At 37.2% G+C, this 118,889-nt stretch overlaps 1 protein-coding gene across 10 annotated transcripts; it reads right to left on the bottom strand.

Annotated features, from left to right (window-relative positions):
- Positions 1 to 561: 561 nt before the first annotated feature.
- On the bottom strand, positions 562 to 85,090 carry LOC129928735 (uncharacterized). 10 transcript variants are annotated; one of them, XM_056044501.1, is made up of 7 exons: positions 84,679 to 85,090; positions 82,615 to 83,037; positions 9,014 to 9,107; positions 7,475 to 7,572; positions 6,063 to 6,183; positions 5,041 to 5,162; positions 562 to 3,908 (listed from the first exon to the last, which is right to left on the bottom strand). In XM_056044501.1, the coding sequence occupies exons 2-7, from the start codon at positions 82,679 to 82,681 to the stop codon at positions 3,826 to 3,828; spliced, it is 585 nt and encodes a 194-aa protein (XP_055900476.1). In that variant the 5' UTR covers positions 82,682 to 83,037; positions 84,679 to 85,090; the 3' UTR covers positions 562 to 3,825. The 10 variants fall into 10 exon arrangements, with proteins under 10 accessions (XP_055900476.1, XP_055900475.1, XP_055900477.1 ...); XM_056044500.1 differs by having other exon boundaries at positions 82,615 to 82,815; positions 84,679 to 85,089; XM_056044502.1 differs by having other exon boundaries at positions 82,615 to 82,815; positions 84,940 to 85,088.
- Between the last annotated feature and the right edge of the window lie 33,799 nt (positions 85,091 to 118,889).

Below are 118,889 nucleotides of genomic sequence, written 5' to 3'. Positions count from 1 at the left end.
TTTGTAGCTAAACTCACCACAGCAGCGGTTCTCAAGATAGAGATTTTCTGCAGACCTTTTTAGGGGAGGGGGTTTCAAACAAATGTTACTAATGACGGATTGTGGTGTGTTTTTTTTCCTGGGAACTACATTCACCAAAACAAGGGTTCTCAAGATAGAGACTTTCTGCAGAATTTTTTTTTTGCTAATGACGGATGTAGCATTGTGGTATATTTAGTAAACAGAAAAAAGAACCGAGAAAGGAGATTTATATTTGTGCATTGAGATGTAAACCCATCGGGTACTTAGAAAAACAAATGTTGTGAAACAGGCTATATCGAAGTACAAGTTCTGAATTCAAGTATAAATGCATAGGTCAGTGAATATATGGGTCAGTGAATACACAAATCAGATGTGTATGTAGAAAAATGAATGAGTGGTTTTGGCATAGACATATATTTATTTATGTCTATGGGTTTTGGTTTCAATTTAACTACCTGCCAACTAACACAAAATGGATTTTAAAATTGTATGCATTATATACAAATAAATACATTAACATATTTAAATACAATTCTAGAATTTAAGAAACGTCAACAAAATTTTATTTATTTTTAACATTATGATTGAATAAAACATGCAATAAATTATTCACCGATAACAAGTTTACTATTTGTTTGTTTTTGAAGTTTTCTTGTATTCCAGAATGTTTAGTACATTATGAGAGGGCTGGTAGCGGGATGGATTCCTACTCGGAAACGACACAATCAGCCGGCCATCCATTGTAGTTATACATAACACAAAAAGAAAGTATCCATACATAGTTAATAGTAGTTATATTCCAGTATAACAAATATTACATTCCTACATATTTAATAGCTATATTCAACTATAACAAATTGCATTTATCCATACATAGTTAATAGTAGATATATCCCGGTATAACAAAGTTCATTCATACATAGTTAACAGTGGTTACATCCCAGTATAACAAAGATTACATTCATACATATTTAATAGTAGCTATATTCCAGTATAACAAACTGCATTTATTTATACATTGTTAATAGTAGTTTTATCGCGGTATAACAAAGTTCATTCATACATAGTTATTAGTAGTTATATCCAGGTATAACAAAGTTCATCCATACATAGTTATTAGTAGTTATATCCAGGTATAACAAAGTTCATCCATACATAGCTATTAGTAGTTATATCCAGGTATAACAAAGTTCATCCATACATAGTTACTAGTAGTTATATCAAGGCAGAACAAAGTTCATCCATACATAGTTACTAGTAGTTATATTCAGGTAGAACAAAGTTCATCCATACATAGTTATTAGTAGTTATATCCAGGTATAACAAAGTTCATCCATACATAGTTATTAGTAGTTATATCCAGGTATAACAAAGTTCATCCATACATAGTTACTAGTAGTTATATCAAGGTAGAACAAAGATCGCATTCATCCATACATAGTTAATGACCGCTGTATACAACAATACTTTGATTAGTCCATGAATACTAAACCGTAGTTCAATATAACACAGATTGCACTTATCTAGAAATAGTTGATTGTAGATGGATGTAACAGAGAAGGCATTCATCCGTCAATAGGGAATTATTGGCATGGATTAATACATTGGAATTAGCATACACATATGAAACTTATGCCTTTTAGGCTATATATACAACATATACAATGTATATAGACAAGGCCGGATTTAAATAAGTGGAGTCCCCAGGGCTGGATTTTTGTGGATGTCCCTACACTTTTCAAAAGTTTTAATAAAGATTCACTTATGCCCCACTTATGAATAAAAATAATACCTATATCTAATAGCGTTATACATAATATTATATAAGTATTTTAATTTAAAAAAGTGTATATTTGTTTAGTTTGTAGAGAGTGAGGTAGAAGGATATATATTTCATCTCTTTTGTGGAGTCCCCAGGGTAGTAGCCTCGCATTCACTTCCTTAAATCCGGCCCTGCATATAGACTACATTCAGATATTCACCAATCCTTTAAATTTGCGTACATTTCTGTGCTGTATGTTTGATTGTGTTATAGAGTTACAAACTATGAGGCTCCATATGTGATGGCACCCTATCAGACATTCAGAAGCACTATCGCATCGTGACTGCCATGTCCAAGAATCAATAGAGTGGCGAAAGTTTTCATCTCAGCGTATCTATCTATATATATAATTCTCTTCATGTCTCAACAGTTTAGACAAGAAGTAAAGGAAAGATCACTCTTTTCTGCAAGTCGGACTAGAGTTACCATACGAAAAAAAAAGAGGGGAGGGAGAACAAGTAGTATTCACCCGTCACAAAATAACAGGGCCGGACTTAACCGTTGTGACCAAGAAGTCATGGTAAGATCATTCTTTTTTAATTTCTACCCCACATAGTTTTTGCGGCGAAAAAAAGAGGGGGGGGGGAATGAGAACAAGTAATCTACTCTGTATTCACCAGTCACTAAATAGCAGGGCCGGATTTAACCATTGTGGGTCCCTATGCGAAACGGAATTCGCGGGGCCCAGTTTGGGTAGGGATACGGATTATAAGTGAAAATTGAGAGTTAATATTAGAAAATACATTCATCTTAGCATTTTATTCATTCTTTACTACGTATAGAATTACTTTACGAGCCTTGCGTGAAGTCATACAGTATATCATAATAATTCTGTTTCCTACATAGATCACACTCAAAGCAAGAATTACCAAATGTTTCAATCTATCTACGAGAATTGTTAACATCAATTAATTCTTCATTAGTTTGAGGCGCGAGAAGCTTCTTTCACCAGATTCCAAAATTTCGGAATAATGCCGTTTTTATTTATCGCGCGTAGGATTGTCGTTTTCCATATTGAATAGGTTGCAGTATGCTACGCCGCCGGTCGACTAATTTAATATATTCATCTCAAAATCTTCTGATATGGCTGCGAAAAAAGGGGTGATTACTATGACGCCGTCATGGTTGTGCCCCTTTCTGTACCCTACTTTCTGTACTGTACTTTCTGTACCCTCAGACCTCCAAGATTTTGATTGGCCCTTAACTATGTTGCGATCATTTAGGGAAAAACTAAATACCGAGCTTAACCGGTGAGAATGCTGGTAAATGGTTCAGTACCGAAAAATAAATAGCTCAACATTTGCTGGCTGAATTAAATGATGTGAAAGATGTCATTGTGCACACGCATTCTTATCAAAGACATCATATGGCAAGGTCAAGACAGGTGTCACGACGCATGATGCCCTTAAACTAAGGCCCAGGAATGTGCCCCCTGGGAGCATCTTTCTCTCTCGAAGCAGAGCGAGAGCAATCGTTATAGAAGGCCTCACCACTGACCTGTGACGTTGCAACCTATGGGCAGTGGAGACCAAAAGCGTGTTGCCAGATCGTACAGTCGTCGCAACGAGCTATTGGTCTCAAATGCCTACAGATTGCAACGTTGCAGATCGGTGTTCGGGCTTTTTATGACGATTGGTCTCACTAACTCGCGATCCACCTTGCATGGTAGATACATTACAGCCCCGGGCAGAGGGAGGAGCCCCATTTCAATCACTTTTATTATACATTATAAAACATCTTAATAGACTCCAACATACGAATGTGCAGTTGTATACATCTGTTCAAGAAACAATTCATCGTGACACATTAATTCGACTACGAAGTATTTTAAGCAATGAGAATGAATAACTCAATGAGTAAATAAATGAAAGGGTAAATAAATATTTAGCAAGAGTCAAAGGAAGCAAGATAGACAGACGAGCAAAGACCAGCATAGAAAGAATTGTATAACCTAATTAATTAAAAGTTAAATAGATCAATTATCACATTAGCTCTAATAAGAGGAACAAGGGTAGTAAGAATGTGAATATCGTCCATACTGTCTGGTAAGACTTGTTCAAGTCACCTGAGAAATAAAAAAGAAATAAATTAGTTAGTTTCAAAATTGTGACAAAAATAAAAAGAGAAGAGAAAGTGAGTGCAAGAATACAAAGAGTAAAGAGAAGAGAAAGTGAGTGCAAGAATATAAAGAGTAAAGAGAAAGTGAGTGCAAGAATATAAAGAGTAAAGAGAAGAGAAAGTGAGTGCAAGAATACAAAGAGTAAAGAGAAGAGAAAGTGAGTGCAAGAATATAAAGAGTAAAGAGAAAGTGAGTGCAAGAATACAAAGAGTAAAGAGAAGAGAAAGTGAGTGCAAGAATACAAAGAGTAAAGAGAAGAGAAAGTGAGTGCAAGAATATAAAGAGTAAAGAGAAAGTGAGTGCAAGAATATAAAGAGTAAAGAGAAGAGAAAGTGAGTGCAAGAATACAAAGAGTAAAGAGAAAGTTAGTACAAGAATACATAAGGTAAAGAGAAAGTGAGTGCAAGAATACAAAGAGTAAAGAGAAGAGAAAGTGAGTGCAAGAATACAAAGAGTAAAGAGAAGAGAAAGTGAGTGCAAGAATATAAAGAGTAAAGAGAAAGTTAGTGCAAGAATACAAATAGTAAAGAGAAAGTTAGTACAAGAATACATAAGGTAAAGAGAAAGTGAGTACAAGAATACAAAGAGTAAAGAGAAGAGAAAGTGAGTGCAAGAATACAAAGAGTAAAGAGAAGAGAAAGTGAGTGCAAGAATATAAAGAGTAAAGAGAAAGTTAGTGCAAGAATACAAAGAGTAAAGAGAAGAGAAAGTGAGTGCAAGAATACAAAGAGTAAATAGAAGAGAAAGTGAGTGCAAGAATACAAAGAGTAAAGAGAAAGTTAGTACAAGAATACATAAGGTAAAGAGAGAGTTAGTATAAGAATACAAAGAGTAAAGAGAAAGTTAATGCAAGAATACAAAGAGTAAAGAGAAAGTTAGTACATAAATACATAGGGTAAAGAGAAAGTTAGTACAAGAATACATAAGGTAAAGAGAAGAGAAGGTTAATAGATGAATACATAAAGTGAAGAGAAAAATACGAAGAACCAACAGAAATGAAAGTTAGTACACGAAAAGAAAGAGAAGAGTTAGCTCGTGAATAAATAAATAGAACAAAGAGAAGTGAAACTAAACCTACATCTAAATTGGTTCCTTAGATACATCAAATAGTTTGATATCGGCTCTGTCTCTTTCCTGCTCTTATCTTGACAATGATTGCTGAGGGCGTCCTCCATACATTGGATCACACCTGGAGCTAACCTGCAGGTCAAAGATTGAAATCATGAACAGGAAATAGGGGTCAATCTGATCATATCAATGAAATGAGAATAATAGAAATTATTTTGCCGTCTTATATTTTCTAGCCTATTCCTTTTATTAGCTGGTTCATGGAATAAATAAATATTTTAGAACAATTTTAATTATGATTTATTTTATGTTAAATTTTAAACAAGTTTTTAATTCCGTATATGTACAGTCATTGGCAAAAACAAACCCCATTTGGGCAGCTGTTTGAGACAAACATCCATAAAAAAAAGCTAAAAGATTCTAGAAATAAAGAATCACCCTTTGGGTCAGGATTTTGTGATTTTGTCATCACAAAAGAGATACAAGACACCGATAGCAAAAACAGACACAGAAACTCTTTTGTTCCCCTGGCAATCAAATCATTAAATAGAAACTATGTAACATAATAACCTTTTTACATGTAAATTATGTCTGGTGTGAATATAGTCATAATGTATTCTGAAAGGGACATTAAACATACACTACGGTCTTCGCCATGCTCTAAGGAACATTTATGCAAAGTTTTATCACTATTGGTCAAAGTTTTTTTATTTTTATTCGGGACATCCATCCATCCATCCATCCATCCAGCCATGTATACATACATACATACATACATACATACATACATACATACATACATACATACATACATACATACATACATACATACATACATACAAACACCTTACTTTTTGCTTTAAACTATAAATAATCTATACATTATGACTAAATGGAAAACCAGCACTGGATTTCTTTGCGATTTATATCGATTATACCAACTGGTCTACAATTACTGAACAACAATCACTAACATATATATATACCGACCTGCTTACACTGACCTACATATTCTGAACAACATATACTGACCTACAGAGCTCTTTTTGGGCTTCAGGTTTTCCTTGTAGCGCCTTAAAGCTTGAAGTGAGGCAGCTGGTGAATGCGTCTGAACAGGACGTACTGTAGCTCCTGAAGTTTGCATGGCGTTTGCCTGTAATTCAGCACCTAGCTTATTAAATTTGCCTCAAACTTATCAAAATAATAATAATAATAATAATAATAAGTATAACATAGGCACTATTAGTAGGCCCAAATTATTCGTTTTCACTCGATGTCTCTCTTGTTTGTTCTATTCAACTAATTGCCCGTTGTCTTCATTACAACTTATTTAATGGGGACACAAAGTAGCAGACCTACCCCCCCGCCGGTTTGACTGAGTAACTCCCCTATGAGTAAGCCCCCCCCCCCTCCTCCTGCAGAGGTTTGAACTAGGACGAAATAATCTTCAATTAGGAAGAAAAGTCGGAAACTCATAAGCAGACGACACCAGCAAAAAAAAAGCCAGCACAATAAATTTCACAGGGTAGCCACAATGCCTAGCACAATGCCTACGATAGGGTAGCCACAATGCCTAAGATAGTGGAACCACAATGGATTCAAGAGGTTAACTATAATAAATTCGACTGTAAGCCACAATGCTTTCAACATGATAGTAAAACTGCCTTCGACAGGGTAGCCACAATATTTGACAGGGTATCCACAGTGTATTCAACAGGGTAATCAAAATGTATTCGGTAAGGTATCCATGTATTCGACAGGGTAGCGACAATGTATTCGACAGGGTAGCGACAATGTAATCGACAGGGTAGCCACAATTATTCGACAGGGTAGCCACAATGTATTCGCAGGGTAGTCAAAATGTATTCGACTGGGTAGCCACAATGGACTTGAGCTCGAATCCCGACTCAAACAGTGTTGTGCTAAACGCAGTACGGAAACCTTCTCCCAGATAACCCCTTCCCCCCACTGGTCAACAAAAGAAACTTGACCATAGCGCACAGCTAACGCTGTAATCACGAGAGTTGCGCTATATAAAAGCAATTAATAATAATAAAAAATAACGATTCTCACTAGGGTCACTATGACATAAGTTCTGGGTGATACAGACAGATGACATAGAGGAAGAAATAGGTAGCATGTCGTTCCATGAAGTCGCAAACAGAGAGGAAGAAATAGGTAGCATGTCGTTCCATGAAGTCGCAAACAGAGAGGAAGAAATAGGTAGCATGTCGTTCCATGAAGTCGCAAACAGAGAGGAAGAAATAGGTAGCATGTCGTTCCATGAAGTCGCAAACAGAGAGGAAGAAATAGGTAGCATGTCGTTCCATGAAGTCGCAAACAGAGAGGAAGAAATAGGTAGCATGTCGTTCCATGAAGTCGCAAACAGAGAGGAAGAAATAGGTAGCATGTCGTTCCATGAAGTCGACAGTTGACGTACTTACATTTCAGGGATTCATGCTTCATACGTAGTTTCTCTTTTCTTGCATCAGGACAGAAAGGTACATACTTTGACAGGCATTCCTCGTAGTTCATGACGTGCCTAAATATAGAGACACAAACGAGAACAAACTCACTGACATATATATAATATATATATATATATATATATATATATATATATATATATATATATATATATATATATATATATATATATTGGCGTCGCAAAAGGGTTAACTATTGGCTCAGCTGACACACACGTGAAACACTCAGGTCAGCGGGGCCATGGACAAGGGACAGTACTGCGATTACACGATTACACGCAAATATGAGCAATGTTATGGTCATGTGATCGAAAGCCTGCGTGTACGAGTGACAGTGTGTAGGAAAGGGGCAGTTCAAGACCGGAGAGCGTCAAGACCGGGACTGTTAGTCGGCCATGAAGTCGGTCCTGGTTGAGTCCTCAGGTGTTGATGTACAAGTCCAGAAAGAGAGACAGTAGAGTTTTGTACGGTGATGTACAGAGTGACATTTTAGTTGTTGATGTGTTTGATGCCAATTGTCTAGTATTGGCTGTTATCTTCTTATTCACTCATTATTAAAGTACCAGATTATTTGGAGCCTTGTTGTCAAGTTCTTGATGTGTTGATGTATTGTGTTGTGTCTAGCAGTGTTTACAGAAGGCCTGATTAGGAAGAGAGATCGTAACAATATATATATATACATAGATCACAAAAATCAAACATACACAAAAACTATTTTGTTCTTTTGGCAATTAAATTGTTGAACGAATTGTAAATTGCTGTTGTAAATTTCGCATGTAAAGTTAAAGAGGAACTGGGGTATAAACGTATATCTTGTGTGCTATTGTACAAATTGTTTGCTCTAATTATGTTGAAAATGAACCAGTATTCACTGTATACCACTGCCAGGGTCGAGTTTTGCTAAAGAGAAACAAAATTCATTGTAGTCTCCCTTTATCAGTTTCCTCCGAGGAAAGTTCTGGTGATGTGGCCTTGAAGGTATCTGTGAGATCAGTTGTCATTATCCTTTCGGTTGATACAACGATGGGGTATATTGTCATTTTAGATAACTTCCATAAACGCTTAATCTCCAAACCTAGGTTCTTTGTTTTTCCAACTCAGTTTTTCTTTAATTATGAGACAGTGCCACAGTCACAGTGGTACGGCGATGTCAATAATGGTTGAGACCTTTTTCTTTTTTATCAATGAACAGCAGATCAGGGCTATTAAAATCTACCGTTTCGTAAGTAAAAATATAATAAGTGATCCGTAGACTCGAGAACCTCTTGTGGGGAAAATTTGTAATAAGGAGAAGTATTCTTATCAATCAAATTGTGTGTCAAAGCCAAGTGCTGGTGTATTAGCTTTGCAACTTGGTTATGGTGACCTAGGTAGGCTGAATCTGACAGGGCTGAACATCCTGCCATTATGAGTTCCATTGACTCATATATTATTATTATCATCACATATAACCATATAACCCTATCTAAAGCTATCTCTAACTTATCAGTGACTCACGTGCAGAGTTTCTCCATATTGTTGGAACCGGAAGTCGCTCTGATGTCATCAGTGTTGCACAAGCTAACCTTCTTGCATAATTTGTCATCGTGACCTGACAAAAAAAACAACAACAAACAAACAAAACATTATGTTTAGAAAAAAAAAGAAAAAAAAAGAAGAATACATTATTAAACAATACACAAACAAACAAAAAAAAGCAAATAGCAAGGGCATTTTATGGAGAAATGAGGGGGTCAAAGAAATCACCTCACTTTTAATGCAGATACTCATCAAAGAAAATGTTTTAATTACCTAGTAAAAGATCTGCAGCGGCTTGATATTAAAAACTACATCAAAGCGAGCATCGATTTAAAAATTGAAATGAGCGAAATGTATATAAATAGCAACGATGAGTTTGTACAAGTTATTTCCCATGACTCACAATTAGTTAAATGGCTACATACTGCACTTTTACCTGCGCTACCCTCGGGGGTTAAGTGAATATTGAATTTCATTCTCAGATATCGGTTAGTAGTGTAATACTAATGCTAGAAACATTTGAGTTTTTACTGTTTATAAGAGGAGAAAGGGAAGCAATCCAGTGCCATAATTTTTTTTTGCCTCATTTGTCTCCCTTTTATTTCTGCTGGACACTTTCCCCCCCCCCCCTCTCCCGATCGATAACAAGCCGCGAGTACTAGAAACTAGCTGAGATTGTTTTGGTAATAAGTAAATATTGAGCCGTTTCTTCTTACCAGGTATCAGCAGACGATACTAAATTAAATTTAGGCATACGTTTTTATCTTTTCGGCATGGCATGTGAGTTTTGTAATATAATACAACTGTGTTTCTCAACATTTTGTTTTAAGATAACGCCCCCCCCCCCCCACCTTTTTAAACAAAAGTAGTACGTTCGCCCCCCTCCCCCCCCCCCCCCCCCATTCCCTTAGACATCTTTGAGCGCGATGTTTTTGTATTATGAACTGCAGGAATGCATGCTACTGGCGTACACATCGCACGCTTCATATTACAAAAAAAATCTCAGGTAAAATAAAGACAAAGATGTGAAAGACCTAGACCTCGGTGTGAGACACAGTCCAGGTGCATGCTATGCAAGAAAAGTGCACCTTGTTGCAGAAGATTTTCGCGAAAATGGCGCAAAAGGTACTCTACGAATATGAAAAAAATTCTCCTTATCTAATAATTGTATTGCAGGCGCTGTGGCTGAGAGGTAAAGCGCTTGGCTTCCGAACCGGGGACTGGGGTTCAAATCCTGGTGAAGACTGGGATTTTTAATTTCGGGATATTCGGGCGCCTCTGAGTCCACCCAGATCTAATGTTGGGGAAAAGTAAAAGGCGGTTGGTCGTTGTGCTGGCCACCTGATGCCTTCGTCAACCCTAGGCCACAGAAACAGATGACCTTTACATCGTCTGCCCTTGGACCTGAAAAGGGGGACTTTACTTTTTTAAAAAATAATTGTATTAAGTAAACATTCGTAATAACGTCGTGTTTGCTCGATCTATGAATTTGTAAAGAGAATGCATCTACAAAGAAATTTGATACACATAATAACAAAATAACAAAATAAAATACTGGCCCCACTCGCTAGGGACAGCGGGATGTATGAGAAATGGGACACTTTGTCCATAACTGCAGAACAACTTTTCAATGTATCACGATAGAAATATGAGACGAATGACTTTAGGATTGGTTTAGTCAACTCCGGGATCAAGTGGCTAATAAGTTGTTCTAGGTGTTAATGGGTTACAATAAGTCATAAAGTCTAATAGTTTTTTAAACAAATGTACGATCAAGTGACATGAATCTCACGGGCTTAGATTGATGTGGCAGCTGGCAGTGCCAATGTCAAGTGACAATTTATTCCATCACTTATGTGTTATGTCAGTTCAGGAATAAAAAGACACGAAAACAGACTCACTGAAGAAAAATTGACAAGAATTCATAGACTAACTGAACAAAAATTCATAGACTCACTTAATAAGAATTGACAGAATCAATGAAAAAGAATTGACAGACTCAATGAAAAAGAATTGACAGACTCAATGAAGAAGAATTGACAGACTCATTCGACTATAATTGACAGACTCAATGAAAAAGAATTGACAGACTCAATGAAGAAGAATTGACAGACTCATTCGACTATAATTGACAGACTCATTCGACAAGAATTGACAGACTCAATGAAGTAGAATTGACAGACTCATTCGACAATAATTGACAGACTCATTCGACAATAATTGACAGACTCATTCGACAAGAATGGAAAGACTCATTCGACAAGAATGGACAGACTCCTTCTACAAGAATGGACAGACTCCTTCTACAAGAATGGACAGACTTATTCGACAAGAATGGACAGACTCATTCGACAAGAATGGACATACTCATACAATAATTGACAGACTCAATGAAAAAGAATTGACATACTCATTCGACAATAATTGACAGACTCATTCGACAATAATTGACATACTCATTCGACAATAATTGACATACTCAATGAAGAAGAATTGACATACTCATTCGACAATAATTGACAGACTCATTCGACAATAATTGACATACTCATTCGACAATAATTGACATACTCAATGAAGAAGAATTGACAGACTCATTCGACAAGAATGGACAGGCTCACATGTACACTTTTGAAAAAGAAATGTCTTATTTCCCAACTCTCTCTTATTTCCCAACTCTCTCTTATTTCTGTTGAACTTTGACTGACTTCTACGCCCTCTACACTGAAGTTCTGCCTAGACGTCTCATAAAGATAACGCCCCACTATTTCTAACCCACTCCGCTCTCTCATCTGTCTCTCAATTGAATTCACACCTTTCATTCCTTTATGTCAGTTTGAATTCACACCTTTTATTCCTTTATGTCAGTTTGAATTCACACCTTTCATTCCTTTGTGTCAGTTTGAATTCACACCTTTCATTCCTTTGTGTCAGTTTGAATTCACACCTTTTATTTCTATGTGTCAGTTTTAATTCACACCTTTCATTCCTTTGGGTCAGTTTGAATTCACACCTTTTATTTCTATGTGTCAGTTTTAATTCACACCTTTCATTCCTTTGTGTCAGTTTTAATTCACACCTTTCATTCCTTTGGGTCAGTTTGAATTCACACCTTTTATTTCTATGTGTCAGTTTTAATTCACACCTTTCATTCCTTTGTGTCAGTTTTAATTCACACCTTTCATTCCTTTGGGTCAGTTTGAATGCACACCTTTCATTTCTATGTGTCAGTTTTCAAAGACTAATTAAAAACAACATTAATTCCATTTTTTTTTTCAGACTAAAACAAAACAAAAACTAATTGTACACGAACTAATCTGAAATAGACATTTTTCTGGAGTAATTTGAGAACACTATTTTTCTTGACATCAGTTGGAGATAATTTCACACTCAAAATAAATCACAGAATTATTGTTTTGTTTTTTTTACGATCCTGTTTACGTTCTTTAAGTAATAAAACTCAGTAAGAGAAAGAAGAGAAATGGATACGAAGAAATGTGGTGGTGAAGTGAAACCTATAGTAAAAATGCAAAAAAAAAAAAAATATTGCAGTCTGGAAGTGACACATCTTTAAAAGGGGGTGGGGGGGGGGATTGAGTTTTGGTAGGCCTACAATTTGTTACTAGGAGGGAGGGGGTTAAAACGTGTTTTTTTTCTCGTTACTTTATAAAAGAAAAAAAAAAGTTCCCTTTACGGTGCTAGCAAAGTTCCAATTATGAGGATAATGATGATGATAACATTTCATGAAATGTGAGCTTTAAGTCATTCCTGACCACGTGACTCGTGTATCACGTGGAGAAACAAGATGGGGGGGGGTATCATTATTTGACTAAACATTACACATTTTACTTTTAAAATATTAGCATTTATTTTCTTGCCAAAACGTTGCAAAAATGTCCCTATCGATAATAGGTTGTCCCGGATTTTTTTTTTAATGAAAAGCAAATTAACTGATATTGTTACTTTTATATTACATATAATTTCTTGCTTAAACAAAGCCAAAAAAAAAAAAAAAACAACTCATTATCGAAAGTAGAATTTTATTAATGCTAAATGATTGTTTAAAATCGCTCTTTCGACTTACACATTACATTAAACTTTCTTACCAAAACATCGCAAAAGATTAACTATCGATAATATGTTGTTCCGAATTTTTATTAAAAAAACAACAACAAATAAATGGCAAATAATGGTTGGAAATAGCTCTTTTGACATATATTACATTTAATTTTAATTTCCAAAAACGTAACAAAAATGGTATTATTGATAAAATGTTGTTCCGGATTTTTTGTGAAAAGTAAATTTATACCAAATGATTATCTGAAATTGATATTCTAGCTCATATTACAATTAATTTTCTTGCTAAAATGCGGTAGAAAAATCATTATCGCAAGTATGTTATTCTGGACGTATTAATAATGTACGCTCCAGAATGGGTGGTCAGATATGAGCACAATCTGAGTTCCTTTAAAATCGAAGAAAGCTGTAGATGACAATGCAGCTCTGCAATTAGGGTACGGGTAAAATAGGGTCTTAAAAACTGTAGTGTCTGCATATGCCGCCGTTTTGTTCATGTCTGCTGCCTGCTCTCCACTTTGCCTCGTAGCTTTAAACACTGACCTATACTTCACGCTGAGAGGAGCCATCATTGCACTCAGAACAGTTTTGAACACTTGGGATTGTAAGAAAGTGGAATCAAGGGTCAAGAGTTCGGTTGTGTATATCTAGGACTTGTGTATTTTATCCGATTGGACCCCATGATGACCTGCTAACTATCGTAAAAAAACGCAAGCTAAAAATTTATGGCCATATTACAGGACCTTTTTTCAGGGAACAGTACCAGGAAAATGAAGAAGAGGCAGACAGAGAAAGCGATGGGAGGATAACATAAAGGAGTGGACGAGCCTGCCATTGAGGGAGGTTCAATGTAAGGCAAAAGACAGAGTTGAATGGTCGACGAATCTTACATGGTGCCTCAACGGTCCAACAGACTAAGTAATGAAAACTATTCCACCCTACATTTTTTTTTCGGTGGACTAAATAATGGAAGTATTGATGTTTTACAAAAGGTATATGATAATTTGTTTGTGTGTGTGTGTGTGTGCACTTTTTAGCAATGCCGAATCAAAATTTCTAAGCTCTTCTGTTTGTAGAACAAAATATGTTTGATATGTAGGAAGTATTGAGCCCTCACTCTATACCTTTAAAATTCTTTAAAAAAAACAACAACTAAATGTGTAATTAAATTAAGGGTAATAAAAGAGATAGGATACGAAGATCAACTGCTACGTATTGAGGTATTGTCCATTTTGTTTTATTTCGTTGGCAACAGTCAAGTTCAATTTAGTGCCAGGCATATCGGGAACATTTCCAGTAACTAACCAGTCCGTCACTGGCCTATAAAGCTGTTATCCAAACTCTCTAGTTTCACACCCACTCACTGTGTTCACTCCACTCACTGCTCACACTTTCTGTTCATTCCTTCTTCTGACCCCCCCCCAACCCTTTTAATTTATTCCACCCCCTCCCACCCCACATCTACAGCCTCCATCAGACCTGAGAAATCCCTATTCTAATGTCAACACCAAAAGTGATCTAATGTCAACTCCTCCGGCAGAACGATGGCGTCTGGAGCCAGGGCGCCATTCACCTACCCTTCACATCACGCACTTCATTCACTAGCGGCCACTCTCTTTTCCCCTCCCCGTCATGGATACCCTCCTTTCCATATTGACCAGAGCCTGAAGACCTATTCAGATCCTGCCGTGAGCAGCACTAGACCTGAGATGACCTCATTTTAAAAAAAAACAACTGAACTGGACCATGGAACGTTTCTTAGAAATAAAAAAAATCCAACAAAAACAAAACAAAAAAAAAAAACTCATTCATTTAAGAATTTAAATCTAATTGTTTTCTGACATTGAAATAATAATGCTTGAAGTAAATGGTAGAACGTGCAGAAGTTTTGGTATTGCGCATGTCCCAACAGGGCGCGTGCTGAAAAGCTTTATCTTGACCTAGATTTTCCTTTTTGGTAGGACTGTCAAAGGAAAAATGTCTTTTCTTTAATTAAGATTTAGTTGTTAGTGAAAAGCCGATGTAAAGTATACTAGTCGACCGGCGGCGTAGCATACGCCGCTATTTTGCAGGGCCGGCCTTAGGTGACCGCAGTGGGCTACGCACTTATGCGACCGCAGTGGGCCCCGCACTTTCGTAGGACCCGCGCTAATTCTAGGTGTATAAATTAATAAATTAAACCATTGTTTAACTTATAACAGATTTCCCGCGGCCTCCTGTCGATTTACCAGGAGCTCCTGGAAATCTCATGAAATTGCAAAATATACGAAAAAGTCCTGGAAATCTCCGGAAATTAATAAAATCTTTAGAAAACTTATACAAATCTCCTGAAATATATAAACAAAAATTGTCATTTTGGGGTGTCATTCAATATGGAAAACGACAATCCTAAGCGCGATAAATAAAACAACGGCATTATCCCTTAATTTTGGAATCTGGTTAAAGAAGCTTCTCTGTTAGTACTAAGTAAATCTCTAATTTCTATAATAGGTCCAGTTCTTGCCTCATTATTATGGAGTGCGTGTGTGTGTAAGTGTATTTCTTTGCTGACGGTGGGAAGAGGTTAGATATTGGTTGTGAATGACGCAAGAGAAGCGGCAATGTCGTCAGCTGTCTTAGGTAGGGCAGACGACTCCAGAACGCCAGACTGATGTTTTTGTTGTGAGTTAGATTCTGTTCAGAATACCAATTTATATTACTACTAAAGTCTGATACATTGATTTCATTTCTGAACTGATGTTGTTATTAAATTTTTATTCCCTTTGTTAACAAAAGAAATTATTTCAAGTTTTACAAGTTAAGATGTAATGCGCCTACTGTGGTTTAGTTGTCTACCAGCAGTTTGGGGCTACAAGCCAACGACCGTCACCCACACTCTAATCATAACTGTATCACTCCTAGCGATAATGATCCCACATGCCTATTAGAGACTATCATTTATGGCGTAGACTGCCGTAGACTCTATATATTGCAAGCTGTATCCGGCGTACGCGTCAATAAGCTGTGTTGTTGTTTTTTTAAACGTTATTTCATGTGCGCACTTTTCGGCACTACAGAATCCAGATTTTTTTTTTCTAAGCCCTTCCGTTTGTAGTTCGATTTGTAATTTCTTGAGTTGGCAACATTGACGTTCTATTTACCGTCCTTGACATTGTTTAGTTTATCGTAAAAATCCAAAATATGGAGTGTTTCAATGTTAACGAAACAATGTCAAGGCCACCCCTTCTTACGATTGTCCACTATGCGGCGACCTCCAACTGTAAAAATCCTCAGCCTAGGTAACAGTACTTTTGATAATGTTCTAAAACAATTCATGTAATGTAATTATTTCTATGCATTGCCAAAGTTTTATCACGAAACAATGGCATTATCGTCTTAAAATAAATATTTCTCTTTATGATTATGTTATAGATAGGCTAAATAAAATTGCATCCTTTTGACATGCATTTATTTACTATTCTATTTCTTATTCACCATTTTTATGTTGCATACTTCTGAAAATATTTAAAACAAAAACAAACCTCCATTAGTGGGAATGCCATTATCAATAGTATTAGGCGACCCCTGGCAAATCGTCATTCGACTCCCAAAGGGGTCGCGATCCACAGGTTGAGAACCCCTGGGATACACCAAAAAGCTCGCTATTTATAGCTTTTGCGCCGCCATGTCTGAAAATCTCCACTACCTCTTACTACCCAGTTGTGCTTCTCTTCACTTCTCTCTAGTTGTAATCATTCCTTAAAGTCTTGACTCAAGTCTCTCCAGTCTCCACTTACAGTCAGCTCAAGGGGAGAAAAAAAAACATATTTCGATTTTTCCATTACGGTAATTTTCGTTTATGGATTTCTTACTTTTAAGTAAACGTCAGTCTTGAGGAGTTCGGATTTATTCATAAACGTGTAAACCATGCTTAGAAAGATTAAATATCTATGAAAACATAAACGTACAATCGGCGATATGGTCTGCAGTCATTGCTATCCCAGTAAAGAAAGTTCTGACACCAGATGTTAGCTATAGCTTAGGAACGAAATACGCCATGATTAGCTTTAAAAAAAAAATAAAAGCAAGCGCAACCCCCCCCCCCCCCCCAAAGGGTTTAGACAGCCGAGCAAGAGGCCAGGTTGCTAGTGTGACGATAACTGTTTTAGTGCCAATTTCGTGACGATATAGTGATTGTGGTTACAATACAATTCTTACTTCCCTTTAGGTATATTCAACGGCACAAACAGAATCGCTTGCCGGGGGAAATATAAAATGAGCTGTTGGAGATATTCATGCAAGGCGACTAATCTATAAATAGCCCTTTATTTTTGGTGCATCCGGTGTATGAATAAAGGAAGTGTTGTTAAACTAGGTTATTTTTGAAGCTCTATGATAACATTCGTGCCCTCATAGCACTGAAGAGTCAAATGTTCTAAGCACCTCTGTTTTAAGGAAGTTGACTAAGAGGATGCTAAGAGACATTGACTAGGGTAATGCTAAAAGGTGCTTGCTAGGACGGGACTGAGAGGCGTTGAATAAGACGGTACTGAGAGGCGTTGACTTGGACGGTACTGAGAGGCGCTGACTTGAACGGTACCGAGAGGCGTTGACTTGGACGGTACTGAGAGGTGCTGACTTGAACGGTACCGAGAGGCGTTGATTTGGACGGTACTGAGAGGCGCTGACTTGGACGGTACTGAGAGGCGCTGACTTGGACGGTACTGAGAGGCGTTGACTTGAACGGTTCTGAGAGGCGTTGACTTGAACGGTACTGAGAGGCGTTGACTTGGACGGTACTGAGAGGCGCTGACTTGGACGGTTCTGAGAGGCGCTGACATGGACGGTACTGAGAGGCGTTGACTTGGACGGTACTGAGAGGCGTTGATTTGGACGGTACTGAGAGGCGCTGACTTGGACGGTACCGAGAGGCGTTAACTTGGACGGTACTGAGAGGCGCTGACTTGAACGGTACCGAGAGGAGCTGACTTGGACGGTACTGAGAGGCGTTGACTTGGACGGTATCGAGAGGCGCTGACTTGGACGGTACTGAGAGGCGTTGACTTGGACGGTACTGAGAGGCGTTGACTTGGACGGTACCGAGAGGATTGTGTCATAAAAGCTGTGAAAACTCTGGCTAGCTAATGCTACGTATGAGTGTAAGGAACCCATCGACTCAATTGTACTGCGTTATAAACTGACCATAGTGACCAGAACGAATGCTGAGTCGTTGAAGCCAGAACGTTAAGGGAACGTGTGTTTGTGTAGCTTACAATTATCTACTTTATTCTCCATGTAAAATTCCAGCTCCCTCTCTTTCTCTCTCTTTCTCTCTTTCTCTCTCCCTATCGCTTTCTCTCCTTTTCTCTCTTTCCCCCCTCTCTCTGTTTCTCACCTTCCCTCTCTCTCTTTCTTTCTCTTTCCCTCTCTTTCACTCCCCCCCCTCTCTCTCTCTCGATTCCTCCTCTTGCTCTAAATGTCTAAGACTCTTGTCCTTTCAAGACGCTCTTCAAATCTGGACGTCGTAGAACTGACGTGAGTATCTCTTGAGATTCCGTAGAACTGAAGACTTCCTACAAGTTCAATAACTCTGTGCTCTTTAACTTTTGCCCTTTGAACTTAACTATTACTCTTTGAAGATATTTACACTAATCTTGACCCATTTCATGAATTAAAATTAAATTTTTAGTTAAAATATAAATTATTTTGTTTACATTACCCTAGCCTACATATATTAAAAGGGATTTGGTTCTGTTTTCTTGTGTTTGAGTAAGCGCCCTAGAAACCTAGCTAACCTATGAATGTATTATTGTATATTCAAATCAAATCGAAGTAAGATCACAAGATGTCTAGTTTTGGGTCAGTGTATACGTCGAAATATTTACACTTTTAAAGGGTATGGAAAATTAAGTTGACATTCGTGATTTAGTCTAACCGTTGAGGCTATTCGTGCTTTGATATCCTTCAACAAGTCTTTATAGACGTCCCTTTGTCGATATGTCCAAAGGGATGTTGATATGGTCTGTAAAGGTGCGGTGGTCCAAGAAAATACATATACGAGTTCATGCTTGATGATAATAGTGAGTTGTCCACTTTAAAAAAAATGTGTATATAAATGTTATTTAACATGTGTCTGTTAGTCCGATCTATGGGACAGATGATGTAAAGGTCATATGTTGCAATGGCCCACGGTCAACTAGGCTGTCATGTAGCCAATACAACGACCTACCGACTCTACTTTTCCCCAACTAATGCCAGGTACCATTAGAGCTGTACTCAGAGGCGCACTAAAGATCCTGAAATTAAAAAACCCAGTCTTCACTAGGATTCGAACCCGGGACCCACGGTTAGGAAGCCAAGCGGTTTACCACTTAGTCGATGCGCCTCCATCAGTCCTACTAGAGTGTGTCAATCTCTCTCTCTCTCTCTCTTTCTCTCTCTCTCTCTTTCTCTCTCTCTGAATGATAATTTGTGTTTCTTTCCATTTTTCTCATTCCTACTAGATGGTTGGAAGTAACAAGTCAATAGTCTGGAAATTCCTGAGACTGGCATTGAAGAGAACAGAGATAATAATGTCGTGGGTTCGATCCCCAAACTTGCTAACTCTATTTTAATAACGATCTGATCTGATCCGATCAGACCAATCCGATCTGATTAATGATGATCCGATCCTATTTGATTCGATCTGATCAGATTTTATTTGAACATAAAAATAGGAACTTAAAAAAAACAACATTATATTTACTTATTTATTGCTGTCTGATGGTTCATAGTTTACGTCTCAACATTTCAAAGTAAGTTTTTTTGTTTTTCTCTTTTTGTAGTTGTACGTCAGGGGGTGGCCAACATTTTTAGCCCAGGTGCCACATACAGTGTCCACACGTTTGTCACGGGACGCAACGTCACAAACAATAAATCTCGAATTCAGCTATGGATCAGAGCTTTTGTTTTTTTTTTCTTTGCGGTTTCATTAGGCTATGCACAGTGGGAGAGATGTTTTAAGGGGGCGGGCCCGGAAATGGCTTGCGGGCCGTGGTTTGGGCATGTCTAATGTAAATCGATCAATGCTGTGTTTGAATGTTCTCGGGCGTAGAGCTCAAGTACCTGATTCCAAGTTGACCCAAGTAGCCCTTGAGTTGATTGTTCATCTCCAAGGCCTTCCCTACCAGATTTCATCACAAAAGAAGCCATTTTTAGTTCGGAATAAAAATCATTTTCGCTTATTGTCAAAATTTCGCTCAAGAACTCTCGACACCTTTTCACGCTAGTACTGCCACGTAGTGTTCAGATTTAGCGATACTGATTTAATTTATTCTGTAACACAAACGTACGTACACGTGAGTTCAGAGAGAAAAAAAAAATTACACACCAACCTCTTGCAGTTGAAAGCTGTCAACATTTAAAACCAAAATATTTCGGTACAATTGTGATAGGCCCAATTAATATCTTTAACAACTTTTTTGAAATTGCAAGTCCCAGTTTTTCAAGTGACGCCTGCCAGATAAAAAGAAAATTACGCGCGCCCCACGGACTAGTGGGTCAAGGGATGCTCTGAGAGCCAAGCGTTTTCCAGTAAGATATGCCAATTCCTCCTACTGGCGCAAAACCTCCTTTAGTTAAGAAGCGCAGTACAAATAAAGCTCATTTAAAATGGGGGTGTACACGCCGATACTGAGATGTAAGAAAGACAGTGAGACTATAGAATCGCATTGGCAAAGACGCAGTGAAATGTGTTCTCTTAAAGGAGCGTAATCAATCTTAAACCAGTCGCCTCTTGCAAAAAAAAACGGTAGGATATGTTCTAATTAGAAGATGAAATTGACTAAAGCCGTTTTTTCGATTAATTATGAAATGGCATATATAAGTACAATGCAAAACAATACAATGTTCTGAGAAAAAAAAGGACCACCTTCGCGCCTTCCCTCCCCCTTGTCAGCACACGTCCCATAGAGTGAGAAAAGTTAGAATGACCTGTTGGGAACAAAATTTAAATCACGTTGGATACTAAATGTATACAATGCCGGTACGAAAAAAAACAAAAAAAAAAACTTGGCAAATATTTTTCCTTAGTTTTTAATAGATGGGAGGGATCTGTAAAAATTTGAGAGGAAACAAAGGGTGACAATCTTAATAGTGTTGACATGACCGCGTAAGGTGTATTGGTTTGATCTCTTGTGTTGAAATTTCTGCGTTCAAATATTTGATGATAAGAAACAAAAAAATGTGTTTTCTTACGAAAATAACTCTCTTACGATTTGGCTAAATGTGGCGCGGCTTTTAATCTCTACCTAACGCAAATTATTTCACCAAATTTACCTTTTTTTTAAAAAAAAATATAGTGATAGTCTAGAAAGAGAAGATGGAGGCGCTGTGGCGAGCGATAAAGCTTCCCAACCGGTGGTCCCGGGTTCGAATCCTGGTGAAGACTGGGATTTTTAATTTCGGGATCTTTGGGCGCCTCTGAGTCCACCCATCTCTAATAGGTACCTGACATTAGTTGGGGAAAAGTAAAGGCGGTTGGTCGTTGTGCTGGCCACATGACAACCTCGTTAACCGTAGGCCACAGAATCAGATGACCTTTACATCATCTGCCCTATAGACCACAAGGTCTGAAAGGGGGAACTTAACTTTACTATAAAGAGAAGATAATCCATTTACGGAGTTACGATACATTGAAGTCTCAGGATTTAGTAAAAATTCTATTCCGCAATCAAGTAGGCCCATCACTGCCAGTTAACTAGAGGCTCTTACTCCGTAAAGTTATTAAGTGATCGTTAACGGAAATAGCGTTTTTTGTTAACGGAATTAACAACGTTTTTGATAACGGAAATGAAACAGAAACAAAAATGACAAAATAAGATCGGAGACACAATAACGTAGTAAAAATGAAACAAAACCAAAAAAAAAACGATCTCATACTAAAAAAAAAAACTTTTTTTCAGGAATCGTGAAAATAAAAAGTAAAAATTGAATTAGAAACTGAATCTGAAGCAGACCATGTTGATAAAAATATCAGACTAAAACCAGGAGTGACCTCATGGAAGCAGATCATAAGGTGAACTGGAACTATTTTCATCAAATGTATTTTTTTATGTTACGACAATGAATGAAAATATGTTTTTTAATCAATGCAAGAGAATAAAAAATACTTATAGTTTCAACATATACTTATAAGTCTGCTGAGCTTATGGTACGCACCAGCGCACTGTTCAACACAAGTGATGTGCAGATATGGAGACGAGAAAGGAGAGACCATAGACATAAATAAATATAGACTGGAAAAAGGAAGTAACTTCATGTAACTTGAAAACATGTATATCTATTGTATTCGGATTTCCGAAATATGAAAAGTTGCATGATCTTCATTCTTAGAGATTAAACAAAACTACACTGCCTCCTTATTTACAATATATATAGGTGTGTGGCTGAAATAGATATGAATACTGAACTTTTATACTGCTCATAAATACTGTATAATAAAGTACACAAAATTGCAAGTCACAAATTTTCGTTTCATAAAACTCTTTAATTGTCCAGTCTATATTTATTTATGTCTATGGGAGAGACCCAGTGGATATCGGCTTAGTGAATGGAGAAACAGAACTTGAACTTGGTTCGATCCACCCAGAGTGAAGTGAACAGAGGAACGTCGCCAGTCGACAAGTCAGCAGGTGAAAAGCAGCGTTGTCTGGTCAGAATATTGTCTGGGAAACTGTGCAAGGGTCGTTGCTGCTAGTGGAAGACATTCCTGTTAGTTTATGTTGACTACCGTTCTCGAGACAACCAGGAGATTCCTTACTATTGGTGTCAGAGGTGGGAATTTGGCAACTCAAAGGTGAACATTTATAGAAAATAGCAGACGAGTAAGGAAACTTAACCATAGGACTTGATAAATTTAGCTTCGACCGCATTTACTCACTTGATTAAGTGACTTGATTAAGTCGCCTGATTACGTGATTCAATTTAGCGGCCCGATTAAGTGACATGTTTGAGTAACTTGATTTAGTGGTCTGAATAAGTGGCCTGATTTAAATGGTCTGATTAAGTGATTTGATTAAGTGCTCTCATTAGGTGCCATATTGAGTAATCTGCTACTTTAAAATGGCCTGGTTATGCAATCTGCTTCGGTGACCTGATTACGTGACCTTATATTTTGACCCAATTTAGTAATTATTTATCGACATGGTTTCCATTTAAGTGTGCAAGGACTGTATACAACACATCCTAGTAGGCCTACATCTTCTTCACCCCCAAATCCTCCTTTTACTGTAAGCTACATCTCACATTAAATTTGAAACCAAATTGATTTTTGTCCGCCTTTTTTTTTTTTTTGTTCTTTTAACAAGACCACACGCAAAGAATACAGTTGGACTGACTTGAAATTATATTCAAGCAGAGAATAATTAGGATCATCTCCCTTGCGACCTCGACCGCTAGAGGCGGTAATAGTCTCTCTTGAATAGACTGTCGTCTGCCCGTGTTTGTGTTCGTGACCTAGGAGTTATTCGCTCTTGTCAGGGACACCATGCCTCTAATTTATTATCTAAAGTCTAAAGCATATTGTTGTCTCTTATAAAGTCTCTTGACCATCGTATTGTTCATTTTGTATGGGCGTATTAATGTGGTATTGCCGGTTCGGATAAGTACCAATATCGAAGAAAAACAAGCTAATTAAAAAAAATCTGGTAAACAAGAAAATAGACAAGGAGTAGTGCAGTGATGTCCAACATTTATCTGGCCAGTGAGGCGGATATAACTTACCAACACGCATATCGCGGACCGATTGAATACCTTTTATTTCCCAATTGTTACTAACATATTCATCGCATTGAGGTTAAAAGTCTGAGAGCCCCGATCGCAATATTATCTAATATATAACGCAGAAAGTAAGGCGTATGTATGTGTGTGTGTGTGTCCCGCATAGAAATCGAAACCGTTTGACTAATCTTGATAAAACTTGGCATAAATGTTCCTTAGATCGTGGCGGAGACCGTAGTGTATGTTTGATGCCCACACCCACAACTTGAAGGCCCTAAAAATAAAAAAAAAAATAAAAAATACTTAAATATATTCTCTATTAAAAGAAGAAACGTTTTATCAATTCGGGTAAACCCGTTTTTCACAGTATTTTATATTTGATATCAATATTTTGTCTAAACTGGTAACACCCATTTTCATAATTTACTTTCATTTTAGTGGCAAAATATATTTTTAAAAAATTGATAAGAATTCATTCGCCTTGTTTGACATAGATCTAACTCCAGTTCCTATCCGGCTAGTAAACTATAAACTAAATCAACTATACTATCCTTTGTTTTGGTTTCACATTTAGACGATGAACGAAATTGTATGCAATCTATTTTTAAATTTAATCGTACGATATAAGGTATATATAAAAAGAAGCTTAAAACAATATATAAAGGCTTGCCAGGGAACAGTAACAGAAATAAGAAACAATGGGATGACAAGATCAAAGAATGGACCACTGAAAAGACTCTAATTCTGGAAAAAGACTGAGAGTAATGGAGAGGGTGTTCAAGTGTGTTGGCCCAACCATCCGAAAGAACAGGTAACGGTGGAAGTTTGGTAAATGTTCCATCATACTTCCTGCTTACCATCAAACCAAAAACTGCTTACCATCGAAACAAACATTGCTCACCATCACACCAAAAACTGCTTACGATCAAACCAAAAAATGCTGACAATCAAATCAAAAGCTTCTTACGATCAAACCAAAAAATGCTGACAATCAAATCAAAAACTGCTTACGATCAAACCAAAAAATGCTGACAATCAAATCAAAAGCTGCTTAAGATCAAACCAAAATATGCTGACAATCAAATCAAAAGCTGCTTACCATCAAACCAAAAACTGTTTTCCATCAAACCAAACATTGCACTCTATCACACCAAATACTGCTTACCATCAAACCCAATACAGTTTACCATCAAACCAAAAACTGCTTACCATCACACAAAACAATGCTTACCATCAAACCAAACATTGCTCGCCATCGCACTAAATACTGCTTACCATCAAACCTAAAACTGCTTACCATCAAACCAGATACTGCTTACCATTAGACCAGACACTGCCTACCATCAAACCAGATACTACTCACCATCCAACCAGACACTACTCACCATCAAACCAGACACTACTCACCATCAAACCAGACACTACTCACCATCAAACCAGACACTGCTCACCATCAAACCAGACCCATGTCACTGTGTTGCACGTCCATAATTCCTCTCACACGTCCTACGACCAAAAAAAAAAATCTAAAATCTCTTGCAAATCTTTTAATCCCCTTGTTTAAGACACTGGCTTGCAGATATTTCTGTCTTGTATCTGATTATGTTTTTTTTTAAATACCACTTTATCGTTTGCCTTTATTTCCAACCTTCTATTGAATTAGTTGTGAGAGATGTTGTGTTTGATCGGATCGATTGAATTTATTGTTCACACCAACTCTGAAAGCATCTTTGTTTTTAACAAATGCTCAACAACGGAAGTGCAAACACACGTGGGACAAACGAGACTCGGCGAGACGATGACATAGTACTAAACCCAGAGTTCATCGGATTCACCTACTTCCTGTTTTATGAACTTCCTGTTTGAAAAAAAATGTATGTTTTTATGATTTTTTTTATTGTCTGTCATTATTTAACGGACAATAACAAGGTTTTACAAGTGAAATAAATATTTTAAAAAGGATATTTACTCTGCTTAGTGATTAAAATAAAAAAAAAAGAGGGAGATAGTGAGAGAGTGAGTGAGAGAGAGAGGCAGAGTGAGAGAGAGGCAGAGTGAGGAAAAAGGAGAGAACATGAAAAACATTTTAAAAAATACTTTAAAAAAAATTATGTTAAATGTAATTGTATCAATGGACCTCATTCACCAATCGTAAACAAACAACATCTAGTCACGTGATCATATTGATAAAGCAACGGGAAAAACTGTCACGTGACAGCCACTATGTATTAAAATTAAATTGTAATTTGTATAAAAGAGATAGAGAACCACTTAGCATAATATTGTTTGTTTACGAATGGTGAATGAGGTCCATTAGTTTGTTTTTGCTCGTAGTGGAAGATGCTACCAAATAAATTTTGCGATTACAAATAATTTTACCAATTGTTTTTGTTTAGCTTCTAGCTTTCTGAATGCGCTATGATCCCATCACTTGTCTGGACCAGTTGGGATGGAGGAAGGAAGAAGGGGAGGTTATCATTGTGAATGTTTACATGATCGTTTTTTAAATGCACACACATGTTCACAAAGGGTTAGAGTCCTTAAGGGGAATAATTCAAATTATACCACCACATCTGTCAAGTACGATTTGTCCCTTGTTCAAGAAACCAAACAAAATAATTCATTACCAATAGTTAATTAACTAATGGACCTCATTCACCAATCGTAAACAAACAACATTTAGTCACGTGATCTTATTGATAAAACAACAACAAAAAAACTGTCATGTGACAACCATTATGAATTAAAAATGAGATCGTAAATTATACAGAAGAGATAAGAGCACCACGTGGCTTAATGTTGTTTGTTTACGATTGGTGAATGAGGTCCATTGGTTAATTTTTTTAAATTGATTATAAGTCTATATAGGTCTATGACTATGACTAGATCTTGAATTATTGTCAGGCAAAAGAAATAATTGTCCAAAATTTCAGCTTGATCCGAGATTGAGTGCGGGAGAAATAACGTGTACAAACTTTTGACCAGACAGACACAGTGAGTTGATTCAAGCTTTATAAACAGAACAATGTAAAGGTGAGAGAGAGAGAAAGAGAAAGCGGGGAGGGACATATGGAGTTTATGAGAATAAGGGAGAACGAGAAAAAAAAGGAAAGAAAGAGTTAGAGAAAAAGAAAAAAAAGAGTAAGAAAAGATAGAGCAAGAGGAAAAAGTGAGTAAAAAAGTAAGGAATAAAGAGAACGAGAGTGATAGCTGGATTAAAAAGAGAGCAAGGGAGAAAAGAAAGAAGACAGAATGTTCTCTAAGTCTTCGTGTAGTAGCATTTTCACTTTGTGTGTGTGTGTGTTTGTCTTCTGCTCGGCGCGTAGCACGAGGAAGTACGAGATTTGTTACGTCACGGGCCTCCACTTCCAAATGCTGCATTGATTTCACGCACCAATAATTTTGTAAAACCTTTTGTTCCGGAGAGGGGACGCTAGAGGGGGTGAACGGTTAGGTGCGATTAAGTGTGGTTATCTGTAATGGCGCCTCTTCGATCTGGTCACGTGCTCTAGATCTGGAAGAATTGTAGACAATTTTTGAACTGGGACACTTTCTAAAAAAGGAAAAAAATAGGTCAAAGTAAAGTAACTCAAAAATAATAATATTGAAATGTAGATCTAGAGAATGCTTCACTTTAACTAAATACATTCGAATCTGGTAAACCGGATGACATTTGGACGATGGCTATTGTCCAAATAAACGGCCTGTCCGATTAACCGGTGGTTCCAGTATCCGGACTCTATTCTATATATATCTTAGTTTACCAATGATCAAAGTGTCGGATATAAGGAAGTAGCATTTATCAATACATACTTGGCGTGCGTTAGAGAGAGAGGGGGGTGAGAGGGAAAGAAAGAGTGAAGGAGAGAGAGAGAGGAAGAGAGAAAGACGCAGAATGACGGAGAAGAAAGAGAAAGAGAAAGAAAGACGGGGAGAGAAGGAGAGAGGTAGAAAGACCACATTGGAAGATCGTTTTGATCGGGTTGGGCTTTTGTTATTCTGGGCTCCGAAAAATCTTCATTACAGCCAAATTGTTGGGGATTAATACTTGCAACATTTATAAAACAAATAAACAAAAACAAAACAACCCCCCCCCCCCAAAAAAAAAAGAAGAAAATTGCCTGCATTAGACGAAGCATTCATTTCGTGTGTGTTACATGGGATTATTGTACCTTTAAGAAAATGTAATTTTATAGCGCAGTGTTTCGCCCAATACACTCTGCAAGATCATCTTTTCTTATTTCAATAATTAGCCAACAGATAGGACACTAAATTCTTCAGAAATAGAGGTCTAGAGTAAAATTTCGATGTATTGATTCATTACCTAAGGATGCCTATTATAAGCTATCCCGACAGGATCAACGTCTAATCTTTCGACTCAGGACCGGACACAACAGAATGAGACAACATATGTACCGGAAGCTCGAAATTGGAACCAGTGAAATCAGGCATTGGAATGCTATAAAGTCTAGTAGATTTATACATTCGCTTAACCAGGATTTTTTTCTCGAGTTGTTTTTTTTTTTTTTTTGGGGGGGGGGGGGGCGGCGTAAAAACTCTTCCATTTGTTTAAAAATCAAACATTCATTAGTTATTAAGAACAAAATAATCGCTCTATAAAATGTACAAAGAAGGTATTGTCGTTTTAAACAATGTATTACAAATTGTTTTTTTTTACTGCACTTTTTATTGCGCATTCAGACACACACACACACACACACACATCTTTTTCTCCTTTATTTGTCCCACATTTATTTTTCTCTAAGTGAAACAAACAAACAGATTAACTCTAAAGTCTTTCTCTAAATGGAAGTCGATGTTTAAAGCCAGTGGTCAAAGAAACACAGCACAAAGCGAGTCCCCACTTGTCCAGACACAGCCAATGGGAAGTTCTAGACTGAAGCCAGACAGATTTAATACTAAGCCTTGACCCAACGTCAACGAAGGAACATTTCAACATATTCCGCCTTTTGAATAACTCCCTAACTTTATAAACTACATTTCCTTCACCTATCCCTTAGTCTGTTGAACCGTTGGGGCACCACACAAGATCTGTGGATCGTCTTTCTCCATTCCTCTCTGTTGTTTTGCCTTTGGCAGAATCTCTTTCAATTTCTGACCCGTCCATTCTCTAATTTTGTCCTCCCATCGCTTTCTCTGTCTGCCTCTTCTTCTTTTTCTTGTTAATGTTCCCTGAAGGAAGGTTTTTGTGAGCCCTGAGGACCTTGTGAAATGGCCATAGAGTTTAAGTTTGCGTTTCTTTTTTTTTACAGCAGTTAGCAGGTCATCGTATAAACTAGATACAAATATTATTCACAATGTTAAAATTCACTTTCTGAACCGTTTGCTGAAAAGTGTCCTGTCTCTATAAATATTAAGCTTGCTAAAACTAAAATACTTGTTGAAACATTTTCACATTGCCGGCAACTCCACCAGACACTTGTGTTTTTAGTGTTAATTTTCAGTTCATATTGTTACAAATGACCAGTGACAGGAAGAGGTTAACGTGTGACCCCGACGAGATAACACAGCAGCGGGTGTTCCCTGGAATGTACATGTATAAACAGAGACAGGATGTGACGTGTCCTTACATGTTATTCCAAAAGGTACTCACTGGCGGATCCAGGGGGGGGGTAGGGGCGATCGCCCCCCCCCCCACTCGGCCGACCCCCCCCCCCCCGGACGAATTATAGTATAGAATTCACACAATTTGTATGCGAATTTATTACTTATGTTAATAATATATACTAATTATTTATATTTCAACCTATTTTTAGATTATTTCGCCCCCCCCTTCTAGTATTTTGGCCGATTTGGTAGGGTCGGGAGGGGGCGATGGCATCAATCCGCCCCCCCCCCACCATAAACTTTCGAGTGGGGGGGGCGGTCCTATTTATTTGTAGAAATCACAACTTGCTAACAGAATCAATTAAATATCTATATGATTAAAACTTGTTATTGGTATTTTAACCGGTCTTTATATAATTTCGTTCACCTGTTCACCGATTGGAAGGGGAAGAGCGAATACCTCTACTGCCCTTCCCATCTAAACCCTTTGAGTGGGGGGGGGGGCGGTTCTACTTTTATGGAGAAATCATAGTATGTGAACAAAATTAGTCTAATATCTATATAATATAAACAGGTGGAAGTACGATACATGCAATCCCCTTCCCCCCATCGGACAAATCAATACTTTTTCTTTTGTATTATAGTAAGAAATTACAAAATTAAAAAATCTGTCACTAATATAATGTATATATGCTATAAAGTAAATTCTTATATCGAGTCGCCCAACCCCTATTCTTTAATGCAAAATGCAATCAATAGCAGAAATTATAAAAAAGAGCGAGAATTAATCGTTTTCATTTTAACGCCCTTGCCCTTTCCAGACAGAGTTTGTGTAATTTGACATGAATTTATCATAACTATTTTAAGAAAGACTTTGCTTTGGAAAAGTTATAATTCAAACGAAATTTTTCAATATAACAGTCACGGTTGAGATGAGTTCAAAAGCCAGATAATCTTTTCCTAGTCGACTTTTTCCAACCTTTACTCTCATATTTTTCTAGTTAAATAAATTTAGGACTATAACTCACAATGTATGCTAGAATTTTATTGAATATTATCAATCGAATATTTTTTTTTTCGGCGGCGATCCTCAAAACCTTAATCTAAATATGTGGGGTATCTAATCTTTTCAAAGAACAAATCGGTTTTATTTGCAATGTATTAAGGGACTATAAATTCATATTAGAATATTTTTCTCATTATTCAAAAGGCACTTTATAATAGAATGAATAATGAGCTGTAGGGCACGAGAATGCATTACTGCAGTGAAGAATGCCAGAAAACGCTTTTAGCGTCGAGGCTTCGCCCCGAACCTCACTGATGAATAATAAGCTGTAGATGTCAGGAGAATGCGTTTCTGCAGTGAGAAATGCAAGAAAACGCTTTTGGCGAACCCCACTGATAAATAATGAGCTGTAGATGTCAGAAGAATGCGTTTCTGCAGTGAAAAATGCAAGAAAACGCTTTTGGCGTCGGGGCTTTGCCCCGAACCCCACTGATAAATAATGAGCTGTAGATGTCAGAAGAATGCGTTTCTGCAGTGAAAAATGCTAGAAAACTCTTTTGGCGTCGGGGCTTCGCCCCGAACCCTACTGTTAAATAATGAGCCGTAGATGTCAGACGAATGCGTTTCTGCAGTGAAAAATGCAAGATGTCAGAAGAATGCGTTTCTGCAGTGAAAAATACAAGAAAACGCTTTTGGCGTCGGGGCTTCGCCCCGAACACCACTAATTAGTAATGAGCTGTAGATGTCAGGAGAATGCGTTTCAGCCGTGAAAAATGCAAGAAAACGCTTTTGGGCGTCGCGGCTTCGCCCCGAACCCCACTGAAGAAGCTTACAGCGCTCTCCCAGACCCCCAAGCTTGCAAGAGAAAGACTGTTTTTTTTTTTCTGTGCTGTACGCACGTTTATGCATAGGGTTAGGGTTTACTGGGCGTTAGGGTTAGGGTTTGGAAAAAAATCGCCCCCCCCCCCCACTCCAAAGTTCTTGATCCGCCAGTGAAGGTACTAGCAATGTCCAGTGACAGATAGAGGTCACAACTTGTGACCCCGGCAAGATGACACTGCAGCCAATGTTTTCTGGAATCTACATGTATAAACAAAGACAGGATGTTACGTTTCCTCACGTGTTATTCCTGAGGATACTAGCCGTGTTTGTGCAACTTTGGACAAGCGATTAGGGACTCTATATAAGCCAGAGAGTTAATGTGAAAGTCAGTCGTATGGAGTCGTGAGTGAGCCGTTACAGTCGAGACAGACGATGTAAGACGTGTGCGGCTCTGTGGAAGAGAAATGTGTACGACTCGATGCAAGTTAACTAGGGTAGAGTTAACTGGAGTGGACTACTGTCGTTAAAGTCTATACAGCGAACTACAGTGGACTTGAGCCGTTACAGTCGATGTAAGACGTGTGCGGCTCTGATTCGGTAGACTTGAGTACGACTTGGTTCAGCTTTGGGAGACCTGGAGCGACACTGGGAAGTGTGTCGTTGGTCTGTTCTGTGGAATACGGCTCGAGGAAAGTTGAGAAGAGATGAATTGCAACGAAGTGAAGAGATGAATTGCAACGAAGTATAGCTAACTGTAAACTGACAGATATTGTACAGTCTTCTACGCTACATGTTACAGTAACGAATTGTTAGGGTTAATAGTCATTAAAGTTATATGAAACTGAAAGTTGAGTCGTCAAGTTCTTTGCAGTGTTTTTATTTGTGTGCCAACTAATACATCTAGCCAGAAGATTCAGAAATACGCAACAATATCTTGATTGTTTCACTGGTTCTATTTACTCTTGTTACAAGAGTTTGTTGTTACCTAGGAGTGAGAGGGAGAGGACACATACATCGGCGTTACCTAGGAGTGAGAGGGAGAGGACACATACATCGGCGTTACCTAGGAGTGAGAGGGAGAGGACACATACATCGGCGTTACCTAGGAGGGAGTGGGAGAGGACACATACATCGGCGTTACCTAGGAGTGAGAAGGAGAGGACACATACATCGGCGTTACCTAGGAGTGAGAAGGAGAGGACACATACATCGGTGTTACCTAGGAGTGAAAGGGAGAGGACACATACATCGGTGTTACCTAGGAGTGAGAAGGAGAGGACACATACATCGGCGTTACCTAGGAGTGAGAGGGAGAGGACACATACATCGGCGTTACCTAGGAGTGAGTGGGAGAGGACACATACATCGGCGTTACCTAGGAGTGAGAGGGAGAGGACACATACATCGGCGTTACCTAGGAGTGAGTGGGAGAGGACACATACATCGGCGTTACCTAGGAGTGAGAAGGAGAGGACACATACATCGGCGTTACCTAGGAGTGAGAGGGAGAGGACACATACATCGGCGTTACCTAGGAGTGAGAAGGAGAGGACACATACATCGGCGTTACCTAGGAGTGAGAAGGAGAGGACACATACATCGATGTTACCTAGGAGTGAGAAGGAGAGGACACATACATCGATGTTACCTAGGAGTGAGAAGGAGAGGACACATACATCGGCGTTACCTAGGTGTGAGAAGGAGAGGACACATACATCGGGTTTACCTAGGAGTGAGAAGGAGAGGACACATACATCGATGTTACCTAGGAGTGAGAAGGAGAGGACACATACATCGATGTTACCAAGGAGTGAGAGGGAGAGGACACACACATCGATGTTACCTATGAGTGAGAGGGAGAGGACACATACATCGATGTTACCTAGGAGTGAGAGGACACATACATCGATGTTACCTAGGAGTGAGAAGGAGAGGACACATACATCGATGTTACCTAGGAGTGAGAAGGAGAGGACACATACATCGATGTTACCTAGGAGTGAGAGGGAGAGGACACATACATCGGCGTTACTAGGAGTGAGAAGGAGAGGACACATACATCGGCGTTACCTAGGAGTGAGAAGGAGAGGACACATACATCGGCGTTACCTAGGAGTGAGAGGGAGAGGACACATACATCGGTGTTACCTAGGAGTGAGAGGGAGAGGACACATACATCGATGTTACCTAGGAGTGAGAGGGAGAGGACACATACATCGGCGTTACCTAGGAGTGAGAGGGAGAGGACACATACATCGGCGTTACCTAGGAGTGAGAAGGAGAGGACACATACATCGGCGTTACCTAGGAGTGAGAGGGAGAGGACACATACATCGGCGTTACCTAGGAGTGAGAAGGAGAGGACACATACATCGGCGTTACCTAGGAGTGAGAGGGAGAGGACACATACATCGGTGTTACCTAGGAGTGAGAAGGAGAGGACACATACATCGGCGTTACCTAGGAGTGAGAAGGAGAGGACACATACATCGGCGTTACCTAGGAGTGAGAGGGAGAGGACACATACATCGGCGTTACCTAGGAGTGAGAGGGAGAGGACACATACAGAGTTGAAGAAACGAGATGACCCTACCATCATGGGCACAGAAAAGGGATCGTACAAATATGACATCAAAAGTGAAAACGTGACTCTGTGAGCACAGGCTTGGGAATCACTGGATGACTCTACCGGACAGAGAGACAAACAATAAACATCCCAAACGCCCCCCCCCTCCCCTCCCTGGGGTGTGAACAGAAGGTTTGGTGAGTGAGACATCTGTTCCAGGCACAGAGTTTAGTACTCGGTGTATGGCGGACATTTTGTGGTTGTTTCTTTGTCGGCGAGCGTTGCGGCAACGCAAAGACCAACTCACCGACACACAAGCACACACACACATATAAACATGCTTACACACATTCTGTCTGTCTCTCTTTTACTCTCTCTCTCTCTCCCTCCCATACATAACCAAATCATAGATCTATATTCTATATTCAAATACATATTAACCAAGATAAAAGTTTTCCATTGGAAACGTATCTTCTAGGTTCTATTCTGGGAACAATCATACACAGTAGGATTATGCGGCACTATTGTGTACTACTCAAAGATGCAATACTATTATTACACACACTAATACAGGACCTCACACAACTTAAAAGCTAATCCCTTTCAAAGCGTGCATGTATTATCAACCATCAAGTTTTTAAAAATAGTTGTTACTTAATGAAGAATTGATTTGGTGTCATAAAGAATAGAACATTATAAGGGCAGATCATTTTCATTTCACACCATCCAGTTGACCTGAAATATCTACACCACCAAATTCACTGCGAGTATCCAACCCATCCAGTTGACTGGAAGTATCCAACCCATCCAGTTGACTGGAAGTATCCAACCCATCCAGTTGACTGGAAGTATCCAACCCATCCAGTTGACTGGAAGTATCCAACCCATCCAGTTGACTGGAAGTATCCAACCCATCCAGTTGACTGGAAGTATATAACCCATCCAGTTGACTGGAAGTATCTAACCCATCCAGTTGACTGGAAGTATCTAACCCATCCAGTTGACTGGAAGTATCTAACCCATCCAGTTGACTGGAAGTATCTAACCCATCCAGTTGACTGGAAGTATCCAACCCATCCAGTTGACTGGAAGTATCTAACCCATCCAGTTGACTGGAAGTATCTAACCCAGTGACCCCCAGGGGTCTACGACGACTTCCAGGGGGTCTACGAAAGTTAAAAAAGGAATTGGGGGTCTATGAGATGTAAATGGGGGTCTACGAGAGTGGATCTCGATTTAAGTAGGTCGTGACTTTAATTAAAATCTTAAAATTATGTAATTAACAATTATCTTATACAAATATAAATTATCTAAATTTTAATCCTATTGTTCGAATGAACAATTATTTTAATACCTCATTTAAATAGCTTAATTTAGTCTATAGGAAATTTGTATTCAACGTGGCCAAATATAATTATTAAATTACACAGTGGTGTTAATTTTCTTAAAAAAATTCTTCTTTCCACGTCACATTTATGTTGCCTATGTGCCTTTTATGCAACAAAGTTTTATTTTGACACTTTGAAACCACCTAAGTTAAAAAATGTTTTGAGACGATGCCACCCTGATAAAGTGGATGAAGATTTTAAAAGCTTTTGAACAATCAATGATAAAGTTGAGAAAAGACCTACAGTGAACAAAATCTTTGCTTTGGTATAAAAAAAGAGAAGATGATGGTTTGCAAGTGTCTTAAAATATGTTTAACTTATTGTGAATTTCGGAAAACATCACACTAATGTTTTTTTCATCCACTGAAGAAGTTTTAAGAACTATTTTGTCCACAAACCTACATCTGATAGTATTACAGAATTCCTGTAAGCAGCAAAACAATTCAAAGGCAATTGATGAAATGAGTTTCTAACACAAGTGTGTCGGTGCGTAGATTATGGCATTCTTGCGCCAATGTGTATTAAGTGCACAATTTTTGAACGCACTTTCTTTTGGTTGCCTTGCTTGTAAGCTGATGGAGCGTTTTTGTTATTATGCTGGTGAAACGTTTTCTTTAAGATTCTTCTGTGTTCCCCTGTTTAGGGTGAGTATCTAAGGCATGACTGCATTTCGCAGTTGTTGTCGATGCCATAGTATACTAGACTGGTTCTTTTAGTTTGTCTTTATTGATGTCTCTACAGGGAGTTAGTATGGGAGTGGAAGTCTACGCTGGTGACTAGAGACAGCAGTGTGTTGTGTTGTGGTTTCGAACAGTAATGTGAACGTTGTGGGACAGCAAGGTGTAGAATTTATTGTTTAATTAATAGATCCACAATATTAGAATGTTCATCATAACTTAAATTCAAATCATTTTACATTTACATTGTCAACAGGGAGTCACTTATTTATTGCAAGCACGAAGGTGCCTGGTTGAATGTCAGGGGCCCGGGCAAACGAGCTAAGGCCTTAACACAACCCTGACAAAGTGGACTAGTCAAACTTGCCTGGTAATAAACATTTAGTATTGGCGAATGTTCATTTTAGTACCGATCAAGAAATCCTAAAAAAAAACAAAAAAAACCCTTCTTTTTGCGAAAACTGATAATATGTAATGGTTTGAAGGACTACTTTAAAGAAAAAGCACTCCCTTTAACTATAATGTCAGTAGCAATGGGTGGAGCATCTTTCATAGTAGGGTTCTATTGTGAATAGTGAAAAAATGGTAGAGTTCTTAAATATCTTCAATTTGTTATTAACGCAGTTAACTGAAGCAACATGTTAAATACGCCATCAGTTCGTCCTTCACACTGAAGTTCGATGGCTGTCGAAAAGCTTTATTTTAATTTTTTTTTGTCTTTTTGACTTTGTATCGGAGCTCTTGGATGTCAAAGATCTAATTTTACATTGAAATTTAATCAGACTGAAATCAGACATTGCTTATTTAACAGACTTGTTTCATAAATTCATTGAGGTTTAATTACATGTGGCCATAGGCGTAGCCAGGATTTTTTTCGTTTTTTCGGATTTTTGTACCCCAACTCCCCTTCAAAGCTACGCCCATGCATGTGGTTGTTATTATTTTTTTCATTCTTCAACTTAAATACGTTAGACATCATTGAACAAGAAAGCACATTGGAAGTTCATAAATCAGAAAAATTACAATTCAGCAATATTAGCTAACAAGGGGGTCTACCGAATACTGGAAAACATGACAAGGGGTCTACGAGCCAAAAAAGTTTGGGAACAACTGATCTAACCCATCCAGTTGACTGGAAGTATCTAACCCATCCAGTTGACTGGAAGGATCTAACCTATACAGTTGACTGGAAGTATGCAACCCATCCAGTTGACTGGAAGTATCCAACCCATCCAGTTGACTGGAAGGATCTAACCTATACAGTTGACTGGAAGTATGCAACCCATCCAGTTGACTGGAAGTATCTAACCTATACAGTTGACTGGAAGTATGCAACCCATCCAGTTGACTGGAAGTATCCAACCCATCCAGTTGACTGGAAGGATCTAACCTATCCAGTTGACTGGAAGAATTTAACCTATCCAGTTGACTGGAAGTATCCAACCCATCCAGTTGACTTATAACTACTTGACTATAACCAAAACAAAATAAAACAAAAAAAAAACAACAACAAAAATTATTGAAAGCTGTAGCATATATGTTTCCTTATTTCACGACTATAATTTGTCGTAGAACATGTTCCGCAAACTTCAAGCGACGCTCTGTCACAACCTCACTAAGTGGTCGACTACCAGTTTGGCATAGGATTTCCTTGTTTAAGACTAGATCTGTGTAACTGACTCCCAAAATCCGTCTCTACCATTTTTGTTGAGCCACATTTAGTCTTTTATCAATTTTGACAGACGACTTCCGTGTCTCACATGGATATGATGTGTCAACCTAGGAGACCTAGAAATAATATATAGCAGCTCTTTGCTGTACTGCACATTTATTATTTTTTGTTATATTTCAATTACTCTTTATTTTAAATTGTGTTCTAAAAAAGGTCGAAGCCAACTAAAATAAAACAGCAACTACAATAAAATATTGAAATGAATAATTGATCTCTATCAATTCACTTGGAGTGAACGCAGACTCAGAATATTCTATTGATTCGCCCAATCACTAGGCAATGTTAGGCCTATTACACAAAAAGAAAGCCTACAAAATGAATGCATAACTTGATCGTTGTAAATACCCCCACCCTACTCTCTTTTTTTTCACATTTTGTTTCCTGTGTCCCAAGTTTAAAAAATAATAAACTGTCTAGAAGAAGTCGGGCTTCTATTAAATAAGTCTCCCAAGGGAATGGCCGCCATGTTGTTTGCATCAAATAATAATTAGTCTCCTACTTAAAGATCGTCCTTTGAGATGAGTTCCATTAAAACACGCCATTGTTCTGTCCAGCGTTTTCCCATCATGCATACTGTATGTTTCTTTTGGCTGCCTCGGCGATTACATTTTTTGTGTGTGTTTGTTTTGTAAATTTAATTGATTTTAAAGATCCAGAAGTTTGATCTCATTTTAAAATTCTAACAGAAAAAAATAATAATATGGTAATGACTTAAACCATATTTAAAACCAATTTATTTGATATTGAAATGATTACTACTTAACTTTTTGTGTTAATTAATCCAGAGCACATGACCACATCCTATTACAATAGTAATAGTAGAGGTAACTAAGAGAAACAAATATCTAACGTCCGAGAAATGTATTTATCAAAAATCGATCACATGGATATCTCATATCCTGATTGTCACTTAGAGAAGCAGTGGCGAAGACCAGATGCTGCTTACAGAAAAAAATATACTCGTCAGTTAAGAGAGTATCTTTCTGGGGAAGGGAGTATCTGATGACATAAGACTATGATGAGTTGATTAGAAAAAAACTTGTATAGGATAATAAAGAAAATCGGTGGACTACAAATCTCATATTGTCTCGAGTAGATTTAAGTTTCAAATATATTTGTTTACACTAGATGGTACTCTAACTACGTTCAGTGGCGTCACTAGGATTCTGTCACCTGGGCCCGGATATGTTAAATTAAATAATTTAACTCTACAAAGTCATTGGTTGATCTGGCTGATCCATGCTCTAATCGCACTAGGGATGAAAGACAAGTAAAGTTCCCCCTTTCACACCTTGTGGTCTATAGGGCAGATGATGTAAAGGTCATCTGATTCCTACGGCTAACGAGGGTGTCATGTGGCCAGCACAACGACCAACCGCCTTTACTTTTCCCCAACTAATGTCAGGTACCCATTAGAGTGGACTCAGAGGCGCCTAGGGATTCCGAAATAAAAATCCCAGTCTTCACTAGGATTCGAACCCGGGACCCCTGGTTCAGAAGCCAAGCGCTTTACCGCTCAGCCACCGCGCCTCCAGGGAAGAAAGACACGTATACGAATTTGTCCTAGCACATGGAACACAAAAACAAATGCACTTATAATAATGCACACAAAGACGAAACAGGTCAGTGATTCAATCTGATGTCCTTTGTTTAATAATGTTTTAGGGTCTAACGCTGGGGTTCTCAAACCTGTGGGTCGCGACCCCCCTTGGGGGTCGATTGACAATTTGCCAGGGGTCGCCTAAGACCATCAAAAATATGGATTATTTTTTATTCTTCTATTGCTGTATGTGTGTGTGTGTGAGGTGGGGTCGCGGCAGAGTTGGAGATTGTAAAAAAGGGGTCGCCGTGCTTAAAAGGTTGAGAACCGCTGGTCTAAAGCAAAGAATGTTACTGGTCTCAACCATTTTAATTCTGTTATAATACAAAAAAAAAGTTTTATACTGAATTCATTGACTCTTTTGTTATCTTGGCAAATAGGTCGACATTTTTTTTTTTTAAATCAAGAAATATTCATACGACAAGCTATCAATTTTTAAGGATCACATGCTCTCCTCCAGCCATTTTAAATGTACTATTCTTAAATTCTTAAGTCGATTCCTGCTCTACTGGCATCTCCAATCCTTCTTTGTTCTCAACCCACAATAACATCATCAATTATAACCTCAGAACCTATAGGCAGGAAGGAAGTTGTTACAGCACACCGGATTCGAGTGCTGGACCATGGGATTGCTAGTTGGATAACCTTGACACATCTAATAAATTATTGTCATTATTTTTGTGATTTAAATCACAATATTTTTTTACCATCTAATGAAATTCTTATTTGGATTTTCATTATTTGTAAGGATGGCTAAGAAAATGGCCGACTTAACCCTGAAAGATGAAAACTGGTCAGTTGAAGAAATGCATAGACTTACGTCCCTTGACACTGGCTGCAGACCGGAAGAGGGTCAAAAGACTGGCTTCATTAAGTATTCGTCTGCTGTGTTTCGGCAGGGGGGGGGGGGGAGGGAAGTGCCGATGTTGGAGACGACAAAATGTCGAATGAGAGAATGGGGAAGGGGTGGACTTGGGGGGGGGGGAGACGAATGTCATTGATTCAGTTTAAGTAAATGTGGAGACGATTTGAAACATGAAATAATGAGAGAGAAAGAGACAGACAGGGAGAGAGAGAGAAAAAGACAGAGAGAAAGAGGCAGAGAGAGATAGAGAGAGACAAAAAAGACACATCGAGACAGGGCGGGCCCTATGCGAAACGGATTGTCTGGACAACAACTTTCTTCAACAACATCTTCAAAGACAACAGCATCATCATAAACATCTTCAACAACAGCATCATCATAAACATCTTCAACAACAACATCATCATAAACATCTTCAACAACAGCATCATCATAAACATCTTCAACAACAACATCATCATAAACATCTTCAACAACAGCATCATCATAAACATCTTCAACAACAGCATCATCATAAACATCTTCAACAACAGCATCATCATAAACATCTTCAACAACAACATCATCATAAACATCTTCAACAACATCATCATCATAAACATCTTCAGCAACAGCATCATCATAAACATCTTCAACAACAACATCATCATAAACATCTTCAACAACAGCATCATCATAAACATCTTCAACAACAACATCATCATAAACATCTTCAACAACATCATCATCATAAGCATCTTCAGCAACAGCATCATCATAAACATCTTCAACAACAACATCATCATAAACATCTTCAACAACAGCATCATAATAAACATCTTCAACAACAACAACGTCATCATCATCAATAACATTTTCAACAATGACAACATCATAAACATCTTCAACAACAACAACAATATCATCATCAACAATAACAACAACAATATCATCATCAACAATAACAACAACAATATCATCATCAACAATAACAACAATATCATCATCAACAATTACAACAACAATATCATCATCAACAATAACAACAATATCATCAACATCTTCAACAACAACAATGGCATCGTCATCATCATCATTAGTAACAACAATATCATCATCAACATCATCATCATCAATATCATCATCAAGAATAACAAAAAATACTGAACGACATGTAACATGATCTAGGACGTAACTTGAGCCGAACAAGTGAGACAGTGCCATACAACCAATTTCTCTATCTCTCTCATTTCGAGAGATTCAGCCCCCAACATTTGTTTTTAATTAGTTCTCTAACCCAATCTTCCTTTCATTTCCCCTCCCCCCCCCCCAAGTGATCCCAGTGATCAGTTTATTTCATCCTCTGCCCCCCCCCCACCCCTTTTCCAATAACTCAACTCATATGCCGCCCTCCCCCCGTTTTCCAAAACAAATGTTCATTCTCAGGGATTTCCTTGACTCTCTTCCCCCCCCCCTTTCCCCCCCCCCCCCCCCACCAGCAGGACAATCTTTCACACTAGTCTTGTCCTTCCTGTCTGGCGGTGGTGGGTGGAGGGAAGAGGGGGTGGTGGTGTGTGGAGAGGCTATGGGGGCGTGGGGGGGGGGGGTCGCGAGGAGTGATGACCCTCCACTCCACTTTGATCAATACCAGCCCCAAATTTTGGGGGAGATATTTGGACACAGTCAGGATAGAGTCACGTTTGAGGGATGGAAAGATAAGAAAATGTGTGAGTGAGTGTGTTTATATATATGTGTGTGTGAGTGTGGGTGTGTGTGTTTGTGTAGCCGGGGGGGGGGATGCTAAAGGGATGAGACTCTGGCAATATTTTTGTCTTTGTCAATGATTATTAGACACGAGGAAAAGATAGAGATATCAAACAACTGGCGAGGTTTACGTATAGGTTTTGTGAAGCACTGTAAGGCATCCAGCCTCCAGTCTGCGTAAGGTAGCTTTAAAATAGAATGAGGATTGCGCAGACCAAAGCAAACTCTTTAGGCCAAATGTCAACCACAGATGGCTGTAGGTTTTATTTAGGAGTTTCCAGCTCATAGACCGGCTACCGACCAAGACTACGGAGCCCATTCTGACCCTCCACCACAAAGGGCGCAGATAGGGATGTGATGGAGTGAACTTAACATTAAACTTGTCTAAATCTGTTTATCTAGCACTAGGTTGTTTCTACAAGCCGTAAGTTTTGAATATAAGATAAGATAAGATAAGATAATTTTACTGGTCCAAACAAATGCAAACTTCAGTTTGACCCAATCGTTCACCTTTGCATTGCTACTATAAAAATAACAAACAAAATATAAAAAATCCTTTTTAAAAAATATTTAACGGGAAAAAACTATATCTATCAATAATGTACACGTTATTTCCCTTATTCGATATCAAACAAAATAATTAATTACCAATAATTATTTGACTATTTTTTATATATAGATTCATGTTTTGTTAGATACAATACATGGTTGTTTAAAGTATCCACTTTATTGTAGGATGCGTGAGGGAGAAATTGCGTTCATAATTATCTATTGTCGACTAAACCCAACAAATTTAGCCAAGTCTGTGAATACTGAAGGATTAGTTTCCTTTGTTGATATCAAATGAAAAAAATAATTACATGTAATTAATTGACTAATTGGCTACTTTTACAATTTTTTTTTTCTTTTTGGATTCATGTCTTGTCTATGCCAATGAATAATTGTATGAAATTTCAACTTGATCCGAGAATAATTGTGGGAGAAATAACGTGTACACAGTTTGTACCAGACAGACAGACAGACAGACCGATAGTGAATTGATATAAGCTTTGTAACAATATAGATAAAAAGACGAACAGCATTCACATTACTACCACGCACACACGACCAACGCTTAAAGAATTTGGCTTTTACGTATTTCTCGGGGACGACAAATGACCTTAAAATACCCAGACTGAAAGGGAATAAAGAAGTTTTTAAAAATCTTTCTGTCCAAACATTTTGATGGATTCATTTATTATGCTCTACCTGAATTAATAAGTTTGAACACCATTTCTGGGCTGAACAACAGTTGGCCCTGCATCTAACATGACCAGCCAGTCCAGTCCAGGTTATGACCAGGGCCGTGAGCAATGAATAAAGGTTTGAGTACTCACTTTATGATACAGCAGAGAGAAATTTGAATCGATTTTGTCTGAGTGTCTGCAATTTTAATTTCAATGTGTATTTTATTTGCTTTATTGAAGTTGTTTATGTTTTATATTTACAAGATCAAATAAGTCCTATCTATCTATCTATCTATCTATCTATCTATCTATCTATCTATCTATCTATCTATCTATCTATCTATCTATCTATCTATCTATCTATCTATCTATCTATCTATCTATCTATCTATCTATCTATCTATGTATGTATGTATGTCTGTCTGTCTGTCTGTCTATCTATCTATATATATATATCTATCTATCTATCTAAATATCTATCTATCCAGTTCCGGCATTAGGCCACTGCAACCTATGCGGTCGCAGTGGGCACCGCACTATCATAGGCCCCACGCTAATTCTAAATCTCCTGAAAACTTATGAAAATCTCCACCAAAAATAGACAAAATTGTCGTTTAGGCGTGTCGTTCATATAGACAAATTCAAATTCTACGCGCGATATAAAAAGTATTGTCAGCTTTCATTCAATACAAATGTAATAATATGGCGAATTTTAACAAAAAAACCGCAAGTCCCATTTTTTTTCACTCTAAGAGTCACTGGCATATAAATATAGATCTAAATCTATCTCAGCGGTTCTCAACCTTTTAGTCTCGGCGACCCCTTTTTGCAATCCCCCACTCTGCCGCGACCCCCCCCCTCACACACACACAGAGCAATAGAAGAATGGACAAAAACAATCCATTTTTTCGATGGTCTTAGGCGACTCCTGGCAAATCGTCAATCGACCCCCAAAGGGGTCGCGACCCACAGGTTGAGAACCCCAGATCTATCTCGATTAAAAAAAAATCAAAAGCGATTTATTTTTTTTAAATTTGATCGTGATTTTGTACGTAGTAAAAAATGAATAAAATGCAAAGAGGAATTTATTTTCTAATACAAAATCTTAATGTTCACTTATTATCCTTATCCCTACACACACTGGGCCCCGCGCAATCCGCTTCCATAGGGCCCCGCAATGGTTAGGCCGGCACTGTATCTATCTATCTATCTATCTATCTATCTATCTATCTATCTATCTATCTATCTATCTATCTATCTATATTTCTTTCTTCACCCAGTCAGAAAGAGTGATGTCCCTCTGAGAGTAATGGCAAGGGAGAGTCCACCACACACGTTCGGCTTTCGGCCACTGGTCACTGTCTGTCCTGTGTGTGTATGTGTACTTATATAATAAGATTACCCTTTTTTTTTTTGTCGTCCAGCGTCCTGCCCACATGAAACAGAAGTATAATAGCCGTGGGTGACCCTGTCTGGCAAGCTTCTTCTCTGCTCCTCTCTGCCTATTTCTTCAGCAAGCTAAACTGACGTACACTTAGAAACTAAGAACAAAACTAGGAAAGGGGGAAGGTGACAACATTCAATTCAGGGGGGAGGCAATCTAATGCTTCACATTGAAGGACACATCAACGGCTTCCCTCCCCTTGTAACCGCTCATCCCCCTCTAAAGATTGCATGGAAATTGAATGTTTTGAAAACCGGCTTTACTATAATCACTTTTATCGATTGCTTGTGCCTCGTCCCCCCCCCCCCCACACACTGCCGCAGTCCTAAACATGGAATCGAGACCCAATCAGCAAATCTTTCTTTCCAAAAAGCCAAAATCGTATTTATGGGACAAAATGGACGTGCCAGGTTTGAGAGATTGTCCTCAAGAGTTTTGTTTTAGCCTAAGGCAGTGTCTGCGTGTCTGAGGCTTAAAGATTTAAGAGTTTTAAAAGTGTAGTGTAGAATGGTATGATTCTCATAACAGACGAAACAAAATAAAACAGTTCTCCGGTTCATACTTTCGTTTGCTCTTATTTGAGCATACATTGTCTAATGTCTTAGACACAACAATTGTTCAGATAGGCTGATGTTGAGGAGATACGGTGGGCCTTGAGTTTCAATAGTCTTCGACTCAACGTTTTGAACAACTACACCAAACAGAGGATTCTATTATAAGTCACGCGGTGGCTGATCGGTAAGGCTCTTGGCTCCCGGGTTTGAATCCTGGTGAAGACTGGGATTTTTAATTTTAGGATCTTTTGTCGCCTCTGCCGTTTCTATAGCAATTGTGGTTTTACAGGGTGGGTTTGCTAGCCCTCCTCCTTTCTCAACCGGGCAAAATGAACTACGCATGCCAAGAGTTGCGATGACATGGAGGCCAATACTAGGAAAGCGCAAACAGGGACGTCCTCGTATAACTTGGCGCAACACTTTCATGGAGGACCTCATAAAAGTGGACACTAGGTGAGAAGAGGCTTTAGACATTGCCAGTGACAGATCTTTGTGGAGACAGCTTGCCGCCCACATGCGTCGAAGGGTGCGGGAGGACCTAAGTAAGTGAGTGGCGACTCAGGGCCACAGAAACAGATGACCATTCCATCATCTGCCCTATAGCTCGCAAAGTCTGAAAGGGGTACTTTTACTTTACTAATAAGTTACAGACGTCCCCTCGGAACTAAATATTATTACATCGTTGCCTGAACCCTGAAGACCTCATCCTCTTGTATTAATCAACTCCAGACAGAAATTATAAGACGCTATAATAATTTGAGATTTTCATACATGGCGGGAAAAACAATAAATTGCTAGCTTTTTGAAGTATCCGATGTACAAAATGATGAAAGTATAGTTAAGCTTTGTTTTTTTTTTTTTTATAAATAGGTATTTGATAATTTTTTGTGCACTTTTTAGCCCTGTAAAGTCAAATGTTCAAAGATTACAGCATACAATTACTTCAATATGAAGAGATCGTTAGACTTTTATTCAATAACTTAAAAACTTATTTTAAAACAAATAGGTAACTAACTAGCGTAATAAATGGAGTTGATACGAAGGCCGCACTATATGCACAAAGATATTACTAAGAGTACGATATTACGTAACACCAAAAAAAAAACACGTTTTCACCCACCCCCCTTTTAACAAATCGTAACAAAACTCAAGCCCCTCAGTCAGTTAAACTACTTTATCCAAAAGATGGTTCAGCTCTCACCTAGATTACAGGAAAATGATAATTGCTTTAAGATACTTCAAGATGTTTTGATAAGATCAACATTTTTGTTTTGTTTCTCGGCAGTGCATAACATTTTGAGACAACATGTTCCGGAAGATGAAAATTGGAATCAATAAACACATACTCCAGAACATGCTGATCACGTTATTCAAGCCTGCATAGTTTATCCAGAAGCCAGGACAAGATATTGGTCACATGACATCCATCTATATTCTAATAACTGTATGAAGAATTGCTTGATCTGGAGACAACTGAGCAGTTCATCTCAAATATAGGACTATTTATCTCAACTCCCAAACTGCTGGTAGACAACTAAACCGCTGTAGGTGTATTATATCTTAACTTGTCAAATTTGAAATTATTTGTTTGTCAACAATATTATGTATAACTCTTAGTAAAATATAGACAAAATCAACTTGAGATAAAAGGAAATAGTTATAGTAGACTTTAATAATAATATAAAATGGTATTTCGAACAAATTCTTACTCACTACAAAAAAAAAACAAAAACACGTCTTTTCACTCTGGCACTGGCAATCTGTAGCCGTCTGTCCTTCCTAAGACAGCACACGACAATACTTTTAAATTGCATCATAGCTAAACTCCTCCCACCGTCACCATGGAAACGCACACACATAGGCCTACTCCATAATAACTCTTCAACTAGATAAATGAGAAGAAAGAATGGTCATACTATTCTGGCAAGTCTTACCGCTTAGTTATTTCTTTCTCCAGAGCTAGCAAAAAAAAAAAAAAAAAACTCAATGGAGATTAACTCTTTAAAAAAATGCAGATAATATAAAATTAACAAGAGTAATGTCCCCATTAGATCCCAGCCAAGACACTAGATAACTAATACCTCTGTGGGTGGCCAGAGACTTAATACTGAACGTGGACAATGGCTTTTTGTTCTTATAGAAAACGGAGAAAGAACTTGTGTCTTCTTCTTTATGTGTAAATTTATTGTGTTCGTCTGAACTTGAACAAGGAAACTTGTCTCTGTAAAAAGTCAGACAGTCAGTAGACTAGAAAGAAGGGGACGCTGTGGTGGTAACGATGACTCACAAAGCAGGCCTACCATAATTAAAACATAACTACTGTTAATAATTTTTAAAAAATAATAAACATAAATGGCACAGACGGATATCAAATTAAATATTATTTTTATCAGTATCTTTTTTTGTTTTACAGATGTTAATATTTTTTAGCTTGTTTGTTTTTTATATTAGTAGTATTTAAATATCTGTACACGAATTTGTGTGGCTAAGTACAAAAAAGAACTTAGCTTTCAAACCAAGGGGTGACAGTTCGATTCGCGGTAAAGACAGGGATTAGGAGCTTTGGGATTGTTACTAATTCTTATGGGTATCTGGCGTTATGTGGACATAATGTCCTCTCTGTAGTCTGCCATAGAAACAGATGAGTCCTCCATCCCCAACTCCACCGAGGGCATGCTTTGAAAGGGGGATTATATATTGCCTAGATATTCTACTTTTATTTGTGTATTTGTATGTACTTGTCTTCCCTTGAATAAGTAGAATCCACGCTGGGCTTTTAAACAAAACGTCCCATCTGTGACAAGACATTTTCTGAGTACCTCTATTCATTCTGTTTTCAGCCTTTTTTTTTTTTCTACCATTTCGGAGAAGTAGAAAGATATATCATTGTGATGGCTACACGGCGTCATGGTAACACTTTTGGCTACAATGAATAGTAAGCTCTCCAAGTCTCCTGAGTTTATGACCTTTAGGTCCTTAAAGCGAACTTCTTACAGAGCTTAGATCAACTCACTCTGTCTTGTTTGATAAAAAGTTGATACAAGTCATTTCTCCGACACCCAATCTCGGATCAAGCTGAAATTTTGCGCAATTATTTCTTTTACCTGACAACGCAAGAATCAATTTCAAAAAGTAACTAGTTAGTTAATTAAGTATTGGTAATTAATAATTTTGTTTGGTTTCTCGAACAAGTGAAAAGAAATGGTACTTGAATGAAATGGTGGTATAAGCTGAATTAGTCCCCTTTATAGGTCATCGAAAGAAATTTTGAAACTAGCAATACGTAGCTATATTTTATAGTCATAAGCACCTCACTAGCTGAGTGGCTAGTACGTCAGCTTGAGGAAACGTGAGCCATGAGTTACAATGTTTTTAAAACCGATTACGGTAAAGTCACCAAGATATCCCTTTCTTTCCCCACCCATTTTCTCAACTGGTCCAGACAAGTGATAGGGTCATTGGTAGAAATATTTCTAATAGCGCAGATTTATTGTTGTTGGTATAGATCTAATTACATAACTGATCCAAACTGATTGATACAACTACACTTCGTATAAGCTTTGTTGTTTTTAAGTATTTTTAAAAATGTTTTTCTTGTTTTATTTTTAAATATGTACTTCACTTGAGTTTATCTTATCTTATCTTTAAAAAGTAGAAGGAAAAAAAAAACAACAACAAACAAACAACTAATTCCAGTTAGCCAAGCCCTGACTTTACTGTTTCCGGTCGGGTAATGACTTTCTTTCGTGTTAATAAATAATGAGGAACGAGAGAGAGAGAGAGAGAGAGAGAGAGAGAGAGAAGGAATGAGAGAGATAGCTCCTAATAACAGAGTTGCGAAGTCTAAACATTAGAGTGCAACTGTGGATGGGTGGGTGCGTGCGTGCGTGCGTGTATCTATCTCTTCTGGTGCTTAACAGTAGATACAGAATGTACTAGAAGATTGTTTTGGTTGAAGTTCCTCTCAACGAGCGCGTGTCCGAAGATTTAAAAAAGTCCGTGACAGTTCTAGTTTGGGATGGAGTGTGAGTTTGAGAACGTATTTTAAGAACTTCTCCTACGCCGACGAATAGGGTGCGGACCAGAGCGCTAACAGACACAAGGCTTGAACAGATCCACTAAGCTGTGCCTGAAGTTGTGTTTTTAATGTCCTGTATGTGCTGATAACACGAATGTCTATTTGTATATATTAGGGCCTCTTCTGGCCTTGTTAGAATGTTCTTGTGAATACATTAAAATACCTTTATCCTCATCAACCTCATTGTCGCGTAGTCCTACATTGATTACTGAGTGATTAGACCACACACACACACATATATAGTTCTAGAAACAGACGCCGTTCTAGCAGACGACATATCTTTACTGCATAAGAAAATAAGAGAACAGCTTGTAGGCAATTCAAGCCATCACAAAATACATATGTCATGTCTCACATAAATCCAGTGAAATATTCTTAAGTATACAATTGATATCCAATGACAGAATTAAACATGGCAGAGGCAAATACGTCCTTACTCTGCTGAAGCTCTAGGATAACTGAGGTTTTCCCCTCGTGGTCAGTCACCGACCACCAATTTCTTCGTGAAAAAAAGGCACGAGATAGTTAAATGACTACAAGCTCACTCTGTGTCACAATGGTTCTCAAAACTAGTATGTGACATCCTGTGAATAAAGACAAGTCCTCGTTTAGCATGCCTTCCATAGCTGTATAACATTTTAGAAAGAAAAAACACGCTACCCGCAGACTGTTTAGAAAAGTGTTGAACAGAAGAGGCATCACCGCACGTAGAAAACTATGGAGGTTTATTGGTCCTACCAACGTTGATCTATACCCCTGAAGCATAGCCAGTTTATAGAAGCTGAACCTCTTCCACATCAGGGCCGGCCTTAGGCATAGGAAAACTAGGCAGCCACCTAGGGCTTCAGTGGACAGACCTTCTGCTGATGAATGACTCCGTCAGCTAACACGAGGACAGCGAACTCAAGCTAGAAAGCGATTTGAGGACACCTTCAAGGTGTGTTGGAGAGACTTCAGCACTAACTCTTAGGAGTCTGGCACAAATGACAGAACATGATGATGCCTCGATGGTAGTCTGGCACAAATGACAGAACATGATGATGCCTCGATGTAGGACCTGGCGCGAAAATCGTCGAAAAGAACAAAACAACCTTGACATAATAAAAGCGTCATAACAGAAAGTCACGACAATCCCAAGAGGCTTCAGTTACACTAGCATGACCAGCGTGCAGACGAACATTTCGGTCACAAATAGACCTCACCAGCAGGGGAGCACAATAATACAGAGTTCTCAGCCGGTGAATGACAGAAGTGGTCGTCATTGATTTCGTTGGACGAACTATATAATATCAGGTCAACTTATACTTAATATATTCCTGCTGTTCTCAAAATAATATTTATTTCTGATTAATTGTACAACTCAACTGTAATGGGTACCTGCCATTAACTGGGGACTGTATAGCGGTTGGTCGTTGTGTTGCCCACATGACACCCTCGGTCAGGGCCGGAGGGCAGGTAGGGCTACAGCCCAGGGGGCTCCACAAAAGAGAAAGAAACAAAATTTGACGGGTCAGAAACTTTACGTTTTTTTTAAACATTCCCCCCCCCACACACACACACCCCCGGCGCATTTTTACCAACAATAACAAATCTTACAGTTGGCAACACGGTTGTAGTTTAGAAGTGTCCAGTTTTAGCGTGCTTGTATTCTCATAATATACATCGGATAAACCATATATACATTGTCATATTTTTTTTTTACTGAAATATGCATATTCAATGAATTTAATAATACTTTATAATTGTATTTCTTTTAAAAGAAGGAAAAATAAATTTAATTTAAAAGTACACTCTTTTATAGCAGAGTTTGTTTTGTAGGTATTAGTAATTTCTTTTATTAGCAAGTGGATTTTTATTAAACGAAAAAGTGTAGGGGCTTCCACGAAAATTCTGCACCGGGGCCTCCACATACCTAAATCCGGCCCTGCCCTCGTTATAACCGTTAGTCATACAAACGTCATACAAACGTCATCTGACATAGATCACAAGGTCTGAAAGGGGAAAAAAAACTTTAATTGTACTTTCTTCATCTTTTAGATTTAAAAAAAAATTTGCAACAAAAAAACAACAACAAAAAAACATCACTGTACTGATCAATACAACCCTCTCCAAAGCCGGGATATTATGCTAGTCTTCACAAGTGCACTTCATTGTTTCGGCATAACATAAACTTCCGGTCCATTTTTCTCTACCTGGAAAATAAGTCCTTTTCTTGTGTTTTATTATTATTATTATATTTTTGACAATGTATATCACTCTATCACTAAACCATTGTATCTGATGACAGGCGCTCGTCTGCAGCGAAGCGTGGTCCGGTAGCAGTGGCTTCACATTCAGGTGAGAGCGTATTGTTCACTTCGGATTACCTCCCTTGGCGACAGATGGACTTATCACGTGACGGCGGTGAGACGATGTGATTGGCTGTGCCCCAGAAAGACACGGCACAAAAGGGATGAATGATTATGTGTCCCATTCACTTCATGTATAGGTTCATTGACGCGAGGACGAAGGGGAGACAAAGAAGGAGCAGAGAAAAGACGGAAGGAAATAGCCTGTCTCAAAAGGGGGGGGGGATTATTAGACAGAGTGAGCTGAGTATAGATTTAGTTTGATTCAATAAGCTACTTATAGACCCAAACTGCTAACATCGATTCTAGGGGAAATACTTTCTCTTTCTTTTAATAACCGCAGAAGTATAAGAATAAAACTCCAAAAGTTAATAATAACAAGCTTAATAAATGATAATGATTTTTTTTAAGGTAAAATTTCAATTATTTGTAATTTACTTATAAACAGAAATATTTAGTGTTTCGTGATTTAACATTCAGCTTTGGCGATTTATAAGAAATATTTACATTAGGGAAAAACATGATTTTATGGTTGTGGATGGCCGCATAGTGGGCATTGGTAAAAATGGGATCTTAAAAAGACTGACAACAGCTGATTTAGGCCTAAAATAGAGTTGGGGGGAGGAGGGTCGCAAACACCTAATTCATCATCATGGAATATAGGGCCTCAGTAAAAATACGCAACTCTCCAAGGTCTCTTGCTAAATTTATTTTAATGGCTTCCCAGCTCTTTCCCTATCCTCTCGGATTCATCTAGTACACTGCGTTGCCATGTTCTTTTTGGTCTTCCTCTACGTCTGGTTTCCCTAGGGGTTCCACTCTAAGGCCTGTCTAGCTCTGTTGTTGGTCTCTTTTCTAAGGATGTAATTTTTTTATATATTTCTCAGAAATCTGTTAATGTACAAACACCTCATTGGGTGGAGAGAATCTACGATGACAAATGCTTACATTTGGGGGGGGGGGGAGGAGGGGGTGGAAGGTGGATAATGATTTTTATTTTTATTCTTTGTGTAGCTACACCAACATTTTATACACATCACAAAGGACAATAAAACAAAGTGAGGAGGACTTCTGAGGGCGCAGTCGTCATAACGGAGCCAAAAATATTTTGATCTATATTGTAGTGCGTATACTGTGAAGTCCACCTGTCTTTTTTTTTCCCCAAAAAAAATTGGTTACATTAACATTGTTATACTCAACACTGATGACATCAAACAGGTCGTTAAAGACTTCCGAGGTCTCTCCACTTCTCTAGGGCGGGGACAAGGGTTACTTAGTCATAAATGTCGACGGTTCGTTGCCAATTATTTTTGTAATTATAGTTCATGATCATTTACACTGTTTATTGTAATACACCCGCCGCTGCAGGTCACCAGTTATACATTCATCATCGCAAATATAGGAGAATTAAAAGAGTAGTCAAAACGAGATCAGTTTTGAATATTAATTTCATATGTGGAAACCAACATGAATTGTGAAATCTATGAGTTGAAATAAAATAAGATACACATTTCTAATATAGTTTTAAACACTTTGCATATCAAACACCTCATTTCAACTCCGGACTCCTCACATTAAATATATTTCTGGTCTACGTTCACTTCCCCAAACAAATTTATTTTGTTTCTACTAAAACATGCGTCACATACATTCTCTAGTTACCATGGTTACCAGAGACCTGCGCACTGAGAAGGACAAAATGCCTGACAAAAGAAGGACTTACAAAAAAAAAAAAAAAAACAAGAAAAAAAAAAAAAGGCTAACTACGTATTTGATGAAACAAGCCAATAAAACACCCAAGTCTAGCAATAATGCTCTTTCCTCGTGGGCATAATGTCAAGAAATGCAAAAGAACAAATGAAAGAACTTGAGAACCTCTGATCAGCAGGCTGCTTTGTTTTCGAACAACCTCGACTGTTCGAGGGGATTGTCAGAAAACTTGTTAACATTCTGCTATTTATCAGCGACTTTGTGTATTTTTTTTATTTCATTTTGCCTCCCGTGTTGTTTTAGCCACTTTGCAGCAGCACCAGAGTTTCCTTTCTGGGGTGCATTCCTTTGTTACCGGTGGTTGACCGCAGCACCAAACTGCTGGTAGACAACTAAATCGTTGTATATGTTATATATTAATATATATCTTAACTAATAAAACTTCAAATAACTTGAATAACTTCCTTTTGTGAACAAACTAAATTACACTTAATTTATAATATAAATCAGGGGTGGGTAAATTACGACCCGCGGGCCACATGGGGCCCGCCGAAGTGTTTTATGTGGCCCGCGGACACAAACAGAATTTGACAGTAGTCACAATGATAACACCTAGTAAGCTATAGTTCCATGGTTCCGGAACATTATGCACGAGAGTAAACAGTTATATATTCATACTAAGTACAACTATACATTTGTGGTGAAATGTTGTGATGTAAACAGATGAAAGCAAAATTTAAACAAATCATTCGTAAAATTAGCTCAAGAAATTGCTAACTCTTGTTATAATTCCTTTATATGCAGCCCCCCAGTCCCCAATTTTTTTTTAATGCGGCCTTCTGCAGAAAAAGGTTTCCCACCCCTGATATAAATAAATCAAGTAAATATAATAATAACAAGGCTTGTCTTCGAGTCCGAAGTAAATATAAAATCAAATAAATATACCAGACTTTAGTAATAATATTCTTTAAAAAAAAATCTAACTCATTACAATAACACAACTTTCTAGTCTCATGTTCTGAAGTCGTCTGTCCTAACTAAGACCAAATGACGACAATGCCACATATGTTGCATCATTCACAACCAATCGCTAACCTCTCCCTACCGTCACCATATGAACACACACACACACACTCACAGACTCCATAACATCCATGTCTCATGGTCCCTCGCTCGACCTTGCTGACGTGATCTAAAGGAACGCGTCGCATTACATTTGCCAAGTGAGGGGTCATACAAAAAATGTCATTTAATTACCGTTAATTACTAGATCCCTCCAAAAGTAGGTCAACTTACAGATCCGGCCTATGACGTGGTTCCAACTGGCCCGACGAAACATCGGCCCACAAAGTGTAGAAACTCACGTCCGCACACAAAACAATGTTGAAAAAAAAAAGTATTTTCTTATCTAAGGGCTCTCACTATTTCTTTGATGGATTGTGTACTAAGAAAACGTTTTGTAACAAAAAAATGTGTCTCTTTTTAAAGAACATAACACTCAACATGATAACAAATAAACAAATAAGGCAGATAGATGAGAAAATCTACCAAAAAAGGAAGGGACCCCTAAACTCAAGAAAACATTAAGAAACTGGAACAGACACAAAGTAAAGCAGTGAGATTCATAACAAACGAATATTCACATTTGACTAGAGTAACACCTTTAGTAAAATCACTAAATTTAGAAAGCCTTCAGGATAGAAGACTCAAAAGTAAAGTAGAAATTATACATAAAACACTGAACCATAATCTTCAAATACAAAAACAAAATTTAATAAAATACTCTGAAAGACACAAAGATAAAGGCACATTCCTCGTCCCATATGCTAGGACAAATTTGTACAAATACTCCTTCTTCCCTAGTGCTATTAGATCATGGTATGGGTTGCCTGAGCTACCCAGGAAAACCAGTGACTTGGCAGAATTTAAGTCATTGGTTAATATGCATGACTAAATGCATGACGCGTAGGACGTAATCATCTTCTTTTTTGAAGTAGCGTCTGTATTATATAAGATAAGATAAGAAGGGACAAGAAATATGTGTCCTGTAGGACTAGCTACAGAGCTGCTCATATAATCAGCACAGAAACGGAGTCATTTTCAGACTTCAAACGCCTACAAAAAAAAAGAGGCTAGCAGTGAGTCATGAAAAAGAAACAATGCAGTTGAAGCTGTCTCATGGCAAAACGAGTAAAGGATATGGTGTCGAACCTCCTTTGAGAACTAAGAGACAGGCAGATTTTGACATGTTTTCTATCGCCTCTAACGAGTCCATCAACATACTCATACTGATCAAACGCTTGGTATTTATTCGAGGCACAAACAGCAATTTTGAAATCAGACCCCCACTGGCAAAGAACCTGTTTAAAGAAGTTTCAGCAGTTACAAAGGATGCTCCAACTTACTGTCTCATTCATTATTGTAAAGTACTAGATTCACGGGGTTCTAATTACATTTTCTTATCTTATATAATACAGACGTTACTTCAAAAAAGAAGATGATTACGTCCTACGCGTCATGCATTTAGTCATGCATATTAACCAATGACTTAAATTCTGCCAAGTCACTGGTTGTCCTGGCTAGCTCAGGCAACCCATTCCATGCTCTAATAGCACTTGGGAAGAAGGAGTATTTGTACAAATTTGTTCTAGCATATGGGACGAGGAATGTTTATTTCCTTTTTTTAAAAGATCTTTTTGGCGACATGGCCTTTGACACAAATGTCGAAAATTAAAATGGCCCATAGGTCGAATAAGGCTGGGCATACTGTTTCCAACAATATCTTGATATTTCTAACCTTAAAAAAATTGATCAACATCGAATTCAGTCTATAAAGAGATATGCAATTTGATTCATTTCTTTCATTTTTTTTTTAAGTGTTTGAATAGCTAATAAAGTCTGTGTAATTTAAAACAAATTATAATAAGAAACAAGGGCAACAACAACTGATTTTTTTTTGTAAACAATTGCCTCCTCTTGACACCATCGATTCTCTCTTCTGTTGACCGTTTCATGGTTTGCTGGTCTGGAATAATGAAGAGATTCCCACTCGCTCTGTCTTCATTAAGGATTTTTTCTTTATTATTAAGCCGATTGACCCATTCCTGCTCATTTCTCAAGAGGTCCGCGTCTCCTAGAAACAGGGGCGTATACTGAATTAGCAATTATTGGTAAAGGTTTGGGTCAAGGGGTAGGGTAGCACCAACAACACACGAAGGTAATGCTCGAGAGAGAGAGAGAGAGTGGTATGTATATTGATGAGCGAATGTGCAAAGCCTGGTTAGGAAGGTGGAGTTCTATAAAGTACCAACTCACTTATAAATCTTCTTATCGGTCAGCCTACATAATTAAAACACCCTCTGCATTATGCCGTGAAACATGATGAATAAATATAAGTATTACAGAAAACCATTTTGCGAATAGGCTGAGCCGGTTTACCGTGTCGATATATTAAGTCACAATTAGGTCATCGCACCCTTTCGATATTTTGTTTGCTGTATGGAGCTGTGACCTGAAAGAGAACTAAAACTACCGTTCACCTTGACCTACTATCATCTATCCCATTATTGTTCGTTGAACCTTTGGGGCACCACAAATGATCTGTCGACCGTCTTTCTCCATTCCTCTTTGTCTTTTGTCTTGAATAGAATCTCTTTCAGTGACAAGTCTTTCCATTCTCTAAAGTCTTCCCGTCGCTTTCTCTGTCTGCCGCTTCTTCTTTTACCCGACACTGTTCCCAGTAGGAAGGTCTTTGCAAGACCTGGGGACCTTGTGATATATCCATTGTAAAACTGCCCCTTACAAAGTGCAATCATGTATTGCATTGTATCCCGTTACAAAAGTGCTATCATGTATTCCATTGTTCGTTGAACCTTTGGGGCACAACACATGATCTGTCGACCGTCTTTCTCCATTCCCCTTTGTCTTTTGCCTTGAATAAAATCTCCGCCAATGTAGACTCATTAACAACATTACATATAGGCAAACCTGACCTGCTGCGAAGAACGGGCCAAACGTCTGTAGAGGAAACCATAAAGAGAGGATGGGGGCTGGATCGGAGCACACTTTACGTCAGCTGCCAACTAGCATCACAAGGCAGGCATTGAAGCGGCGCCTTCGACATTCACGGAGGTCACGGTTGGAGTGGAACCCACAAGGCAAGAGAAAGAGACGGGGGTCTAAGACGCACCTGGCGACGCGAACTAGAGACAGACACATTAAAGTTTGGTTACACCTGGAACCTGATGGAAAAGCTGGAACCTGATGGAAAAGATGGAACCTGATGGAAAAGATGGAACCTGATGGAAAAGATGGAACCTGATGGAAAAGCTGGAACCTGATGGAAAAGATGGAACCTGATGGAAAAGCTGGAACCTGATGGAAAAGATGGAACCTGATGGAAAAGATGGAACCTGATGGAAAAGCTAGAACCTGATGGAAAAGATGGAACCTGATGGAAAAGCTAGAACCTGATGGAAAAGCTGGAACCTGATGGAAAAGCTAGAACCTGATGGAAAAGCTGGAACCTGATGGAAAAGCTAAAACCTGATGGAAAAGATGGAACCTGATGGAAAAGATGGAACCTGATGGAAAAGATGGAACCTGATGGAAAAGATGGAACCTGATGGAAAAGATGGAACCTGATGGAAAAGATGGAACCTGATGGAAAAGCTGGAACCTGATGGAAAAGATGGAACCTGATGGAAAAGCTGGAACCTGAAGGAAAAGCTGGAACCTGATGGAAAAGATGGAACCTGATGGAAAAGATGGAACCTGATGGAAAAGATGGAACCTGATGGAAAAGCTGGAACCTGATGGAAAAGATGGAACCTGATGGAAAAGCTAGAACCTGATGGAAAAGATGGAACCTGATGGAAAAGCTAGAACCTGATGGAAAAGCTGGAACCTGATGGAAAAGCTAGAACCTGATGGAAAAGCTGGAACCTGATGGAAAAGCTAGAACCTGATGGAAAAGATGGAACCTGATGGAAAAGCTAGAACCTGATGGAAAAGATGGAACCTGATGGAAAAGCTAGAACCTGATGGAAAAGCTGGAACCTGATGGAAAAGCTAGAACCTGATGGAAAAGCTGGAACCAGATGGAAAAGCTAGAACCTGATGGAAAAGATGGAACCTGATGGAAAAGATGGAACCTGATGGAAAAGATGGAACCTGATGGAAAAGATGGAACCTGATGGAAAAGATGGAACCTGATGGAAAAGATGGAACCTGATGGAAAAGCTGGAACCTGATGGAAAAGATGGAACCTGATGGAAAAGCTGGAACCTGATGGAAAAGACGGAACCTGATGGAAAAGCTGGAACCTGATGGAAAAGATGGAACCTGATGGAAAAGCTAGAACCTGATGGAAAAGATGGAACCTGATGGAAAAGCTAGAACCTGATGGAAAAGATGGAACCTGATGGAAAAGCTGGAACCTGATGGAAAAGATGGAACCTGATGGAAAAGCTAGAACCTGATGGAAAAGATGGAACCTGATGGAAAAGATGGAACCTGATGGAAAAGCTGGAACCTGATGGAAAAGCTGGAACCTGATGGAAAAGCTGGAACCTGATGGAAAAGATGGAACCTGATGGAAAAGCTGGAACCTGATGGAAAAGATGGAACCTGATGGAAAAGCTAGAACCTGATGGAAAAGATGGAACCTGATGGAAAAGCTAGAACCTGATGGAAAAGATGGAACCTGATGGAAAAGCTGGAACCTGATGGAAAAGCTGGAACCTGATGGAAAAGATGGAACCTGATGGAAAAGATGGAACCTGATGGAAAAGATGGAACCTGATGGAAAAGCTGGAACCTGATGGAAAAGCTGGAACCTGATGGAAAAGATGGCCAAGGACAAGGGATTACGTAGATTTATTGTTTGGGGAGGGGGGGCAGGACAGGGGATTAAGGAGACCTATTCTAGGTGGACAGTACTCCGATGTGGGTTATGGACTGTAAGTAAGTAGGCCTACTCTTTCGACTTTATAACGGTACTATAAAATAAAGGGAGGCGGGTGCTTGAGTCAGTTAATTTAGTTCAGAACACAGCACACACACACATACGCACACACACACACCCACGCAAAAGAATGCGTATTTATTTTACGAAAATAAATGCAAAACAATATTAGAATTAATTTTGTTTATTTTTGTGCTAATGTTTGTCTATTGCATCCTTTTGTAAAAAAAAAAACTATTACATAGGGAGTTTTCAAAATCAAATTAATCAGAGTAATCTGCTCTTTGTTTACATCCTGATAATTAAGAATTGGCTTACGTTCAAAAAGGTATCTCTTGAAAGCAATAAAACAAAGTAAGGGAGATAATGAAGGGAAATCAATATATCGAAATGTGGGGGGAGATACTAAAAAAAACTGAAGGAAAAAGAAAAGAAGAAGACTTGGAAGATTTTTAAATTAAATAGACCAAAAATAAACAATTTCAAGGACGCTTGACTGAAAATCACTGTTGCTGGGACCGGAGTTAGATTTGATAAGGCCCCTAAGCTTTTGGAGATATAGAGCCCCTTTAAAATGAGCACAGGCAAATTGTCCATTGCTCTTTCTTCAAAATGATTGAAAGTATCCATGGAAACATCTTTGGAGCTATCAAAGCAGGTAGGCCCCGGGGGCCCTAAGCTATGGCTTAAGTTGCCTATAGATAAATCCAGCACTGACTGTCACGAACTAAATAATAAAAAATTATAGGTGTTACATTTGTTTGTTTTTTTTGAATAATTGCACTCGACCCACTTTGAACAGCTAATCTGATACCAATTTTAAAAAAATTTGCTCTTTGAGAAATACACTGCATCACGACCAGGCTGCGACCTACATATTTTGCCACAATCCACTCAGCCAAAGCAATTGTGTCCAGATAGGATGGGCTTTAAATTCTCTTTTTTGTTTTCATTTCTTGTTAGTTTTTTGCAGGTACCAAAGAATGGTCAACGATGTTAAAATTGATTTTGCAGATGTGGGGCGCTGACTGAGACAATGCTAAAAAGAGGTCAGACAGAGAAGTTTGTTGAACGTTGACTGTCATTGTGACGTTTGGAGCGTAACGGTCTAACTAATTAGTTATAATAATTATTTTTTTTGGGTGTGGAGGGGGTGCTTTATTAGACTAACCCATCACAGAATGCATGTGCCAGTGGCCCACGTAATATCGGCAAAAGGGCCGGATTTACGGAGGTGTGATATGCATTTGGCCTGCGCCATGCCTTCAAAGGGTCTAAAAGTATGTCAAAAGAAAACAAAAAAAAAACTTCTGAAAATATGCATACACAATATAAAAGAGAATAATAAATGGGAACAAATAGACAAATAAATGAATGCGTCATGAGTACATTAAGTAGGACTACACCTAAAAAAAAAAATGATAAAGAATTCCACAAAGTCCTGCCTAGAGCCTCCATTAACTTAAATCCGGCCCTGCTCCACATTCCTACGTATTAAGCATCAATTTAGTACTTCAATGCAGAGATGTGCGTAATCAGAAATTAAGAACGATTGGATAATTGGCAGACGACACACACAAAAAATGCCATCTTGACATTCAGCATACATTTAGCTTTATGATCTTAGTTACATCACCCTGTTCTAATCGCTTGTTACTGCAGCCACGAGATTATCGAGTGATCTATACAGGCCCGCTAGAGAAGTAGTCGTTGGCAGTGACGTCGGATGCTGGGGGGTGCGATCGGTGCAAACCGCACCGTGTGACACCCACCAGACGTCACAATAATAAACGTTCCCGCGCGATTTTCGTGTCATTTTTTGGACTTCTCACGATAAACTAAACAATGTCATGTGGGAAGCGTGGTCGAGAGGCTAATGCTTGAACTTGGCTTGTCTTGGCTACCTAGAAGGGGGCTCGAGGTTCGACACCCAACTCGGACAGAGTTGTGTTTACTGAGCGCCTAAAGGCAGCACGGAAAACCAACTCCTAGATACCTCCCCCCCCCCCACTGGTTCACAAATGAGATTGGACCAAAGTGCTCTGAGCATGCTTTAAGCATGAAAAGTAGCGCTATATAAAAGCTATAATAATATAATAATAATGGACGCTCGATTAAACCTCAACATTGCCAACTAAATTTGTTTAAAAAATTGAGCTACAAACGAAAAGCTAAAAAGTGCAAATACAAAATGTATTGTTGTAGAAAAAAAGCATAATTTATCAACACTTATTTAATTTTATTTACACCGGATACACCAAATGCTAGCTATTTATAGCTTTTCCGCCACAGATGAAAACATCCAATAGTTGCATTAACTCTTTCTCTCCGTTATTATTTACCACATTCTGGTGGAATCAACGTTGGTATCGTCAGTTAGGAGAGAAAGAGTTAAGAAGATCTGCTATCGTTAACACCCGTAAACATAACATCTCTTTACTAAAATTGCCCATCTATTGTTTTTTTTTAAAGCACTATAATAATAATGACTTATTGAGCTCAAAAATTAAGGCAGAGTGCAGTATTTCACGTCATACACAGACCCATCTATGACCTACATATTTTGCGACATCCCACCCAGATCCCAGAGGATCCTGACCAAGCCAAGCACCACCTCCCAGAGGGGTCCAGACCAAGCACCACTTACCAGAAGGGTCCAGACAAAGCACCACCTACCAGAGGGTCCAGATCAGCACCACCTCTGGTACTTTTTAGCGACCCACAATTTGATACGATTTTTAAGAACTAGTGGCTCATAAAACTAATCATGTCCATGGTCAATGTTAATGAGAGTGTTAAAGGGTCAACATTAAGAATTTAGACAAATGATGTCCCCATTACATTTTCTGGAGCTTTGAATTTAAGGCGCTCCAAAGGCTTCAATACAAAATACCTTCATGATTTGAAGCGGAACCTATGTTTTGGTTGAACCAATGTGAACTGTCAGAAACCTATATGAGGTCGGGACCTATGTTTTGGCTGAACCAATGTGAACTGTCAGAAACCTTTACGAGGTCGGGACCTATGTTTTGGCTGAACCAATGTGAACTGTCAGAAACCTATATGAGGTCGGGACCTATGTTTTGGCTGAACCAATGAGAACTGTCAGAAACCTATATGAGGTCGGGACCTATGTTTTGGCTGAACAGCGAAGTCAGGTCAGAAAGAAATGTAGATACGGTATTGTCTGTTTGTGAACAAATTCTCACGCAAAACAATTTCTTTTACAGAAAAACAATTTTAGTGTGTGTGCGTTTTGTGGATGGGATGTGGGTGGTGGCTTAGATCAATGTCATATTTTCCCAGTGATCATTCTGATGACAAAATGTCAAATGTCATCATTAAAGTATAAGAGATACCACGACCGATGCGTGTGTAGGGGAGGAAAGAGAAAGGTGGTTGTTGTGGAAGGAGAAGGGGGGGGGGGTTGTTGCGATCTCTCCCACTTATACAAACTAACAATAAAAAAAACAACTTCTGATTATTTGTTTTTTTTTCCCGCCACGAAAGCCAGATTAGACCTAGAGGCCTCACCACTGCAGCAAGAACTGTAACCGTCTTGATAGCCCTTGCGCCGGGTAAATAGCTGATGGCTTCGAGGGGCATGTGACATTTTGAATGTTGCTAATCGACTGCTTTTTACTGCTACTCAAGCCACGAGGCCGGAAGTGGGAGGACCCGGATGTGCTGATAGGGACAAACAAAGCAAGATTACAATTTTAATGTTTTTTTTAGGTTTTAACAATTTTTTTTTGTGACGGTACGCACCGGTACGGCGTACCGGCACCTTTTTCAATGTGGGGATAAAGTTATTACTTTTCTTGGTTTTAACCTTTATTATAAATTGATTAGTAGTTACATGTTAGGCAATCCATCACTGAGTACCGGCACCTAATCACTGAGTACCGGCACCCATTTTTTTTTTTTTTTTTTTACAAAAAAAGCACTGTATATACATATACCCAAGTATTACAATATGAATATTAGGGTTATACAAAATGCATATATATATATTTTGATCAGTGTTTCCCAAATTTTTTCTCTAACGGAACTATTCGCACATTCTGAATGTTTAGCTTATTTTCTTGAGAGATCAATTTATATGTTGGTATACTAGTTGATTATTCCAGCAGTTAAAGGAACACCTATTCAGGTGAGAAGCACTGGGAAGAACTGATATAGGCTATGTACTATGACCAATCTTAGCAAGCAGTGGCGTAGCTAGGGTGAGAGAGGGAGGTATAAAGTCGAAAGTCCCCCCCCCCCGGGCCCCACTTCAGTGGTTCCCCCAAATGAATGTCCTATTTTGTTTTTTTACATTAAATATTACGCCACTACCATGTAATCTTGCTATTCACGTGGACAGCACTGATCTAAATGATGTTATAGATGTTATGTTATAGATCTTATGTTATAGATGTTATGTTATAGATGACCTTTGCTCCACAGAAAGCACGACGTGAGTCGAAATGAAATAAGATTTGTCACTTGTGCATTATCTCGCCAATTTACAACGGTATTATTCATTAAAATAGTCTTAATTTTTTTTTATTTAATTTTACCTACATACTGTACCACTTGGAATTTAGACTTACATATTTAATGTACATTATCTCATGTCATGATGTCGAACGTCAAAATGCAGGGGCCCCTAAAAAGATCAAGCCCCCCGGGGCCACCAAATCCCTAGCAATGCTACTATCAGCCAGCACTATCTATGCTTACTTGACACTATTTAGAAAGCACTCTGGTGACTTTAAACGCCAAACAAAAAAAGACATTTTGTGTAAGAAAATAAATGATTGTATGTCGTTCTTAAAATCTCAATTTTTCAATTAAAACTTTTTTATAATCTAGAACAGTGATTCCCAAAGTGGTCTATATAGACCCCCAGGGGTCTACGAAGATTTCCAAGGGGTCTACGAAAGTGAAAAAGTAAATTGGGGGTCTATGAGATGTCCATGGGGGTCTATGACTTTAATTTTCACACCCCATTAATGTAACTATATAAATAATTTGTACCTTAGTTATAAATATTTATCCCTTTATTCAAAAGTAAAATAGTTGTATTTAATTTCAATAATAATCTAATTTTAATTTTGTCTACATGTAGGTAATGTTTAACAAAAAAGAAATCTTGATTTTACAGCGTTGATTATTTATTTCCTTGTTAAATAAGCGGTTGTCCAAGAGCCTTTTTAAGACCATTTGAAACCATATACACTGAAGCATTATTTGAGACGATGCCACCCTGATGAAAAGATAAAACTGAAACAAAAATTCGAAAACTCAAAGATAATGTTCAGAATAGACCCATAAAATCTTTCTTCAACATCATATAGGCCTAGAAAAGATGGTGGTTTGTGAGCGTCTTAGAAGATCTCTTTACCTAAAGCCAAATACGAAAACAAACACTATAGATAAAACATAGATTTTACCAGGCCTTGAAGTAGTTTTAAAAACTGTTTTACACAAACCTTCATCTGATATTATGAAACGAATTTCTTTTAGTAACACTAAAGTTCAAGGGCACATCAGTGGGATGAGCATTAAAGCTGCAAACTGCCTAATGGTCTTCAGCTCCATATTTTTTTCCCAGGGCTGACCCACGAAACCTTTCCCATGTTTGGGTGTATAGCAGCAAAGTAGCAGAGGTTTGAATTCTATTTTCTTTCGGCCATGTGGGCTACAAGCCAAGGCTAATGAGTCCCTCCTGCCCGAAGCTTACTTGTTTAGGCGCCAGTAACTCACCTTTGCCTCTTCTCCTGTTAGTGAAAACAGTTTCGCAGGCCCAATATTTGAGGCAAACGTGAAAGATCAAGAAATACACGAGAAACTCTTTGCGAAAACTTTTATGAAACAATATCTGTAGAAACGGGTGATGAACATGCAAAAAAAAAAAAAAAAACATTTCCAATGTGTATGGTGATTCCAGCAATACATATTAATTGTTATTTTAATAGGTTTAAATTTGAATTATATCTGTAAAAAAAGATAGATCTCTCTAACTTATGATGTAGCTTTACATTATTTTTCCACTCTTTGACACTGCAGTTAGAAATTAGTTTACTTAGTTTATGAATGTGCAAAAATGCAATATAAGTTAAGCAGGGGGTCTACCGAAAACCAGAAAACATGGCAAGGGGTCTACGAGACAAAAAAGTTTGGGAACCATTGATCTAGAACTTTCTTTTTCTCAACTGTCCAACTGCTGCCCTTCTTATTCGGGCAGATCTGTTGAAGATCTTTGTGGGTTATTTACTTTCTTAATACATCTTTAATAAAACCTTTTTTGTAACACGAAAATAAACATATACAACGTACACAAAGTTTATTTTTAATTGTGGAAATGCAGTGTTAATAATTCCGAAGATTAATGAGGAAGACAGTATTTCGCGTGGCTACGCAGACTAGCTTAGGCGCCTGTGACGTGGCAACGAGCTGTTGGTCTAAACTGTCCACAGGTTGTGACGTTGCTGGTCAGTGTTCAGGCCTACTATAAGATTGGTGTCGCTTTAACTGACCCAGAACAGAGCCGCACCTGGTTGCAGGAGGCTCCAGAACGAGACAGCTGGAGATCACTTACAAAGGCCGCGGGATACACATTTGAAACCAAAAGAAAATCCGCTACCGATGACAAGGCGTAGACGTAAGAAAATCTAAATCGACCGCCTGCGGACAATTTCAATATAGATACATGTAGAAGCACAAGAAAATGTCAAAGTATTAAACTAAACTATTTGAATTCACTTCAACACAAACACACGTCGTTTTGTCTACGACATCTACTCCTTTCTCAACCACTTTCATCATTCATTTCCCAATTTACAATATCTCTTTTCAAGTTGTAACGTCGTGGAAACTTCCAAAACCTAAAACCTGGCTAGGTGGACATGAATCTAACAAACAAAAAAGGGCTCTAACGATTTTCTAGAAATTTGACAGATTCTGTGTTTCGTTGGTAAAAGATTTACTAGCTCATTGATCACATTGAAAACTCTAGTCTGACTGCTATAAATTTTCAAAGTAAAAACAACAACAAAATAATTAAATTTGGCGAGAACGAGAATATATCTATCGTGAATGGACTATACATCTTCGGTTATTTCCGTATTCCAGAGTTTAAAGTAATGTTCAGGAACATTTTGAGCATCGTCAGGGTCTTCTACATGTTGATCTAAAGGGATGTCATCAGAATATTGCAAGTAAAGTAAGTAAAGTTCCCCCTTTCAGACCTTGTGGTCTCTAGGGCAGATGATGTAAAGGTCATCTGTTTCTGTGGCCTACGGTTACCGAGGGTGTCATGTGGCCAGCACAACGACCAACCGCCTTTAATAATGTCAGGTACCCATTCAGAGGCGCCCGAAGGTCCCGAAATTAAAAATCCCAGTCTTCACCAGGATTCGAACTCCGGTCCCCGGTTCGGAAGCCAAGCGCTTTACCGCTCAGCCGCCGCGCCTCCAGAATATTGCAAAGTATAGTAGATTTATACAATATAACATTCATTAAATCTAACATTCATTCGTTAGTAAGAGAAAAATAATCGCACTATAAAGTTGTGTAAAGTAGATATTGTCTTTTCTTTAAAAATATTTTTTTTTTCTATTTTTCTTATTGTAAACTAGTCCGCGATAAGATGGTCTTGTATCATAATATATCAGCCAATACAAACACTCACACACACCTAGATAACCGAAGTACACACCCATGTCAATCCGCCTACAATTCTGAAATCCTGCAAGATTTTTTTCATAAATACTTCTCGGAAACCTTCCTCCCTTCCAAAAGAGTTCCACGCCACAAACTCGAGTTACTGTTCTTTGTTGTGATTGTTTTTTTTTCTTTTTTTCACTTTCTGTTATTTGTGTCCCTGAAGTGGAAGATTGCAGAAGAGATGGATGTAAACACTTGTAGCTCTACGAGACTCATGTCACTGAACGCTCTAGCCAAGATAAGCGGAATAACTCCTGACACAACTATTGGCGTCGAGAAAATCAATGATTCGGAGCTGGAGGGGAGGGGGGGGAATTCAAAACTAAACCACGAACTGCCCCCCAGTCTGATTTGTCCGAGAAATGACCAGGAACATTCTCGAAAGAGAAAGCAATGCTCAAATCAAAACGAGCAAAACATGCTGCCCGGGAAGTGGAATCCCAAAAGCCCCGAACACAATATAAGCCTACAAAGTAGGTCACGCTGAAAACGTGGACTGGAAATTGATTTTAGCAACTCCAGAGACGACAAAAATACCCTGATGATCTTTGTAGGTGATTTACTTTCTTAATACATCTCGAATAAAACCTTTTTTTTTTACACGAAAATAAACATATACAACGTACACAGAGTTTTCAGTTAGAGCTGTCACACAATATAGGTCATCTACCAGTCCGAAGATTAATGAGGAATGCAGTATTTCACGTGGCTACGCAGACCAGCTTAGGCGCCTGTGACGTGGCAACGAATACCCTGATGATGCCTAACACTGAAGGACATTGGTTACAGAGTTCTTTTAGTATCAAGTCAGATAATTATTTATTTTTTTTTGATCAGAAACATATTAGGAAAGATTAATTAACGAACGTATGAACAGAAAAGATAAATCAGAAAAGAAATGTGTTGACCTCAACAATTGTGAATAGTTACAAACTGTTACGAACTCTTCTTTGTCTTCGGAAAACATGACCACGGTTACAAGAATGGGCACCCGCTGTGCACATGCGCTGGGTTCTGAGTAGCGAAATTCCAGCCTTTTGTTTTTCCTTCAATTTTTTTTAAATTAACTTGTTCTAAGTATGAAATGAGCAAGTAGTGTGGTCGGTGTTAGCCCTCGATAAAAGAGCAGGTAAAACCCGCTCTCCAGTAACTGATGCAGCTGTGATGAGACTGCAGATATCTTAGGCACTGAGCAGATGTCTTTGGCTGTTCCGTTTGTTGTTGGCGATTGTATATTTTGTAGTTCACAGGTCTGTACGACGTGGCAACGAGCTATTGGTCTCCACTGCCCACAGGATGCCACGTCGCAGGTCAGTGTTGAGGTCTATTATAACGATTGGTATCGGTCTCACAGACTTAACTTGTCGTCAATGACCTGAGTGAAGTTTCTGGAATACGTAATGCTGTTGGTGTCATCAAGAAGACAATCATTTCTTAAGAAAGTCCCAAGTGAGAGCGGTGGTACCCAAATTTGCCTCGTTTGTGTGAGACACGATGGTCTGAGAAATACGAATCCATTCGCGCTTTCAGTCACAACATTGAGAAGATTTTGACTTTTTGTCACTGGTTACTTTAGGTTTCTGGTTTGTTTTTTCATAGTCATCAATGACTCCACCCGTTTTAAACCAGTTTCCCAGATGGTATAGTTTGTCCAATTTAACATAGTGGCCGCTTGGTACAGTATAGACAGTCACAATGATATTATCAAAAACCACATGACCATGCTGAGGAATGGCGAGACTGCAGGCAGACAAAGTTGGTACTGAGCTGGGGATTTGCTGTCATCAGACACAACGAGCCAACACCACATGCTTGGAGTTTGAGAATCACTCCGGAACACAGCTTTACATTCCGCATCTTATCTTGATTGATTCGCTTCTTCATTAACGTCTCGCTTTTCGAGCAACTGTTTTGTCTTCATCTTAAAAACGATGCAAGAGCTGGAACGTGAAGGAGAATCCCAGCACTGTGCACGATACGCGTTCTTCGTCAGCTTTTCTATCGCGACGAGAAGCAATTCGTTAGTAAAGTTATTGACAGCTTTGGCAGCCACATTCGACGTTTGCAGTTTTTCTTTGATCGACCGAAGGGAGGCACGGGCCGCATGGATAAACTTAAAATCGCGTACAGTAAATAGTTTGTTCACTTGATTAGAATTGGGTTTTTTTTTATTTCATGAAACAAGTATTTACAGTGCACTTAGGGGTTGGGGCCGGGGCGGGGGCATCAGTTCTTTTCTTTAATATTCTCCATAACAAGAAAGTTAAAACATACAGACGAAATCAACGGTTTTTAAACAAGAGCTACGAAGAAGACATCTCTGGGTACTATGACACCGACGAAGACAATGAACAGCAAACTGTTAGAACAAAAGAAACAGACAATTATAAACCAACATCTAAAGAACTTGCTGTGCCGGTCAAGACAACCAGAAGTGGTCGAGTTGTCAAAATTCCTTGTAAATATAAGTATTAAGAACTTTAAAAGGAAGGATGTGATGATAGCTTCAAAAGGAAGGATGTGTTAATATTAGAAGATATTACGTCATTGTTTGTTGTTTATGTTTTATGCGAAAGCAAAGAATCGGACGGAAATAAAAGTGAGTTATATATGTCTACCTTGATAAAGACAGTCTCGTTATTATCATTATTAAATAGTAACGTCTACAGTATTTATTATTAATCTGTGACTACAGAACATTCGCATAAAACATAAACAACAAACAATGACGTAATATCTTCTAATATTAACACATCCTTCCTTTTGAAGCTATCATCACAGAAGCTACGACTATGAGCCATGGGTTGTAATTGGCACCCTCCCCCCTTTCAAAAAATCCTACGGGCGCCCCTGATTACAAGTGAATACAAATTAGCAAACATTATTTAAAATGTAGTTTGATCGAATGGATCTATGTAACAAATCAAGTATTTTGGAGGTTAATACATAAAGTGTCTCTGTGTCTTATGTACCATAGAGTAGAGTGGTTGCGTGACTTATCAATTATAGACTGTAGAGTGGCTGTGTGACTTATCAACAATAGACTGTACAGTGGCTGTGTGACTTATCAACCATAGACTGTAGAGTGGCTGTGTGACTTATCAACCATAGACTGTAGAGTAGTTGCGTGACTTATCAATTATAGACTGTAGAGTGGCTGTGTGACTTATCAACCATAGACTGTACAGTGGCTGTGTGACTTATCATTATCAACCATAGACTGTACAGTGGCTGTGTGACTTATCAACCATAGACTGTACAGTGGCTGTGTAACTTATCAACCATAGACTGTACAGTGGCTGTGTGACTTATCAACCATAGACTGTACAGTGGCTGTGTGACTTATCAACCATAGACTGTACAGTGGCTGTGTGACTTATCAACCATAGACTGTGGAGTGGCTGCGTTACTTACCTACCTTAGACTGCTTACGTGACTACTGTAAAACTGTAGAATGGCTGCTTGCATGTGGTTGTTTAAATCGTGGTAACATATAATTTCCTTTTATCCTGTAGCGATAGAGCGTCGCAGGTCACATAGCTTTATGTTTCAGATGAGTGTGTTTTTTTTTAACTTTCGTCCCAGTTACATGTGATTCACTCCTCACTTAAAAATGCCAGATAAAGTTGAGTTAATCTTTTAGTAAGTTGTTGATTGAGATCTCAAAGAAAACATTTCAAATAATTATAGATCTACATCTTCAAGCTCATGTTTTACGTAAAGTTACTATCTCTCTAGGCCAGATAAATGCACCCCACGTGACAATTACAAAGATAATAGCCACCCTTTCTACTCAGTCTATAAGCATTTAATAAAATGAAAACAAGAAATTGTTCCAGTCCAGTAAAAAAACGTAAGTCCACGTCATTCTTCCGTTACCTAACGTCAATAAAAACTTTTAGACTTGACTGCAGCACAGCCGTGGGACTACTTTACTCGCTGAACTGAAATATACTTAAGCATAGGTGTAGCTCTTCTCAAGAACAGGGTGGGGACGTTCGGGGAGTGCTCATTCGAAGGTAGATGGAGCAGACTGTCGACGTTTTGAACGAAAATTTTCATTATATTTTTTTTACTTTTCAATGTTCTATTTTATCCTTTTATATTTTATAGGCTCAAGTGTCAAAATAGTTAATGAAAACCTAATTACATAGCAGTGAAGATCAACCCTTCCACATTGTATTCTCTTCTACGTAGAAATGGCACCCTAAAAGCAGCTAGCTCTCGGCGCCCGCAGTCGTAGATCCTACACTGCACACAGAGGCGCCGCCTTAGGTTTAAACAAAAATCAAATACTTTTAACTACCACAGACAGTCAGTAAATGTCGTTCATTTATTCCGTAAAATCACTGTCATTTCAGCGTTTAGTTACATCCAGGCAGTGGCTGCAACCTTTCACGAGTATGTAATTAAAGTCTGCAGTACTATCGCTAATCAAAGTAGCGAAGTTAAACAGTTGTTAAATAAGAAAGACAACTCACACGACACTAGATGACGTAGACTTTTTGTCTATAAAACAGAACACTGAAAACGGTAAACCGCGAGATTTTTATAACTAGTAAAAGGTGGCTGCAATATTCACACACCTGTAAACTTATTTATTTAACTGAACATAGATCTATTAACCCAGCGGTTCTCAACCTTTTAAGCTCGGCGTCCCGTACTTACAATATACCACTCTGCCGCGACCCCCCTCCCAATAGACACACAAAGCAATAGAAGAATAAACAATAATAATCCTTATTTTTGATGGTCTTAGGCGACCCTGTCAAATCGTCAATCGACCTCCAAGGGGATCGCGACACACAGGTTGAGAACCCCTGTATTAACCCAAAGTGCATTGTGGAAACATTTGGAAAACATTATGGTCGTGGACGGCCGTTGACATGTAGCACCAAACTGCTGGTAGACAACCAAACCGCTGTAGGCGTATTATATTTTAACTTTTAAAATTTGAAATAACTTTTATTACAATACAGACAAATCTAACTTGAGATTAAATGAAATAGATGTAATAGACTTTAGAAATAAAGTAATTTTAAAAAAAATCTAACTCACTACAAAAACACTTGTAGTTAATCTTACAATCTGAAGTAGTCTGTCGTACCTAAGACCGCTGACGAAAATGGGGCTTCTCTTGTATCATTCACACTACATAGCCGCCAACCAATCACTAACCGCCCAATTGCTTAGAGCGTGTTTGCGAATGTCTCTTCAATTGCGGTCCCATGCGAAGCCAATGAGTACCAAGGACTGAAAAGCTGTCTGGTGGGCACATCCTCGGGCTAGGCTACAAAGCCTCAACGTGGCGCCAGGGTGGAAGAGTTAACAATTAGGCCACTTAGGGTAACAAAACAAGACTTCCTTACGGGTGCCTAAGAAGATTCGAAAGCACCTTCAGTACACAGGTTGGGGTTTGTGAAAAGAGCCCCTAAAACCATGTCAACATTCCGCTCGCTATTTCTCAAGAGACCGTTTCAAAAAGGCGCAAGTCACACATGAGTAGCGTGGTAACCGTAGGGAAATGGAGGGCGCCCCCGGTGTACACAGCCTTCGGCCACGTCGCTAGCCCGCGAGTCCGGAGTTTCCAAGACACTGGGAATGACCAATATGACACAGACACATACTTGGAGTCCTCACCCTAAACAGAATATTGTTCAGTCATGCTGTCAGAAAGAGTTCATGTTCATTTTGCTGGTCTAGAGTTTCAAGAGGTGGCCTTATTGGCCAATTGAATAAACTTCATGCAATTATCATGGGTTGGTAGAACTTAAGTATAATACTTGTAAATGGTTTTAAGTTCATTCCCGGATACTGTAACAAGGGTCATTAACCAATGCTGTCCATTCTCTTCATTTGGGAAAACCCAACTCAAGCTTAATTGTAGATGACAAATACTAACACCTATCTGTCCACCTCAATTTCTCTCCTCTCCTCTCTCACTCTCTTCTCTCCCTCTCTCTCACTCTATCGCAGACACGCAAACACATATAACTAAAATGTATTTATATTAAGTATCTCTCTCTCTTCTCTCTCTCCTTTTCTCTCTCTCTTTTTTCTGTCTTTTTCTCTTCTCTCTCTCTCTTTCTCTCCTCTCTCTATCTCTCTTTTTCTCTCCTCTCTCTCTCTCTCTCTTTTTCTCTCTCCTCTCTCTCTTTTCTCTCCTCTCTCTCTTTCTCTTCTCTCTCCTCTCTCTCTTCTCTCTCTCTTTCTCTCCTCTCTCTTTTTCTCTCCTCTCTCTCTTCTCTCTCACTTCTCTCTCTTATTATTTCCTCTCTCTCCTCTATCTCTTCTCTCTCTCTTTATCTCCTCTCTCTTTCTCTCTCTCTCCTCTTTTTCTCTACTCTCTCTCTATCTCTCTCTATCACAGACACGCAAACACATATCACACTAAAATGTATTTATATTAAGTATCCCATATTAACGCACAAAAAGCGCTGCAGACAAAAAAAAATGCATATAAATAAATTAGAGCGCAATAAATGTTTCTCGGCGCTCCAACAAAAAAAATTTTCTTTGATTAAAAGTCAAACATCAAGTGGCAGAAACTGGGACGATTTTTTTAGAAACAAATTTCGCTTTTCAATTTTTCATTTTTTCTATTCCATGTTTACATCATGTTAAGAACTCAGGCTTACGTGGTCAAAACTCAACCAGATCTAGTTTTGTCATTTTGTTGTGTGCGTTCGTATTTAAAAACAACAACAACAACAAACGTTTTCTAAAAACAAAGCTTGATTAAGTGAAGGAACATCACCTTCACTCAATATTACAAGATTTATCTCCACTTTTTCTATGTTGTTTATTATTTACCAGTAATCGATAAACTAATAGGGTTTATTATTATTACTGTTATTATTGTTATTGATATGTAATGTCTTCGACAATAAATAATTGTGAAAAATTTAATATGAAATGGGGAAGTGGGAGAGTAAAATAAAAGTGTAAAATAATCCACCCAGACAGACAGACGGAGTGAGTTTATACAAGCTTTGTCATCAAAACTATTATATACATATATTATTAGTAATACCCATTATTATTCATTTACGAAAAGCTACTTTTATTAATTTTTTTGAAAATATTGTAAGTTGTATCTCAAAAAGCAAGCTATTGTGGTATCGTTGTGAATGCATGTATTAGTATTATCATCTTGAAAACGAGGCTTCCTTAAAGCTACGTATCTAAGATCAGATCTTTATGTATTGTATAATGTTAGTTTAGTATACATTAACCGTTGCTATGACAAAATCCTATAATTAATATAGATTTCAGACATTCAAAATAGATTAATTGTTAGTTCTGCTGAAATGAATCCATGATAAATAGCTACATATTGGCTAAGACGGTAGTTATTCGTATTGACTAAGACTTATCTCCCCTGGCTAAATGCCCCCCCCCCCCCCCCCCCCCCCGCCAAATTTAGCGTTATGAAACAATCTAATGAAACAGAAACGAAGCTAATTATAAATTGCGGAACAATTTCGTTCCACTGTGGGAATTGGCTTCTGCTCCGAGGGACGTGGGTGGCAGCAGACGACAGGGAGACAGCTCAAGCAGACGACACAGCCAGACACAAGTTAGCTTGATTGGGAATATTCAAAAAGCTATATGCCCCAGAACCAAATAACCCTAATGTATTGATTCTACAATTTTTCATTTCTCGGAATGTTAAAATGTAAGAAAGATAAATGAATCTATAAGTAAAGACAAAAGTTAAAAGGTTACTTTCTTTTAGTCAGGGTTTAAAAAAAAAAAGGGGGGGGGAAGAATAGAAATTAATAAAGAAAAGATGGAAAGACGGAAATAGTGGAAGAAAAAAAAATAACAAAGGAAGTAAGGAAGAAATTTTAAAAATTCCCCCTTTCAGACCTTGCGATCTATAAGGCAGATGATGTCGTCTGTTTCTCGGGCTCACGGTTAACGAGGGTGTCACGTGGCTAGCACAACGACCAACCGCCTCTACTTTTCCCAAAATAATGTCAGGTACCCATTAGAGCTGGGTGGACACAGAGTATGAAAGAAAGAAAGGTGTAATTAACAAATGTGACAAATTTAGAAAGACAGAGCAAGCAAGAAGAGAGAGAGAGAGAGAGAGGACAAGAGAGAGAAGAAAAATAAATTGGGACAAAGGGAGGTAAGCAATGCTAGAAATATCAAAAAATTTCGACAGGTATATTGTAATAGAATATCGTTTTATCTGTCTGTCTCTCTCTCTTTTTTATTCATCCTCTTTAATTCTTGTTCTTCGTATTCCTTTCTCATTGTCTCTCTCACTCTCTCTCACTCTCTCTCTCTCTCTCTCTCTTTTATTCATCCTCTTTAATTCTAGTTCTTCGTACTCCTTTCTCATTGTCTCTCTCACTCTCTCTCACTCTCTCTCTCTCTTTCTCTCTCTCTTATTCATCCTCTTTAATTCTAGTTCTTCGTACTCCTTTCTTATTGTCTCTCTCACTCTCTCTCTCTCTCTCTATCTCTCTCACACACACACACACACTCTTTCTGTTAAGTACTCCAGGTATTATCAAACTGTACCAATGCTATGTGAGATACATTGCTTTTTTTTTTTTTTTCACAATTGTAAAACAAATTTCCTCACGGATAATTACGATTATTAGTAGTATATCTCAGTTTTTTATTAAAATCTTAAATGACATTTACAAAACCCGAATTAAGAAAACAATTTTTGTTTGTATGTGTTTAAACATTCTAAAACAATGTAGTGTTCTTGTTGTTTCCAGCCCGTCTCTTTTCCTCTCCTCTACCTTCTCCCTGTCTCTCTCTCTCTCTGTCTCTGTCTCTCTCTCTCTGTCTCTGTCTCTCTCTCTCTCTGTATAATGGCGCTCTACTTATAAATGCATGTGACCCACAAGACAACAAAGCAAGAAGAGAATACCAATTGTTGTTCTGCATTAGTTCAAGGCTTACATACAAACATTTCTTTTCAGAAGAGAACATGCTTTAAATAAAAAGTCCGAATAACGGCCGGAGGCCTATAAATGATCAATAGTGGTGCTATCGTCCACACAGGATTTGCAGCGATATATGTCACAAAGCCACCCAGAGCCTAGCCTTCAAAGGGAGCCTTCACAAATTAAATTATATGATACTTTTTTAAAATATAATAATATTAATTATAGCTTTTATATGGCGCTACTTTCATGGTTATAGCATGTACAGAGCGCTATGGTCCAATTTCAATCTCATAACCTAACAATATCTACTAATGCTTCGATTAGTTCAACATCAAAGAGGATATCTCATTAGCTCACTGCCTTACATATTATATAATATACATATTAAGTAAAATAAATGAATGAAGATTCTATTAAATATACAATTATTCTGTGTCATTGCGATAGAATTAATTACAGCATTTTCAGTTTTAGTTTTCGTTCTTCAAAAAAAAAAAAAAAGGTTAAAGTCCGCAAAAGTCATTTCCAACGCCAACACTTATTTAAATCTGGTCTGCGTCTAGGTCTTAATAGTTAACTGTTTCTGTTGAACGGACAGATCTGCAGCGTACGAGAAAGTTATGTTCTGTGTTATTGGCGTGTGGGTGTTATGTTCTGTGTTATTGACGTGTGGGTGTTATGTTCTGTGTTATTGGCGTGTAGATGTTATGTTCTGTGTTATTGGCGTGTGGGTGTTATGTTCTGTGTTATTGGCGTGTAGATGTTATGTTCTGTGTTATTGGCGTGTAGATGTTATGTTCTGTGTTATTGGCGTGTAGATGTTATGTTCTGTGTTATTGGCGTGTAGATGTTATGTTCTGTGTTATTGGCGTGTAGATGTTATGTTCTGTGTTATTGGCGTGTAGATGTTATGTTCTGTGTTATTGGCGTGTAGATGTTATGTTCTGTGTTATTGGCGTGTGGATGTTATGTTCTGTGTTATTGGCGTGTAGATGTTATGTTCTGTGTTATTGGCGTGTAGATGTTATGTTCTGTGTTATTGGCGTGTAGATGTTATGTTCTGTGTTATTGGCGTGTAGATGTTATGTTCTGTGTTATTGGCGTGTAGATGTTATGTTCTGTGTTATTGGCGTGTAGATGTTATGTTCTGTGTTATTGACGTGTGGATGTTATGTTCTGTGTTATTGGCGTGTAGATGTTATGTTCTGTGTTATTGGCGTGTGGATGTTATGTGAAGAAACATGGATCCCATATAAAGACGATGATTTTAGGATGAATTTACTCGAATAGTGAAAGGAGAGAGAAAGCCTAGAGAAAAACAAAAGTGACATCTAGCGGATTTTGGTCGCACGTGATTGTAATGACATCAGCATCTTCTTTCTCATGGAGATTTGCGTTTATCCCGGATACATATAAATAGGTTATAGCTAGCCATTGTGGTCTTTCTTGTCTACTTAAAATAGGAAGTGTTGAGAAGCTATCTATTTTAAAAGTAGTAGGATATTTTTGTATAATTATTTTTCAACACAGTAAAAAAAAAATCATTATTTATTTGACAGCAGTAAAAGTAAAAAAAAAAAAAAAATCCCCTTCCAGACATTGCGATCTATAGGGCAGATGATGTTAAGGTCATCTGTTTATGTGGCCAACGGTTAACGAGCAGAGTGTCATATGACCAGCACAACGACCAACCGACTTTATTTTCCGCGGACTAAAGTCAGGTCCCATTAGAGTTGGGTGAAGTCAGGGGCGCCATAAAAATCCCAGTCTTCACCAAGATTCGAACCCAGGACCCCAGATTCAGAAGCCAAGGGCTTAACCACTCAGCCAACGCTCCAGCGATCTTTTAATATAGCGTCCTTGACAATATTTTGTTTTTGTATTTATTTATTTTAAAAAATTCTCACCCAATCTTTCTCTTTAATTTTATAACGAATTTGTTTACGTCCCCTTATATCACCCCACACATTTTACTATATCGCTTTCTCTTCTTTTTCTATAGTACTGTTGTATTGGACACTGGATCTTTAAATACCATTAAGTAAACAAAGAGCAGGTCTGTTGAAGTTGTATCATGAAAGTTGCCAATAAAAAATTTAGCGTTCGTGATATAAAGAGGTAACGTTTGGGGCGAGGAGGGGGGGGCCCTGACCTCTTTAGGGGCCCCCTGCATTTTGACAGTCGAGATCACGACATGAAATAACGGCGTAATATTTAAAGTAAAAAAAAAATTTCGTTGAGGGCCCCCAAGTGCTGACTCGGGGGAGGGATTTTCAAATTTGGGTCCTCCCTCCCCCACCATAGCTACGCCACTGCTTATTATTCTAAACTGCTCTGAGATGAACCATAGTCGTTCTACGACTGAAGGATGCCAACAGTTGCTCATGTCTGATTTCAGGAAAAAAAAGTGACTAAATAAACGACATAATATTTCCTAGCTCTAAAAGAGTCTGTAGACAGACTTGATTGGCTATTAAAGAACCAATCATTTTCAGTTTCACCTCTCGGCCCGGACTGAATGTCAAGCTAAGCTTACTTCCCAGAAGGCATCTGTTGATATTTCTGTATTCTTGATTTCAGCAAACTAACATTCTTTCCCAGATTTTCTTGTCTCTATAATTTTCTACTCAGTTCTTCTTTGTCATTGACTCTGTTGCTTTGAAACAAAGACAGTTTTTTCCCCTTTTCTTTTCCAAAATAAATGGGATTAAGTTCTCTTTTATTAATGCGATTTTTTTCTCGAGTTGCTTTGTCTCTCTCTTTTGTCTCTCTTTTTTTTTTATTTCTCTTTTTTTATTCTCTCCTTTTTAGTCTTAATTCGCTCTTTCTCTTCTTTGTTAGTTTTCTTTATTCTCTTTTTCATTCTTTTTATTTATTCTTCATTCTCTTTCTCTCTTTTTACTATCTCTTTTCTCTCTATTTTATTCGACCCACTTTCTTCTTATCATTTTCTCTTCCGTTTCTTCGACTCTTTTATTTTTCTTTCTCTCTCTTTCTCTCTCTCCCCTCTCTTTCTCTCTCTTTCCCCTCTCTTTCTCTCTCTTTCCCTCTATTTCTCTCTCTTTCCCTCTATTTCTCTCTTTTTCCTCTCTTTCCCTCTCTTTCTCTCTCTTTCCCCTCTCTTTCTCTCTCTTTCCCTCTCTTTCTCTCTCTTTTCCCTCTCTTTAACACTCTTTCTCTCTCTTTCCCCTCTCTTTCTCTCTCTCTTTCTCTCTCTTTCTCTCTCTTTCCCTCTATTTCTCTCTTTTTCCTCTCTTTCCCTCTCTTTCTCTCTCTTTCCCCTCTCTTTCTCTCTCTTTCCCCCTCTTTCTCTCTCTTTTCCCTCTCTTTCTCACTCTTTCCCCTCTCTTTCTCTTTCTCTTTCTCTCTCTTTCCCCTCTCTTTCTCTCTCTTTCCCTCTATTTCTCTCTCTTTCCCTCTCTTTCTCTCTCTTTCCCCTCTCTTTCTCTCTCTTTCCCTCTCTTTTCCCTCTCTTTCTCACTCTTTCTCTCTCTTTCCCCTCTCTTTCTCTCTCTCTTTCTCTTTCTTTCCCTCTATTTCTCTCTTTTTCCTCTCTTTCTCTCTATTTCTCTCTTTTTCCTCTCTTTCCATCTCTTTCTCTCTCTTTCCCCTCCTTTTCTCTCTCTTTCCCTCTCTTTTCCCTCTCTTTCTCACTCTTTCTCTCTCTTTCCCCTCTCTCTCTTTCTCTCTCTTTCCCTCAATTTCTCTCTTTCTCTTTCTTTTCCCTCTCTTTCTCACTCTTTCTCTCTCTTTCCCCTCTCTTTCCCCTCTCTTTCTATCTCTTTCTCTCTTTCCTCTCTCTTTTTCTCTCTTTATCTCTTTCTCTTTTTCTCCCTCCCCCTCTCTTTCCCCTCTCTTTCTCTCTCTTTTTCTCTCTTTTCCCTCTTTCCCCTCTCTTTCTCTCTCTTTCCCCTCTCTTTCTCTCTCTTTCCCCTCTCTTTCTTTCTCTTTCTCTTTTCACTTATTCTACCTTTTCTTTTTCTAGTTTCGTCTCTTCCTCTAACAAGATCTAAGTTTTTCTGTTTTTATTGCTTCCATATCTGGTTTGGTTGACTTCAAACAATGGTTCTAGGGTCACCTAGTTGTAGGCCTACCATCGCAGTGGTCTGCAATCGACAATAAAAGTAATCTATCAGTGACATAGCATTAGGCCCGGGTTAAAGAATATGGTAAAGCTGCCTACCTGTAAGAAACTAGAAGGTAGTAGAAGAAGTCGAGTCACCTAATCGGAACTTTTACTAAAAGACATTTCAATGTGTATACAACATTTTATTGTAATGGTGTGCTCACACTCAAGCAGTAACGACTTATTGCAGGCTATAGTTTTATGACTTTTCATACACGTACATCTTAAAAACGATAATGACTATCTTTCAATGAGCCCTGAAGGTTCTAATAGTCATGTGCTTGGGCGAAATGAACTTGTTCGCGACGTGGTAGCTACGCCCCTGACGTGGCGCCTCTTTACATCGACAAACGAAAATGTTTTAGGGTTAAAAGTTTTAGGAACATTTTCATTAAAACTTGAACTAGTATTAATCAATTTTTTTTTTATCAGATATCAATCAGATATCAATCAGATATCAATCAAATCAAATATATTTTTCGAACATTTTCTAGACGTTTCGCAATTTTTGTTTCACCCCCTCCCCCCTCACCTTAATCGTTTCTGTTTCTGACTATTTCTCTGATATCTTATAAATGACCCCCCCCCCTCTCGACGTTCTTTCTTTCCCCTCTCTTTCTCCAGAAGCGGCCTTAGGGGGTGGCGAGTGGGGTAACCCGCGCTTAGAAGGTATGACATCATTTATTGTCATTTTGCCCTCTTTCTCTCTTTCTGTATCTTTCTCTCTGTCTGTATCTTTCTCTCTGTCTCCCTGTTCCTTTCACCTCTCCTTCCTTCCCTCGTCACTGTCTCCCCTCCCACTCCACCTCTCCCCCCTCTCCCCCTCTCTATCCTCACTTCTCATTCCGTCTATCCCTAACTCTTTAGAATAGCCGTACTTATATTGATGTACATACCAGGCAACTCGTAGAACTGATGGGATGATTTCTGCACTACCTTGACACAAAAGTAGTTCCCCTGCCAGTCTCTTTCACCCTGACAGAGCCCCATAAAACACTCAGGGGTGAAACTTGATATTCATTTTGTAGCCATCGTTATTAAAGTTTGTTTATGTTTGTTTATGGAGGGATGTATATCGGATGACCTTATAAGTTCAGACCTGATACAAACATTTCCTAAGGGAGATAACGCCAGGCCTTGTTTAACCTAATGGCCACTGTAACGAGAGCGATTTATTGTACCGAGTGGTCATTCCTTATATTTACACGTGTGTGTATAACTTGTCGTGAGAATGTGTTGACAAGACAGAGGCACATTTCTTATTCCCCATTCGTACAAGTGCTCCTTCTTCCTAAATGTCATTAGAAAATGGAATGGGTTGCCTGAATCAGCCAGGAAAAACCATTGACTTAGCAGAGTTAAAGTCTCTGATTAACATGACATGGACGTTATTCTCTTGTTTTTTGAAGTAACGTCTGTAATCTATAAGATAAGAAGACGTTAGGTTTGTAGTAGGCCTACCGTGTCGTTTCAATAGTAAATTAATTCAAGCCATACAATACTGACATTTTATAAATTCATTTCTTACACTATGTGTTTGACAGCCACCAGAGGTTAGGAATCAAGCAAACGCCCCAACCGCCCTTTTCTATTTCAAGGTTCCACAATGGTCAAGACAGCTGTGAGTTTGCATCACATTAGAGACAGAGGTGTCATCCGTCTTCGGTTTTTAGCGACCCAAGGCTGTGCGCCTCAGGGGGATTTCTTCAGTCTTACTATGTGACTGCTAAAATATGGCATGTACAGACAAGTCGACACCAGAGACTTATTTATGAGTTTGTGCTGAATAATAAAATAAAAAAAAACACTTTTATTTTCTATGTTACTGATGATTTTACTTCCAATCTTTCTTGTATGTTAAAGGGGAGAAAGCCATTGTAGATGGATACAGATAAACTATCCTGTGCCTCAAAAACTTGTAGGTCTTATTTAAGTTAAAACGCTATAGTAGGCACTTATGTATTAACTGAGATATCAGCTATCAATAATGTAGAAAAACATTTAAAACCATGTCCATATTTCTCTTTCTTTTTTTTTCCCATTTGACACGCACAGTCATACACACAAGCATCATTAGCAGGGCCGGCCTTACTACTTGCGGGGCCCAATTTAATGGATGCTTTCTAGGCCCCACTTTGAATATTTTTACAATAACAACTATTACTATTAATTAGATCATTATATCTACATTTATTATTACAGCATGCATGGGAAGCAACTCAAATACAATAGGTGCCAGCTGGGATGCTACCTAAAGCTACGTCAATCGTACGATGCACTAAATATGACAACCCTTTAAGTCTTATACCTTTATAAACCTGTGACAAAAGCCATGACTGATGCTGATATGCTAAATGTAAATTGTGGGGCCGCTACCAAGCGAGGGACCCAAATTGGACCAATAATGATAATCATAATTTTTATTTATAAAGCGCTGTTAACAAACAATAATGTAGTCTCATAAGAAACATAAACACGAGAACTAAAATGACAAACTAATCTAAAAAAGTTTTAAACAGGTAGGTCTTAATGTTCTTCTTGAATGTGGTGTCTGTCTATCAATCGGTCAAATTGGCGTAAGGCTGAAGCTGATAACTAGGGCCTACATTCATTAGCATGTGCATTTAAATGTATAAGGTCCAAAGCACATATACACATGACCCCTACACACACAGCTCATACATACATCAACAGAAAGATACACACACACACGCACCTACCTTCACACCCGGTGTTGATCAGAAACAAGAGATTTGCATAAATCCAGGGAGACACAGTTAATTCCATCTTCTACAACCAAGTCTTTGTAGAACTCGTGACCATAAAATAATCCACAATGTCTATTTCAGAAGTTCTATCCCAGAAATAACCTAGTCAGAAATACCGACCATCTCCGCAGTCTTTATGTCTTCAACGTTACACTAAATCATAGTTTAAAATATTTTAAAGTGTATTAATAAATTAAAAAAAAGAAATTAATGGAAAATTAAATTGAGCACGCGCTGGGTAAAAAATCTGGCATTGTGAAATCTATCCATGTCTTTTAAGACTATTTTTTTTTGTTTTGTCTATTTGTTTTAACCAAAATGAAACTCCATCTGAACTTAGATTTTAAAGGTAATTATGTTTGTTGAGAATAAAAACTGAAATAAATTTAAAATAAATAGATCGAGACAGTTTGTCAGAGATCACGATCATGAAGATACAATTTTTAAAAATAACTTGTGAAAATAGATCCAATTCATAGCTAATGAAACAATTTTTTAAAAATTTGTGGAAATAGACTCAATTCAAAGCTTACAAAACATCACAGCAGGTGTTGAAGTATTGGAATAGAATTCACTTTTGTAGTGGGTACACAAGACAACTGAGTGAGCAGAAACAGCTTTGGCTTTTCATTCTACAAAAACCTGGCCACTCATTGTATTCTTTTTTTTTTTTAAAGACTCATTGACAAACTGACATTAAAAAAAAAGGCAACAGAAATAGAATTAAATAGACCGGCCTACCGCGAGCATCATTTCGTGAGAATATATTTTTTTTTATGAGTCCCGAAAATTAACCTACAGAGACTTCAAACTCTCAACATTAACCATATCAATGTAAACAAAACCTATTGATGTAAACTAAAAATCTATCAATGTAAATAAAACCTATCAATGTTAACTAAAAACCTATCAATGTATAAAAAAAACCTATGAATGTAAAAAAAAAACCTATCAATGTAAACAAAACCTATTAATGTTAACTAAAAACAATCAATGTAAACAAAACCTATCAATGTAAAAAAAAAAAACTATTAATGTAAACAAAATCTATTAATGTTAACTTAAAACCTATCAATGTAAACAAAACCTATCAATGTAAACCTATGAAGGTAAACAAAAAACATATCAATGTAAACCAAACCTATCAATGTTAACTAAAAACCTATCAATGTAAAAACAAAACCTATAAATGTTAACTAAAAACAATCAATGTAAACAAAGCCTATCAATGTAAACTAAAAACCTATCAATGTAAACAAAACCTATTAATGTTAACTAAAAAACCTATTAATGTAAACAAAATCTATCAATGTTAACTTAAAACCTATCTATGTAAATAAAACCTATCAATGTAAACCTATCAAGGTAAACTAAAAACCTATTAAGGTAAACTAAAAACCTGTCAATGTTAACTAAACACCTATCAATGTAAACTAAAAACCTATTAAGGTAAACTAAAAACCTATCAATGTAAACTAAAAACCTATCAATGTAAACTAAAAACCTATCAATGTAAACTAAAAACCTATCAAGGTAAACTAAAAACCTATCAATGTAAACTAAAAACCTATCAATGTAAACTAAAAACCTATCAATGTAAACTAAAAACCTATCAATGTAAACTAAAAACCTATTAAGGTAAACTAAAAACCTATTAATGTAAACTAAAAACCTATCAAGGTAAACTAAAAACCTATCAATATTAACTAAAAACCTATCAATGTAAACTAAAAACCTATCAATGTAAACAAAACCTATTAACGTAAATGGTCACATTTTTGACTTAGTATGAAGTGGCATGATCAAATTTCTAAGTTACCATGGAATGGATCCCCCCCCCCCAAACACAATAACACACTCCGCCTCTACATAAACACAGATAACTAGATAAGCACCACTCTTTGATCTCATCTATAATCACGTGATCTCTGAATAAGAATAAAAAAACAACAGCAGCCAGTAGAGCCATGCACTCACACAAGAGAGCAGAGAGCTATGTACGAGGGGCTTACTTACACTGTCTAAATATAACCTCCAAGTCAAACACTATTAAACGATTCTAAACTACACACGCGAGCTATCATCTCCAGACTCCGATACTTCCGTCACACAAAGAAAACATTGTGTTCATTAATTATCCCAAGAGAGATAAGTTTAGTGATAAGTTTAGTGATCAAACAAAACAGTGTAAAAACAAGAAACTAGTCAAACTGTAGTTTTTTTTTGTAAATTAACTGCACGGATAGAATGATAAAAGTTAGAGAGAAAAAAAAATACAGGAACAAACAAACTCTCCACTATGTCATCGGTTCGGCTGCTGAAGAGCCACCGACATTACGGAACCACTCACAAATCTCACACGAAAAATTTGAAACACAGTATGCATTGGGCCAGATCCGTGAGAAAGGTATTGAATGAGAGGGGTCAAACAAAAAAAAAAAAGAGGCAGTGGAAGGAGGTGGAGGGGAAAAAAAAGGGGGGGGGTGATGCGTGAGTACAGCGTTGTGTGTGCCTGTGTGTGTGAAACGGATGAAAATGGGGGGAACGAGAGGACATCGCGTGGCGTCGCCTCGCGAGCTCGCGGTATTTGCACGTGAGACGAACTCACTCCGGGCGAAGAGAGTTTGTAATTTGCCCTTAGTCGAGTAGGCTAATTATTAGTTCAGCCGGTGTATGCCAGCGCTGGTGCGTATGTGTGTGATCTCGCGAGCACGTCATGGGCAGGTGGTGGACATTTAGTGACACATGTTTAGAACAATGTGTGTGTGTGTGTGTTCTCTATTAATGACTATGTTAAACTTAACCAACCTTTCCCCCACCCTTGTTGTGTTTTTTTTCCTAATGACAATGTATATATTAAATCTACATATAATCATGCTGAAGTGAAGTGGCTATGTTGTTTTTTGTTGTTGTTTTTTTACTTATATTAAATCCAACGAATTCCCATTTAACTTTTATAACTCCAAAGGTCACACTCGTATTTAGAGCGCTCAAACTGTGGGTCTTATGGGGAGGGGCGAGGTAACATTATTTGTAAGGTCTATGGGACTGAGAAGTGTCACTAGTGAAAATATGAGAAACACTGCGCTGTTATTTAGGTAAGTATTTACTGTAGTGCCGTCAAACAATGGCTGGACAAAACAGGTCTCTTGTTTATGGTATTAATGAACTGGCGGTTGGAAAAGGAGGGGGGGGAGAATAGAAGAATATTTTGAATAATTAAGACTCCACAGCTTCCGAACCGAGAGGTCCCGGGTTCAAATCTCGATGAAGACTGGAATTTTTTATTTCGGGATATTAGGGACGCCCCTGAGTCCACCCAACTCTAATGGATACCTGACTTTAATTGGAGAAAGTAAAGGCGATTGGTCGTTGTGCTGGCCACATTACACCATGCTCGTTGATCGTTGACCAATGAAACAGATGACCTTTACGTCATCTGCCCTCCACAAGACTAAAACGTTTATGTCTGCAAGCAGGACTGGGCAAACTATGCGGCTGCAGCGGGCTCTCACACTCTCATAAGCCCCGTGGCGCCCGTGCTAATTCTAGATGTAGAATATTAAATTAAAACATCATAATTTATAGCCGGGTTCCCGCTGTCTCCTGATTTTCCATGAGCTTCAGGAAATCTCATAAAATAGCTCAAATATACGAAAGGGTCCTGGGAACATCATGAAATTATTGAAATCTCCTGAAAATTTATAAAATAGTCAAAATTGTCATTTTCGCTTATCTGTCCACTAATGAAGGATACAATGCTTTCCCAAATTATTTTGTTGCACTCGAAATATTTTTAACAATATCCGTAACTGTGGCATATGGTGAGGGCTTCTCGTGCCTCAAACTAATCAAGAATTACTTGAGGTCAACAATTCACGAACATAGATTGAACAATTTCGTATTCTTGCTATTGAGCGTGATGTATGTGGAAATGAGAAAGCCTTGTTTGAAAATATTTAATATGCATTTACATTCCATTTGCAAACAATCAATTGCAATAGAAATTATAAAAAAAAACATGAAATCTTTCTTCCACTCTTCATTAGAAATATCCTTCAATGTCAATGTCCTTCAAGTGACATAACAATTTCTTCCTTGAGATTTTAAGTTCTTCTCGATTGCCTTGCCCATGCTAAGCTAGCTGCTAGTGGATGCATTGGATTATTTTGTTCATAAATCGGAACTACCAGTGATTAACACCCCTAGCTTTAATGAACATAATTATAATTCTTGCCGCCCATTGTAGGTAATGTTTATGCAGCTTTGTACAAACTTTTCTGTTTAGAGTTTATGAATGAGATATTTAAAAAAGAACTATTTTTCTCAGTCAAAGGTTGAACTCCAGTTGTTAAATTTGCTACCTTGTTCCAAGCCTACCTAACACTTAGAGATAGTGTCTTGAATTAAGTGTATTGATGTATAGACAATAAGCATATTCTTCGTTAACTTCAAACTTTTTATAATAAGACAGCTTCAATAAATTATATAAATATTATTTTTAATATTTGCATTTTTATATGTATATACTGTGGGCACACCTGATTTCTGTAGGTGTCGGCGAGCAGCATTAATCACTCCGGCGGGCCGCATGTGGAAAGGGTTGTAATTTGCCCATCCCTGACATATTTGGATTAGAGGAATTTTTTTTTGTGTGGTCAGGGAATAAACGCTCTTCCTGAAACTCCAGTGATATTGCAGTCTATATGTAAATTTATTATAAAATTAATATTTAAATTTAGAAGCGCTGCTGCTGAGCGATAATGCAAAATGTTTGTAAAATGTTTGACATGTTTCGGATGTTCCTTCAGAGTTGAAGATAATTCCTTCCTAGTCCAAACCTCCCGCAGGACGACGGGGGATGGGAGCGGGCAGGGTTTGAACCCGGGACCATCGATAAATCTGAACGACAGTCCAGCGTGCAAACCACACGACGCTTGGCTTCTGAACCGGGGGTCCGGGGTTCGAATCCAGGTAAAAACTGGGATTTTTAATTTTGGGATCTGAGTCCGCCCAGCTCTAAAGGGTACCTGACATTAGTCGGGGAAAAGTTAAGGCGGTTGGTCGTTGTGCTGGCCACATGGCACCCTCATTATCCGTGGGCCACAGAAACAGATGACCTTTACATCATCTGCCCGATAGATCTCAAAGTCTGAAAGGGGACTCTACTCTTACAATATTTAAATCTACTACATAATATCGTTATTGTTTTAATAAAGAGTGAGAAAGAAAGAAAAGAGAAAGCACTAAAAATTAAAAAAAAAAGAAGTAGAGAAGGCATGAAAAAAAATTAGACCAAAAAAGAATTTTCATACTTTTTTAAAGGTATGACTAATTTAGATTCACTTTGCTCTCGAGTCAAACGGATATAAAAATAACAACTCTAAATTAAGTGAAGCAATAGAAGAATATAGATCCAGATTGTGGACTCAAATAGATATATCACAAAACAGGATTTATTTGACAAATTTCTATTGTTATGAACCAATATCACTATGGATCAAATCTAAACATTCTGTTGACAAAGCCCGTGTCGTCCACCGATTTCCGATGCCTGATCAGTCCAGATCAATACATAAACCAGCAATATTATGTCGACAGCTTGCCTGTACATCTTATTCACAAGTCGGGCATTAAAAACATAAGATGAATTTATTTTTATCACCTGAAGTATAAACGCTATAAATCTTGGGTCGGGCACATGTTTTTATGAAGAGGACCACATTGAAAACCTCATTGCTACGGAGAGCAGCAATGTAGATAGACTCTATGTAATCTACTCACACCTATAATAATAATAAGGCGTGTCTTCGAGTATGAAGAGTAATGAGGAATGCAGTATTTCCAGTGGCTCACACCGATAAACAAAGTCATTAATGGGTATGGAGTCAAACAAAAATAAATACAGCACGTCATTTTGAAATTACAAATTCACAGAACTTCTTCTTATCTTATAGATGATGGTCGAGAGGCTAAGTGCGCTTCAACTTGGCTTGTCTTGGCTACCTAGAAGGGGGCTCGAGGTTCGACACCCGACTCGGGCAGAGTTGTGTTTACTGAGCGCCTAAAGGCGTGACCTCCGTGACCGTATGTCGAAGGCGCCGCTAAAGGCAGCACGGAAAACCAACTCCTAGATACCCCCTCCACCCCCCCCCCCAAACTGGTCCACAAATGAGATTGGACCAAAGCGCTCTGATCATGCTATAAGCATAGATGTAGCGCTATATAAAAGCTATAATAATAATTACTGACAGTACTGAAAAAAAAAAGAAGATATTTCTACGAATTTCATGTGTCAATCTTGTGATGCATATTTATCAGTGACTTCAACTCTGCTAAGTCGATAGTTTTCCATCAGGCGTAGAGACCTTTACGACGTGGCAACGAGCTATTGGTCTAAACTGCCCACAAGTTGTGACGTTGCAAGTCAGTGTTCAGGCCTTCTAGAACGAATGGCCTCGATTCAGGCAACCCATTCCATCTAATGACATTAAGGAAGATGGAGCACTTGTACGAATTCGTCCTAGAATATGGAATAAGATTTAGATCTACTTCTAATGCTGTTTCCTGAAAAATATAATAGACATATGACTCCTTTTTGTCTCGGAAGACAATGGATGCGCCCAGATGAGTCACTGGCTTTGGTTTCGTCTTGAGACGGGGAAGAATCTGGTGTGGCTAATCAAGCCAATTCTAGAGAGGCAGACTTTGCCACAATTCGTGCAGGTGATTCAGGGTTAGCAGACAGGGCAGCTTTCTTTTTTTCCCCTCTTGATTAACCCTTAAAACGCGTGTGGTAGTTTAGCCTCTAAATATCAGAATTGTAATTCCATTTTGTATGCACTCATTGTAAAAACAGCTCAGCACTTAAAGGGTTAAGGCCGCTTCGTTTCTTTTGCTCTCAACGAGGATCGTCCCAGCACCCACGCACTGCGGTCTTTGGCTATTTCTTCCCACATACTTTCATTGATGTCTGTGGCTCTCATGTCTCGCTTGCAGACATCTCTATAGGTTAGTCTTTGTCGGCCATGGCCTGCAGTAAACATTGCTGGCAGCTGAACCAAAGTAAAACAAAAAAAGGTTATGTCTAGTGTACTTTTATATACAGCAGCTCACCCCTGTAATTATAATAACAATAATAATTTTATTTATAAAGTGCTGTTAACAAACAAAATGCAGGCTCAAGGCGCTGTAATAACATTACAAACACAAACACGAGAGCTAAAATGACAAACTAATCTTTAAAAAAGTTTTAAACAGGTAGGTCTTAATGTTCTTGAAAGTAGTTTAGCATGCTGACTGTCTGAGATCAATGGGGAGTGAGTTCCAAATCTTTGGGCCATGCACTGAAAAAAAGCCCCGCAGACCGTAGCTTTTGAGGGAAAAACGTGGCACCACTAGAAGTGTTGAGAGTTGAGTCCATTGAGCGCAGGGCTCTCTGAGGACATATGGAGTGATTGATAAATCTTTATATTTTTCATATTTGCTTCTTGCTTTAAAATAATTTTAATTGAATATCAAAGCAGTTATGGAGTTCAACATTTAGGTGTAGAAGATGTTAGATTATCAACGAAATATAATTAAATGTCGACCTCTAAGATGATTCTTGTTGTCCAGACTTAGCGCTTGCTCTTTACTGACGCTATGAGCCAAATTTATTATCATACATACAGTCCCAAGCCCGGGTGAGAAAGGAGGAGGGTTTGGCGTGGGGCTAGCGACCCCACCCTGTAAAACCACTATTGCTACAGAAACGGCAAACTCGACACAGTTAAAAATATTAACAATGGGTTCAAAACTTTAATTTTTCTGATGCTGTTAATTAAGTTAATTTTCTTTTCATAAAAACATCCACCAACTGTAACATTGAAAAATCACTTGGTCAGTTTTTAAGTTGGGGGATATTAATATGTAAATACACAAAAATCTGGCAAGAATATCAAACTCTTCGTAATTATGCTACATCCAATTGGTTTGGGCAAATTTTAGTATCGAAAAAAAAAAAAAGATTTCAAAAGATCTCAACATCACTTGATCTTGTTAGAAATTAGAGATGTTGAATGGAAGAAAAAAAAAAAAGATAATTACATCCAATGATTATTCGCGCATTAATTCCGTCGTAATTTGTTTCATTGCGCTATAATTAATTCGATGCACTATTAATGGATTTTGTTGCTTTAATTTAGTTGATATTCAGATTGTTTCTTAGTCCTGGCCAGATTGTACAGCGCAAACCAAACCCGGATAACAGAAAACATTTCTTAAGCCTATTTACTATTATTCATCGTCATGATAGACCAACAGATGTTAGATTGGTTTCTTGACTTGCTTTTTTAGTTGTTGATGTCTTAAACTTGAACATTATGAAACTGGATTGAGGACAGAACTATACAAGATGAAACTGGATTGAGGACAGAACTTAACAAGATGAAACTGGATTGAGGACAGAGCTATAGAAGATGAAACTGGATTGAGGAAAGAGCTCTTCAGCATGGAACTAGAAGGAAGACAGAGCCCTACAAATTGAAACTACATGGATGAAAAATACTAAGCAGGAAGACTCATTTATAATTACAGAAATATGTGTTTGTTTTTTTTAAAGCTGCAGGTCAGGTTGAAAGTATGTTAAAGAACAGAGGAGTGGAAGTAGTATCCCAACAAAAAACAAAATGAAGGTGATCCTAAGGTAGACCACAAATACGATGGCTGATGGCTTGATTTTGCTAAGAGTTCGCGAAAGAAGCGAAAAGCTGAGAAGAAATCCGAAAGTAAAAATGCAGGACCTCCATGGATAATAGCGATACCTTTCTTATATGTAACGTTTTAAACATAAAAAGTTAAACGTTTGCATTAGTATTTAGTGATGATAACACGGACTATATGTTTTAATGGTCGGTTACTTCTACTCGTATGAAGACCTTCCAGAAGAAGAAGAGAGAATTTGAGATTCTGAAATACAGGTCAACAGATGCAAATAAAAATAACGAAGATTAGATTTCCTGCATTTTATTCTTCAACTCACAAGTAATACTGCAACTGGTAGATCTTTTTAAAGTCCCAGGTCAAAGTGGACATATTCACTGGACTGGGCTCAAGATTTATGAAGTTGAAATTGTAATTGACAGATGCGGTGCTATAAGTTGAATTAGTCCCCTTGATGAATTTTGATCCCTAAGGGAACATTTGTTTTAATGCATTTAAAAAACGATAATGTAAACATTCACCCAGATACCCCCTTCTTCCTTCCCCTTTCAGAACTGGTCCAGACAAGTGATAGGATCATGGCGCATTGAGAAAGCTAAAAGCTAAACAAAAGCAATTGGTAAAAATATTTATAATCGCACAGATTTATTATGTACACGTAGCCACGAGGTAATCTAAACTAATTGATACAATTACACTTGTAACCCTGCCTTGCACCAGTGCTTGTGGTGCGTACGAGTGCACTATTGAACCAGAACAGGAAAACGCTAGGATCTTATCTTATATAAGGATAGAGGAAAGAACAGTGTATCCAGTGATTGTGGAGAGTCTGAATTGGTGGAAACCAAGGAGCCGTCTTTTGTGCTTCCTGAAGTCTGTAGTAGGGACTTCGAGCGAAGCGGGGAAGGCTGTCGATAGTCCGTATTATATATTTCAGGTTTGGTGGAGAAAGGACTGGTAGAATTAGTAACAAGACTCCTTGAATGTAGAAGGCTGTTATGTGTTTGTCCTGGTAACTAAACACACTTATTTATTTACTGTAGAACTTCGTTGAATTGCCTGCCTTAAGTTTACAACACACTTAACTTAAGCTTTCTTTTTTTTAAATATGTAATTTTGTTATATTTTTCTTGTTTGTTTGTTTTTTTCTTGCATTGACTTAGATATTAATTGACGAATAGGTCTACTAGTCGTGGAGCACCTGGTCAGGCCTTGGGGAACACTAGGGTTCCGAGGAACACAGTTTGAGAAACACTGTGCTACACTAATGCTACTTCTCCAATCTACACAATCTGCATTTGTAGACTTTCTCTCTGTCTAGTACGGCATTGCTCCCCTTGCTTGTAGGGTTGAAAAAAAAAATCAATGGATTTTTATACGAGGCCATTAAGAATAGGAAGATAGCTTTATATCACCATGGATGTAACTTCTCAGCAAAAAGGGAAATCTATATAGTATAAAGCAGAAAGTAAGGCGTATGTGTGTGTGTGTGTGTATGCCCCGAATAAAAATCAAAACAGATTGACCAATCTTGATAAAACTTAGCATTAATGTTACTTCGATCATTGCAAGGACCGTAGTGTATGTTTAATGCCCCTCCCACAACCGGAGGGCCCTAAAAAAAAGACAAAAAGTACCTAATTGTGCCGCTATTAAAGAAGGAAACTTTTTAACAAATCGGGTAAACCCGTTTTCACAGTATTTTATATATGATATGAATATGTCATCTGAAAGGGTAAATCCATTTTCACACTATTTTTATTTTCGTGGCACATGTGAAGGGAACATTCTCCATGTTTGACATAGATCTAAATCCAATCCAGTAGATCAGTAATACCCAGATTTAGGCCCGCAGGCCGCGGGTCATATCTTGCTAGTATGTCATGAAGAACTTTTTTCTTTCTTTCTTTCTCTAGGTTTAAAATTAGGAAAAAATAAATCTTGTCTGTCTACCAGTGAATTAATGTTTAAATATTGCATTGAGAAGGGATGAAAGGCCAGATAATTGACCCCCCCCCTTTTTTTTTCATGACGACGTGGGGGGGGGGTGTATCTCTCACTTTTATCTTTAATATCCCCCCTCTTCTCTTTGTCTTTGTGCACGTTGTGGGCGTTTTTCTTTTTCTATGTCTATAATCTGTTCACTCTCTTTTTCTCTCTATCCCTGTATTTCTCTCTCTCTCTCTCTCTCTGCTATAGCTTAATATTGTCATTATGCTTTCACTCCATCTCTCTCTCTCACTCACTTTCATCAACTAATCTCTATTTTACACTTACTATCTCTACTGATATGTCTGAATATGAATTTTTTTTATTATTTTTATGTCACTCGTCATCTTAAGTTTTCTCTCTCTCTCTCTCTTTCTCTCTCTCTTTCTCTCTCTCTCTCTTTCTCTCTCTCTTTCTCTCTCTCTCGCTTTCTCTCTATATATCTTTCTCCCTCTCTCTCTTTCTCTCTCTTTCTCTCTCTCTTTTTCTCTCTCTCTCTCTTTTTCTCTCTCTCTCTTTGTGTTTTGTTTCTTACCGCAGTGTACGGATTAAGTTGAGTCTAAGTCACCAAGTTTGATGGACTTCCTCTTTCACTTACTTCCCTTGTTTCAGCTCGCTCCTAAGCTCTTCCTAGAGACCATATTGACCTAATCGCCTCCTTTGATGTGTTGCCCTGGCAACTGGCGGGAGGGGGGGGGACACTGCGCACACGTCCCTAACAACAAGAAGTTTTTTAAGGGGCGGCAAGGGACAGCAGGGCAGGGTTCTAACCCGGTATATCAAAACCATCGAACGACAGGCCAGAGCGCTTACCGCACGACCAGGCAGCCATCCTTAACAAGTATGTTACTAGAAAGAACAATCTTAAATGGTTGCTACACTTTAGAAGAGGTTAATAGTGCCTCTCTCATTGTCATTTGAGTTAACTTGAGATAGTAGCATCTGTAACTGGAACACTACTGTCTAAGCATTTGATTTCAATTGAGATAGTAGCATCTGTAACTGGAACACCACTGTCCAAGCACTTGAGTTCACTTGAGACAGTAGCATCTGTAACTGGAACACCACTGTCCAAGCACTTGAGTTCACTTGAGACAGTAGCATCTGTAACTGGAACACCACTGTCCAAGCACTTGAGTTCACTTGAGACAGTAGCATCTGTAACTGGAACACCACTGTCCAAGCACTTGATTTCACTTGAGACAGTAGCATCTGTAACTGGAACACCACTGTCCAAGCACTTGAGTTCACTTGAGACAGTAGCATCTGTAACTGGAACACCACTGTCCAAGCACTTGATTTCACTTGAGACAGTAGCATCTGTAACTGGAACACCACTGTCCAAGCACTTGAGTTCACTTGAGATAGTAGTATCTCTATGTGGAACACCACTGTCTAAGCACTTAAGTTAACACCTTTAGTAAAGTCACTAAATTTAGAAAGCCTTCAGGACAGAAGACTCAAAAGTAAAGTAGCAATTATACATAAAACACTGAACCATAATCTTCAAATACAAAAACAAAATATAATAAAATACTCTGAAAGACACAAAGATAAAGGCGCACGCCTCGTCCAATATGCTAGGACAAATTTGTACAAATACTCCTTCTCTCCTAGTGCTATTAGAGTATGGAATGGGTTGCCTGAGCTAGCCAGGAAAACCAGTGACTTGGCAGAATTTAAGTCATTGGTTAATATGCATGACTAAATGCATGACGCGTAAGATGTAATCATCTTCTTTTTTGAAGTAACGTCTGTATTATATAAGATAAGAAGTTCCCTTGAGATAGTAGCATCTCTAATTGGAACACCACTGTCCAAGCACTTGAGTTCACTTGAGACAGTAGCATCTCTAACTGGAATACAACTGTCCAAGCACGGCGGCGCACCTGAGATAGTAGACTTGTATATACTATATAGGTCTATGGTCTAAAACTCTAAATGGTTTTCTTTTAATCTTAACGGGAATTACCACTGACGTGTGTTCAAGATATAGGTAGATCTCTAGACCAAATTTTATTTTAAAATTAATATATTTTTTAAAAATTTAAAGATTAAACCATAGCTTTCCATGTATTGACTATGCAACTATTTTTTTCCTCAATAATATTCATAAACTGTCAAATTTCTAGGAAAATAATTGGGATTGAAATATCCATTCATGTATAAACACACACTCACTCTTAACCCATGAAGAATTTGAAAGACAACAGTCTTTTTAATCAATCTTTAATATATATGTACTTGAATTCATAAAATGTTCTGGATTGTTGTTGTTTTTCATCCATTAGATCTTAATGTGTCTCATAAAAACACTTTTTTTTTAAAGTGTAGCTAGACCTGCCTCCTTTCATGTCGGTTATCTCGCTTGAAAGCAGACTTTTCATTGAAAGCACTTAGAGTTGTCACCCGTTAAAAATGTAGACTTGCCCGCTCAGAGCGCCCTCTCTTCCATCGTCTGCATCAGGGTGTGAAAAAAAAATTGATGAGTAAGTCTACAAGCGAAGCATTAATTTCCGCTACATTGGGTAAATTGGAAGCCATTCAAGTCTAATATTTCCACTTAGGTTGTTTGGTTAGGTCTCTTAATGGAGATCGATGTTTTCGTCCATATTGACAGTCTTACTGTCATTTCCTTGTACAAGTGTCTCGTACCACGCTCTCTTAGCCCTAGAGACCGGAATATAGGCTGGACAGTCTACTATCAGAGTAGCACAGGTTAATATTGTTTTGTCTGCCACGATGCGAGCAACTAAGGCTCTCCACTCGTCACTCGCCACCCTCGTAACAACCTTGATTTTCACTGTGGCTGCTACAGTTGAAGTAAATCTAATTCTTAGGATCATTTAACATTCAATCACTTACAACCTCTACATTTGACTAGACGTATTTCTAAATATACGCCCATTATCTTCAACTAGCATGTACGGCTGTACGCCCCTCTATCTCATAGCCCTTTCTCATTATCTTCAACTAGCATGTACGGCTGTACGCCCCTCTATCTCATAGCTCTTTCCCATTATCTTCAACTAGCATGTACGGCTGTACGCCCCTCTATCTCATAGCCCTTTCCCATTATCTTCAACTAGCATGTACGGCTGTACGCCCCTCTATCTCATAGCCCTTTCCCATTACCTTCAACTAGCATGTACGGCTGTACGCCCCTCTATCTCATAGCCCTACGCCCATAATATTCAACTAGCATGTATGGCTGTACGCCCCTCTATCTCACAACACTCTTCTCCGTCTGCTCTCTAGTCCGTGATAACTAAATAATGTAAGGACCCTTTTTATAAATCTTAATTATGACGAGGCTGTTTAGTTACTACTCGTTTAATTAGAGTAATGTCCATTTTGACAATTTACCTTATCTGCCAAAGTTTTACTGTCCAACTATTCTCTGGTTACAGACCTTAGGCCTGAAATTTCGCATTCTGTTAGACAGCCCTCGAGGGCAACTTTATATCTCTAAGCTTATTATATAGGCCAGGCCTAAGATAAACATTTTCATTCAACTTTCAAACGACACTTTCTTGTACACATGTTTTCTTTGATCAAAGTGTGTGTGTGTATGTGTTTCCCATCCTAAGATCGTTCAATGTGCCTGGAAGAGAAAAGTTCAAAACATTTTTTCCCCCTCTTCTCTTTGGAACGCCCCCAAGCAAAAGCAGCAGACGTTTCACTGGCAGCTCTAGAGCGTATTGCACCAAGCGGCCATTTCTGTGTCTTCTGGCAGAGAAAGAAAAAAATCTGGTACGTGTCCTTTCAATCAATAGCCGTTGTCCACTCAGGCAATAGAATTTTTTTTTTCGGTTATACATTAATTACATCCTCATTGAATGTCTCTTCTCGGTGATGGCTCGTGATGCAAGGGAAATGGAGAGGCCATTTTTTTTTCTCTTCCCCTCAGATCAGTTTTAATGTTGTTGTTTTTTTTTTTTTTTACTTATAGCCAGTGTCTGTTATCACATTGTGACAAGAGGATTGCAAGTGGAAGTTATAAAAACAGACATTATAATTCTTGGTAGCAATCATTTTAACATGTTGGGTACGATAACAAGAATCGTCTTGTCGCAGATTTTACAATCATAATTTCATAATGAAATCAGGATAATGGAGTATTAAAGTAAAGTAAAGTTCCCCCTTTCAGACCTTGTGGTCTATAGGGTAAAGGTCATCTGTTTCTGTGGCCTACGGTTAACAAGGGTGTCATGTGGCCAGCACAACGACCAACAGCCTTTACTTTTCCCAACTTAAGTCAGGTACCCATCAGAGTTGGCTGGACTCAGCGGCGCCCTAAAAATCCCGAAATTAAAAATCCCAGTCTTCGACGAGATTCGAGCTTCAGGACTTCAGGTTTGGAAACTAGGCGCCGCCCCCCCCCCCAATCAATAATCAATATACTCAATAAAATTTTAATCTAAATAATTTGTTTAGTTTATACATTCCATAGGAATGGACAGTGTATTCGAGGTGCAAGTTACCTATGTTTATACCTAATAATTAAATATCTAACAAATGTCTGTAATTATCGTATAGGTGAAGAAATAATAGAATTACTCAATATAACAATTTGATTCTCCAAGTAACAATCATGAAAGCATTGCGAGCACGCGTTATTAGCACACAAGAGAACTTCCTTCGCAATCATGCATTCACAAAATTAGACAACATGAACATCGACTGATTCCTCTAATTGTCTTCTCTTGTATATATACCCTCTCTAAAATTAGCTTATCCAAAAAGATTTTAAACAAGGTTACAAAGACAGTTTGTGTGGAAACTGTTAATTATGATCTAGGTTCACAGTCAGCAATAAACAAACAACAACCAATAGTGTTATGGCGGAGAATGATACTTTATTATCTTGAACGCGTGCACCTTTGCGCACCATATCAACATCCCCTTTTCTTTAAAAAAAAAATAAAAAAATAAAACATTTCGGGGAGTATCATAGAAAAAAAAATAAAACAAAACCACAACATAAACAACTAAACATAACATACATGTATACGCTTCAATCAATATGAAACATATCACATTTAAAAATCAACATTCAATAGTTCATTAAGACACATAGTCATTGAATCTTGTCGGTTTCTTCAACTGATCCCTTGGTCGCAGGGAATGATGAGTTGATGAGTGGCGAACGTGTTGATCCTGAGTTCTATTGTCCTGTATGTTGTTATCAGTATCGGGAAATATATCTTCTTCTGTTTCTCTGTTCGGGTTAATATGTACTCTGTTTCTTTGGTACACTGCACCATTGTCACCTCGAATAATGTAAGCTCTCTGATTGACTTGAGACTGGATTCTTCCACGTCTCCATGTAGGGTCATTAGGAGATTGGAAATAGACCATCTGTCCAGTTTTCAGCTGACTTAAATTTCTTGACCTCTTATCATAAGATGTTTTTACACTCATCTGACGTTTTTCTTTCCTTCTCATAATGTTCTCTTGACATGTAGAAATCTTAATGTTACTCCTTTTGTTTGGTATCAGTGTTCGAGTCATCCGACCAAAAAACATCTGAACTGGGCTTAGATTTGTGTCTTGCCTTGGAGTATTTCTAAATTCCAGAAGAGCTTCATAAGCATCTGACTTTGATTCTCTAGATTTCTTCATTATGTTCTTCAAAATTTTAACTGCTGACTCAGCCTTTCCATTGGATTGATGGTGTCCTGGAGAAGATTTCAAATGAGTCACTCCCCATTCCATCATAAATTTGGAAAAATATTCCGATGTGAACTGAGGTCCGCTATCAGATATACAAACTTTGGGCACCCCATATCTTGCAAATAAAACTTTCAGTTTCTTTATAATTGCGTGTGTTGTTGTCAACTGCATGTTTTCTACCTCTATGAAATTTGAATAATAGTCCACTATGGCTAGATATTGTTGGTCACACATTTGAAATAAATCAATTCCAATCTTGTCCCACGGATTAGAACCTATTTCGTGCTGTATTAATTCCTCTCTCTGATTTGCTGGTTTATTTTTCTGACAAATGTAGCATGAGTTGGCTATTTCCTGTATTCGAGCTGATAATCCAGGCCAGAAAACTGTTTCTTTTGCTCTTCTTTTCATTGAGTCTACTCCCAGATGTGCTGCATGGAGTTTTTCTTCTATTTCCTTGCGAAGTGATATCGGTATGATTATTTGTTCTCCTTTCAACAGGAGTCCGTCTTCGTATGTTAACATGTCTCTAAGTGAAAAATATTGTTTGAGTTCAGGTAAACTATTATGTTTGTCTGGCCATCCATTTAGGATATACTGAATAAGTGTTTGCAATGTTCTATCTTTCTCTGTCTCGATTCTGACTTTCTCCAGCACTGCATCTGGTATTGCCAGTCCCACTGTATTGACACAAACATCAGGGATATCACTCTTTTCCTCTGATGGGTCTCTACTCAAAGTATCAGCTATGAACAAATTTTTACCTTTGACATATTGAAACTGGATATCGTAACGATAAAGACGCATCATTAGACTTTGTAGCCTTCTCGGAGCAGAACTGAGTGGTTTTTGAAGGATGTTTTCCAGTGGTTTATGGTCATTCTGAACTACAACTGTCCTGCCATACGTATACTGGTCAAAACGTTCCAAACCAACAACCACTGCTAACAATTCTTTTTCAATCTGTGCCCATCTTTTCTGAGTATCAGTTAATGATCTAGAAGCATATGCTATTGGACTGCCATCTTGTAATAACGCTGCTCCTAACCCATTTTGGCTACTATCTGCTTGTAATGTAAGCTCTTTGTTAGGGTCAAAATATATCAATGTGCCATGAGTCGATATTTTCTGTTTTATCTTGTTGAAAGCTCGTGTGCATTGATCAGACCAAACAAATGGTGTGTTCTTTCTGACCAACTCTGTTATGGGCTGTAAATCTGTCGAAAAGTCTGGAACAAATCTTGCAAGATATTGAACCATGCCACAGAATCTTCGGACTGATGAAATATCTTTTGGAGCATTCAAACTCAAAATCGCAGATACTTTGTTCGGGTCTGGTTTTATTCCTGCTTCTGTAATAATATGACCCAAAAAATTAATTTCAGCTGTTCTAAAAACAGACTTTTCATGGTTCAGTTTAATCTTCTTTTCTTGACATCTCTTCATCAGCTCTCTTAGGTTAATATCATGATTTCTGAGTGCTTCTTCTTTCGTTCTTCCTCTTCCTACCACTATAATATCATCAACGTAATTGAAACAGCCTTTCAGTCCTTCTAGTGCTAGATTTAATCGTCTCTGAAAAATTTCTGAACTCACTTTCAGTCCAAATGGTAATCGTTTCCATTTGTATCTACCAAAAGGGGTTATCATTGCTGTCAAATTAGATGTCGCTGTGTCTAGTCTGACATGCCAGAAAGCTTCTTGCACATCCAATTTGCTGAATATTTTGGCATCGTTCAAATCTGCCAATATGTCATCTAAAGTAGCAAGATTATAGAATTCCCTTAGTAAAACTTTATTCAGGGCTTGTGGATCTATGCAGATCCTAATTTTTCCATTAGCTTTTTCCACAATTGCCATCTGACTCACCCACTCTGTAGGCTCTATCACTGGTTCTATGATTCCTCTCTGCACTAGGGTCTTTAACTCCTCCTTAACTCTTTCTTGTAAAGCAATAGGGATCTTTCTACACGGCAGAACCTTGGGCTTAATGCTGCTATCAATCTTTAAAGACACTTCTCCTAAGTCACCCAAATCACCAGTAAACTTTGGACTACAGTCTTCTTCTTGGTTATTCACTACTGATGCTATGAACCTATCTTTATTGACTTTGATTAACTTCATTCTTGTTAAAGTTTCATGACCTAGAAGGCATGCTAGATTATTTGGTACAACTATATATTCCACCTCAAATGTTTCGTTAGTTTTCTCATTTCTCGTCGTTAGAGTGGCTTTCCCTAAGGGTCTCATTTCAGTCTTATTCCACATTAGTAATCTTTGCGTTGCCTTTTCTATCTGATTCTTATTTACGTATTTTTCCTGGATGGTATTTACATCAGCTCCACTATCTATTTGAAACCTTACACGGTGACCATTTACTGTCATAACTGCTGTCATCCTTTTCGTTTTGTGGTTCTCCAAAGACATCACCCATTCATTTTTTACCATCATGACATCATCTCTTGTGTCCGACTGTATCTGTCTTTCATCGTTAGACATATCATCTGACACCTGCTGAATTTTCTTTTTGCACATTACAGCAAAATGATGTCTCCCCTTGCATGCTAGGCACATTTTACCCCATGCAGGGCACTTTTCTTTAATGTATTCGTGAATCTTTCCACAATACCTGCATTTACCTTTCTGAATGTTTGTTCTTGAAGGTGTTGATACTTTCTCAATGATTGGAGGGTTGGCTTGCATTTGTCTCAACTGTTTGTTGGCGGTCTCGTACGCTCTGCAAATGTCTCTGCACCTTTCCAATGTGAGACTACTATCTTGTAGCAATTTCATTTTGAGGCATTCATGTCTAATACCAAGAACTACTCTGTCTCCAATCAAGCTATCTTCCAGGCGTTCAAAACAACACGTTTTTGCTAGTCTTCTCAGATTTGTTATGTACTTTTCAATGTCCTCGCCTTTTTGCTGTTCACGCGTATTGAACACATAGCGCTCATAAGTTTCATTCGTTTTTCCAATGCAAAAACTTTCAAATTTGTTCACTATTTCTTCCATCTTTCTTTCTTTTCCCTTCTCAATTTCAAGACCTTCATATATGTCCATCGCTTTTGTCCCTATAATTGTTAGAAAGGTGGCCACTCTGACCTCCTCTGATTCTTCCGACAATTTAGTGGCTAACTCATAGTTTCGCCAGCTCCGGTGAAACTTTTGCCAATTAGCGGCCATGTTTCCTTCTACCTCGAGCGGCTCGGGTACAGGAAGGAAATTTCTAGCTGCCATTGCACGGCGTAGCCTTGAATTGTTGCCTATTTATTATTGCAAACAATAAACCTTTATATACTTATTAATGATTACCTCTTATCATTAATATACCGCTGCCACCATGTTAATTATGATCTAGGTTCACAGTCAGCAATAAACAAACAACAACCAATAGTGTTATGGCGGAGAATGATACTTTATTATCTTGAACGCGTGCACCTTTGCGCACCATATCAACGCAAAATCGGCCCCCAAATCCACCCAGGCAGGTAAAAAGGCAGGTTTCAATATTTTCAGAAAGAACAGCAGAATGAAATTCTATCAAAGGCAAATAACAGAGAAGAATGGAGAAAGAAGGTTGACAGATCCTGTGTGTTGCCCCAACTGTCCAGCAGACCAAGGGATAGGTAAAAGTGAAGTTAGATGTGAATCTGGCCTAACTGATGTCTTATAATGAGTATCTAATTGATCTAATTGTTTTGTAAAGGGTCAATCTCTTATTCAAAGCCAATCTCTTATTCAAAATTCCGTAAAAAAAGAACACTCTGCAGTTCACGCGATAATATGAAAACTACTTATAAATTGTTGTTTTAAATTATGTTCCACTTATATGCACAGTAAATAGATTTTTTCTCTTTAAAAAAAAGTAAAAATTTTTTTTTTGTAAATGTAGTAGTTGGTTTCACAGAACTAACTTACATAACTTAGAAATACAATATTCAACAAAACTTTTTTGGTCCAAAAAATCTAAAACCATTTGCATAAATGTGTATATAAATTGGTTTCATGTCTCCACTTACTAAAAACCTCTCGTGTTGGTTACTATTAGTAGTGAATAGTTGTAAAAATGGTGTATTTTTATGAAACAAGTGTTTGCATAAGTGATTTTAAAAATTAGGTTTTTCGCATCAGAACTTTGAATGGTCTAAAATATTATGATGTCGGATTTTCATTATCCTTTCTAGTTTACGAGATCTAATTGGGACGGGCGGACAGACGGACGGACGGATATTCCACACAAAACTAATAGCGTCTTTTCCCCTTTCAGGGGCTGCTTAAAAAAAACATGGTGTAGTCAGGCGTAGTGTACCGATAACTGAGTTCAGTGGGGTCACTAGCGTCCGGCGGAATCAGTCTGGAGAATAGCAAAAGATTCAGCGACATGTCTAAAGCAAATCAAGCTGTTGTCTCACAACAGACGCTGAAACTCTTCAACACCGAGACGGATATGAGATTAGGGTTTATCTTATCCACATTTCTCTTTCTTGTAGCCATCGAAGATGTCATTAAACAGGCTGCATTCGGGTTCCCATGGCGTAAACCAAACCGAGTAGGATTATGCAGAAGACATAGCATTAATTTGAAATACAATTGAATGTAAACACGAAATGACGGATAAAGACGCCCACAAAGTTATACATATAGGATGCAGGTTACCCAGTTCCCGATCAACATTGGTGATACAGATCTTGAACAAATAGTAGAGTTAACCTATTTAGGCAGTGATGGAGATATATCTCATAATGTTGCATGTCGAATTGGAAAGCAGGAGCCGTCTTTCAATAAATACGGCCTATCTGAATAAAAAAATCAATTAGCCTGGAGATTAAAATCCACCTACTCAATACACTCATTGTTCCCAACGCCCATCTACGCTTCGATGCGTGGCAGGTTGAAAAGAGACTGAGCAGTGATGGCTGAGAAGGATCCTACGAATCCTCCCGAAATAATGTTACCAATAGAGAAATATTTTCGCACACAGGCATTCGCTGTCTAAGGGAAGAGGCGACTGAACGTCAATTGACATTTGTGAGACATATCATTAGACAAGACGAAACACGTTTACTAAAGTCAGACGTAACATGAAAGCCGAAAAGAGGAAATAAAAAAACATGGCCGTTCACGTCTAACCTGGCGACACACCTTTGTAGAACTCCTGAATATCGTGGGCACCTGCTGAGAAGTGGCTTTGAAAGTCGCCTTCGACTGATTTCCGTGGAGAAAGATTGCAGCCTTATGCGTCACATGGCGTGCGAGAGACTTACGCCTGTGTGTTTTTCAACACATGCAACAAAAAATGTTACGTTCACCACTCATCTGGTCAGATAAGATGTTTAGGGGGAATGCCTTAAATTTACCCTGCCAATGAAACGTCTGCTGGTTTTGCTTGGGGGCGTTCAAACGAGAAGAGGGGGAAAAATGTTTTGAACCTTTCTCTTCGAGGCACATTGAACGATCTTAGGATGGGAAACACACACACACACACGCACACACACACATATATATATATATATATATATATATATATATATATATATATATATATATATATATATATATATATATATATACACACACACACACACACTCTCTCTCTCTTTCTCTCTCTCTCTCTCTTTTTTACATGTGTAAAAGAAAAAGTGTCGTTTGAAAGTTGAATGAAAATGTTTAACTTAAGCCTGACCTATATAATAAGTTTAGAGATATAAAGTTGCCCTCATGGGCTGTCAAACAGAATGCGAAATTTCCGATGAAAGGGTTGTGTCCCTTGGCTTATAGAACGATACGTTGCAACTGTTGAAGACATTAATTTCCCCTCTAGGATTTATTTAATATTTTGTTGATGCAGAAAGAGTGCCACTGGATTGTCATGTCGATGGAGGTGAAGTCAAACGAATTAATGTGCTATTGTTTATTGGTGTTGATGGTCGTTGACTTGTAGCACCAAACTGCTGGTAGACAACTAAACGCTGTAGGCGAAGTATATCTTAACTAATAAAACTTGAAAGAATTTGAGTAACTTCATTGTAAACAATACTAAATATAACTTTTATTATAATATAAATAAAATCAAGTTGATATGAGATAATATAAATGTACTTCAGTAATAATGTTTAACAAAATCTAGCTCACTATAATAACACAAACTTTCAGACTCGCGTTCTGGAGTCATCTCCTCTAACTAAGACCAATGACAACAATGCCACCTTGCATCATCCACAACCAATCACCAACCTCTTCTCACCGCCAACATAATAATAAGGCTTGTCTTCGAGTCCGAAGATTAGTGAGGAATCCAGTAATTCCCGTGGCTGCGCAGTCCCAGCTGTGACCTACATATTTTGCCACATCCAGGGCAAGCATAACCATTGTCCGCAGGCGGTCGATTTAGATTTTCTTTTCGCCGTCTGCGTTTGTCCTCGGCAGCAGATTTTCTTTTGGTTAACATAGAAACACATAAACACACACAAAATCCATAACATTTTTTACAAATTGATATTTCTTATCGCCTCGAAGTCTATCTAGATGTAGAAATATCACACGTTTTAAATAATCCTTCAGAACCCATGTTTTCATGATTGCGTTCAATTTTCAACGAGCTATAGGCCGGATGCAGAGGCGTACTGTGTGTGTGTGGGGAGTGGGGGGGGGGTAAGGGTAGGGGGAACGATGCCCCTGGGGTTACCCTCAGAGTTCGCCACACACAGAGAGGCGCCTATATATGTTCATGGTAAATGAGGGTGGGGTGCCAATAAAATAAAAATTGCACGGGCGCACGTTTTGCTCACTACGCCTCTGGCCGGATGGTATGATAATGCCAGGGCCGATTTTGACACCCAGTCCACCCTTGGACGTAAGCTTTGACTAATAAGAAAATGGAAGCGCGGTGGCTGGGCGGTAAAGCGCTTGGCTTCGGAACCGGGGGTTATGGGTTCGAATCCTGGTAGGCGCCTCTGACTCCACCCAGCTCTAATGGGTGCCTGGCATTATTTGAGGTAAAGTAAAGGCGGTTGGTCGTTGTGCTGGGCACATGGCACCCACCGTGGGCCACATAAACAGATGACCTTTACATCATCTGCCCCATAGATCGCAAGGTCTGAAAGGGGAAACTTAATAAGAAAAATGGGGGGAGGGGGGCAGAGACACGTGGGAAATCGGGTTACGCGACGATGATGCGACACTTTGATAGTTAAGTGGTGACTTTAGGTTTAAATACTAGGCTTGACTGTTGAGTATCGACAGTGGCAGTAACCACACTATGACAGTAGTTATTTTACTTCTTTTTATCTATCATTTGACCTGTTAAGGGGAAATAACAATGGTTAAAAATAAGTGGTTGTCCTTATCTAAACATTCTCTCCCTTTTTTTTCACCCTCTTTCAATTATTTATGGTTAAATGAAGAAGAACGTACTTACCAATAGATCTAGACCACGAACAATAAATCTATGCGATTAATAATATTTTTACCAATAGTTTTTGCTTAGCGCCATTTCATGTTTTTAGCTTTCTCTATACGCTATGATCCTGTCACTTATCTGGACCAGTTGGGAACATGTGGGCGGGGGAATGAAAGGGATCTCATGCTGGATTTTACCGTAATTATCTTGTACAAAAAATATATAAAAAAAAAAGAGGCACTAACTGAATTCTAACTCGTGATTCACGCTTCCTGAGGGTGACATGCTAACCACTCTGCTAGTGAGGTACTTATGACTAAAAAAGATTGTTTAGTTTTGTTTCAATTTAGAGCGGTGACCTACAAATGGGACTATTTCAGCTTAAACCACCACTTCAGTCAAGTACTATTTCTTATCCTTTTTCGAGACACTAAACAAAATAATTAATTGCCAATAGTTAATTAGCTAAGTGTTTGTTGTTTTTTTTATTTGTTTTTTTTTTTAACAAAAAGTTGCATATTTTATTAGTAAGCGTACAATCTAAAAAGTTACATTTTAAAGTACAATGATTGCAAACATGGCAATGAAAATGGTTACATTTAGGTTGTCATAATATTTTAACGTTTTAAATTGCTTGTATATGGTGTTATTTTTTTCCAATAGCATATAATGAATATTTTTTTGAAATTTAAAGTTCTTCGAATATATGTGGTGAGAATGTCAACAATAGGTAATTGTATAGGAACAATCAAAAAGTGAAAATAGAAACTTAAATGATATTAAAGCATTAAAACATTTTAAACATCGTAGTCACATTTTTTTGCTCTTTGTCTACATTGCTTATGGTTTTTTCCCTTGTTCTTTGCTACATTACCCCAGTTCTTTAGAATAACTTTTATCAAACGTGCATGCACATCTATGTGTGCACACACTTATGCGAACATTGGCATTTAAACATTTATATTGTTTCTTTTGTTGTCTCCCTTCATATGACATTTTTTTTGATTGTTTTGATTGTTGTCTCCCTTCATATGACTTTTTTTTTGATTACCTCCCTTGAGATTTAAAAAAACTACTTCCTTATCATCAAGGTGGAAATCCTGTCTGCTAGAGTCAGTATATCGAGAGTTTCTGTTTAGAGACAATTTCTCTGTGAGACAAATACAGTCGTACTAAAAGTTATTTTATATGTATCTATATATATGTGTATATATATATACTTTTTTTTTAAATACTTTCCCCTTTTTTTCCCCTTTTTGTATTTTTCATCTTCCCCTCATTAGTATATTATTTCTCTGTAGACTGCACAAGCATGCGCAATATTGACAATTGTGATGGAAATTATTTTTTTAACATTAGTAAATTTTTTGACATGTGTTAAAAAAAAAGATAAAACTAAATACTAATTTAGTAAAAATTTGATGCAAAAGCTTGTTGAGATATGAGGTTATGTTGATGCTCAGTATAAGAACAACAGAAGATAAACAATGTTTGTATAGAAAGTAAACGTCTGCAAGGTAGTAAGAAATAATATATTTGTATGTAGACTGCACAGGTATGCACAATACGGATAGTGGTGGTATTTTTGCAATATTCGTAAAGAAGCCACTATGAACATAATTGTTAAAAAGTTTAAATTTATACCAAGAATTGTTTGTTTAAATATCATGTCTCGTGCTTAATTCTCAATACAGAAACATTTTATACAATGGTTACTGACAAAAGTGTGGATTAGGGAACTCTTATAGAATTATCTCCAAGAAAACAAGATTTAGGCTCTTCAACTTATATAAAGAGCGTATAAAACGTTATTTTGGTTACTAGTAGAAACGTACAATTTTTACACATATTTAATTGTAGGTTTATTAAATAATAGAAAAAAAATGATATTTTAGAATTTGTATAATATAGAATTATAAAATCTGTTTCTAATTGTTATGCCTATTTAATTCTTAAACTATTAAAAAAAAAAGTTTATTATAAAAAATGCAAAATTTTATTTACAACGAGTCCACAGAGTTCTCTATGTCACCCTATTACGAAAATAATGTACGGAAAGGTCAACTTTCAAAGGTACATAACTGTTGGAAAAAGAGGTCATCTATTTTTAATTTCTTAAAGTATTACTAGAATAACAATTTTAAAGGTCGACCGCATAAAAACATAACACAAACACACACATAATTTTCTTTTCTTTCCCTTATACTTTTTAAAATAATTTATAATGGTTCAGTTAAAGTTCTGTATTTTAAATAAATAATTGTAAAGAAGTGCAGAAAAAGAAGATTTAGATTTATTTTTCAAAAACATAGTGTGATTGAAAGTGTTGTTATATTAACTCGTTTTGAAACACCTTCATATCGGAAGTGTGGTTTGAACGTTGAATGCTGCTTTTGGAGCCAAAGGTACCGAGTTCAAATCTCTAGGATAGCCTTTTTTTTTCTTTTTTTTTTTAACATGTTGTTTGAAGTATACTCATAAAAATATTCAGTTTTGTTTTAATCAATTAATTAATTACAGTCCATGTTTGTAAAATGTTAAGAATAGTGGTCCTTCTAAAGTCACCCGAAAGTACATAAGAATAGATTTGTTGGGCTATAAAGAAAAGTAGTAAGGCTCCATTTTCAGAGTTTGCGATCTATAGGGTAGAAAATGTTCTTATCAAATGTATCTTTAGCCGGCAAAAAAAAAACTGAAAGCTTTTTTTTTCAAAATTAGTCAACCTTTTTGGGTTGGGTGGACTTAGTATATCGAATTAAAATAGCGAAATTCAAAATCTCAGTCTTCACCACGATTTGAAATCAAGACCTCAGGTTTGGAACTTTTTTTCTTTATTAACAAAAAGATGCATATTTTATTAGTAAGCGTACAAATTAAAGAGTTACATTATAAAGTTCAATGATTGCAAACATGGCAATGCAAATAGTTAAATTTAGGTTGTCACAATATTTTAACGTTTTAAATTGCTTTTTATATGGCGTTATTTTTTTCCAATAGCATATAATGAATATTTTTTAAATTTAAGGTTCATTGTATATATGTGGTGAGAATGTCAACAATAGGTAATTAAATAGAAACAATCAAAAAGTAAAAGTAGAAACTTAAATGATATTAAAACATTAAAACATTTTTCCACTTTATCTACATTGCTTATGGTTGTTTCCATTGTGCTTTGCTACATTACATCAGTTCTTTATATTAACTTCTATCAAATGTGCATACAGATCTATGTTTGTACACACTTAAGCGAACACAGGCACTTAAACATTTATATTGTTTATTTTGTTGTCTCCCTTCATATGACAATTTTTGATTTCCTCCCTTGAGATTTGGAAAACTACTTCCTTATCATCAAGGTTGAAATCCTGTCTCTAGAGTAATTATATCGGAAGTTTCTGTTTTGAGACAATTTCTATGTGCCTTTTTCTTTGTTTTGGTCACAGGGGCCAAGTGAAAGTAGAAACTTAAATGATATTAAAACATTTTTAACATCGTAGTCACATTTTTTTGCACTTTGTCTACATTGCTTATGGGTGTTTCCCTTGTTCTTTGCTACATTACCCCAGTTCTTTATATTAACTTTTATCAAACGTGCATACACATCTATGTGTGCACACACTTATGCGAACATAGGCATTTAAACATTTATATTCTTTCTTTTGTTGTCTCCCTTCATATGACATTTTTTGATTTCCTCCCTTGAGATTTAAAAAACTACTTCCTTATCATCAAGGTGGAAATCCTGTCTGCTAAAGTCAGTATATCGAGAGTTTCTGTTCAGAGACAATGTCTCTGTGGCTTTTCTTTTTTTTTTCTTTTGGTCACAGCTGCCAAATACAGTCGTACTAAAAGTTATTATATATGTATCTATAAATATGTGTATATATATATACTTTAAAAAAAAAAATATTTTCCCCTTTTTTCCCCTTTTTGTATTTTTCATCTTCCCCTCATTAGTATATTATTTCTCTGTAGACTGCACAAGCATGCGCAATATTGACAATGGTGATGGAAAATTTTTAACATGTGTAAAAAAAATAAATAAAACTAAATACTAATTTAGTAAAAATTTGATGCAAAAGCTTGTTGAGATATAAGGTTATGTTGATGCTAAGTATAAGAAAAACAGAAGATAAACAATGTTTGTATAGAAAGTAAACGTCTGCAAGGTAGTAAGAAATAATATATTTGTATGTAGACTGCACAGGTATGCACAATACGGATAGTGGTGGTATTTTTGCAATATTCGTAAAGAAGCTACTATGAACATAATTGTTAAAAAGTACAAATTTTATACAAAGAATTGTTTGTTTAGATATCATGTGGTCGTGCTTGATTCTCAATACAGAAACTTTTTATACAATGGTTACTGACAAAAGTGTGGATAAGGGAATTTTTATATTAATTGTATCGTGAAAGCAACGGTTAGGCTCTTCAACTTATATAAAGAGCGTATAAAACGTTATTTTGGTTACTAGTAGAAACGTACAATTTTTACACATATTTAATTGTAGGTTTATTAAATAATAGAAAAAAATGATTTTTTAGAATTTGTATAATATAGAATTGTAAAATATGTTTCTAATTGTTATGCCTATTTAATTTTTAAACTATTAAAAATAAATTTTTATTATAAAAAATGCAAACTTTTGTTTACAAAAAGTCCACAGAGTTCTCTATGTCACTCTATTACGAAAATAATGTACGGAAAGGTCAACTTTCAAAGGTACATAACTGTTGGAAAAAGAGGTCATCTATTTTTAATTTCTTAAAGTATTACTAGACTAACAATTTTAAAGGTCGAACGCATAAAAACATAACACAAATACACACATAATTTTCTTTTCTTTCCCTTATACTTTTTAAAATAATTTCTAATGGTTCAGTTAAAGTTCTGTATTTTAAATAAATAATTGTAAAGAAGTGCAGAAAAAGAAGATTTGGATTTATTTTCCAAAAAGATAGTGTAATTGAAAGTGTTGTTATATTAACTCGTTTTGAAACACCTTTATATCGGTAGTGTGGTTTGAACGTTGAATGCTGGCTTTTGGAGCCAAATGTACCGAGTTCAAATCTCTAGGAGAGCATATTTTTTTTCTATTTTTTTTAACATGTTGTTTAAAGTATACTCATAAAAATATTCAGTTTTGTTTTAATCAATTAATTAATTACAGTCCAAGTCACCCGAAAGTACATAAGAATATATTTGTTTGGCTATAAAGAAAAGTAGTAAGGCTCCATTTTCAGAGTTTGCGATCTATAGGGTAGAAAATGTTCTTATCAAATGTATCTTTAGCCGGCAGAAAACAACTGAAAGCTTTTTTTTTCCAAATTAGTCAACCTTTTTGGGTTGGGTGGACTTAGTATATCGAATTAAAATAACGAAATTCAAAATCTCAGTCTTCACCATGATTTGAAATCAAGACCTCAGGTTTGGAACTTTTTTTTTTTATTAACAAAAAGATGCATATTTTATTAGTAAGCGTACAAATTAAAGAGTTACATTATAAAGTTCAATGATTGCAAACATGGCAATGCAAATAGTTACATTTAGGTTGTACAAATATTTTAACGTTTTAAATTGCTTTTTATATGGCGTTATTTTTTTCCAATAGCATATAATGAATATTTTTTAAATTTAAGGTTCATTATCTATGTGTGGTGAGAATGTCAACAATAGGTAATTAAATAGAAACAATCAAAAAGTAAAAGTAGAAACTTAAATGATATTAAAACATTAAAACATTTTAAACATCGTAGTCACATTTTTTTCCACTCTGTCTAAATTTCTTATGGTTGTTTCCCTTGTGCTTTGCTACATTACATCAGTTCTTTATATTAACTTCTATCAAATGTGCATACAGATCTATGTTTGTACACACTTAAGCAAACACAGGCACTTAAACATTTATATTGTTTATTTTGTTGTCTCCCTTCATATGACAATTTTTGATTTCCTCCCTTGAGATTTGGAAAACTACTTCCTTATCATCAAGGTTGAAATCCTGTCTGCTAGAGTAATTATATCGGGAGTTTCTGTCTTGAGACAATTTCTATATGACCCTTTTTTGTTTCGGTCACAGTGGCCAAGTGAAAGTAGAAACTTAAATGATATTGAAACATTTTTAACATCGTAGTCACATTTTTTTGCACTTTGTCTACATTGCTTATGGGTGTTTCCCTTGTTCTTTGCTACATTACCCCAGTTCTTTATATTAACTTTTATCAAACGTGCATACACATCTATGTGTGTACACACTTATGCAAACGTAGGCATTTAAACATTTATATTGTTTCTTTTGTTGTCTCCCTTCATATGACATTTTTTTGATTTCCTCCCTTGAGATTTGGAAAACTTCTTCCTTATCATCAAGGTTGAAATCCTGTCTGCTAGAGTAATTACATCACAAGCTTCTGTTTTAAGACAATTTCTATATGTCCCTTTTTTTGTTTCGGTCACAGGGGCCAAGTGAAAGTAGAAACTTAAATGATATTAAAACATTTTTAACATCGTAGTCACATTTTTTTGCACTTTGTCTACATTGCTTATGGGTGTTTCCCTTGTTCTTTGCTACATTACCCGAGTTCTTTATATTAACTTTTATCAAACGTGCATACACATCTATGTGTGTACACACTTATGCGAACGTAGGCATTTAAACATTTATATTGTTTCTTTTGTTGTCTCTCTTCATATGACATTTTTTTGATTTCCTCCCTTGAGATTTAAAAAACTACTTCCTTATCATCAAGGTGGAAATCCTGTTTGCTAGAGTCAGTATATCGGGAGATTCTGTTTAGAGACAATTTCTCTGTGGCTTTTCTTTTTTTTTTTTTTGGTCACAGCTGCCAAATACAGTCGTACTAAAAGTTATTTTATATGTATCTATATATATGTGTATATATATATATATATATATTTTTTTTAAATACTTTCCCCTTTTTTTCCCCTTTTTGTATTTTTCATCTTCCCCTCATTAGTATATTATTTCTCTGTAGACTGCACAAGCATGCGCAATATTGACAATGGTGATGGAAATATTTTTTTTTAACATTAGTAACATTTTTGACATGTGTTAAAAAAAAGATAAAACTAAATACTAATTTAGTAAAAAATTTGATGCTAAAGCTTGTTGAGATATGAGGTTATGTTGATGCTCAATATAAGAACAACAGAAGATAAACAATGTTTGTATAGAAAGTAAACGTCTGCAAGGTAGTAAGAAATAATATATTTGTATGTAGACTGCACAGGTATGCACAATACGGATAGTGGTGGTATTTTTTGCAATATTTGTAAAGAAGCCACTATGAACATAATTGTTAAAAAGTACAAATTTTATACAAAGAATTGTTTGTTTAGATTTTATGTGGTAGTGCTTGATTCTCAATACAGAAACTTTTTATACAATGGTTACTGACAAAAGTGTGGATTAGGTATTCTTATATTAAAGTAACGGTTAGGCTCTTCAACTTATATAAAGAGCGTATAAAACGTTATTTTGGTTACTAGTAGAAACGTACAATTTTTACACATATTTAATTGTAGGTTTATCAAATAATAGAAAAAAATGATTTTTTAGAATTTGTATAATATAGAATTGTAAAATATGTTTCTAATTGTTATGCCTATTTAATTTTTAAACTATTAAAAATAAATTTTTATTATAAAAAATGCAAACTTTTGTTTACAAAAAGTCCACAGAGTTCTCTATGTCACTCTATTACGAAAATAATGTACGGAAAGGTCAACTTTCAAAGGTACATAACTGTTGGAAAAAGAGGTCATCTATTTTTAATTTCTTAAAGTATTACTAGACTAACAATTTTAAAGGTCGACCGCATAAAAACATAACACAAACACACACATAATTTTCTTTTCTTTCCCTTATACTTTTTAAAATAATTTATAATGGTTCAGTTAAAGTTCTGTATTTTAAATAAATAATTGTAAAGAAGTGCAGGAAAAGAAGTTTCAGATTTATTTTTCAAAAAGATAGTGTGATTGAAAGTGTTGTTATATTAACTGGTTTTGAAACACCTTCATATCGGAAGCGTGGTTTGAACGTTGAATGCTGGCTTTTGGAGCCAAAGGTACCGAGTTCAAATCTCTAGGAGAGCAATTTTTTATTCTATTTTTTTTAACATGTTGTTTAAAGTATACTCATAAAAATATTCAGTTTTGTTTTAATCAATTAATTAATTACAGTCCAAGTCACCCGAAAGTACATAAGAATATATTTGTTTGGCTATAAAGAAAAGTAGTAAGGCTCCATTTTCAGAGTTTGCGATCTATAGGGTAGAAAATGTTCTTATCAAATGTATCTTTAGCCGGCAGAAAACAACTGAAAGCTTTTTTTTTCCAAATTAGTCAACCTTTTTGGGTTGGGTGGACTTAGTATATCGAATTAAAATAACGAAATTCAAAATCTCAGTCTTCACCATGATTTGAAATCAAGACCTCAGGTTTGGAACTTTTTTTTTTTTATTAACAAAAAGATGCATATTTTATTAGTAAGCGTACAAATTAAAGAGTTACATTATAAAGTTCAATGATTGCAAACTTATCTTATATAATACAGACGTTACTTAAAAAAAAAAGATGATTACGTCCTACATGGCAATGCAAGTAGTTACAATTAGGTTGTCACAATATTTTAACGTTTTAAATTGCTTTTTATATGGCGTTATTTTTTTCCAATAGCATATAATGAATATTTTTTAAATTTAAGGTTCATTATATACATGTGGTGAGAATGTCAACAATAGGTAATTCAATAGAAACAATCAAAAAGTAAAAGTAGAAACTTAAATGATATTAAAACATTAAAACATTTTAAACATGGTAGTCACATTTTTTTCCACTTTGTCTACATTGCTTATGGTTGTTTCCCTTGTGCTTTGCTACATTACATCAGTTCTTTATATTAACTTCTATCAAATGTGCATACAGATCTATGTTTGTACACACTTAAGCGAACACAGGCACTTAAACATTTATATTGTTTATTTTGTTGTCTCCCTTCATATGACAATTTTTGATTTCCTCCCTTGAGATTTGGAAAACTACTTCCTTATCATCAAGGTTGAAATCCTGTCTGCTAGAGTAATTATATTGGGAGTTTCTTTTTTTGAGACAATTTCTATGTGACTTTTGTTTTTGTTTTGGTCACAGGGGCCAAGTGAAAGTAGAAACTTAAATGATATTAAAACATTTTTAACATCGTAGTCACAGTTTTTTGCACTTTGTCTACATTGCTTATGGGTGTTTCCCTTGTTCTTGGCTACATTACCCCAGTTCTTTATATTAACTTTTATCAAACGTGCATACACATCTATGTGTGTACACACTTATGCGAACGTAGGCATTTAAACATTTATATTGTTTCTTTTGTTGTCTCCCTTCATATGACATTTTTTTGATTTCCTCCCTTGAGATTTAAAAAACTACTTCCTTATCATCAAGGTGGAATTCCTGTCTCCTAGAGTCAGTATATCGAGAATTTCTTTTCAGAGACTATTTCTCTGTGGCTTTTCTTTTTTTTTTTTTTTGGTCATAGCTGCCAAATACAGTCGTACTAAAAGTTATTTTATATGTATCTATATATATGTGTATATATAAAAAAAAAATTAAATACTTTCCCCTTTTTTTCCCCTTTTTGTATTTTTCATCTTCCCCTCATTAGTATATTATTTATCTGTAGACTGCATAAGCATGCGCAATATTGACAATGGTGATGGAAATTATTTTTTTTAACATTAGTAAAATTTTTGACATGTGTCAAAAAAAAAAGATAAAACTAAACACTAATTTAGTAAAAATTTGATGCAAAAGCTTGTTGAGATATGAGGTTATGTTGATGCTCAGTATAAGAACAACAGAAGATAAACAATGTTTGTATAGCAAATAAATGTCTGCAAGGTAGTAAGAAATAATATATTTGTATGTAGACTGCACAGGTATGCACAATACGGATAGTGGTGGTATTTTTGCAATATTCGTAAAGAAGCCACTATGAACATAATTGTTAAAAGTACAAATGTTATACAAAGAATTGTTTGTTTAGATATCATGTGGTCGTGCTTGATTCTCAATACAGAAACTTTTTATAAAATGGTTACTGACAAAAGTGTGGATTATGGAAATTTTATAATTCTCATTCCTTAAAGTGACGGTTAGGCTCTTCAACTTATATAAAGAGCGTATAAAACAAAATTTTGGTTACTAGTAGAAACGTACAATTTTTACACATATTTAATTGTAGGTTTATTAAATAATAAAAAAAAATGAATTTTTAGAATTTGTATAATATAGAATTATAAAATATGTTTCTAATTGTTATGCCTATTTAATTTTTAAACTATTAAAAATAAATTTTTATTATAAAAAATGCAAACTTTTCTTTACAAAAAGTCCACAGAGTTCTCTATGTCACTCTATTACGAAAATAATGTACGGAAAGGTCAACTTTCAAAGGTACATAACTGTTGGAAAAAGAGGTCATCTATTTTTAATTTCTTAAAGTATTACTAGACTAACAATTTTACAGGTCGACCGCATAAAAACATAACACAAATACACACATAATTTTCTTTTCTTTCCCTTATACTTTTTAAGTTAAAGTTCTGTATTTTAAAAAAATAATTGTAAAGAAGTGCAGAAAAAGAAGATTTAGATTTATTTTTCAAAAAGATAGTGTGATTGAAAGTGTTGTTATATTAACTCGTTTTGAAATACCTTCATATCGGAAGTGTGGTTAGAACGTTGAATTCTGGCTTTTGGAGCCAAAGGTACCGAGTTCAAATCTCTAGGAGAGAATTTTTTTTTTTCTATTTTTTTTTAACATGTTGTTTAAAGTATACTCATAAAAATATTCAGTTTTGTTTTAATCAATTAATTAATTACAGTCCATGTTTGTATAATGTTAAGAATAGTGGTCCTTCTAAAGTCACCCGAAAGTACATAAGAATAGATTTGTTGGGCTATAAAGAAAAGTAGTAAGGCTCCATTTTCAGAGTTTGCGATCTATACTGTAGAAAATGTTCTTATCAAATGTATCTTTAGCCGGCAAAAAACAACTGAAAGCTTTTTTTCTCCAAATTAGTCAACCTTTTTGGGTTGGGTGGACTTAGTATATCGAATTAAAATAGCGAAATTCAAAATCTCAGTCATCACCATGATTTGAAATCAAGACCTCAGGTTTGGAACTTTTGTTTTATTAACAAAAAGATGCATATTTTATTAATAAGCGTACAAATTAAACAGTTACATTATAAAGTTCAATGATTGCAAACATGGCAATTCAAATAGTTATATTAAGGTTATACAAATATTTTAACGTTTTAAATTGCTTTTTATATGGCGTTATTTTTTTCCAATAGCATATAATGAATATTTTTGAAATTTAAGGTTCGTTATATATTTGTATGTGGTGTGAATGTCAACAATAGGTAATTAAATAGAAACAATCAAAAGTAAAAGTAGAAACTTAAATGATATTAAAACATTAAAACATTTTAAACATGGTAGTCACATTTTTCTCCACTTTGTCCACATTGCTTATGGTTGTTTCCCTTGTGCTTTGCTACATTACATCAGTTCTTTATATTAACTTCTATCAAATGTGCATACAGATCTATGTTTGTACACACTTAAGCAAACACAGGCACTTAAACATTTATATTGTTTATTTTGTTGTCTCCCTTCATATGACAAATTTTGATTTCCTCCCTTGAGATTTGGAAAACTACTTCCTTATCATCAAGGTTGAAATTCTGTCTGCTAGAGTAATTATATCGGGAGTTTCTGTTTTGAAACAATTTCTATATGACCCTTTTTTTGTTTCGGTCACAGGGGCCAAGTGAAAGTAGAAACTTAAATGATATTAAAACATTTTTAACATCGTAGTCACATTTTCTTGCACTTTGTCTACATTGCTTATGGGTGTTTCCCTTGTTCTTTGCTACATTACCCCAGTTCTTTATATTAACTTTTATTAAACGTGCATACACATCTATGTGTGTACACACTTATGCGAACGTAGGCATTTAAACATTTATATTATTTCTTTTGTTGTCTCCCTTCATATGACATTTTTTTGATTTCCTCCCTTGAGATTTGGAAAACTACTTCCTAATCATCAGGGTTGAAATCCTGTCTGCTAGAGTAGTTATATCACAAGTTTCTGTTTTAAGACAATTTCTATATGTCCCTTTTTTGTTTTGGTCACAGGGGACAAGTGAAAGTAGAAACTTAAATGATATTAAAACATTTTTAACATTGTAGTCACATTTTTTTGCACTTTGTCTACATTGCTTATGGGTGTTTCCCTTGTTCTTTGCTACATTACCCCAGTTCTTTATATTAACTTTTATCAAACGTGCATACACATCTATGTGTGTACACACTTATGCGAACGTAGGCATTTAAACATTTATATTGTTTCTTTTGTTGTCT

This window comes from Biomphalaria glabrata, chromosome 10 (assembly GCF_947242115.1).
Source record: "Biomphalaria glabrata chromosome 10, xgBioGlab47.1, whole genome shotgun sequence".
Classification (NCBI taxonomy): domain Eukaryota; kingdom Metazoa; phylum Mollusca; class Gastropoda; family Planorbidae; genus Biomphalaria; species Biomphalaria glabrata.
Note: the sequence above shows the minus strand (reverse complement) of the source record. Positions and strands in the feature narration are given on the sequence as shown.

Excerpts from the sequence above, each read along its gene's own strand:
- LOC129928735 (XM_056044501.1), bottom strand. The coding sequence starts at position 82,681 with ATGGAATTAACTGTGTCTCCCTGGATTTATGCAAATCTCTTGTTTCTG. Across the intron at positions 7,573-9,013 it reads AATATGGAGAAACTCTGCAC|GCACGTCATGAACTACGAGG; the intron begins GTGAGTCACTGA and ends CTCTATATTTAG. Across the intron at positions 5,163-6,062 it reads GCCCAAAAAGAGCTCTGTAG|GTTAGCTCCAGGTGTGATCC; the intron begins GTCAGTATATGT and ends TTTGACCTGCAG.